This window comes from Xyrauchen texanus, chromosome 9 (assembly GCF_025860055.1).
Source record: "Xyrauchen texanus isolate HMW12.3.18 chromosome 9, RBS_HiC_50CHRs, whole genome shotgun sequence".
Lineage (NCBI taxonomy): Eukaryota > Metazoa > Chordata > Actinopteri > Cypriniformes > Catostomidae > Xyrauchen > Xyrauchen texanus.
Window position 1 is genome coordinate 39,799,280 of NC_068284.1, and position 131,648 is coordinate 39,930,927.

The 131,648-nt window shown below is 39.4% G+C and overlaps 3 protein-coding genes and 1 pseudogene across 3 annotated transcripts; all 4 read left to right on the top strand.

Annotated features, from left to right (window-relative positions):
• Positions 1–2,741: 2,741 nt before the first annotated feature.
• Positions 2,742–72,299, top strand: LOC127649255 (voltage-gated potassium channel subunit beta-1-like). The gene is made up of 14 exons (XM_052134275.1): positions 2,742–3,137; positions 26,407–26,450; positions 37,170–37,207; positions 41,803–41,882; positions 42,400–42,444; positions 42,699–42,743; positions 42,975–43,018; positions 47,868–47,954; positions 66,340–66,425; positions 66,771–66,891; positions 67,001–67,095; positions 67,702–67,822; positions 69,333–69,421; positions 70,183–72,299. Exons 1-14 carry the CDS (start codon positions 2,923–2,925, stop codon positions 70,270–70,272), a joined length of 1,200 nt encoding a protein of 399 aa, XP_051990235.1. The 5' UTR covers positions 2,742–2,922; the 3' UTR covers positions 70,273–72,299.
• A 10,493-nt stretch (positions 72,300–82,792) lies between these two features.
• On the top strand, positions 82,793–83,746 carry LOC127649732 (probable G-protein coupled receptor 148). The gene has a single exon (XM_052134959.1). It carries the CDS (start codon positions 82,793–82,795, stop codon positions 83,744–83,746), a length of 954 nt encoding a protein of 317 aa, XP_051990919.1.
• Positions 83,747–84,728: 982 nt separating this feature from the next.
• LOC127649733 (uncharacterized) lies at positions 84,729–86,998 on the top strand (annotated as a pseudogene).
• A 2,023-nt stretch (positions 86,999–89,021) lies between these two features.
• On the top strand, positions 89,022–121,114 carry LOC127649461 (kelch-like protein 24). Its single transcript, XM_052134554.1, has 8 exons — positions 89,022–89,226; positions 99,401–100,244; positions 101,090–101,205; positions 104,665–104,849; positions 109,918–110,036; positions 111,829–112,017; positions 115,086–115,274; positions 115,381–121,114. Exons 2-8 carry the CDS (start codon positions 99,444–99,446, stop codon positions 115,579–115,581), a joined length of 1,800 nt encoding a protein of 599 aa, XP_051990514.1. The 5' UTR covers positions 89,022–89,226; positions 99,401–99,443; the 3' UTR covers positions 115,582–121,114.
• The last annotated feature ends 10,534 nt before the right edge of the window (positions 121,115–131,648 follow it).

Sequence of the window (131,648 nt, forward strand, 5' to 3'; positions counted from 1 at the left end):
ATTTATTTAATATCAAACTTTGAAATTCTTATTACCGTGAACTACATAAGCTCAATAATATGCAAAATATTGTTCCCATTCTGTCACTCACTTGACGTTGTGGTAGCCCCTTGTGTCACTACAATCGACACAACATCTTGTTCCCTCCATCAGAACGGGGGTTATACTAGTAACCTAGACGTTTTCCAAAACAATTAATTTGGTGTTCTGTTTAACTAATTTCCATGGCCAGTTCTTTTGATAGATTTAAACTCCCTGCTCTATATAATTTGTCTCTGCACACTTACAGGAAACCATGTCAGAAAGTGAGTTTGATTTATGCATTGATAATTGTTCATCTTGTTTGTGACATGATGCATAATGCACTGCTGCTATTCATATACAGACTCATTCCTCTCTTGAATATTAATTTTTAGCAGAAAGAAAATTTATTTGTTCTAATTATTAATGACTACACACCCCATTTGTGATCAGATTTTTTAAAGCCATTGCCATTTGTACAGCGCACCAATACATTTAGGGCAACCAGCAGTAAGAGTGCCCACTAAACAAAAAAACAGCCACTTGGCAATGTCCAGCGAAAAGATTATTGTCATTGTGAACATACCTTTATCGTGCTGCCCACACAAGATTTTCATATTTAGTTCTAAATCAGTCACTTTCTAGGCTTTTCTTTGACAGGAGAAACTTCCTAGCTAACACTAATGTATCAGATAAACCAAGATGCTTTAAATGAGGCAGCAAGGGTCCTCAGAGAGCTCTTTCAAAACCATGTTTGACTAAACTAATTTCCTGTACAAGCTCTTTATTTGGATGTGAGCTTAAAAAAGTGGGTGATCTCTGACTGAGTCTCATTATCAGGGGGACATTTAGAGAGATCTTGGTCTCGGGATGCCAGAATAGTTTTCCATCCGGGACGCCAAAGTGTGACAGCATCAGATTAAGTTTACTTTAATGACATACTTACACTCAGTTAAGACTGTCAGATGAAGGGAGTCCTGGGTAGGCACACACACAAAAAACTGAGATCACATTTTAGCCCCATTCTGATGGTTGGTGTGAACATTAACTGAAGCTCCTGACTCGTATCTGCATAATTTTATGCATTGCACTGCTGCCATAGGATTTGCTGATTAGATAATCACATAAATAAATAGGTAGGTACAGGTGTTCCTAATAAAGTGCTTAGGTGTACATAGATACTATAAACATAGACATAACACAGTTTTGGTTGTTGCCAGATAGGATGTTCCAAGCTTCTTGGAGAATTTGCCATGGTTCTTCTATCTATTTAGGCTGTCTCAATTGCTTCTGTCTCTTCTTGTAATCCCAGACTGACTCAATGTTCATTATTGGGGAGCTCTGTGGGGGCCATAGAGTCTGTTGCAGGGCTCCCTGTTCTTCTATTCTATTTACAACAGGAATGTTGTGATGAGTCAAATGTTTTTATTTCCTATTGACACACTAAAGCTGAAGATATAAATAACCCTCAGACAAACGTTTTTGTGAAACATCTTAACTGCCTAAAATATTTGCACAGTACTGTATATATTAAAACCCACCTAACTTTTACATATACATACACAGACACACCCACTCAAATGCACAGATTGGCTTTTCGCACTTCAAATCATTAATCTAGGTATATTTTTCACCATTAATACTTTAACCTGTGCTAGTAACTAATCTTGGGTAGTCAGATTTCAAGATTTCACACTGCACTTTTCACACAGGTTATCTTACTTATTTACATATTTATGAGGTCAATAACATTAATTGGATAGCAACAAGCATGCAACCTCAACATTTCTCCCTCAGACGTTAAAACCAAACTCTTTGTTAATGTCAATGATTAACTGTTGCATCATACACTGTTCAGTTTTAGGACTGTGGCACAGTGACATCCACATTATAAGATTTGTCCATGCATATCACACACACACACACACACACACACACACACAAACACACACAGAGTCCCATCCAAATGGATTGTCTTCACTCTCGCTGTGCACTGTGAGAGACTGCAGTTATTTCAGTCCACATGCAGTTTCTCTCATTCTCCCCCAGTCTCTCTCTCTCTTTCTCTTTTCCTCTGCCTCTCTCTCACTCTCCTCCCTCCTTAACATATTTGATTGAACATAATTCTCCACACTACACTTTCATGCCTCTTCTTTCACACTCACTCTCTTCATCTCTCTTTGCTTTTTCTCCACTTCAGGAGCAGTGATCATGCTGCATCCTCTCTCTTCCTCTCCATCTCTGTCCTCTCCTCCGCCTGTCTGCTTTCGTTAACATATTTCCTCTTCAAATTGATTGTTTTCAGCATCAGCAGAATCGCATTCGCCTGGTAAGAGGACATTTAGATGCGGGACGCTGCGTGGTGACCTTACAGCTCAGTAACTCACGGGGTGGACCGGATTTTGGGTCCTGCTCTATCCTGGGGTTTCAGGGGTCTATCAATCATCCGGTTTGCTGCCTGCTGTGTGTTTTCCCACAGTCCTCCTGCGCTGCATGCTGACTTTTAGTCTCACCGTGAAGCGGAACCTGAAGAAAACGAAAGAATCCCCCCTATGCCCTTCATCGCTCCTCTCTGCCCAGGGAAGTTTAGCTAAGATCACTGGAGGGGAAAGAGTGACAAAAAGGAAGATAGGAGTGAAGGGCAAAACGGTATCTCACAGGGTGAAGAGCTCATTATAGTTAAACGGCAGAGACGAGATTCAGAGCTGCATGAGGCAGGAAAGATTGAGCTTTGATTTATGAACTCCACTCTTGAATCTCACTTGAAGGTGAATCTAAATCTTCCACCTTTGGGATTTGATTTCTGCTCTTCAGAACTGCACACTTGTTCTTAAGAACTTCTAGGACAAGCCGTGTTATATCCCCTGCTGATCCGAGCCGGATCTTTTACAGTTGATAGCCATGCAGGTGTCCTTTGCATGTACGGATCACGGGCTGAAGGCTCCACGCAACAGTGAACCAAACAAACAGAACACGTCAAGTCCAAGCACGGCCAGCGCTGCACGGGCTCGGTTCCGAACAGTGGCGCTGATCGCCCGTAGTCTGGGTTCTTTCTCGCACAGACACCATGTTTCTCTAAAGGAGTCCACCGGAAAACTCACTGGCATGAAATACAGGTACGGACATCTTGTTGAAATCACAGGACACTACTCAGAGGACATTTTTATTGCACAGTGGCTGCTCTTTCATAGCTTTATGGAGTTCTTAGTTATGTTTCTTAGATGTTTATACTGAACTTCCTCAGAAATAAAATTAAAGTAATTGGAATTAATATATATATATATATATGTATATATGTATGTACATATATAGATGTATATATATATATATATATATATATATATATATATATATATATATATATATACTCTCCTATATATACCTATATACTGTATATATATCTTAAATGAAAGCTTTTATACTGGTACAAATTAGCAGAATAAAAGCAAAAAAACTTAAAAAATAAATAAAATACAGATAGCTCAGATAGTTTGTTCTTGGAAGAATTTGATGAGAAATGTTTGTTAAAATCTTGAAATCTGACTTTTGATTGCAAACATTGGTGTTTTGTGCATTTTATGATCTCTTCTGAAACTCTTGAGGAAACACGTGAAATTACAGGGACTTATTCCCAAGAGCAAATTCAGAGAAGCATGATACTTAAGCAAAAATCTCCATTTGCTCTCCATTTTTCTTCAGAAGATCTTTCAGAAACAGTTCAGATATTAAAGAGATTTGTGATTTTTCTTTCCTATGAATAAGCATCCACAAACATCTAATGACTTGTGATATTGTTTTATTGTCTCTATTCATGACTACTACATATTATTCAACACTGGCAGCTAAAACTTTAGTCTTTAGTTTGATAACGATCTCAGATCTGTGCTATTGGTTTTATTCCCCCTTAGACATGGAATAGGCTTCTTTAAAATAATGTTATATTTAATTATAGTTATGTAACCCATTCTAGTAAATTCTGACTTTCATTAAGGAAACTGATGAAAGTGCTAAAGTTACTGGTGATTGATGGAGTGATTGATAAAGTGGAAAGATTTATTTTTTTATGACACATTGAAAATAAACATTAGTTACAGAAATCTTTGGTGTGAATTAGTGAATTAGAGAAAAGACAGTAAGAAACAACTGAGAACATGTCTGTGTGTGTGGCATGAGTGGAGGTGTGAACTAATAGTTTTTGTGCTGGAAATAATTAATTGCATCTGAGGTACTAGTATACCACAAGCATGCAACAGATATCACATATCTGCTAGTTTCCATAACGACAGAGAACGTCTTGGTTACGTACGTAATCTCAGTTACCTGAGATGAAGGGAACGAGAGATTGTGTTTATTAATGCATAAGGGAGTGCCTTCATAAACAACCTATTTGAAACCTCTCTACAATAACGCCAATATTGTAATATTGAATATGGTGTTTGAGCCCTGCCTATTTTGGCATGAAACTGACCGCTATAAAAACAGGTGCACAGTCTGACCCTGCAACTCATAAGCCAGGTTAATTGCATCGACAATCCAGTGAGAAAGTCTTTACTTGGAGACGGATATTCCTTTTGTGTGTCCTCCATAGCATATGAGCTGATCAGACAGTCTGAACTGGCGTATGCGTGTAGCGCCTGCACAGGTCATAACAAATGCAATGATTGTTCCTCATCTGAATTAAATGGAGGAGGGAAGAAGGCCTGAAGGTGAACCACCGGTGCTTTGAAGGGTGTGGTTAGACCTTGGGTACATATCCTTTCCTGGGTTTGACAGTGGCTCTTGAAAGACCAGGGCCAAACTCCAGATATTAATTGTTTAGTCAGTCCTGGGACTTCGAATACCAAAGGGAACAGTGGGTATTCTACACTGAGGCAAATAGATCGATTTCTGCTTTGCTGAATAGTTCCCAAATCCTCAGTATAGTTTGAGGATGAAGTCTCCATTCACCTGGTATCACACCTTGGCATTACAGTAGGTCCGCACCGTATTTCAGGCACCCTGGGACATATGACGCTCGCTCCATAGGAGCATGATTCATCACTCAACAGTCACGGTGAAGGAATTCCACCTTTGTGGTTTATATATGCCACAACTGTCATGTTGCCTTAGCAAACCAGGACATGGCAGTTCATTATTTCTGACTGAAAAGCCTTTAAGGCTAGAATTACAGCTGATAGCTCAAGGCGGTTGATATGCCACGCCATCCTTGCACCTGTCCAGGTGCCGAAAGTCGGGCGTCCATCACACACCTCCCCCCAACCTGTTTTGGAAGCTGCTGTAATCACCACTTTCCACTTGACAACTAGTCTCAGCATGACACCTCGCTGGTAGAACACAGGAGCTGTCTAAAGCAGCTATACAGCTGTGGGATATAGTGATGCGCATGCGCCCTTGGCGCCAAGCATGTTGTGGTACGCGGTGCTTCAGCCAGCACTGCAGAGGTCTCATGTGTAAGAGACCTAATGGGATGACAGCTGATGCTGCCACCATAAATCCCAATGCTTTCTGAAACAGCTTCAAAGGAAGTGTTCTCCCCAGTTTGAACTGAGACAGACACTGTTGAATGGCCTGAACGTACACGCTTGTGAGGTGCACGTGTCCACTCGTGGAGTCAAGGCGGACTCCCAAAAAGGAGATTTTTTTAGCTGGGAGAGAGCGTGCTCTTTGCCCAGTTTACATTGAAGCCCAAGATCTGATTGTGCCAGTAACAGCCAATCATCGAGGTAGTTCAATATGTGTACGGCGCTCGGTCTCAGAGGGGCGAGAACACATTGATGCATGTTGTGAATGTGCAAGGAGAAAGAGACAGTCTGAAGGGCAGGACTTAGAATTGATACACTGTTCCCTTGAACGCAAATTTAAAAAACATCCTGTGATGTCGTAAAATTTGGATATGAATGTACGCATTCTTCAGATCTATCAATGCAAACCAATCGTGTGGGCGTACACGCAATAAAATCCGTTTCTGAGTAAGCATTTTGAATGGGCGTTTTTTTAGTGTGCATTTAAATGTCACAGATCTAGGATAGGCCGAAGTCTGCCATCTTTCTTTTGGACAAGAAAATAACGGCTGTAAAACTCCTTTTGTGGTTGACAATTTGGCAAAATCTCTATCGCGTTTTTTACGATGAGATTTTGATGAGAATATACGATGTGTATTTCGTCTCGTAACAATGGCGCGTCTTCGGATAAAACCGTGGAAGCATGGTTCGAATTACGTGGGAGCCAGTGGGAGCTGAGCTCCCATAGAGAGAGGATGAGCTCCCATGAAAGCAGTAAAATCATACACCTGTGGGGGTCTCTAAAAATCATCAGCACCATTATTTTAAATTACAAATAAAGCATTTTTTCCTTCAATATATTCCTTCAATGTTTATGTTAACCCTTTTGCACGTATGATCGATCAACACCGGTGTGATTAGAACGGTCAGTGCATCACGTGATCAACTGCTAAATTCAAACGTGCTTACGCTTTGGCTGGCGCTGAGCCAGAGACAGACGCGCTCCGTGCTGCTGTCATGTATCACAACCATAGACAGATCAACTGTTCTGTGTTTTCAACCACATAATGTTTATTTTAGGTTTCAGACATTTAAATACACATAAGTACTAGCAAAAAATATTTTGAGTTTGTAAAATACACACTGATGTCTAGGGAAGCGGCAATAATAATCCTTTCCATTAACGTTACGTTACAATAAGACACGTTTTCATATCAGATACACATTGTGTAAGTAGCTTTACATTTTACTCTATTCTTCTCCCAGTTCACCGCCACTTACTTTCATGTATTTCGTGAGAAGTTGAGGAATTGATGTGTTGTAAAATAACATGGCGCTGCCCATCGCACATACAGCTCAACTAACTTAACGCGATCGTTATAAAGGCGTTTAAACAACAAAACACATCCACTTGCACATATTTGACAATCGGAATATCAGTGTTTCATGTTATAGCTAATACATTTGTGAATATTTTGTATAAAAAAGGAAAAATGAGCGCTGTGTTGTGGTTGCGCTGTGTAACGTGACAAGCAATGATGCGTCACCATGGAAACATTAAAGTGACAGGTTCTAAATAACGGTCACCTAGAATAACTCACGCTGGGGGATCAGTTAGAATATTTTAGAAATAGTGTAAAGTTCAGAACCAGCAACCATGCCACCAAAAATAAAAAGACTGCTACCAACATCAGGTACAACTTTGGCAAAATTCGGGTTTATTTCAAAAAAACAAAAAACATCATCAGAGGACAGTCTACTCGTTTCTCTACTCCTGTATTAATAAACATTGAAATCAAAAGAATCAAGTGCAGTGTTAAGCAATTATTTATCACACACACCACGCCTGCTTATAGGCTACTTTTTTTTTTTTTAAGAGACCCCCACAAAGATGAAATCATAATTCGAACCCTGCGTGGAAGACAGAACACCGTTAAAACAGGGTGGTCAGCATGCAAATTGGATCGTATAACCATGTTCAATCATAATTTTCACCCATTCTGAAATGCCTGTTAGGGCTTGCCACGCGTCCGCGTAATGGGAAAGAGGGCAATTTGTTTTGCTCACCATATGATATAATGTGTCGCTCACCATAGGGAAGCAGTTTCGCATAATGTGTGTGCTTTGAATTGGAAAAGGGCTCTTTATTGAGAATGTATGAGCATCTCCTGCATTTGCAACAAATGCTGTATTCTTTATTGCATTCGTGTGAACCCTCAGATGTTACAGGAGATGCGGGTGGGAGGGCACGAGAGGCTGAATCATTCCTCAAAACGAGGGCGATTGGTGAGGAAGCGACTTGAGACTCATGACCTCACAGTGAGGACAGTCTGTCTCCATGAGAGCTGACTCTGCGTGGGCACAGCCCAGACAGAAAACGCAGCTCTCATGATTTTCTGATGGCGGGATGTGTCTTTCGCACAAGGAACACTTATGGAACGATATCCTGAAAAAGACGTGAACATGTAAGTGACTCTTTTAGATATGACATAAATATATATATTTATATCATTTATATTTATATCACACAAATACAATTACTTTTTAAAAGGATACTCTACACGCTGCGGAAAATCAGAATGCTGAGGTCCGTTCACCAGCAAAGCGTCAAGTGGTGAGTCAGAGAGATGTTCACCGGAGCACTGCAGGAGAGCAAAAAGTATTTTCGCTGCCGTGAAGATTCCGTCCGCTGACTCGTGTGTATCGACCACGAATGGTAGAGGACATCGAGACAAGAGATGATCGCTGTCTTGAAGGAAGAAATTCAGAAGATGAGGAAATTGCACCTGTTTTTATAGCGATCAACAGGTGGCGATCAACAAAACAGGCAGGGCTCAAACACCATAGCCGATATTAGAATATTGGCGTTATTGTAGAGAGGTTTCAAATAGGTTGTGTATGAAGCACTCCCCATATGCGTTAATAAACACAATGTCAAGTGTACTGAGTCGTAAGGTTACTGACAGTTTGCCTGCGCATTACTCTAATTGGACACATTAGCTGTCGGACAGAGGTCATAATTGGGTTGTAGGGTAAACCTGAACACAGAACAGCTGACGTCCAGCTTTACCCACTCATGTTTGACTTTTTTACGCTATTGTACCCTTTCAATGTATTAATCAAATTATTAAAAGAAAACTATTTTTCTTATGTAGTTTGATGTACTATGAAAACATGCTGCAAATTTGAGAACTCAAAACTCCCTCCCCAGTTTAATAAGACCATTTATTCACACTAAGCTAAAAAAAGTAGTTTCTGACTCCATTTAGATAAATAAATTAACACATTTAGATGTCAGTTACTCCAATTTAAAGACAGTTGTCACAGGGAATTAATAATGAGGAAGTTGCATAGATACTGTTATTCCTGAACAGCAGAAGAACTAAGTATAAGCAACTGAGACCCGAGCATGACTGCTCTGTGCATTTTCCATGTCCCTTTTTGAATAACCTCATAAATAAGCAAAAAAAAAAAAAGAAAACCGTTTTCCTAAAAATGTATGTCCACATATGTGGACATACATTTGTGAAATGGAGTAGAAGTTGTGAAATGTTAAATAATACCAAACTAAAGAAAGTCAGATTCTTTATGTTTCCAGGAGAGCTGGTTATTCATGTTTTTGAAACATTTCAGACAATACAACAGAAATTAGCATAACTAATTCCTGCAATCACTGCCAACCATGTTAAAATATTCATTATAAAGTCACAGTAAATATAGGAATGCATTAACTAATGTTAATGAATAGAACCATATTGTACAGTGATAAAAAATAAAATAATGCTGCAAAATCAAAATGTGGACATCATACTTATCAGAGCAATGACACATGAAAAATCAATGCATTTTTAAAGAGGCTCATCAAACAAAACTAGCTATACTCTTTACACCCAAACAGATTTCAATGAAAAGACTTAGAGGTTTCATACTGTAATGATGCTGGCATAGACAATGATGAAGACTTTGACGATGGAGTGACAAACCCAAGTGCAGTTTATTAAACAAAACTTGAATTCCAAAAACCCTAACAATAAAAGAGAACTAAACATGAACTTGACTTGACTTGACTTGACTTGACTTGACTAGAACAAAACAACAACGTACATTCAATTCATGACAAGAGACAATGGAAAACATGAGGGCTTAAATACACAGACATGGATTACAAGACAACCAATGAACAGACAGAACAATAAACAAGATAACAAGACTAATAAACTAAAACCAATGACAAACTAGAACTGATATTGAGTAACAAGACAATAAACCAATGAAAACAAGATACATGAACATGGAGGGAAACAGGAAATCACATGACTAGGGATACAGGAACTAACATTTTCAAAATAAAAGACATGAAATATATGAACACATTAAACATTACACATACCAGAGGCAGTTTTGTTGGATCTACACCTGTAGAAGTGCCTCACAGAAATCAACATCATGTAGTTGTGTCATTTGACTCTGTGCCCCAGAATTTTAACCCTTAAATGACAGTCTAGATTGTTGTGAACAGTATTCAGTCAGCTTAAATTAATTACAAATTTTAAGTTGTGTATAGAGAAGCTAAAATACGACATCCACACATGTGGATGCAGGGTTACACAATGTTAAAGTAAAATGTGGGAAAGTTTGCCAATCCTTTTGCTGTTTCTGCCTGTGTGTAGCACATGCAACTCTGCATTCCATTCAGAAGGATCCCAATGCTTGGAGAGAGGCAATGAAGTTAATTTTAACATGGTTTCTGAAAAGTGAATGGACTATATTTTTACAGTCGGGGGCTTTTACCATTTCCATTGATCGACTCAGCACATTAGCGTATAAATAGCGCCCTCTGACCGTGGGTGCGATCACATTAGGGATAATTAGCTGAGCCAGGAGAAATTGTACATCACATTGTTTCATACAGATTACATTGCAGGAGAATATGTTTTAAATTAGAATGTTTTTATTTAAAAGTAGACATTTTAAGCTTTCTTGAGACATTTGTTTCGTGTTTGTGTGATAAGTATTCGCAGAGTTTCAGTTCATTTTTGTGACGTGTTTCAGATATATGCTCGTGAACACAGAGACTGCTGAAAGCTCACTCTTTTTTTTAAATTTATTTTACAAAAGCACAAGGTTTTGTTGTTATTGTGAGTGTACACAAATACACTCTTACACTTATCTGTATGCCCCAAAATGATGGAGAATTATATGTTGTTTCCGCTGTAATGACAAAAGCATCCAGTAGGACGCGCCGCAGCGTCTGTCGACCCCAAAGGGTTAACAGGAAGACTCCATGTTTTCATGTGAAAAGTTTATGCTGTGAACAAGCAAGAACTCACTCTGTGGTACGAATGGGTTGAGCACGGAGGTGAGAGTGTATGGTAGGCTATTTTCAAATTAAATTGATTGAAGCAGTGATGCAGACTTATGGCGAACTGTTTAGGGAAGACCTGAAACAGCCTGATTGCTGTCAGTTGCTATGTGGGTCATGGTTCATTTGGTATGAGTGGCATAATGTGGGTTACGGAGGCTGAGAGACATGGTCTGCAAGATGTACCATGGTTGTGCCACGTGAAAAGTTGCGGCACGTGTAGTGCGAATTTGTTGTATGGCACTAAATACGGCACAGTTACAGCATTTGTACAGTGCATTGCACTGTTTGCGGTGTAGTGGGAGGTTTGATCGCACAGCCCAAAAGACACCACAGTTGCAACACTTGGACAGCATGTTAGCTGTTTGCAGTGTAATGGGAGTTTCTCGCTTACTGAAGTACATTCTTATCAATAAATTTTGTGCTCAAGACAGTGCTGAAAACATACAAAGCAGATAAGCAAGCATCTGCATAAAAAGGTCACATTGTTTCATCTGAGGCATATTTCTCACACCAGAGCAGTGCCCATTCATGGAGGCAGGCTTACGCGATGGACAGCTCCAAGTGGAAAGATAAGAACATATGAGCAGTCGTAGAGAGCTGTTTGACATGTATACAGAGTTGAAGCAGCCAGTTTGAGGAAGCAGCTTCATGCTATAAACTGCTTCAGCGAATGGAGCATAGAAAGAAAAAACAGAGTAAAATGACAACACTTAACGTGGTAGCAGTCAGTACTGCAAAAAACAAATGAGCTGCTGTGGCATCTTCTGTTGAATAACGAGATTGTTTGGATGGAAGATTTGTTCTGATGAAGGCGAATGCTTTGCAGTGAAGTTGCAGCTGATGATCCGACTAACTTGCATGGGTCTATGTGCAATGGCCAGGGCCGAATGTAGGGTACAGTAAGCGGCTGTTTATGTACACTTACTCTAGTGATGTGATTGGTCAAATTAAATCACCTTGCTCCTCCCGAACCTTGTTTATAAAACTCCATATCGACAACCATGAAATTTCACTGGCATCGGTATCAACTACTGAAATTTTGGTATCGTCACAACACTATGTCAGACTATTGTTCTTATATTGTATTTAAAACAATGTACTATTTCGAATTTCCTAATAAAGTTGCCGAACAGTGGGAAAGTTAAAATCCCCTTCTGCCAATGAGGCTGGTTGGGATGCTCAAACAGAGCAATGTTTTGATACCACCACAGAGCCACAGTGTTTACACTTTTCAGGGGAATTGGACCTTGAAATGGCTTACTTATAGTTATCTTTGCATATTAAGCTGGGATAGGAGAATTATTTTTAACATAGAACAAATTACACACACAGTTAACCATAACCCTATCCCATAATATCTGAGCACAGAGCAAACATTCTACTCTCTGTGCTTGCAATTTCTCTCTTTCTGTCCTCCCATCTTTTTGTTTGTAATTTTGGACTGGGAGCTCAGGTTTGGCAGTATAATCACTGTAACAATCTCTCTCTGAACTTAGAAATGACAAGATGGCTTAAAATATAGTTTAAAACATTTGATGTTTTGACATTAACATTTGATTGAATGCCATGTCTTAGTGTGTCCCGGGTTTTAAGAAAAGTGTGTGTGAGTGTGTGTTTTGGTAGTAGTGGGTAAAGTCAACATAACGTTCACATCCCATTTTTCTTTACTTATTTCAGAGTGAAACAGGTTATTCAATTAGGGGAAAAATTTAGGGCGGGACTTATTTAAATTGTATACATCAAGAATGAATTGGATTTTGAAAAGTGGTCTCTTTAGTAGTTACTTTTTACAAACAAATTCTTGGAAATGGCACTACCACATTCTTTTGGCAGCCCAGAAAAGACCTGATTTCAATAGGTGCTTTGGTCAAAGTGAGCTGAAAAAGCCCCATAAGTGCTGTTTTTGTGGTTACACATTTCCATTTGGGCTTTTTTAGATTTTCATAAGAATCAGTGAATCAGGATGAACTCAGGAATTCACATTATGATATGATATTATGATATTTCAAGGATCACCTTCATTGCTATTACGTCTGCTCTAAGACCAAAGTGCCCAGCAGCTAGTGTTGGTAGATTTGAACTTTTCACAAAGGAATCTCACAAATCTCACGGCTGTTATTATTTTTTATAGTGCAACTGCAGTAGCAGAAATGAGGCCAAATATGATCTAACAATGATCTTATGTAAGATGTAACCGGGTGAACCCATATAAAGATCTGGACGAACCGGACCCTATCTCCACCACCACAGTGCACGCTATTTGTGAAATGAGATGCTAATAAAAATAATATAATACTTATTTATTATAAATATGTATTAAATATGTATTTTATTTTGAAAGCAGTAACTGTAATAACGTTTGAATATTAAATAATGGAAATATTATTTTTATTTTATGTGGGCCAATAATTTAAGCAGTAAAGATGCATATTTAATTTCTGATCATGGTTTTCATTTTTAGATGTCACAATTCTCAGTGTCACATTACAAGTGTGTTAAACATGTGAGGATGTGTATTCATTATCCTAAGACCCAAGTGTGACTTCTGTGTGCATTTTCTATTTCCCTTTTTGATTTGTAACTAGTAGCACCTAATAAACATGCAAAAAAAAAAAGATTTCTAAAGCAAATAGTTTAAAATTATGGCAACATTTGTGGACAGCGGTACTAAGTGTCATTCTGCCCTTTTGGTCTGGATTTATTCGTTATGTTCTTTGTGACAATTTCCTCCACCTCTCCCTGGTTGTGCATGTGCTTTTGTTTTCCTCCTTCCCTCATGTTTCCCATGGGTGCTGCTTAGCAGCGCAATCAGCGTTGTCATGGCAGCGTTGATTTAAGCTGCTTATGATTATTGGCAGCACCTGTGTTCAATCATCCCCTCCTCTTTGGCTGTGTCTTGTTTGGAAGGCCGCGTCCTCTGGAGGTCGCATTATCTTGTCTTGTATCAGAAAAGCGAGTAGAACACTTCAATGCAGCCTTCGAATGTGACCTTCTTTCACGGGATTTCGGAGGACGCAAGAGGTGTATCCTTCTTGGGCACTCACAACCCACAATTCTTTGCTTCAATGGAAAAGTCTAAAAAACAATTACGGCAATTTGTTTCGAAGGCTGCATGCTCATGCAATCTCAGAATTCCCGTGAAAGAAGGTCACATTCGAAGGCTCCATTCGAAGTGTCCTACTCGCTTTTATGAAACGAGATAGCCTCTATTACGTATGTTGCCGACAAATGCGACCTCTAGAGGATGCAGCCTTCCAAATGAGACACAGCCTTTATATTCTCTCCTTTGTCTTGTCTTCCCCGTCAAGTCTTTGTGTTGTGTTTGCTCTCCAGTCTTGTCAGTCAGTCAGTCAGTCCATTTGAGTTCTTGTTCTTAGTTTGTTTGTTATATTTTCCATCTTGCCTTGTCTTTTCAGTTTTTTTCCCCCATTAGAGTTTTTGTTTGCATTTTGGTTTTGTTAGTTTTCTGTTATATTTATTCATGTGCTTCTTGTCTTTTATGTTTACCTCCATCATGAGAGGTTTTGTTTGTATTCTGTTTTTATTTGAATAAAGCCTAGTTATTTGCCTCCTGTGTTGGGGCCTTCTTTCTACCATTCTTAACAAAATGATCTGACCAATACCGGACCCAGCTCCGGAAGCGGGTCTCATGACATCACCCAAGAAAGAACGCAACAGAATGGGCGGCCTCTTCGTGTTTTTGCTCTAGAGCTAGCCCAAGATCCCCGCGGGAGGTGTTATGATAAGACTCGTCTGAAACATCTCTTTCTGTCGGGCCTGGACAAGACTATCTGTCCAGAGGAGCTGTGGGAGATTTTTGCTTGGCCATTTTGGGATTTGGTGGATCACATCTGTCGGCTTGCTGAGGTGAGGCTTATGCTGCTGGTACGGGACGCTAAATTCCAAAACTCCTCTCATTCGGTCTGGTCTGGTTTGGTCTGGTTTTATTTGTTATGTGGCGGGATTGTGACAGTTTCCTCCATATCTCTCTCTCTCTCTCTCTCTCTCTCTCTCTCTCTCTCTCTCTCTTTTGTTATCCTCCTTCCCTCATGTTTCACACGGGTGCTGCTCAGCTGCGCAATCAGTGTTGATTTGTGCTGCTTGTGATTGTTGGCAGCACCTGTGTTCAATCTTCCCTTCCTCTTTATATTCTCTCCTTTGTCTTGTCTTCCCCATCAGATCGTTGTGTTTGCTCTCCAATCTTGTCTGTCGGTTGATGCGAGTAACCATTTGTTTGTTATATTTTGTATCTTGCCTTGTCTTTTCTGGTTTTCTCCCATGTGAGTTTTTGTTTGCATTTTGGTTTAGTTAGTTTTCGATACATGCACTTGCCTTTATTTTGTTTCTCTCCATCGTGAGATGTTTTGTTTGTATTCTGTTTTCATTTGAATAAAACACAGTTCTTTGCCTCCTGTGTTTGGGTCCCTCTTTCTACCATTCTTGTCACCAAGTTGTGACATTTTTTTAATCAAATTGTTTATTATGATTCAAGGAGTGTTGGTTATTCATGTTTTAAAATGTTATAGACATTACATTAGAAATTTGCATAATTACCGTCCAATCACTGCCAACCATGCTAAAATACAATTATTCATTATAAATTCTGAATTCATGTACTGATTACCTTTGTCCTATGTCTGCCAAACATGTTGAGTGATCCAAACATCATCTGCAGCCTGAAACTGAACTTTTGATAGGAAGTCTTGAGTGAATGCATAGAGCAGTATTTCCCAACCTTCTTTCAGCCACGGCACACTTTTTACGACTAAAGAATTCTAGGGCACACCACTATCCCACATAGGCTAACCATCGTCAATATTTTTTTCTTTTCTGTCCATCTTAGTAGCGTGTTACTTGTAATGACTGAATTTCGGCTATATTCTGCAGCGCTGACGCGAGTCATGTGAATGACCTTTAACGCGTATAAATATCACTCACTTTTGCACATTGATCATTGCTCTTCATAATCACAAAATTGACCGATTATGCTTTCAAAACGGCAAATTTCTCCAAAAGGTGAGGAGTTTGGATCTCTGAAATTATATATTTTTTTTTTCATGCATTTATTTATTTTGTGGAATTTGATAATTTTCCATGGCACACCTGACAATCTTTCACAGTACACTAGTGTGCCGCGGCACAGTGGTTGGGAAACACTGGCATAGAGAGCTGTAGGATGCTCCCTTGGTCCCTATTTAGTGAATTACTTAACCTCCAGTGTGCTGTCTATCTGCACTGGTCTCAGAACAGTTTGAAATGTACCTTATTTAAATCCTAACTCCAAAAAAAAGCCCCTGAAAGCCACATTTTTCAGCTTTTGGATGAACCCATTGATTCTCAATGTGACACTGCACAGTTAATCTAGGAAAGGAAAAGATGCGCTAAAGTACACATCAGTGTACATTGTGTTTAGCAGCGTGGCCTTTTGCGATAAATTGCTCAAATTGCAAAAATGGCATATCGGATGATACTAGAGACTCTAATCTTTTGCCTCAAATAGGTTTCAATATAAAAACTTGGATCAGTCAGTTTAGATGAATTTAAAGTATGCAAAGCCAGAAAACTATGTCCATGCATTTTGTACTCTGGGTCGCACAAGGTTATATGTCAGACAAAATTGTACAGCCCTACTGAATAGAGCTGAAATAAGTTTGGTCGAAAAAAGTAGTTTAAGATAGTTTAAAAGTTCAACCTACAAATACAGTATTTCTTCATCATAAACCACAGATATTATATTTATATTTATGCATTTGGCAGACGCTTTTATCCAAAGCGACTTACAGAGCCCTTATTACAGGGACAATCCCCCCGGAGCAACCTGGAGTTAAGTGCCTTGCTCAAGGACACAATGGTGGTGGCTGTGGGGCTTGAACCAGCGACCTTCTGATTACCAGATTACCAGTTATGTGCTTAGACCACTATACCACCACCACACCACATATTGATTTATTTGATTCACATTTACAAACATTACATTATATAATGCTTAGCAAGTTATTAAAACAGCAGCACTGCTTTCTTATTCTATAGAATAGTATGCACTGGTGAATAATGCACAACAAGACAAGGCACATCTATTAAGATAGTAAATAGGATCCATTTTGATTTCATGTTGAATTTAAATGTCTTAAAAAGAGATTCCCTTCTAAAGATGAATGAAATGTACTATAGCATTGACTTTGTGTTTTTGTGTCTTTGCTGTATTCATAGATGTGTAATTGTTGCCTGGTATTTCCATGTTCACAGCACTATAGTAAAGAGTTTTGCTGTGCCATGGTTCAGTGGTCAGTGCTGCTGTCCAAATGGGCACTGCAATCTTGCTGTGTCTGTATGTGTGTGCACTTTTGTCCTTGTCATTATATATATATATATATATATATATATATATATATATATATATATATATGTGTGTGTGTGTGTGTGTGGGCGTCTGGCTTTTTGGACAATGGCCTATTAAAAATCGATCTGTGTATGTGTTACTATCTTGGACTTGTAGGCATTTTTCTTCATGGCATTACTGCCAGTTCAGCCAATGCATGTTTTCTGTGTGTGCAGCACTGAAGTTTCCATTTCATTCTGCAGAGAGAACACTGTTACAGAATGTTAACAGGGAAGTCTTTTACGGCTCTTTTCCAGAGAAACATTTGTTGATCAGTATTTATTATTAGTCAAGACATTGCATGCAGCATGTTTAAATGTGTGATTTTAAGGAAGGAATAGTTCTTCCCGAAAAAAAATTCATCATTTTTTCTTTTACCTTTTTTTTTTAAATTTTTTTTAATCAGTAACATCTGGAATTTTGGTTTGTTTCTATTGCTGGCTTAAGAAGATTTGGCATATATTGTAGTGCACAAGAACTTACTATATGTTTATGTTATTTTTTATTTTATTTTATTGATTTTTATATTTTTTTGGAGCTTGACAGCTTCTGCAATGTTACTGCTTGGAAAAGACCAGCCTGGACATTCTGCTAAATAACTCCTTTTGTGTTCCACGGAAACAAAAATAAAACATGGTTTGAGCAAGATAAGTGTGAGAAGATACAGCATTTTCATTTTTGGGTGAACTGTACCTTTAATTGTCAGATGAGCCGGTCTGAGCAGCTCTTGCACTGAAAAAAAAATGCTTTGAATTTACATGATTAAATCGTGTATTCAGTTCCACATGAATCATTTAAGCTACCTCAACAATTTTTTTTCCTCTTGGTTTAACCCAATTAAGTATCCTCAAAATGATTTTATTTGTGTCTATCTAATTATATTAATTTCTTTAGTTTTACATAATATTTTGTCACATTATTGATTTTGTTATAAGATTATAATAAAGCAAAGCAATATACAGCATGTTCCTTGTGTACCCATCCTCAAGTTAAGCAAAAACTCCAGTCTTCTCCACAATGGTAACGCTCTGTAACAGAATTTGTCTCAAATCCCAAATTAACCCAATTTTAAGCACTATCAAGTCTCCCCCATTTCTGTTGCTCAAAAATACATAAAATAAAAATAAAAATGTATTTACTTTTTGCATCTAGTCCAATGCAAAGCATCCTAAGAACTACAAATCCTCTGCCCAGTTTCAGTTGTCAACAACATTTTTTTAAATAGTCCCAACACAAATGGATTAAGTTAACGGAGATTGTATGTAATTCAAAAATGTAAGCAAAAATAATGTTTGCGCTGTTGTTGAACATACTTGATTGGTTCTTATTCAACCTAAATCATTTAATCTAGTAAAGTGCAAGGTTAACACAATTTTGTTATTAATAGCTTATATTTTATATAATATTGTTTGTGGAGTGTCACCATTACTGAGCTTTGCATAGCAAAATGCTGTGCCTCTTGTTGGAAATTTTTTAAAGAAATTCATATTTTTTGTTAATGTAACTTGACTGATTCAAAGCAAGAAGACAACTAGCTTAAGTTGAGGGAACTTATTTATTTTTACAGTGAATGAAAATAGTTGATTCTATATTTCTGTGTTATTTGAGATTTGAGCATACAGACAAAAAAAGGAAAAAAACATTTATATACGCAGATGAGCACATGTACAAACAAATACAACCTGCTTTCCTGTCATCACACATCTGTTCTTTATACACCTTCCTCTGAACAATGTGAGTGAAATGATGCATACAGTTTTCACTGGATTACTGAGGGATTTCTGAGCTCTTCTGCCACTCAGTCTCTCAGTTCTTCAAATCTGACTCAGCTCTGTGTGATGAGGAAAGATCTGTTGACACCCAACAGTGCACATGTCTGCATGCCTACACCTTCTTCACACAGAGCTAGAGTTTTAAATTATAAACTCAGCAAAAAACGAAAGCTCACTTTCAACTGCTTTTATTTTCAGCAAACTTAACATGTGCAAATATTTGTATGAACATAAAAAGATTCAACAACTAAGACATAAACTGAACAAGTTTCACAGATATGCAACTAACAGAAATGGAATAATGTGTCCCTGAACAAAGGGGGGTCAAAATCAAAAGTAACAGTCAGTATCTGGTGTGACCACCAGCTGCATTAAGTACTGCAGTGCATCTCCTCCTCATGGACTGCACCAGATTTACCAGTTCTTGCTGTGAGATGTTACCCCACTATTCCACCAAGGCACTTGCAAGTTCCCAGACATTTCTGGGGGGAATGGCCTAGTCCTCACTCTCCAATCCAACAGGTCCCAGACGTGCTCAATGGGATTGAGATTTGGGCTCTTTGCTGGCCATGGCAGAACACTGACATTCCTGTCTTGCAGGAAATCACCTACAGAACGAGCAGTATGGCTGGTTTGCATTGTCTTGCTGGAGGGTCATGTCAGGATGAGCCTGCAGGAAGGGTACCACATGAGGGAGGAGGATGTCTTCCCTGTAACGCACAGCATTGAGATTGCCTGCAATGGCAACAAGCTCAGGCCGATGATGATGTGACACTGCCCCAGACCATGACGGACCCTCCACCTCCAAATCAATCACGCTCCAGAGTACAGACCTCGGTGTAACGCTCATTCCTTCGACGATAAACACGATTCCGAACATAACCCCTGGTGAGACAAAACTGTGACTCATCAGTGAAGAGCACTTTTTGCCAGTCCTGTCTGGTCCAGCGAAGGTGGGTTTGTGCCCATAGGCGACGTTGTTGCTGTTGAAGGGATTGTGCATTCTTGGTGTAACTCGGGCAGTTGTAGTTACCATCCTGTACCTGTCCCGAAGGTGTGATATTCGGATGTACCGATCCTGTGCTTGTGTGGTCTGCCACTGTGAGGAAGATCAGCTGTCCTTCCTGTCTCCCTGTAGCACTGTCTTAGGTGTCTCACAGTACGGACATTGCAATTTATTGCCCTGGCCACATCTGCAGTCCTCATGCCTGCATGCAGCATGCCTAAGGCACGTTCACGCAGATGAGCAGGAACCCTGGGCATCTTTCTTTTGGTGTTTTTCAGAGTCAGTAGAAAGGTCTCTTTAGTGTCCTAAGTTTTTATAACTGTGACCTTAATTGCCTAAAGTCTGTAAGCTGTTAGTGTCTAAACAACCGTTCAACAGGTGCATGTTCATGAATTGTTATGGTTCAGTGAACAAGCACAGAAAACATTGTTTAAACCCTTTACAATAAAGATCTTTAAAGTTATTTGGATTTTTGCAAAATTATCTTTAAAATACAGTGTCCTGAAAAGGGACGTTTCTTTTTTGCTGAGTTTGTCTGCAGCTGATGATATGCTTTGGTTGTAATGTCACACAAACTAATTACAGCTCAGAAAAAGGCAGACAAAACAATATAGTGTATGATAATCTTTGTTGAAATTCAACAGCTGTATCTGTGTGAAGGTTGAAGCCGCCATTTAGAGAGACAACAGATTTGTCTTGCTGAAAGGCAATAATCTGATAAGCCTGACCTGAACTGCAGGGATGGGGCTACGAGATAAAGTGGATCATTTTGTGTTTTGTTTTGTTTTTTTACTCAGTGAGTGTATCTGTTAATTTTGTTTGCTGCTCTGGATTCAAACAGATCGTTTAAATGGATTATACACAGAAAGTTGCAGTGACAGACATCAGTTTGAAAGGGAATGCATACTTTGCGTGCTGATTTAGTATTCTCACCATAAGCTCTGAAAATCTGGGGGTGGCGGGTGTCCGCAAGCCAAAATCAGTGCTCTTGGTTTCTCTCCAAATCCAATGCATCCTAACTCACTTCCTGCAAGTCAATGCTGCATGGTTTTACCATGCCCACAGAAATAAACACGGTTAAGAAACTACTTACGGAAATCAGTACTGCAAAATACAGAGAAACTTGGTTGAATTTATCCAAGTGTTAAAGGGAAAGTTCACTCATAAATAAAAATTCTGCCATAATTTACTCACCCTCATGTTATTCCAAACCCGTATGACTAACATCACCTTTTGTGTTTCATAGATAAAAGAAAGCCATACAATTTTAGTACATGTGGTAGTGTTTAGTGCCAGAAATCTTTTAAGTACCGATGTTACAGTACTTGGTTCCCACATGCACACACATTAACACATACCTGTATATGTTCCACTGGGGGAAGATCAAGACAGTGCAGTCTTAACACCAGAGTAAATGGCTTGAATTTACAGAGCTCGGGTCTGCCAGAATTCAGCCTAAGGGATCTTGTTAGAGCTTAGATTAAACTGCAGAACCAAAGCACTGCATCTCTAAATCCCTACTTGTGTACAATAAAATACAACAGACTTCTTCCACACCTGTTTATAGTAATTAGAGTGGTCTCGCATAGTCAAATAAGAATTACATTTAAAATTAAAAATTGCCGCCTATTCTGGCCAAGTGCCCCCTACTTAGACAGGAAGAGACTGTCTGACTGGCATGTAATGAGGCCAACCACAATTTGGTTGGATTTTTTGCGGTTTAGGCACTTCTAGGGAGTAAAGTCTCGTTAAAACTAGAGCTGTCAGAATTAATGCTTATGCATGCAATTAATTAAAATAGGTTAATGCCAGATGGGACTTGTGATATTAAAAAATCAAGTATTATTCAGCCTTAACTATCACCAAAACACAGTATGAGATGTTTTATGTCTGCAAGCACTTTTCATGTGGAGTTCAAAGTGGCTCTGGCGTTGACACCCTGACGCGAATCATGAACGCAACTTCACAATTGCTGTAGGAAAGCGGATAGCCACAGTCTGCCTGCTGATTAATATTGTGGAGGATGAGAGTTTAAGAGATTTACTGCCCATTGCAATGAAATTGCAACCTGGGGGGACTAGTTCTTTCAATTAGTCAAACTCCAAATTATACTTTTTTTAATGTTACTTGAATTTGTGCTATTTTAGTGCATTTCTATCTTTATACTGTGCTTACTGTACTAAGGCTTTGTTAGAAACATTTTAATAAAGCATTATATTGTTACATATTGTTTTGTTTTATTTCCTGGAATTATATTTCCTAAGATGGAAATAAATGCATTTTAACATTAAAAGATTTATATATATGGTGTAAAATTTCAGCACTTTCAAAATATGTGATTAATCATGATTACCTTCAAAACATTATATGATTAATTGCAATTAGAAATTTAAACGACTGACAGCACTAGTATTTTTTTTCTTTCAAATGCTCATTAGTTTATTAAATTTGGCTACTAACAAAGTCCACCAGTGTATGTACATGCATCACAGGGGATTTATGTCATTCTTGTCATTTTTTATGAATGTCTATCTATTAGATTTCCATTTTTAATGCTTTAAGCCTTTGTCTTGCTAAGGCTAATTTCCTAGCAAACAGTTCATGTATTCTAATTATACATATTAAATATTTTCACACTTTTTTAATAATTTGGCAAAATTATGGCTTGATTTGTACAGTAAAAACGGCCAGTAAAAATATTGTGCTCACAAGTGATATTTACATTTATTTTCTTTGTTTTCAGCAAACGTCTCATATTTCAACTCAAGCATGATCTTCACTGACACTTTTGCCAACTTGGTTAACAAGTACACTAACTTTTGAAAAAACTTTATTAAGGGCAAAATAGTTTGGTGTGGTAGAAATGATGCCTGTGGGACAGTTGTATTTTAAAAAAGTACAAAACAATGCACAATAAATATTGAAATTGTTTATTGTTTATTTTACTCTTTATTAAATTATCATCATTTTGAAAAAAATTTTTATGGATTTTCGTTGTTTAAAATTGAAAGTCTGGGACAAGGCTTAAACAGTCAAATATAAACATAAAAGGCATTTAAAAACAACCACAAATAAATGAAGGCATGGGAAAAAAGTTTCCATGTCAGTTTTAATGTGTCTTTCTTAAAACAAAAAGAAAAAACATGAAATCTGTTAGTTTTATTAATAAAAAACAAAATCCTTTGGACATGAAATTGCCTAAAGTACCTGAAGAAACACCCTTAAATAATTGCCAAGTAGTCTACGGTTTAACAGAAAACACCAGAAGAATTGCAGAACATTTTTAGTCTCTGTGATTAAAATCATCACAAATATGCTTGTGGAAATCTTATTAACATACTCCTACATTAATTTCCTCAAACAAAACTCTGAGCATGATTATTTCATCCTTAAAGCAGTCAATTGTTGTATCAATCTGTTACCTTTTGAAAACAACACTGTTTCTAATTGGACTGAAAAAAGAAAAACAAAACCTGTGTGCACTTACTCCCAGATGTTGCATAAAGCCAGCCAATCAGATTAGAGCTTAATAGATCGAGGAAGTACTTTCCAGTTTTATGTACATTGTGCATTAAATGTATCCGTGAACAGACTATTGGGGGTCTATTCTATAATCACAAGAACCAAACAGACGTTTAAGCAATTTTGAGGACAATAATATTGGACCAAGTGGAATCTAGTGTGTTTTTAATGTCATATTCTTTGATTTGTGGTATTTTGTGTGTGTAGTGCTGAAGTGAATGAGGTGTTACATCTGACTCAGTCAGGCATGAAGAGAAAGCCACATCAGGGTGGTGGAAGCTTTAATGGTGGAGGAGTGAGGTATAAAATTCAGGCAGGGTCGCTGTTAAAGGAGCATCTGCACTCTGATGAATAGAGCTTTCCTTAATTTATTTTATATTGTAGCCAATAGTATGATCTAAATGGGAGGCAAAAGCCATAAATAGTTTTCATCCAAGACTTTAGGGCATATACCAGCCAGTAATTTTGTGTGTGGGGGTGTGCTCACATTTACTTCTTTTTAAAAGCTATTAAGGAGCTTGTTCTGTGTAATAGCAATCTTAAATCACTGAAGTGCTTTAAGACTCAGAATGGTCTCTGTGGATTGGTCAAGGCTGATCAAATATTCAGTCACTGTCTGGAGTGAGAGAAATTTGAAGTCACCTTAAGACCTAAAAAAAAGTCAGTTGTTGAAAAGCATCATGGTCACAGTTTGGCAGGTCATTCATGCTTTCAAATAAAATGAGTGTGTTTTTACAGTCAATTTATAATTAATCTTGTTAACCAATGTACAGTATGGTATGATGATTTACAATGATTTCTTAAAGAGATAGTTCACCAAAAAATGAAAAATCTCATTTACTGAGTAAAATCATCATTTACTCAGTAAACATTATTAAACCTATATGACCTTTTCTCTTCCATGGAAAACAAAAGATTTTAGGCAGACTGTTAGCCTCAGTCACTCAGCAATTTGATTTGCATCTTTTTTTCCCGTAAAATGGAGGTAAATGGTGACTGAGGCTATGCTTCCATTTAACATCTCCTTTTGTGTTCCACAGAAGAAAGAATGTCATGCAAGTTTGAAACAACATGAGGGTGAGTACATGATGACAGAATAAAATGTTTTGGGTGAACTATCCATTTAATGTTGTGTTCTGCATTGTTTTATTATATTCCCTTAGGTCCACTAACAATGTTTTATTTTTTTTTTTTGCATTAAAACATTCATAATTTTGTAATATATGATCATTTTCCACCCTGTCTTTGGCATTCTGCCTGAAACACTTGGCATAAGGGCCTTCTTAAAAATTATACATAAACGCCCACTAGTCTGATTGACTAACAGTGTGCAGCCCTTCAAATTCAGCCATTTTTTAAACTCAATCTGAAGAGAATGATCAAGCTCCACAACATTATAAAGCTAAATGTCTGAGGTTACACATAACGCACATCAAACACATTGCAACTGTATATATTAAACTGTTCATCTCAAGCACAACTGTTAACACTCACACCCTGTTTACACCAGGCATGAGAGTCGCATCAAAAGCAATAGAACGCATTATAATGAATGATGATGTCTATCGTGGAAGCGTCCGTTGTGGCACGTCGCTTTGTGCCGACAGATGTCCCGTTACATTTGTGTTGCATGCACTACCGCTACTACTGCCAATAACACAAATGAATGGTTTAGAAAGTTAGTGTCAATGCACCGGTGTAGACTGCCTCAAGCCATTGTGTCGCATCGTGTTAACGGACGGTGTAAACCGGGTGTCCGCACCATTAACTATCAAACATTCATGACATTTAAAATATTCATGAATTAATTGGTTTACTTTATTGATTGGGTCCAAGTGTTTTTAACTGCCCCATCAGTCAAGAACAGTTCATTTGCAAATCTTGAATAATTTTATGACTGGTTCACAGCAATCCACATTGATATAAGCCAAAAAATGTGCAATCCATGCTGAAAAACGCTGAAGACACATCCACATCCTGTTTCCAGTATCATCGTGTACCGAAATGCACATCGCCGGAAAAGCATCTAAACGGTCAAAGCGCCTATCCAGCACATGTTTTCATACACCAATAATTAAAAATAGCACAGATGGGTGAAAGAACGCGTCCATGATGTGTTTGTGCTCAAAACAGCAAAATGCAGAGCTGCTAAATGACTTTCTGAGAATTGCTTCTCCTCTTCAGATTTGGAACTTGACTCCACATCTTTTAAAAGCAGCCAGAGATATGTACCAAGTGGTCAAAGACATCTGTATGGGCATGTTTAATTACAAAAATAATTTTAAATAGTCCAGATGGGTCCCCTTTGGTGTTCAGGAATAGTTAGGCCACAGTAGGCTTTGTTTGTCCTTCTGTTTATGTTTACTAAACTGAAGCACCAGTGGGCTGGGCAAAGGTGCAATGATTTTAAGTAGGCGTTAATGTATTTGAGCTGTAGAGGTGGTTAGGAATGAATGTACCACAAATGACGTAGGGATTTTGTAGAGTAGAGAATGAGGCATTTGTGCAGCAGGAAAATTTTAGACCTCATGACATGACCCCTTTAATGTGAAGATTTAAATTGGTTGGAGCTCTGGCCTTGTGGTTACTGCACATGACGGAATGTGGTGCTCTTGTGGGCAATGCAGGTTTGAATCTAGCTCACGTCGTTTTCCAGTCCTTTTCCTCACTCTTCTCCCCATAATTTCTGTCCTCTCTCTCCTTTATTATCAAGTAACATTTCAAAAAGTCCAAAAATAAAACAGAAAAGTTACAGAAATTACATTTTTGTCATCATGAAAGCCTGGCAGATGTGGAGGCAGTAGGTTATGTCATGTTGTAATTTTTTGCTCTCTGCACAGGAATCTTGGAAAGTCAGGACTACGAGTGTCATGTCTTGGACTTGGTAAGCACTTTTTTGATTAATAAACCTATTTTTTGTTGCATTTTCAGGTTGATGAGCACATTACAAGGTTTTGCACAGCATTCATTCATGACCTCTACCTGGGGCCAGTACCATAAAGTTGAACAAACTCATGTGACAGAACTGGTTTTGAGTTGACAAAACCAAACTAATCCAATCAGGCTTAATTGGTACCATGACACTGCCCATCAGCTTACTCTGTCAACTCAGACTTTGATCCTGAGTTTAAGATTAGTTCACAAACACATGCACATGAATGAGTGACGTTTACAGTGAACAGCCAATCACCCTGAAATCAAGAAGAATTAAAATGCATGATTTACACAGCACAAGGTATCACTGTACAATTATGAAGAAATTAAAGACACAAAGCAAACTAGGGTTAGGGTTTGTTTGTTTAGGGTTAGGTTAATTCATCCATTTTACTAGCTGTTTTATAGATAGTCTGATATTGTATTATGTTTATATTTTCATAGATATTTTCTATTTTATGGCTAGTGGAGGTAAATGAAGAACAATGATAGTGTTTTTAAATAAAATACAAGACTCCATTTAGACTCTCAAATAAATAATATATCATGAACAGTTGATTTTGTGGATTTCTAAGATTTTTTTCTGTAAAGTGCGCTTTAAGAGAAACAGGGGAGTGACTTTATTGATTCAAAGATGCCACTTTACTCACAGCTGAGTGGTTCAGTATCTGTTAGTGATCTGTTACCCAGAACAAAACCGAAGCAGGTTAGCCCTGGAACGCAAGATACTATGGATATGAATTATCCTAGAGAGACTCTGGAGCAAACACACACCTTAAGTTTGGAGGTGAAAGTTAGGCCAAAAACTTTCAAAAGAAAATTATATAACTGCACACTCACAAGTTTATATTACTACCAGTACCTTGATAAAGGCTTCTTGCTGAAACATTGGTAATAAAATAAACTTGTATGTGTGTGCAGTTATATATTTTTACTTTTACTATGGCTATGAATACCAGTAAAGGCAGACCCACTTTCATGGTATCTAAAATCCAGGGTTGATGCAAACTAAAGTACATTTTCCTGGCTAGCAACCTCAGCTTTATGATACACTAAAGTCACACTGCTATAAATATTATTTATCAGCGAATACAGTACATTTACACAAGATATTTCAATTAAGTGCATGTAACACTTTCCTTTACACTGTGTTTGAGGAGTCACTTGATCTGAAAAATGTCATAACACATTTACCCCCCCCCCATGTTACCCATCCATTCATATTTAATTTAAAATGAATTTAAACTCAAGCTCACTAATTGCCTCACACACTCCAAACACTGCAGGAGAGAGATGAGTTGACATTTAATTTATTCACTGTGTGATTTTAGTTTTAGAATTAGCAGATTTCATTAACAAGCCTCATGAATACAAACATAAGGATGGTATAAATCTGTTACTGGATTCCCATTGAGAGGAAAACACGCAGTGTGACATGAATAGCATGCTGTTATAATGCTACAGGGCTCTAGGATGGCTACGCATGAGAACCTGCTTGCTTCAGTTTCACAAGGGTGTAAACACATATTCAAAATTGGGGGCACCAGGTGTAAAAATGTAGGAATCAAACACTCAAAAACCCATATCAATCCAACTTTGTAAACCCATTACCATGGTGAATTGAAAATTCACTAAACTGAATTAACTAAACAGTTGTGCCACTTTTGCCTGTAGTATTTTAGATCAACTATCCAGTTAAATGTGGCACCATATGTGCTACTATTATTTAAATTAAGGCTTTGTCATTATTTTCAGCACAATCACGCCTCCTTTCTATGTTGATTATGCTCGTTATAGATTGTGCCTTATTCTCACATTTCAGTGCTGTTTGTTTGGTGCAATTAACGTTGTGCTATTAACTGAATATTATTAAAAAGACATGTTTGTGTAAATTTTCTGTTGATCATGGCAGCCTTAATTCATCGAATGATGGAGAAGAACATGGGCATGCATTGGAGCCTAAACAACAGAGACTTGCAAACCCAACGCTATCTGTGTTCTCACGATTCTTAGTGAATTCCTTTGAAGAGAAAAATCATTCTTAAGATGCTGTAATTAAATGAGGCTTTGGAAAATAAACTGGAGTGGTCCAGACTGAATTTGACAAGAGTGACCTGTATTGAACTGATTCTTACTGCCATTCTTACTGGTACATTAAAAGCCTCAACTCTGGAAAATATTCAGTCTTTGAAGCTGTTACAGGATTTTCCTGGCAAAGGTCATTGCCCCTGGTCAGACATCGCTCACCTTAACGTGATCATGTGACCAAACACAGCTACAACGCTGCAAGCTAATCAGATTTCAACGCTTCAATCAGACATGCACTTTGAAGAATGCATAAGAATGGCTTTTAGTGGAAACCACCAAAGCAGCAATAATTATAATGTGCTTGCATGAATGCATCCGTGCATGTCCGCATCATTTAAAAAGGATGTATACATGTCAAAGGAATACACTATGACAGATTATAGTGACCCTGGGCTGTCAGGGTCCAGAAAAGGACAAAAAAGTCATCCATATGACTTGTGCACTATAGTCAATATCTTCTGAAGCCATACGATAGCCATACGATGTGTGATGAACAGACTGAATTATTTTTAAAAAGTGCCATATTTGATTTGAGACCTGCCTATTGAGTTGCATGGATAATTTTATATTACAGTGAATAATGGTTTCGGTCTGTTCATCACACAAAGCTATCATTTGAAAGTGGGGAAAGCCAAAACCACCTTTTGTTATAGGTTTACATAGATGAGAATTCTTAATCCTATGTTAACGGGGGGATTGTCCCTGTAATAAATGCACTGTAAATCGCTTTGGATTAAAGCGTCTGCCAAGTGCATAAATGTAAAGGTAAATGTATGTTGACTTTTGTTCCAACGAAACATGCCTACCATTGTATCAAGCTGTGAAAAAGGATTTCGTAATTTTGTTTGCTTAAGTAAAATAGCTGTGGAAGACATATCATTTCTCCCAACTATGGAGAGTGGCAATGTTTGCCAATAATGTATATTTAACTGTATTTTTTAAATAAGAGGTGGAAAATTGGCCTTAAAAATATCCTTACATTTTCTAGTTATCCGAATACCCAGAAAACAAATCTGAAGGTGTTTTTAAATATTTCCTGTTACTGTGGCATGCCCAAAATTAAAGGCTTATAACTCTATAAAAAATGTTTTGAATAAAAAGTGAATTGTTTGGTGTCAGTTCTTTTAAGGATTAACTTTTCTGATTTTAAATTATATATCTCTTGAAGTAGAAAAGGTATCTCAGAATAAGTGCTTTTGTTTTGTTCCCAATCATGTTAACTGCAACTGAGTAAAATGTTGTGTTGGCATGACAAAGCAATCAAAATGTATAGCTTTACAAATATTATTTATCCTAGTGTCCAAAAACTTCTCAAGTGTCCAAAAGCATCCCTAAACAAATAAGATATAATACTTATACATATGAACTAATTACACATCCAAATACAACAATCACTCTCTGTCCAAAGCATGCAGATATGAGTAACGAGATCTCATTCAGATACATTCTGTGTCATTTGAGCCATCATTGAGTCTGTCTTGTACTTGGTTTTGTTGCAGTGAGAGCTGGAAAGGAATTAAAGTGCATTCCAAACCGCCGGAGGGAAGAGAGAGAGCAGAGCAGAGTGTGCGATATTGTTTGTGCTGAAAACCTATTAGTTTGGGTATTTTACAATGAAAGAGTGTTGTGAATAAAGAGACTCACGTTGGATTGTTTTTTTTATACAAAATGTGTCCTTTTGTGTTCCACATGAAATAACAGTTTGGAACAAGAGTAAATACTTAAATAATTTTCCATTTGTAGGTGAATTGTTCCTTTAATTTATGTAAATGTACAAAGGAGTTCTGTTAAATCAGAACTAAAGCAGTAATACATGTGGACACACAAAAAAGTGAAAGGGAAAGAATGGAATGGATCCAGAACAGAGATGAGATCCTGTTATTCCCTTGTTCCCTTTACAAAAAGCTTCACTACGATGCTGCGCTGCTAAGCGCTAGGGGAACAACTCTAGCTGTGAACCGAGCTGAAATAGTGAGTGTAACATGTCAATGAACATTGACCGGAATTTATAGCCTCGGCTGATGTAATCATTAGATGCACCTGCGGCCAGGCTATAAATGGATATGTCACCAGGTGTCGTCAGAAACTCTTTTTTCAGAGCGATTCTGTTTCTGTGTGTTTCACAAACCCTGTCAAAACTTTATTTCCTCTGTTAGGAGTTAGAATCAGTTAGGCAGTGTGCAGTGAATGTTGTTCTCTTTTCTCTTCTGTTTAAAAAATATTATATATATATTTAAAAAAAAAAAAAAAGAAAGAAAAAAAAGAATGACTGAAAGCCGCAAACGGTGCATGTTCCCCTCTTCTTGCTCTATAACTGAAGAGGACACACATCAGTTTTGCTCTGTTTGTTTGGGGGTAAGAGCACGCTGCTCTCGCGTTGCAGCAGGGCGGGTGCGAGCACTGCGATTTGCTTTAACAGGCAGAGTGCTTCGTGCTCGCTTCGCTTGCTTCCGGGAGTCAGCACTCACGAAAAAGAAAAAAAGAAAGATCGTTCGTGGGGCTCTTGCATGGATTTGGCTGAGGAGCAAGAGACGGGTTGGTCCCTTTCTCTCGCTCTCTCCCCAAACCCAGCTGGTCCTTCACATGATCTCGAAGCGCGTTCCGACGCTTCTACGGATCATGAGGAGGATCGCGATTCTCTTCCCGCCTCCGAGCTTTCCGTCCGTGATAAAAAAATCTACGGAGGAATTGCTCGATGTTGTTACTCAAGCGGTTGCCAGATTGGACTGGCCACGCGAAAAAGAGACACCAAACCCTCCAAATTAGGGGATAGATTTTATCTTCCAGTCTAAGAAAGGGAACGCCTCATGAGTCCCTTCCCTTCTTTGATAACCTCCATGAAGAGCTTTTTCGCTCATGGAGGAACCCCTAAAAAATTAAAAAATACAAAATAAAATATATGTATATATATATATATATATATATATATATATATATATATATTCTTCCCGTGTCCACATTCCCTCGACGTCATTATATTCGACCATCGTGGGTGCTGAGGCACGGGGTATTCATTGATGCCGCCGGTCGAAGAGAAGCTTGCGGGCTATCTCTCGCCGGGCTCGGCATCGTCACTTAAGAAGCCCTCTCTCCCCTCAAAGCCTTCCACTTTAGTGGGAAGGGCTTATCAAGCAGCAGGTCAGGCTGGTGCTGCTCTGCACACTATGCTGTTTTACAGGCGTACCAGAATGACCAACAGGAAGTGTTCAAATATAATACCCATCTCAGAGATCCTGGCAGCGTGGAAACTTCTGCCAGATATATTCTTTTCTGTGGGTCTTATAAGGGCGTCAGGATTTAATTCACTCGCCTCTTTTCCGGATTTCTTTTTTATGTAAAAAAAAAAAAAAAACCTCAATCTCCTGGTTAAAGGGGCCATGATATGTGTTCCCCTTCCAGAGAGAGAGTTAGGTTATTACACTAAATACTTCCCGTTTCCCATGGAGGGTGAGGGGTGGCGTCTGGCTTAGGTCTTAAAGCTTGAACTACCCGTGGGTGTTCAAGTCCAAGATGATGCCTGTCAAGACGGTCGTGTCTCAAGCCCTACAACTCGTTTGGCTGGTCACCATCGATCTTATGACGCACTTCTATACTTCATTTAGAAGTTCTGCCACAACATGGAAAGTTCCTGAGGTTCGCTTCCGGGGGCGAAGTCTTCCAGGATTAGGTTCTTTCACTCGGCCTAGCCCTTTTTACCCGCACATTCACAATGCATGATGTAGCGCTGGCTCCTTGCGACTCCGGGGCATCTGCATTCTGAATTATGTAGACGACTGGCTGATCCTAGCGCAGTTCCAGCAACTGGCAGTTCAGCACAGGGACATCGTCTTAGCTCATCTGTTTCTCTGGGGTTGAGGCTCAACACCAAGAAAAGCGTCCTCTCTCCCACTCAGAACACTGTCTATCGGGGCATCGTATGGAGTTCAATCACAATGCGGGCACAACTGTCTCCCGCTAGGATTGAGTCCATTCAGATCACCCTGAGCAAAGTCAGGCTAGGTCAAGGTTGCACTGCTATCAGTATCAACGATTTCCAGGTCTCAGGGCGACCACGTCCACGGTGATCCCTCTGGACCTTCTGCTCATGAGACTGTTTTTGTTGTGGCCAAAAGCCAGGGGATTTCTTCCAAGGGCCAAAACCCCTAGGCTAAATAGGGTTACGCGCCTCAGGCTTCGTTCCCTTCCTATGTGGTTCAGACCCCGGTTTTCTGCCTTGGGTCCCACTCTAGGTGCGTCTTGTTGTCGCAGGCTGCTAACGACAGACACCTCCCTGACAAGCAGGGTAGCGGCCTTAAGTGGTCGTCCAGCTTAAGGGGATAGGAGGGTCGTCAGCTCGGTTGTCACAGTCACTGTCTCGGGTTGATGGCTGTATTTCTGGCCCTGAAATACCTCCTGAGGCTGCCATGTCTTGGTGCGGGTGGACAATACAGCGGTAGCCTCTTACATAAATCATCAAGGAGACCCACGTTCCTGTCAGCTGTATTTCTGACACGTCGGATTCTCCTTAGGGCCTTAGGGCAAGCTCCTGTCACTCAGGTCAGTTATATCCCTGGATGCCCGTATATGGGAGCAGATTTACTGTCCAGACAGAAAATACCAACGGGGGAGTTAAGAACTCCACCCTAAGGTAGTAGTTGGCCAGAGTTCGCCAGCAAGGGTTTTTGCCTCTTACTGATAGCACCGCGCTGGCCGAATTCTCGGAGCGAATTTCTTCCCTCGACGGCTCGCCTTGGGCGATTCCGAAGAGGAAGGATCTTCTATCTCAGGCACAGGGCAATATTTCATCCCTGCCCCGAGCTGTGGAATCTTTCATGTTTGGCCCCTAAGGGTACCAACTGAGGGACACAGGGCTCTCTCCTGAGGTTATCGAGACCTTTTTAAATGCCGGGCTTTTTCCACTTGGAACAAGTTTGGGTGAGATCTTAGGGCAGAAGAGGACCTCTTCGCCTCTATGAATAGCGCAATGTCTCCTCTACTTCTCCCTGAAATCACCCAGCCCCCTTGGGTCTGGACGTTAAGACACATACATGACCCAGAATGCGTCTGTATGCTTTTCTTTCCCTGGTTTCTCTGCTCCTGGGAGTCTTGGCAATGTTCACCAGCAAGGGTCTTGCCTCCTATTAATGGCGCTGTGCTGGCCGAACAGGATATGTTTCTCGGAGTAAATTCCTCTCCTCGACGGCTCGCCTTGGGCGATTCCGAACAGGGAGGACCTTCTCATCCTTGGCCCGAATTGTGAAACCTTTCATGTCTGACCCCTAAGGGTACCAAATGAGGTTCACAGGGTTTTCTCTTGAGGTTATCGAGACCATTTCAAGTGCTAGGGCTCCCTCCACTTGGAACTGATCTGGGTAGATTTTACAGGGCAGAAGAGGACCTCTTCGCCTCTGTTGATAGTGCAATGTCTCCTCTACTTCTCCCCGAGTCGCCCAGTCCCCCCCCCCTCGGGAGGGGCTGAACGTAGTAACGCAAATGCGCCTGCATGCGTTTCCTTCTACTAAAGTTCTTATTACAGAACCAGCTAACTGCCAGTCTGCTTCAGTTCTGGATTTTCTGTAGAAAGAACTGTCAGCGGGCACTTGCCTCGCCACTGCCAGGTTCTATGTGGCCACTGCGGTTTGCCACGGCTTGGTGGGCGGGGTGCCCTCACATAGGCATCCTCATTATTGCCCGGGCCTACGAGGCGCTCGGTCAAGCTTCGCCAGTAGGTTTCAGGGCGCACTCTACCAGAGGGCTCTCCTCCTCTAAAACCTTGGCTAGAGGTCTCCCTCTGCAGCAAGTTTGTGATGCGGCAGGTTGTCCTTTCCGCACACATTCATTGGACTTTTTTTGTTTGGATGTTCTGCACTCCGGGCTCTTATGCCCTTGAGTCGACATCTCAAGCTCATGTCTGGACAAGTTTGTGATGCGGCAGGCTGGTCCTCTCCGCTCACATTCATCAGTTTTTATGACAAGTTTGTGTTGCGATAGGGTTCTCTTCGCACACATTAATCGAACTTTATGGGCTAGATGCTTTGCTACTCCGGACTCTTATGTCCTTGAGTCGACATCTCAGCCCATACCTAAACAAGTTTGTGATGCGGCAGGTTGTCCTCTCCGCACACATTCATTGGACTTTTTTAGTTTGGATGTTCTGCACTCCGGGCTCTTATGCCCTTGAGTCGACATCTCAGCTCATGCCTGAACAAGTTTGTGATGCGGCAGGCTGGTCCTCTCCGATCACATTCATCAGTTTTTATGACAAGTTTGTGTTGCGATAGGGTTCTCTTTGCACACATTCATCGAACTTTATGGGTTAGATGCTTTGCTACTCCGGGCTCTTATGTCCTTGAGTCGACATCTCAGCCCATGCCTAAACAAGTTTGTGATGCGGCAGGCTGGTCCTCTCCGCACACATTCATCAAAATTGAATGGTTTAGATGTTTATGCTACTCAGGGCTCTTATGCCCTTGAGTCGATATCTCAAGCTCATGTCTGAGACCTCTCGCGTTTTTGTGAGTACACTGCACAACCGTAGGGGTCCGGACAGCCCCAAGTGCGGCGGCGTGGGTATTGCGTTCCCCTAGCGCTTAGCAGCGCAGCATCGTAGTGAAGCTTTTTGTAAAGGGAACGTCTCGGGTTACATGTGTAACCCTTGTTCCCTGAAAAAAGCGGAATGAGATGCTGCGCTGCTTTGCCGCACTGGGACGTCCCAGGACTGCTCTTCAAAAAGAAGTATCTGACGACACCTGGTGACGTATCCATTTATAGCCTGGCCGCAGGTGCATCTAATGATTACATCAGCCGAGGCTATAAATTCCGGTCAATGTTCATTGACGTGTTACACACACTATTTCAGCTCGGTTCACAGCTAGAGTTGTTCCCATAGTGCTTAGCAGCGCAGCATCTCATTCCGCTTTTTTCAGGAAACAAGGGTTACACATGTAACCCGAGATGTTTCTCTCAGTTGATGAGTTGCCAAAGACTTTGTTGCTCAGAGTAGCTGCACGCATACCGTTATTTGGCAGGTTAAATACCATAGTCTGCGTAGTGTATGAAACACAAAGAAAGGTGTTAAAGATTCTTATCACTACGCAGATATCACCAAGGGAACGTAACACATACAGACACCCACACTGCTTCCTCATTTATTGTACTACCAATGAGAAATGAATTGCCATGGGAACAGTTGAGAGGAAGTCACCCCCGACAGGTTTGCCACCCTGAAACACATTCGGGTGTCTCCTGGATGCCAATCTGTGCTTGGTTACAATGATATTGAAACCCAGAATGCCAGTATTTGCCGGAGATGTGCTCAACTCACAGCCAGGATTTTTTTGTTTTAGGGTGACAGTTTATATTTTAGACAGGGATGTGGGGCATAGTGTCTTCTGAGTCCTACACTGACAGTGATGAATCATGGGTGTTTTAGGCTGCAGGGAAGTGTGACGCAGGCCAAGAATAAGTCCTCAGAGAACACGGGACAGTTTTTTTATTTAATTTTGTTTTTAACAAGAATCAACTTAAAGGTGCTTACTGTCAAAATATTAGTGGTTGCAGTCTTGTATTACAGATTGCATACAATATTTATATACTATAGATTCAAAGATTGGATATGGCCTTATTATTGTTTATGATTTATGTTTTATTGTTTATATAAATCACCTTAGTCAAAATTTTAATGTTTATTTGTCACACTGTTTTTATATGGTTAAAATTAGGGATGCACCAATACAGAAATAATTACTGATATGATATTTGAATGTTATGGCTGATAACCAATTATAATATGACCAATATTATAAATCTTGTTTTGTCTGATGTTGTTTTTTTTCTTTAAAAAAACTAACAGTGTTCACACTTAAGCTCTAATATAAAATATAACACTTCAAGCGACATCAGGCATCAAAAAATCACAGTAGAAAACATGTATAAATGTTGAATATAAAATGTGGCATAAAAAAAAAAAGACTGAGGCTAGTTGTCACTCTGGGAAGTTGTCACAAGGGCTGTTTTATATGTTGGTGTGTGATTTCTATATTTTACTATCATCATATTTTTGTAATAGCTCTTTGGTAAACAAGCGATCAAATCACACTGGCCTACATTAGCAAGGGTCAACTATATTATGAATGCAGATTTGTACCTAAAGGTTTAAATGTGTTCTTAGGACAAAGGTATTTTTACTGAAAGTCAAATCAGGGCATGTTGTAATGTAATTTAAATGTCATACATTTAGACAAATTATCTGTAATTTATTTGTATGTTATTTAGTTGCTACACACTTGTTTGTGTTTGAGCCAAAAAACAATTTTCTATTGGCTTTTGATTCTGACTAACACAATCCCAGGTAGAATAAGTCACAATTTAAAGAAATGTCACTAGTTATATTAAGTGAAATTCTTCTTTAGTGTAAAGTAACTGCAACCGTATCAGTCAGAGAAACATTACTGTCAAATATTACAGATCAGACCTGTGTTTCATTTTTAATCTGTTCAGACATTTCTCTGACAAGAACCAGAGAAAATACATCAATCTGTACTCAGAATAAACTAAATGACTGGATGACCTCTGATTCACACTATCTCTCTTTCTCTTTTAGGCACTTGGGTGACATTTGGGGGGCAGGTTTCAGATGAGGTGAGTAATTCAAATGTTTATGTTTATAAACAGAAAATAAACTTAATTGATAGCCAAGATACACTGGCAGCCAAAAGTTTGGAATAATGTACAGATTTTGCTCTTATGGAAAGAAATTGGTACTTTTATTCACCAAAGTGGCATTCAACTGATCACAATGTATTGTTAGGACAATAAGATCCATAACACTCTTTTCCAATTACCAATTATCTGTTACCTGTTGTCAATGTCTGTGTTTTTTCCCCCACTCTAACTGTTTCTTTTTTCTTTTTCTGTTTAAAAAGTGGCTTTTTGCAATTCTTCCCATAAGACCTGCACCCCTGTGTCTTCTCTTTACTGTTGTACATGAAACTGGTGTTGAGTGGGTACAATTCAATGAATCTGTCAGCTGAGGACATGTGAGGTGTCTATTTCTCAAACTAGAGACTCTGATGTACTTATCCTCTTGTTTAGTTGTATCTGGCATTCCATATATCTTTCTGTCCTTGTTAGAGCCAGTTGGCCTTTGTCTTTGAAGACTGTAGTGTACACCTTTGTATCAAATATTTTTTTGGCAAGTGATTTATGGCAATTTCAAGCATTGTATAGCCTTCATTCCTCAAAACTATGATAGACTGATGAGCTTCGAGAGAAAGCTGTTTCTTTTTTTGCCATTTTTGACCTCATATTGACCTTAAGACATGCCAGTCTGTTGCATACTGTGACAACTCAAAAACAAAGACAACGTTTAGCTTCATTTAACAAACCAAATAGCTTTCGGCAGTGTTTGATATAATGGCAAGTGATTTTCTAGTACCTAATTACCAATTTAGCATGATTACTCAAGTATAAGATGTTGGATTGATGGCTGTTGGAAATGGGGCCTGTCTAGATTTGATCAAAACTGACTTTTTTTAAATAGTGATGGTGCTGTTTTTTACATCAGTAATGTCCTGACTATATTTTGTGATAAGTTGAATGCCACTTTGGTGAATTAAAGTACCAATTTCCTTCCGAAAAAGCATAATCTGTACATTATTCCAAACTTTTGACTGCTAGTATATCTACAACAACAATTAATTTGTCTGTGTTAGAAGTTGACCGATACCAATAACCAATGTAGTGGAAAAGGCTGATAACCGATTATTGACCGATAGTTAAATTGTTTTTTTATTGATTTCGAGAATGATAAAACATTTCTTTGTCTTTCCTTATTATGACAGCCACAGATATTGAGGCTACAAGAGTCCAAATTTAATAAAATCCCAAAAGCAGTTTAGTGTGCATCCCAATAATAACCAGAAAAATTAGGTTTGGCACATAAGTCTTGACTTTTACCTATTAACATTGTTGCATTACAATGCTCTATATTTAAGTATTTACCAAATTGTAATGGCCAGATGTCTGGGTCAGAGCATCTCTGAAACAGCAAGGCTTGTGGGGTGCTCCTGGTCAGCAGTGGTGAGTACCTACCGACAGTGGTTTGAGGAAGGGCAAACCACAAACCTGCAACAGGGTGTTGGGCGCCCAAGGCTAATTGATGCACGAGGGCAACGAAGGCTATCCCATCTGGTCCGAACTGACAGAAGGTCTACTCATCCTGCTGTGTATAGGGCTGCATAGCCGCAGACCAGTCAGAGTGCCCATGATGACCCCTGTCCACCACCGAAAGCACCTACAATGGGCACACAAGTGTCGGAACTGGACCTTGGAGCAGTGGAAGAAGGTCGCCTGGTCCGATGAATCCCATTTTCTTTTACATCACGTGGACGACTGAGTACATGTGTGCCATTAACCTGGGGAAGTGATGGCACCAGGACACACTGTGGGAAGACGACAAGCTGGTGGAGGTAGTGTCAAGTTTGATGCTCTGGGCAATGTTCTGCTGGGAAACCCTGGGTCCAGCAATTCATGTGGACATCAAATTGACACATGCCATCTACCGAAACATCATTGCAGACCAGATACACCCCTTCATTGCAATGGTATTCCCTGATGATCAGCAGGATAATGCACTCTGCCACACTGCACACATTGTTCGGGAATGGTTTGAGGAACATGATGAAGGTGTTGTCCTGGCCTCCAAATTCCTCAGATTTAAATCTGATTGAGCATCTGTGGGATGTGCTGGACCAACAAGTCTGATCCACTGCTGCTCCACCTCACAACCCACATGACTTGAAGGATCTGCTGCTAATATCTTGGTGCCAGATACCACAGGACACCTTCATAGTGTCCATGTCTTGGCAGGTCATCATGTGAAGGACCAACAGTATGTTAGGCAGATGGTCATAATATTTAGGCTCATCAGTATATATATATATATATATATATATATATATATATATATATACACACACACACACACACACCCACACACACACACAAAGTAGTTACTATATATTTCACCAGATGAGGTTTATTAATGAGGAAAAAATGTATTCAAAATATCTATGGGCAACTGAAAAAATAAAAAACTTACGGCAGCAATCGGAAATGAAAGTTCCAAAAAGCAACTATCGCACAGATTAAATCGATAAAATAACATTTAACTATTTTATATCTAATGATCTGTTAAGCATTATAGAATTGAGGGATTTTAGTTAATGTTGCTAATGAAATGTTGCTCATTTAATTTACTCAAGAAAAATATCTTGCTTTTTTATAACAGGGTTTCCTGGATTATAGTCTGGGTGGGGAGTCTGGTAAAAAAAGAAAATTAATAGTAGGCTGATTCACCTGTGTTTTATGTTTTTACCCATAATTCACATTTCTAAATCCAGTCAACCCAAAGGCACAAAGTGTGCAGAGATATCCAAGATAGCCATGTTATGTATTTGACAGTCTTTGCAGAGAGAGGAAGACTCCTAGACATATCATGCTGTGGTCTTCCTCATTATTCAAACAATAACATTACTCTGCCAGTGCCACTTTCTGACACTCACCCAGGGCAAATGCACAAGAATAAAAGCACTACTTACATCATAAAAGTCCCTTTGGCAACAGCTTCCACAACAACCCTGTCTCTCCCCAGAGGCGGAGTCTCCTCTATTGTCTAATAATTTTTGTGTCCCTCTTGTCCTACCAAATCAAGTGGGATATGGACGTCCCCATTCTGTCCCCTTCTCCACATGTCATAAGTCATCTCATCAGCTGTTGAACAGATGGTTTTCCCTCATCGGCAAGCCAATACACAACTACACTGACAGAATGGATTACTGTCACTCATATTGACATCTCTCTATCAAACTGAGAAAGAGCGAGAAAGCTAAAGACTCAAAAGGAGACTGAATCCACCAACCTAAAAAGACAAAACCGTGACATGAACACTGCAAACAAATTGTATTAATCAGTATTTTTTCCTTGTTTTACAATAAAAATATTTTCTTGTTTTACAACAAAATACATTTACTTGAGAAGCAAAATTGCATAATTTTAGGTGTTTAGTCATGGGTAAGGCTCATGTGACTCTGTTCTTTAACAGATTTTGCTTTAAATAATGTTTGAAGATGATCATGATATTGCAGTACATTTTCATTTATCTCATCCTACTTCATGACTGTCCCTATTATGTTTCTATATATAAAAAGATTAAAGCATAATTTTTAAATTATACATTTATAAAGCACCCATGCATAATAATAATAATAATCTGGTGCACATGAATGCAATTACACTAAAACATACATCAGCCTGACTATCCGTCCATAAACTTAAGGCATTTACAAATTGTTCTGCTTTAAAAATTAGAATTAGAGAGTAAAATGCAGATACGATGCTTTGCAATGTCACATACTGTATTTGCACAACACATTGAGCTGTGGCACTCATGTGGCTGATGCAAGTTCAAGTGTAGCTCATTATATTTTCTCTTGTCTCCAATATTCCTATTTTTCCCTCTACGTCTATATGAAAAAAAGTGGCTAAAAGGGTAGAAAACTAAATTATGCATGATATTTTTATATCAGGCCAATTCTGAATTTTGTCTGGACCAATTTGAACATCCTGAGTGAAAAACATGATATACAGTACTTCTAATACTTCTGATATACTCTACAGTGGGGTTCAAAATCTGAGATCAATTGTGAAAATGCTTCTATTTTGCAGTGCCAAATTTTTTTAATCCTAAAACTTAGTGTTTATTATTCAAATTAGATTTTGAATCACAGATTTTCAAAGTGGACTTTTTAACCCCACTGAACAGTATATTATATATTTATGTATATATTAGCTTCCCACAACACATAATTCATGTGGATAGCAGTGTGTGTGTGTGTGTGTGTGTGTGTGTGTGTGTGTGTGTGTGTGTGTGTGTGTGTGTGTGTGTGTGTGTGTGTGTGTGTGTGTGTGTGTGTGGACATTTCCAGTGTCCCCATAATTCAAATTGCTTAAAAAAACATACTAAATTATCATTTTTATAAAAATGGAAAAATGCTAAATGGTTTAGGTTTAGGGATGGTGTTAGGTTTAGGAATAGGGTTGGGGTATAGCATCTATTGTTTGTACAGTATAAAAAATAATTATGTCAATGGAGAGTCCTCATAAGGATAGCAGTACCAGTGTGTGTGTGTGTGTGTGTGTGTGTGTGTGTGTGTGTGTGTGTGGGTGTATTGCAGGTGGCAGAGCAGCTAATGTCTATAGCCTATGAAAACGGTGTCAATCTCTTTGACACTGCAGAGGTCTACTCAGCTGGGAAGTGAGTTTGAACTTTGACCCGCACATCTACACATAAGTGAGTGGCAGAATCCCAATTTGCATACATAAGTGTGAGTATATATTAAGACAGTTGAATGGTGCTAAACCAATCCTCTTTAAAAGCACAAGCAGTTGTGGGTGATATAAGCAGAAATAGCATGAATGGATTGCATACTTAAATAGGGTAATAGTATGGCACCTGGACACTCTTTGATATACTATTATCTAAGAACTATGATTCAGGGTGATTTACTAATCTAATCAGATGATTCACTAATTTAAATCTTACATACTATATAGTATGGATAGTATGCAAATTGGCATTCAGCAATTGTGTAAATGCAGAAGTAGCACTCTAGCCTGTAAACCTCACACCCAGACCTACAGCTTACCAGATTTTTAATCTAAACCTGTTAAAATATACAGTGCCATTCAAAAGTTTTGAGATGTATGCAGATGCATGAGATGTGATTTACAGGTCTACTTAAACTCAAAATGAGTATCTTCCTTCTTCACAGAGCTGAAATTATCCTAGGAAACATTATAAGGAAGAAGTGTTGGAGGTACTGAATGAGTGTGTGCATGTGTGGGTTTAAACGTAATGTATATTACTATTATGTAATGTTAGTGTATTTGTATCCATAGTGATTTGAAAAGTGTTATAATCTCAAGCTGTAGGTGATGTTTGTGTGTGTGTGTGTGTGTGTGTGTGTGTGTGTGTGTGTGTGTGTGTGTGTGTGTGTGTGTGTGTGTGTGTGTGTGTGTGTGTGTGTGTGTGTGTGTGTGTGTGTGTGTGTGTGTGTGTGTGTGTGTGTAGGAGGTCATCCCTGGTTATCACCACCAAGCTCTACTGGGGAGGAAAGTAAGTATTCACTGTGTTGAATACTCACTGATATGTAAACAAACCCATTAGTGTCTATCTATCTGTCTATCTATCTGTCTATCTATCTGTCTATCTGTCTGTCTGTCTGTCTGTCTGTCTGTTTGTCTGATTTTCTCCTTGGAGATATTTTGGGTATGTCTATTTCAATCAGCTTAATCTATTTCTTTCTCTCTCTCTATTTTTTCTCTTTGTCTTTCTTGTTTTCTCCAGGGCCGAGACAGAGCGTGGGCTTTCGAGGAAGCACATCATTGAAGGTAGATTTTCTCATTCTTTCTTCTAATTCCTCTATCGTTTGTAATTGACCTGAACCTTCTTTTATCTTTTCATTCCCTCCTCCCTTATTGATTTTTTTCTTGTGCAGCAGTTGACTATGTGTGGCCTCATTCCAAATAAAAGCTCTGCACCCACACTAACATTCATTCTTACTATAAACAGTGTGAGATTCACTCTCTCGCTCTTTCTCACTGTCTTTCTGAATCAAATTGTATTTTAGATATTTATATGATTTTATTTCTGTGATTTTTTGCCTTTACCTACAGGATAGTATAGAGTAGACTATACTTGTTGTATTATACTATACTTTGAAAAGGCAACATGGCCCAGGAAAGTATAGGCATGAAAGAGGAGGAACATGGGATATGATGACCCATGTCAGTTTTGAACCCGGGTCCCTGTGAGCCAACAACTCTCATCAGCTTTTCGGTGTTTTGATGCAAAAAAAAAAAAAAAATCAATTTCTTATCTTATCTAACTTTTAGGTTCAGTTGTGATTAAATGTAATCATCTTTTTTATTGAAAATTATTGAATTAATAATTGTTTTCAGGAAATTATGGGGAGAAAAGTGGGGAGGGGGATGTGTTCGAGAAATGTCACAAGCCAAAAAAAAATTACATCGCCCACATTAACATCATGGTTCAATGTCTCAGAACAATTAATTAAGACCACTTCAATACCCCCTATACATAATTAAACTGACTTATTCATGTGATATACACGTGTACTCGTGTAAAATCAGATCATAAGCTTTTTATTTTCTATATACATCTAATGAATAAAGTCTAATTCAATTACTCAGACACTGTATTCATCCATCCTCCCTCCATTCTCAAAGTTATTTTTCTCACTTTGGTTCATGTGTAGTTTTTCTGCTTGGCTCCAGTCTGTCCCTTTCCTTCTCGCCATTGTGGGCTAGAAAGTGATGTCTTTATCCTCTGCGTACATTATAAAAAGCTCCCTGCTAAGAATATCTCCTCCACAAACACTTTCATACAGAAAATTCTGTCTGATTAGCAGTGTGGCGGGTGCGAGGGCATGTTCAATGAGCACAGGTCAGATTAATGAGTTTAGGATTAACTGGATTGCAGTGTTTTGTGACAGGAGTAGTGTTGGGTTTATCTGTCAGATTAATTTCAGTCTGGCAAAGTGATCAGACTAATCAGAACAGTACATGACAGTTGACAACATTGTCTAGTTTCAACACACCTGGCATGCTCTATCTATCTCTCTTTCTTTTTTCTTTCTCTCATTAAACATTTATTGGCATGACTATAAAGGAACAGAGTGGTGCCAGAACATTTAAGTACTTACAGTACAAGTGTATGAAAAAATTAAAACTGGTTAAAAAGAAAAACTAAAATGGAAAAGAGTATGAATATATTAAAGTGTCAAGAGGTGGGGTAAAGTGTCCCCAAAATTGATTTGGACACTTAAAGATTTATGAATGTCATTGCAAAGAAAAGTTAAATATCAAACCATGTAAATAGCTCATTTTCAAGCAAAACATTTCACAAAAAGAAGTTTGTTATGTTCTAAATTATGAAACAATAGATATGATTTTTCAAAATAATGTCAAAAAGATTATAATATCAAAATTTGTATTTTGATTCTTTAGTTTTACAGTTGAAGTCAGAAGTTTACATACACCTTAGCCAAATACATTTAAACTAAATTTTTCACAATTCCTGACATTTAACAATAGAAAACGATGCCTGTCTTAGGTCAGTTAGGATCACTACTTTATTTTAAGAATGTGAAATGTCAGAAAAATAGTAGAGAGAATTAAATATTTCAGCTTTTATATCATTCATCGCATTCCCAGGTGGTCAGAAGTTTACATACACTTTGTTAGTACTTGGTAACATTTGGAAGACCTATTTGCGACTTCCTGGCTGACGTATATATATGTTGCTTCAGTATATCCACATCATTTTCCTTCCTCATGATGCCATCTATTTTGTGAAGTGCACCAGTCACTCCTGCAACAAAGCACCCCCACAACATGATGCTGCCACCCCCATGCTTCACGGTTGGGATGGTGTTCTTCGGCTTGCAAGCCTCACCATTTTTCCTCCAAATATAATGATGGTCATTATGGCTAAACAGTTATATTTTTGATTAATCAGACCAGAGGACATTTCTCCAAAAAGTAAGATATTGTCCCCATGTGCACTTGCAAACTGTAGTCAGGCTTTTTTATGGACATTTTGGAGCAGTAGCTTCTTCCTTGCTGAGCAGCCCTTCAGGTTATGTCTATATAGGACTTGTTTTACTGTGGATATAGATACTTGTCTACCTGTTTCCTCCAGCATCTTAACAAGGTTCTTTGCTGTTGTTCTGGGATTGATTTGAACTTTTCGCACCAAACTACGTTCATCTCTAGGAGACAGAATGCATCTCCTTCTTGAGCAGTATGATGGCTGCGTGGTCCCATGGTGTTTATACTTGTGTACTATTGTTTATACAGATGAATGTGGTACCTTAAGGCATTTGGAAATTGCTCCCAAGGATGAACCAGACTTGTGGAGGTCCACAATTTTTTTTCTTTTTATTTGACATTTTCCCATGATGTCAAGCAAAGAGGCATTGAGTTTAAAGTTAGGACTTGAAATACATCCACAGGTACACCACCAATTGACTCCAATTACCGAATTAGCCTGTCAGAAGCTAATTGGCTCACTGCCTAAAGGCTTAATTTCATTTCTGGAGTTTTCCAAGCTGCTAAAAGCACAGTTAACTTGGTGTATGTAATCTTCTGACCCACTGAAATTGTGATATAGTCAATTAAAAGTGAAACAGTCTGTCTGTAAACAATTGTTGGACAAATTACTCTTGTCATACACAAAGTAGATGTCCTAAATGACTTGCCAAAACTATTGTTTGCTATTGTGAAATCTGTGGAGTGGTTAAAAAAATGGTTTTAATGACTTCAACTAAAGTGTATGTAAACCTCTGACTTTAACTGTATGTCCATGGTTAAAGGGATAGTTCACCCAAAATTGAAGTCTCTCATCATTGACTCACCCTCATGCTAAACCAGATGTGTATGACTTTCTTTCTTCTGCAAAATACAAATTAAATTTTTTAGAAGAATATCTCCTTAAAATTCAAGTGACTGTTGACCAGAACTTTGAACCTCCAAAAATCACATTAAGGCCACATAAAAGTAATCCAGATAACTTCCGTGGTAAAATCCATGTCTTCAGAAGCGATGTGATAAGTATGGGTGAGAAACAGATCAATATTTAAGTACTATAAATCGCCAGTTTATCTTTTAAATTCTTTCACATTTTGAAGTGAATGTGGAGATTTATGGTAAAAAAAAAAACATATCGCTTCTGAATATATGGATTTAACCACTGAAGTCTTATGGATTACTTTTATGTGGCCTTAATGTGCTTTTTGGAGCTTCAAAGTTCTGATCACCATTCGCTTGCATTGTAAGGACCAAAAAATCTGAGATATTTTTTATACCGAGATTTTTATTTTTAGGTGAACAATCCCTTTAACTTGATGAATACCTGGGGTTACTCTGCCCCATGGACAACTGTGTTAACTGGAGGCCAGCTGATGTCTTACATCCACTAGAAATGGTCTTAGGATCTATAAGTTAATAGAAACTGCTAATATAAACAAAAAAGTGCCTCCAAAATTGGCTTAAACAAATGCAGATTATTTATCATTAAAAAATGCTATTATTGTATATAGATGTATAATGCACCCTTAGTCTATAGTATGCAGATAAATATATATACAACTGACAGTGAAAATTCGAAATGGTACAATGATGTGATAAAATTTATTCTTTTTAGCACCCTCATCTCTCTCTCTCTCTCTCTCTCTCTCTCTCTCTCTCTCTCTCTCACTCCATCTCTCTCTCACTCCATCTTTCTCCTTCCATGTCGGCAAACCTGCACTCATCTAATCCTCTTTCATATTTTGCTATTTGAGCTTGATTCCTTTCCCTCTCTCCTCTTTTCCCTTCTCTTTTTATCCCTTCATTTCTTTTCACACCTCCATCTGTCAGCTTATTGCTCAGACTTGTTGTAGGTTCTTGTGCAGCTGTGTGTTTGTGTCTTCATCTTCCATGTCTTTCAAATTAAAGGGGCAGTTCAACCAAAAAATGAAAATTCTCTCACCATTTAATCAAAATGTCCAGGCTGCTGCTTTAATTATTGAGATGGTATGGATATGTTTTGGAGCTTGACAGCCACTGCTCACCATCCTGTCAAGCTTAAAAATGTTAAATAAATAAAACCACAATAAAAGTATCAAAATAGTAGTCCAAATGACTTATGCGCTAGTCAAAGTCTTTAAAAGCCATACAATAACTGTAAAATTTGTTATTCATTGAAAATCTTGCCTTTTGCACATCCAAATCATGATAGATATGCAAACTTTTTTGCATTAATGCTGTAAACCATATAAGGGGAAACTTTGAAAGTATAAGTGTGCAGAAATGTGGATGAGATCTGAGAGCTAGGGTTGAGGGAAAGAATTTCAGTGAAAAATGACTTAAAATGAGAGTTCACCTAAAATGAAAGTTCCAAACCTGTATGACATTTTCATATGTGGAACACAAACGGAGATATTAAACATAGCAGTCTGTCACCATTCACTTTTATTGTATCTTTTTCCCATAAAATGAAAGTGAATGGTGACTGAGACTGCCATTTCTGCCACAACATATTGTGTGTTCTAGAGAAGAAAATAAGTCATATGAGTTTGGAACAACATAAGGGTGAGTAAATGATGGCATAATTGTAGCTCTCAGATCATGCGTTGTGCTTTAATTCTCATGTACTTTTCTCTCATTCTCTCTGTAGGTCTTAAGAGTTCCTTACAGAGGTTACAGCTAGAATATGTGGATGTGGTTTTTGCCAATCGCCCTGACAGCAACACACCAATGGAGGGTAGGTGAGGCAGTTTGTGTGTGCGTATATAACAGAATTTAAGGTGTTATTTCCATACATATCAGGAGGGCCATTTATTTACAGTGTTATCATAATCCCGGTCTGACCTCTATCTCCCTCTCTTTCAATTTCTGTGGCACTGCAGAGCTTAGAATGTCTTCTTCTCTCTCACTACCCCATCATCATACTGTATCTCTCTTCCTCTTTCTTTGACTCCCTCTCTCTCTCTCTCTCTCTCTCTCTCTCTCTGTCTAAGGGAGATTAGAGAATTGACCTTGGGGTCCATACAGTATTTTAAGATGCTCATTCCCTGCTGTGTCTCTAACCTCAAGCCTTTCTCTTTCACACACACCTGACTTTTCTTGTTGGGCTACTTTAGGATCTCTACAGGAGTGTGGCGTAATTTCTCCTGTCTGTAAGAGGAAGTGTCTTATCAACACTTAAACACATTTTACATCAGGGTTACAAGCCCAGCAAAGCAACTCATCCACTTCATACAGATGCCATACGTCACAGGGTTTAAGAGCTGCTGCTGCTTTGCCTTGCTGTAGGATAAAGCAGAAAATCTTTTAAAGAAAAAGTTTTTAATCATGGGTGAAGTTCCAAATAATGATCCACATGATGCAATTGTGGGTTTGGCATGTACAGGGAAGATAATGATGATAAAAGGGTCTTTTTTAAAGAACTGGAGATTTGTTTTTTGTGCAGTCAATGAGGAATGTGTGATGGATGGCAGATTTATTTTGTAAAAAAAAAAATCATATTTATTTGTTCATACACACATTTGTGTTACTTGAGCTGTAAAGTTGTTTAGATCATCCTGATTTAACGGTATAAACTTTTGTTTTAAGTGGATGAACTTCCACTTATACGTTACTGATGCAATTGTGTGACAGTCCATTTCTGGTATCCTTGTGAGTTTTATGTGAAAGTTACAGGGTTAAAATTGTAGCACTACTTTGATTATGTCATGTTTATTCTGTTGGTTCCTGTTTTTCCCGTCTTTTATTTTGAAAAGTTTAGTCCTGTTCATGTCATATGTTTTCCTCCATGTTTATGTGTCTTGTTGACATTGGTTCTTAGTCTTGTTATTGGTTCTTTCATGTAATTGGTTTATGCTCATTGTCTTTTTATCTTGTTTAGAGTTCTGTTTGTTCATTGGCTTATGTTTCCCCATGTCCATGTATCGAAGCCCTCATGTTGCCATTGTCCAGCGTTGAGTATTGAGAGTGTAACTTTGTTGTGTCATGTCTAGCAAAGTCAAGTTCATGTTTTATGCCAAGTAAAGATAGTTTAGTCTAGTAGTTCATGTTTACATTTAGTTCACATTTGTATGGGTTTTGGATCTCACTTTTGTTTAATAAACTGCACTTGGGTTCGTCATCATCGTCTTCGTCTGCTGCTGTGTCACAACCAGAATCGTTACAGATTACCACAGAAAATTATTTAAACTCATCCCTCAGTTAATAAAATAATTTTATTAAAATGTATTAATAGTTACAGTAGGCAATGGAAGTGAATGGGGCATGTCCAAATTATCAAATACACAGTTTCAGATGTATAGTCACAACTACCCACAATTGTTGTTTTTATGTAGCACCATGGTCCTGGAGGAACGTTGTCTCGTTTTGCTGTGTACTGTACTAACTGTATATGGTTGAAACGACAATAAAAACCACTTGACTTGAACATGCAAGAATAATGCATGGTAACATGATTTTAGTGTGATCAAATCTCTTTTTAAGTTATTAAAGTGTGATAAAATCAATTATCCGTGTTTATCTGTGTTACGTCTTCATGGCGACAAAGTCGCAATATGCATATAACTTATAACACAGGTTAGTAAGCAATTTTATCACACAAATCATGTTAGCAGGTATGTTTATGCCATTTATTTCAATGTTTGTGGACTGGCTCCATTCACTTCCATTTTAAGTGCTTTTCTGTAAGAGCAATATTTTTTGTTTCTTTATCATAATAAATAAGGACAAGTTGAAATATTGTTTTGTGGTAATCAACATTAGGCTTTGTATTGAACCCGGAATTTTCCTTTAACTGGCTTTACATGATCATGACAGCAGTTGAAATATTGCATAATAAATTGGATAAGCATATTACAAAGTGATTCTATTACACTAGTTTTATGTTTACACGTATAATGTTTAAGTTTAGTGGCTATACTTTCGAAACTGTATTTAAATGTTTATTACGGTGCAGTGCATAGCCCCATAAACGTTTATTGAAAGTGAATGACATTATAAAGGCAACTTAATTTATTTAGTTTTTTAAACGAAGGGACAAGTTGATATTATTTTCTTTGGCAATTGACAGCATGCCACAGTTAATAGAACGTAACTTGTATTGAACCCGGAACATTCCGTTAAGTCAAGCTGGTGTGGGATACCACACACTCACACAAACAGTCCAGTCTCTGTGTATTTAAACATCTTTTTAGGATACAATCATAGATTAATGAATACAGTATTAGTCGATAATGCCTTAGTGGTCTGACTCTGTATTTTTTTTTCATTATAATATGCGTCAAACACATGTTCTGACATTGTATACAAAGCACATGCTGGCGCTTTCCACAAACCTCAATTGACTAGTTTGTGTTCGAGTAGTCCACATCAATCCATAGTAGAGATATTAAACCCACAAATCAAAACTATAAAACACACTGTCTCTCTCTTTTACACACACACACACAAATCAAATCAAGCTGTCAGATCACACAGCTACATTCAGCACAAAATGATTAATTCCTTACAATACCGTAATAGTTCAAAGTGATTACACAGTGGTGGTGTCAGATAGCAATACCATGGTACTTTGATATACATGGTACTGAATGATTACTATATTAATGTAAAATGGTATTTACACAGTAAACACATGGTAGGCCTACTTCAAAGAATACCATGGTAATATTATGCTATTACCTTGGTACATGTCCAAAAAACATGGTAGTACCAAGTGCTGGGTAGTAACGGATTACATGTAATGTGGATTAGTATACTGTTTGTGAACATTCAGACACTGGCCACACCGCTGTGGGAGGCGTTTTAGAAGTACATTTAAAGATGAGGACACTCAGTGAAACCTTAACTAATGTGACATTAAAATGTTTAACAATGACTTTATGCCTCATTCTATAAGTAGAATTCACATGAGATCTGTAAAAGAAGTGGTTTTAACCACTCGTTGATGATTTAAAGAAATTTATATGCAGTAGATAATGTTTAATTTTTGAATTCATGGCGCTAATGCTCTAACACACTATACACAGTCATATTATGTGCCGGTTACACTCTGTTATTGTAATGTATGATGACGCTGATCCAAGGATGGGTGTATTTAAAGAGTAATAATGGGAAAATACAGACAAAAGAATGAAGATAAGAGAGGCATATCTTACTTTGGGCAGATGTGTGAATGGGTTTCACTGCAGATGGCACGAGTGAATGGGCACTTGAGAGTATTTGAGTAGATTTGATTTGTTTTGTAGATTAATTAAACAAAACAAAAACAATCGCATGACATGGTCTTGGAAAATGTCTCTATAGAAATGATCGCACAGATGTAGATACGTTTGGACCAGCTCGCTAATAACTCTACACACCAGTTGACTGATTAAACCAGTGTTTTTTACACACGTTTTTGATTCACCAATAATGTCTTTGAGAGTACTAAGCAACAATAAATATTTAAAAACTGTCCAAATTTGTGAAGAGACATTGAATGTCTCATAATTTCTTATAATTAAATATTAACTTATCGCTTAGACCTAAACATAAATGAGTCATTTTATTACTTTCTGCTATCAAAGCAACTGTAAGATATTTTCTCTCTTCCAAATACATGTTTGCAGTGTTTACTGTGCACACCTCATGCTTTTGTATGTGGCAAACTCCTCTGTGAACCATACTGGAGCGGTGGTGGCGTAGTGGGCTAAAGCACATAACTGTTAATCAGACGGTCACTGGTTCGATCCCCACAACCACCAGGTTGCTCTGGGGGGATTGTCCCTGTAATAAGTGCACTGTAAGTTGCTTTGGATAAAAGCATCTGCCAAATGCATAAATGTAAATTAAATCTGCCACGGCAAGTCGTCTGTCCAAGACAAAGATGCTAAATCTAATGACAATAGCCTCAGCATCAGTCTCCCTTGATGTGTTTGATTACACCCAGACGAGCACCCAGTTTAAGTCGATGCGGACCAGGCGGATGGTTTGAGTTGACGATTGAGTTCTGTTCAGTTCATTTTTTACGCGTTTTGTTCATATTTTAATCGTATTTGTTTTTTATAATATTGCGTTGTTCATATGTTGTGTTTTAATGGCCTCCGCTGTCACTGCGGGGGGAAAAAACATTAATCTGCGTCATGTGGTGTCTCTGTTGTTCATCTGTTCTCTTCATAAATAAATAAATGCATAATCTGCTATATACTCGTCCTGGAAGTTCATGATTACAAAATGAAAATGTGAATGAAAATAAAAGCTTTTAAATGTCTTATCATTAAAATATGACAATTAAAATGATGGGTAATAATAAATTATGAAGGAATCTTTAAGACCCCGTCAAAATGACAGATGATGAGAAAGTCTGTATGTAACTTTGTTTTTCCTTGTTTTTTTTTGTTGTTTTTTTTTGCATAGCCGAATTTCAAACTTTACAAGTAAACACGCTACTAAGACGGACAGAAAACATGGACATGTTCTTGAAAAGGAAAAATATTGATGATGGTTAGCCTATGTGGTATAGTGGTATGCCGTATAATTTTTTAGTCATAAAAAGTGTGCTGTGGCAGAAAAAAGGTTGGGAAACACTGGACTAAACAACATAAAACAGAATGAGCTGTTGGGTTGCATTAAGGTAGGTGGAGTTCCAAGTCACACCTACTGATGACATGGACCAATGGCAGTAAGAAGGTGTTACACAGTTGGTTTGAAGTTTTCCCAAAAGTTCGCCCAGGCAAGCTGTTATGAACCACCAGAATGAACACAAAAAAATTGTCTTTTTGGTCAGATTTTGTTCTAAATTATGTCACACCCGTTCGTTCTTCGGTTTTGTATGAAGTATATTTGGGCCTTGATTCTCTGAGATTTTTCATAAGAGGGGGAGGGGAGGGTTGTGAATAGCACACACAGAACAGATACTTGCCTACAAGCTAATTATTAGCTAACTAATTACACTGAAGATGAATCGGTCTCGCTACATATTTGACCAGTGGATTTACAAAATAATTTCACCTTTCAATGGTCTGCACTTATATAGTGCTTTTTCTAATCTCAGAGGTTACCAAATCGCTTTACACTGTGTCCCAATCACCCATTCACACACACACCATGCAAGGCACTAGCCTGCCATTGGGAGCAACTTGGGGTTCAGTGTCTTGCCCAAGAAAACTTCAGCATGTGGAGTCATGTGGGCCGGGAATCGAACCGCCAACCCTACAATTAGCAGCCGCCCTGCTCTACCACCTGAGCCATGGCCGCCCATCTTTAAGGAGACAAAGGGCAAAAATATTACTGTTCAGTGTAAACTCTGCCTTCCAGTCTTATTATCCTGTCCATTCCAAATAATACTGTATAAAATCTAAAGAAGCATTTGGAGGTGTGCTTGCATGCTTTCTCAAACTGACATTAAATATCTAACCAACTCCGATGAACATATTTAAATTTTTATTTGAATTGTCACTGTGTGTCATATAACCATGTGTCACTATGTCTTTGGAAAGGTTTTGTCCATCAAATGCATCACAATGCCCAAATATATGTCATTTTCACAATCTAATCCACACTTAATTTTTTACTTTGTGACATAATAAAATAACTAATTGAATAGGTGTAACACCTGTCCTTCTGACATAAATTTAAAATGTGCTGCTGACACTGCATACGATTTGTAATATGAAAAATTCTTTCTCACTCAAGCGTAACTTCAAACTGCCATCTTTGCGCAGCTGCATCACCTCACTGCGCTTAAGGGATCTGCCCTTATGTTGTTGGAACTTGATTAATCAAGACATTCTTAATTAATCTTAATGAAGCAAGATGCACTGTTGAAGTATGTGACATTTATAGTTTATTTAAACCGCAAAGGTAAAACATGGAGAAATTCAAGAGTGTGTCAGGTGTTAAGAAACAAAAGACTTCTGGCATAGTTTTGCCTTCAAGTGGACCTGAGAAGCTTGCACCTCCGAGTTGGGCATTCGTTAACACAAGATGTCAGGCATTTAAGTGGGAAATAAAATACAGAAGTAGCTAAACTTAAACAAATATGCAATGAGCTCTCTTTATGTTGTACCGGTGAATAAACATAAGGGAAAAAACCTGCATCACTTATACACAACATGACAGGATTTATTAATGCATGGTATCTAAGAAATTATTAATTAATTTGCTTAAAACAGACTGTGAAGGATGAGTCATTAGTTGATTGTCATATATAACAAATTCATATTATTAAAATAAGGTATAGAAGTTGAAATAATTTAGCAAAATCATTGCTTCCCATCATCTTTCATATCGACACGTCCCTTCCAAGGTCCCAACTCGGAAACTTGTGTATCATCTAGAATTCCGACATTCCCACTTATTAATACGACTGCACTTGGTCATTCATGTGCTCGGAACTCGTAATTATGATATTTCCGACTCCACTTGAATGACTCGTAAGATGCACCTCTGTAATGCCTCTGGGACCTCCGTTTTACCTTGCAGACTGAGCACACTGTGTAATCGGTGACAGTAGTTTGAAAGTTCTTCTGCCTGTGCATAACATATAGTGACATGTGAGCTCTAATTTCTGGGTGAAATGTCCACAGAGTGGCGCCAAAAGCAAGTTGTATTTTTTGTTGTAAATAACGTTATCCATTCAACAGGAATTAATATTTTATTAATTATACGCCCTAACCCTAAACTTATCCATCAGTAGAGTAAGAATGTTATTTAATATTGAAAATGAAACTTCCGATTCGCTCTTGCCATTTTTTTATGTAAATGCAATTGATTCCTGGTTCCCATGTGACTAGAACCCATGTCTCAGAGGCTGCTTGAACAACACAGTGCTACAGGCAAATGTGTTCATGCTTCAATTCATGGAAAATTGTCTGATTTTCTGGTTACAGAATAGCACTTTTGCTGAGCTGCTTAAAATAACGACCAAGTGTTCGAAGTGCTTTTAATGATGGATGTCCTGTCGCCCACCAACTCTACATTGCTAGATATACACACACATGCATTGCAGTCTACAAAGGGAAGTTCACAAACCCCAAACAGGGTTATCAATCTAGGGCATGCTGAGTGACTCCAGTCAGGCTTCCTAAGCAACCAATTGGCCCGGTTGCTAGGGTGGATAGAGTCACGTTATGTCAACATCCTCGTGGTCACCATAATATAGTTCTCGCTCTCGGTGGGGCGTGTGGTGAGTTGTGTGTGGATGCCGTGGAGAATAGCGTAAAGCCTACACACATGCTAGGTCTCCGCCGTAACGTGCTCAACAAGCAGATTGATGTGTCAGATGCAGAGGCAACTGAGATTAGTCCTCCGCCACCCGGATTGAGGCGTGTCACTATGCCACCACGAGGACTTAGAGCGCATTGGGCAACTGAGTCTGTCTTGAGGCGGTTATATGGGTAGCAGCAACGGTTTGCTGAAGAGCCATTAATTTTCATTCACAGTGAAATGATCAGAATCCCTCTGGCTTCCTGTGTTTTTGCTCTCACTCTCTCTTTTCTTGAGCAGAAGTATTGTTTTGCTTAGCTGACGTGCTCTCAGTTCTCTCTCCTACCATTCTTACCCACACACTTGCATTCTCTTCATTTGTACAGAGTTCGTAATGAGAGAGTGGGAGTGGGCTTTCATTTTCATTATGCGCTGAGGTACATTTGGCTGCTATTTTCTGCTCTTGTTCTTTTCTTTTGACCTGTCTTTTGCCCTTTTTCCTCTCAGAATCCCGTCTTTTGCCTCTCACTTACCTCTCTTAGACTGCCCTACTCTGCTGCTGGGGGTGAAGAGCTACCCTCAGACAATTATCACTAGTGGCACGTGTTGTGAAGATGGAATGCAGAGTCAGTGGGCGCTAGGGCTCAGTGATATACAGTTTTAAATATTCACAATATATTTTTGATTATTTTATTGGCAATATAAAATCATATATTGTAGATATCATGATGATTTTAATAAGTTATATGTTTTCTAAATACAGTGTCATCAAACAAGCTTTATGAAACTTCAATAATGAGAGCATTTAGACATACTGGTGTTTGATTTAAATGTAACAAAAATTATGTTTGAATAGAATCCAACATCAGGGTCCAGAAGAAAAAATCCCATACTTTTTTTTCCATAGGGGAATATCATTTTTAACGATAACAACCCTTTAAAGACAGACCTACCATGAGCTCAGAGGTTGTAAATCGATGGCATATGCATCTGCTGAAGCCATCAGTCCACATTATGTCAACTTCATTTTTAAAACATTGTGTATAATAGCGTAATTCCTGCTGAAGAATTTGGCATGTAGTGCATAAACTGGGTACCCCATCATCCATTTTTTATATATTTATTTTATTTTACTTCTTGAACATTTTTGGCAACAATTTAATTTAAATATAGTTCAACCGAAAAAATTTAAAAATTGTAAGCCATTTCAGGGAAAATCCATAAATACTGAGATATAGAGTATATTATGCTATCTCAACCATCTCTAGGTGTATGTATGTAAGTAAATCAATGACAAATGTATTAGGAAAAGAAAACAAACTGAATTGCACTGATTGAAAAATAAATGTGTTGTATTGATAGTTCTTGCCTTTTTGGGCAATCCAATTTCATATGGTTGTATGTTTACATTTCACACAGAACAAAACAAGCATTTGGTCTGTCAGAAACAACAACTGTAGTTTGTTTGTTTGCAGTGTTTTTTGCTGTGACACTGGACTAGTAGTTGCTGTTAGCCTAGAGATTGTGCTGCACTTCACTGACAATTAAGGTAAACTTTCATCTAGTAGTGAGTTTTTGGGCAATCCTGTTTCACTATCAGGCTTTTGACACTTTTTGACATTGAGATACTAATTTGTGGGCTGGACTCAGCATTTGTTGAGGTTTATAACAGGCTCATTGCTCTTTACCTGGCAGAACAAGCAGTTGGTCTGTCAGAGGGGAACATCAACTGTAGTTTATTAGTTTGTTTGTTGGTACACTGTGTCACGTTCACTGTTGTCTTTTGTTTTTGTACTGTTATTTTGAAGTTTAGTTTAGTTCCTGCTTCCTGTTTTGGTTTTTGTAGTCCTTTGTAGTTTCTTTTATGCTGTCATGTTCCCTGTTGTCTTTTGTTTTTGTACCGTTATTTTGAAGTTTAATTTAGTTCCTGTTTCCTGTTTGGTTTTTGTAGTCCTCTGTAGTTTCTTTGTATCATTGGTGTTCCCCTGAATGGTTATCTTTCCCTGATTGTTTCCTCCAGGTGTCCCTCATTCCCTTGTTTGTTCCCTCCTGTATTTAAACCTGGTTCTTTGTTCAGTCTTTGTCGATCATTGTTGAATGTTGCTGTTTTGTTCATGTTCACTGCTCTTGACTCCTTCCTGGTTGTTCGAGGTTTCCTTGTCCCTGTGGATGTTTTCCCAACCAGTGTTTGCCCCTCTATGTTCTCCCGTGTTTTAGTTTCCTTTTCCCATTGTGGACCTTTTATTTTGTTCCTGTGTTGTATTGTTATTGTTTGCCCATTAATAAAGCTGCGTCTGGATCCTCACCTCTCGTCTGCCTTCTCCTGACTTTCCTATTCGTGACACACTGGACTAGTAGTTGCTGTTATCTAGGAGATTCTGCTGCTCTTATCTGTCAATTAAATTAAATCTTTGTCTATTAGTGGGCTTTCTGAGGCAATCATTTTCAGTTTCAGGCTTTTGACACTTTTTGAATTTGAGTTGCTAATTTGTGGGCTGGACTCAGCTGTATAGCAATTAGTACTTTAGTAAGAGAACTGTAGTGGCAGTGGAAGCAGAAGCCCTTATGTGCAGCCCACTTCATGTGAAGACCTATCTTGTGTAAAGACCTGCGAGTCTACCTGTGCGAGTCCATCGAGCAAGGACACTAACAAGGATCCAGCCACTATGTTGAGTTTTGCCCCCTTCTCTTAGCACTGCCTCTCCACTGCCCCTCTCAATTGCTGACTTCATTCCAGCCTTTGCCAGACAGTCAAAACTCAATGTCTTGGCTCTGACTAAGACATGAATCTGCAGAAACAACACTGCAACTCCCTCAGCTCTCTCAACTGACTTCACTTTCACCCACACCCCTCGTCTGACTGGGCTTCCTCATTTCAAACTCATGGAAATTCACTCCACTCGTTTCTCTCTACAATAACACAACTTTTGAATATCATGCCATTACTGCCACTAATCCTGCTAAAATCCACTTTTTGGTCATCTGTTGCCCCCCAGGTCAACTAGGCAACTTCATTGACGAGCTATATGTTTTGCTGTCCTCATTCGCTTAGGACGGCACTCTGCTGGTAGTCTTTGGGGACATTAACATCCATCTAGAAAAACCTAATGCAGCTGACTTTCTAGCTCTTCTGACCTCATTTGACCTTACAAGACTGCACACCCCTGCAGCTCACAGAGCAGGGAAACAGCTAGATCTCATCCTTACACATAATTGTATCTCCAGTAATCCCCTTGTTATCCCTCTACATATCTCTGACCATTTCTTCATCCAGTTACTCTCCCTTCTTCTTTACCTCTTACTCTGTTCTCCTTGCCACATTTTTTACTGACAGGGTAGTGAGCATCAGCAGCCAGTTCTCTATACCTAACACTAACAGCTACTCTCTTCCTTTTTTCCTCTTTCTCTCCTCTCTCCGAGATGGAGATATCCAAAGTCTTCTTTCTAACTGTCCAACCACCAATTGACCCAATCCCCTCCCATCAATTATGCAGGCTGCCTCTCCATCGATCTTACCCGCCATCACACACATTATCAATGCATCTCTCACAACTGAAAACTTTCCCAATACATTCAAGCTGGCTCGAGTAACCCCACTGATAAAAAAGCAACACATAATCCCATGGTAGTTGACAACTACAGACTGGTATCTTCCCTACCCTTCCTGTCTAAAACTCTTGAGAGGGACATATTCAACCAGTTGTATACTTTTCTCTCACAGAACAACCTACTTGACAGACATCAGTCTGGCTTAAAAAAGGACACTCAACAGAGACTGCACTCTTCTCAGTAGCTGAAACCCTGCGACTGGCAAGAGCTAACTCCAAATCATCCATCCTCATCCTCCTTGACTTCTCTGCTGCCTTCGACACAGGGAACCACAAGATCCTCCTCTCTATCCTCTCTGACCTGGGCATCACAGGAACTGCGCTTGGATGGAGTCATATCTCACTGGCAGATTATTCAAGGTCTCCTGGAAAGGAGAGGTGTCCAAGACACACCAGCTGACTACTGGGGTTCCTCAAGGATCAGTGCTTGGACCCCTCCTCTTCTCACATCATCACTGGGACCAGTCATTGAGGCACATGGCTGTTCCTACCACTGCTATGCAGATGATATGCAGCTCTACCTGTCATTCCAGCCTGATGTCCCTACTGTCTCAGCTCGTACCTCTGCCTGCCTCTTGGATAATTCGGCCTGTATGAAGGAATGACACCTTCAGCTCAACCTTGCCAAAACAGAACTCCTCGTTATCCCAGCCAACCCATCTGTTGACCACAATTTCACTTTTCATTTTCGTTTACAGCCCAGAACCTGGGAGTGGTGGTAGATGACCAGCTTAATTTCATTGAAAACATCTCATCAACTGTCCGGTCTTGCAGATTCATGCTGTACAACATCAGGAAAATCAGACCTTTCCTGTCTGAATATGCTGTTACTGTATTCAACTGTTATTTTTCAGTGTATCAGCTTTAAAGCAACTGTTTCTTGTTTTAATTAATTAAAGTATATTTCCAGCCAAGAGTTTAATTACTAAAAAATACCTAGTTTATTCATCTTAAAAGCTTAGTTATGCAATAATTGGGGAAGCATTCACTGGTGACCAAATGTATATAACAAGATAAATGGCAGTCTGAGTTTGAATTTGTTGGTGCTCATATGATTTGTAAGCAATGTAAATAAAAAAATATGGGCAAAAAAATTAAAAAGTCTAAAAAACTAAAACTGCATTATACTTACAGAAGTAAGATTGATCTAAAATGGAAAAACAATGAAAATTGTGACAAATATCATGTACGTTACACTGGCTTCCGCCTTCCAGCCATGCTCTTCCATTAAAAAGAGATGAAATAGTCCAGATGTCCAAAGAACAAACTTTAATCCGGTTGATAGAAGTATAAGTACAAATGTATGGGGTCTGTGGTTTCCTACAAATGTAGAAATGTACAAATACAATATGTTACAGCATTATATAAAATTGCTGAATTAAGATATATACATCTTAGCATATATAAGTCACAGTTCTTATGAATATACATTTCATGAAACAGTGTGTTAAACTAATGATGCAGTTACAATAAGATTGTGCTGGTCAAATTGCCGTTGTTAATGAGCCAAATTACTAGAGAGGAGAGCGGCACCTTCCCTGGAGTCTCTCTTTAGCAGGTCAGGCCTATCCCAAAAACTCTTCCAATTGTCTATAATCCTATACTATTCTCCAGACACCACTCAGATATTCAGCCATTCAGTGACACATATCTACTATAAACCTCGTCACCATGACAAGCAGGGAGGAGACCAAAGCATATTAAAGTGTCTGACATCATTTTTGCAAGTTCACACACTTCTTTAACATTATTTCTAGTGATCGCTGACTGGCAAAGCAGAACATTGTTTGTGCCGACATAAAAAACTATTTTAGAAAATAGACGTTTGCCGTTATCAGCACTTGTAAATTGTATCTGATGTCAGACGATCGAGCCCCCGAAAGGCATAGAACAATAGTGGCTGGAGTCTCTATTTCCACGTTCCTTACAATAGAATCTCCAATAATAAGGGTGCTTTCAACATGATTTTCTGTGGGTGCATCACTGAGTGGGGAGAATTGATTGGAAACACTAACAGGAATGGGAAAGTGGAGTCGCTTTGCCTAGCAAGTATGCTGCTGAGACGTCACCCAAACGCCCTGCTGCTGGGGCTCTACAGCTGGAACTAATGTGTGTGTGTTGCTCACTATACTATCAGCATCCGAAACAGTATCTACCGGCTTTTATTCTCAATAACCTCCTCTAGTGTTTGGATGTGTGTCTCAAACTCATTAATCAGCCTGACTAATTTAGCACATGTATATCCCTCACTGCTGATGGAAGAAGCAATAGTAAACATATGGCATGTAATGCAGGAAGCAGTAACATGAGCGAATGCCATGACCTCCTGCAATTGTTTGTTTATGTTGGTTGCTCCCGATCTGCAAGGGTTTGAGATCGATGTGAATCCCTCACGCAATTGTTTGTTGTTATGGTTTTTCTTGATAAGTGTTGCTTTGTGATTGATGACAGAAAGAGAAAAAGAGAAACAGATTCACAGAGGAGAAAACCTGTGCACACAGTAAAGTGCATGCAGTTTAAATGCAATAAAAATAGAAAGCGGACGCACATGGAAAAATGCACACAGTTGAATCACAATAAGAGAATAATACAGAGAAAAAAAATGTGCTCTGAAAAATGGCAGAGATTCAAGATCAAAAGCTGAAAACAGATAGAAAATTGATGCTAAAAAAGCTAGCAGGCTACAAACACAGACTCCAGCTAGGCGCCAGTAGCAACAGAAACAGGAAGTGACGTACATGTGTGCCACCCTTAAATTGCTTAGAGATGTATACGAAAAATGTGAAAGACAGAGGTTGAAGAATGGATAGATTTTTTAAAAATAAAGCTGAGAGTAGGGTTAAGTGCTCACGAAAGAGCTGTTTATTTTGTTGTTTTTTTGAAAGAGTCTAGAGAATCAGCTGCTCAGGTGGGAATAGGTAGGTCAGTGCACTCGTTGATGACAATCATGCCACCGAATTCTGGATCAATTGCAGAGGTTTGACTGAACATGTTGGAAGGCCTGCCAGAAGAGTAATGCAGTTGTCCAGTCTGGATAAAACAAGGGCCTGGACAGAGTCATGTAGCATGCTCAGATAGGAAGGCTACCTAATGTTGTACAAAGTAAAACTGCAAGATCAGCAGTCCTTGCAATGTGGTCCGTAAAGTTCAACTGATCATCCATCACAACATCAAGATTTCTGGCTGTCCTGGATGGTGTAAGAGTTGACAAGCCTAGTTGAAGGGTGAAAATGTTATGAACTGCTGGGTTCGCTGGGACCACGAGAAGCTGAGTTTTTCCAGGGTAGAGTTGGGTTGTACTTCCATCAATGCTGGGAAGAACAAGGTTGAGTTTCCATCGTGACTAGAGAGTCACATGCAACATTCACACGCTGTGATTATTGGGTTTATTTAGAGTCTTACTGAAACCTTACACCTAAACTTAACCCTAAACCTAACCCTACTGATAAATTCAACCCTAAACCTTATGGCACTTTTCCACTGCAAGTTACGGTTCGGCTCGTCTCAACTCTGCTTGCTTTACTTTTCTGAGCTTGCTTTTCCACTGCAGTTTAGTCCCGCCTCAACACGGGTGGGATTATAGGCTGATTGTCATAGTTGCACTGCCTCTGCTGCTATGACATCATCTTAAACGTGCACAAACGTTACTGACCATAAACAATAACAAGACGGTTAGCTACTAGCTCACTGTGCTGCATAAAGCAGTTGTTGCATGGTGATTTTACACAAGTGTAACCGTAAAATTGGCCTGGTTGTTTTAGAAGCAAGCTGGTCAACTAAAAAATGTAAAGGTTTCAAGCAGAATATAGAGTTAACATAACAAAACGTACCATCCCCCATTGTGGACTCCAGCAACACCATGGCCGAGTCCATTGCACTCTCCCTCCCATTGCTCGCCGGTCTATTGCCATAGATAGCGTCCATTTGGTCGAACTGCCTCCACTTTCTTCTGTTTGAACCCCTTTGGCTGTTGTGTTCCTTGATGGTTCTGTAGTCAGTTCTGTAGTTAACTTTTCCCTACACTGTTGGTAGGTCCAGTGGTAGCCATGTGTGACCAACAGCTGTGACACTTCCTGAAAGACTTTTTTGTTTTGCGGCATTTCATTTGTCGCTAATGAGATGAATGTCTACACCTCGTTTATTGACCACGCCGTGGTTTTGCGCACAGCCATTTCTTTTTACAATTAGAAAGTCGCGTGAACAAATGATACTAATATCGCTGTTGCTAACTTTAAAACTAGCGGGTTGATGTCCCGTGTCGCAAATCCAGTGGCGCTGGTAGTGACGATTCTCTCTGACCAATCAGTGATCTGCAGGGTTTTGACGTCACATTTAGGATCGGCTTGGCCTCGACCGAGGTGGTACTAAAAAAAGTTGAGTCGAGTCGAGCTGTATTGTGCAGTGGAAAAGCCCCATTTGTAACAATGAGACTATTGCAAGACATATGCTGCGGGGGTGTTACCTTCTAAACAGTCTTGAATTTCCAACCTAATTTGAACCACTGAAATTGCGAATTTGCAAAGTGGGCTTAATAAAATGGGCCTAATATTAATAAATAAATAAAAAGAATATTGTGGATGTGAACTTTGGAAAATAAATATTTAAAATTGAATTTCTGATGATGAAGTTTTTAGTTAAAATTTACAAGTGAAATATTTACAGCTTAGATATACAAACATTTTGCAATTTCATTCCTCAAAAATGCAAGCACTGTTGATGCAAGGCTTTTATTTTTCAATTAGCTCAATTCAGTGTGCTTTATTGTTATAAAGACATTTGTCAGTAATATACGTCCATATTAGGTGACACAACAAAGATCAGACCGTGATGGAATAATAGCCACAGTGACAATACCAAACACACAGAGAACTGGCCACTGATGAGACACAGATAAAAGCAGCTCTGTGCATATTAAAATGTCCTCTTTGTCAAAGAATCTGAATGCTGAAGCAATAAAGTTGGTTCTTTTGTGAGTTCATAATGTAGCTGATTTCATAATAGAGGCTTTTTTTAATAGATCTAGTATTGGCTGCTTTTGCCCAAAAGCTAAGTGCTTCCACTAAAGAGTAACGGCTAAACTGAACCCAGAACAGTTCCACTGATACTCTGGTAATGGTGCAGAACAATAGTGCCTTGAATGTGTCAGGGCAGATGGTCTTTCTGTTGGCAGCCAGAGTGGTGCTCTGTCCAACGTACACAAGTGCATGATAAAACTTTTTGTAGCTTTATTTGTTTTTTCATGATTGGGTTAAGATGTTCAATACATGACCAACAGTATGTGGACATCCGAGCAACACACCCATGCATACATAAGTGCGAAACCATTGGCATTAATAAAGAGTTGAGTTCTGCCTTCGCTGCTATAACAGTGTAACAAAGAAGGAAACCGGGTGCTGGATTCTTCAAACACAGGTAGGGAACTTTTAATTAATCACTTCTCTGGTTAACAACTTCACAATAATTAATCAGCTTCACAATAACACATCAGCTTCACAGTAAGGCTCTCGACCCAGTCTCTCTCTCTCAATCTGGCGCTGGCCTGGTCCTTTTATGCCACTCTCCCCAATCTCACTACAATTAGAGACAGGTGTTAGTCATAGTTTGGCTCAGGTGTATGCACCCTTATAGCTCTCTCTCTCTCCCGATGGAGGCTCAACCACGCCCCGCTACCAAAAACAGCTTCCACTCTTCTGGAAACATTTTTCACTAGATCTTGGAACAGTCCTGTGGGTATTTGCTCACATTCAGATACAAGAGCATCAGTGAGGTCAGGCACTGATGTTGGCTGATGGGATATTGGGTGATGGGACCTTGCTGGATAATTGGCATTCCAATTCATCCCAAAAGGGTCTACTGAGGTTCGGGTCTGGGCTTTGTGTAGGCCAATCAAGTTAAATGTTTATATGCATGCATTGTTGAAGCATACAATTTCCTTAAGGAATTATGCAAATCAGATAATGGTGTAAAAATGGTACAAAATTAGTGCTGATCGCAACTTTCAAAGGGCAAATCCCCAGGCCAGTTCTGAGTGCTAAGTTGTGGAGGATGTGGATGAGCATCTGCTAGCTCTGAGATCCAGGCACCTGAATTGTCTCTTTAAAATGCAGGAAGTGCATTTGACTACACCATCTGGACACATGCCTGGTAAATGTTCTTCTCCATCATTTTCTCACCATTCATGATTAATATCTGCTTTCATATCACAATTTTTTTTAAGTAAACTGCAGTGTACTTTACCGGCAGCTTTGCATGGGGTAATAGTGCAGCGTTAATTGCATTTGGCAAATACCACATTCCATAATGAGCCTCATTTGGATAGAAAGCAGCAGTGCTTGCCCAGAAAATTATGAAAATAACTGAATTTAAATACATAGAGTAGAGCTATATGCGTGTATGTAGCTCTTGGTTAATTTTTACTGCCAGTGGTGTATGAAAAACACAAGATTTTGCCCTAGAATACTGCACACTAAGTGGCACAACTTTTTAGTTAAAGTGTTAAACTTCTTATCATCTACTCACCCTCATGCCATCCCAGATGTGTATGACTTTCTTTTTTAGAAGATTTTTAGAAGAATATCTCAGCTCTGTAGGTTCATACAATGCAAGTGAATGGTGACCAGAACTCCAATAGCTTCAAAAAGGGGATAAAGTTAGCATTAAAATAATCCAGACTCAAGTGGTTTAATCAATATCTTCTGAAGCAATCATGTTGGTTTTGGGTGAAAACAGACCAAAATATAACCCCTTTTTCACTTTATAACTGTCATTATGGTCTCTAGGCACAATCATATTTTTAAGCTCGATTACACTTCCTAGTGCTTGACATATGCGCAGAGCACTAGATGGCACTATAGGAAGTGTAATTGAGCTTAAAATCGTGATCGCCAAGAAGATCTTTGTGATGTAGGTTGTTAAATGTTTAATACTGAAACAATATTTTCTTTTGTCAGATTAAATTTGTTTTCAGAATGGCTTAAGTTTGGGCTATTACCCTTGAATTTATCATACTGGGAACTTTAAAAACATTGCACATTAGATTATGCGTTGGATCTTTCTTACTGAAATATTGAGCCGTTGTCTGAGTAATGGTCAAAATGCCTCTCATGTACAGTATATGCTAATCCTGTTAAATCAGATGGCTGTGAAATAGCTCTTCTGCTCTTTAGCTTTAGTAGAGTTGATCCTTCCTGTAACTCTATTTGTGACACAGAGGATGAAGACAGTGCCATCTAATGGTGACCAGCCACGGAGGTCTAAACAAACTGAATTTCTCTGGCAAAAGCTGTTTCATATGTGGCTCATATTTTTGTCTGTGGCTGTGTGTTTCAGAGATTGTGAGAGCCATGACTCACGTCATTAATCATGGTATGTCCATGTACTGGGGAACTTCACGCTGGTCAGCTATGGAGATCATGGTGAGTAGAGAGGAGAAACATGATATTTCCATGACATTTCTCTCTTAATCTAATTCTGGTTCTTGTTCTGTGCACTCTTTCTTGCATTCTCTGTTGCTTCTCTGTTATTGAATTTGGTGCTTTTTATAATTGTATTTCATACTGTCATATTTATTTCCATTCTGTCAACAAGAACAGTTTTTTTTTTGTATGTCTGTTTACTTTTTTATTGCCCATGACAGTGCGATTGGGCGTTCAGAGTTTGGCGAGACCCAAAATAGTTTGGAGATCGAATACAAATTGTGAGATTCTGAGTTTATTTGTTCTCATCCTTTTTTCCTTCTCTCTTTCTTTCTCTCCCTGTAGGAGGCGTACTCTGTAGCGAGACAATTTAATCTGATTCCTCCTGTATGTGAACAGGCGGAGTATCATTTCTTTCAGAGGGATAAAGTAGAAATGCAATTGCCTGAACTGTACCATAAGATAGGTATACAATATATGCATGGATGCACACAAATATGCATGACTGAGATTTGACCTCTGAGACAGCGCAATAAGGAAGTTCATATTGCCCTAAACACAGTTTTGCCCATCAGGTGTTGGTGTGGTGTCCTGGTCCCCGCTGGCTTGTGGGATCATTACAGGAAAGTATGAGAACGGCATTCCAGAATCCTCCAGGGCCTCTTTGAAGGTACTTCAGGCCGGTTTGTTGTAGCAGAAAAATCATATGATCAAAACAGATGGAAGTTGTTCTGTTGAGTAAAAAACTACTGACATAGTGCCAGAAACATAAGAACAAGAACAAAACATAGTTAAGTAGGACAATCTATGAATGGATTGAGTGATTCAATATCTCATATCAAAATCCCGCTTGTATATTTATACAAGCAGTTTCTATCACTGGTTTTAAATTGTTCAGTAATTGGTGGATTGACAGATAATAAACACGGTGGCAGATACATTGGTGCAGATAATATTTTCTTCCGGCTCTAGTACAATAACAATATAAAGCTAATCATTGAAATGATCTTACAGTGCACTAAATTAATAGATTTACCTCTTGGAGCTGAATTATCTGACTTGGGTCAGAATTATGATTTTTGGAACTCCTCTACACAGGACTGAATTTACAATCATTGTGTTAAGTCTGTACTAGATCCTTGACACACCATTACACCAGACAAATCCAACTTCAGCTTCAGTTAAAATACAGGCTTGAACACAGCTGCTCTGTCAGGGCAGATTCGGTGTGGGTCTGTCTGTGAGGTTGTCTGTGATCTCTTTTGACTCTGTGCAGTCATACCAGTGGCTGAAGGAGAAGATTCTGAGTGACGATGGCAGAAAGCAGCAGACCAAGCTTAAGGAATTGACCCACATTGCTGAGAGGCTCAGCTGTACCCTGCCACAACTTGCCATCGGTGGGTCAAAAAAAAACGAAATATGCCCATTTCACGTCAACAGTCACTGTGCGCCACCTTTTATTTCTGCCATAGAGATTCAACTGTTCAGCTATTCTGTTTACTGCATAGAGACCTGAGGAAAATGCTAATTGTCGGGCCTAAAAATACGTTTTTTGATGCAATAGATATGTTTATGCAATAGATTTGTTTTATGTTAGCTCCTCACTGAAAAACAAACCTTTTTCTAAATCCGCAAATCCTGACATTTACCCACAGGATTAGAATGTTACCGAATATTAGGGTTCTTTGTTAATTCTTTGTTTGTTGGAAGCTTAGTAGATAATTCCCTGTTCTTGGAAAAATAAGTAAAATGGATAAAAGTGATGACAACATCATGAATTTCTTGCGAAAATATGTCCTATTTATGAAAAAATAAACCTGACATGATTTGGTCAATTTGGAAAGCTTTTTATGATTTTCAAAAAGCTTGAAGGTACTCTTTAACTTAAATGGTTCACCCAAAAATGCAGATTCTGTCATCAGTTTCTTAAATGAGAGCAAGCAATTGAATTTGCATTTTTGGGTGAAGGAAGGAAAATACTAAAGACTAAATAAAGTAATAAAGTAAATAAATACATTTTCAAAACAAACAAAAACATTATTATAATTAAAGGAAAGTGAAAGAATGATTTTTTTGTTGTTGTAATAATTTACTCACCCTCATGTTGTTCCAAAACCTTATGACTTTCTTTCATCTGCGGAACACAAAAAGAGTTGTAGCCAGAACATTAGTCACCATTCTTTTTTTGCTAATTTTTTCCACACAGTGGAAGTGAAAGGTGACTGAGGCTGCCATTCTGCCTAACATCTCCTTTTGTATTCCATGGAAGAAAAAAAATAATAGGGGTTTGGAACAACATTAGGGTGAGAAAATGCTGAAAATAAAATATTTGTATTTCTTTCACTTTATTTTTATTGTAAAAATTTTCATTTTTTTTTTTTTTTTTGTGTTTGGTCAAATGTTTTTATTCATTTATCTATTTGGTTTTTATTATTTACCTTCCTTATTCCTTTAATTAGTAATTTATAAGTGAATTCCAAATGAAAATGTTGTATCCTTGAAGGGCACTGTGGGAAGGGGAAGCCACTCAAAGGGTCATTCCAAATGAAGTGAACAACTGAATTCCTTCACAAAGGGCTTTTGACAAGAAGGGTACATTCATAAAATAATGCCCTGCTACCTTCAAGAGTTTAGGGATGCTCACTTTCGATTGGAATTTGCACTATATTTAAAAATCTAATTTGTTGTCTTATATCCCTGGTCTTTAGTTTGACCAAAAAAATTACAAAATAAAATAACCAAAGCAAGTCTTATATAAATTATTCTTACAGTAACATTTGGAAGCAGCACCAAATCAGAATCCCACCAGCTCAAATGAGGATCACATGATTCACCTGTCTGAAACTTTCATGCATATTGGACCACAGCACATATTTATCATAAATGTGTTTTATGTTTTCCCTGTAGCCTGGTGCCTCCGTAATGAAGGAGTGAGTTCTGTTCTCCTGGGGACCTCTAACCCTGCGCAGCTCACTGAGAACCTGGGGGCGATACAGGCAAGAGATTTACCAAAATATCTCAAATCCACTCATGTACTGTGGAATGGTGGCCTGTTACAGCTGTGCTTTTATCTCTTAACACCTTTCTTCTCAGTCTCACAGGCTGCCTGTGGCTGATTTTACATTTAAAGTATCCAAAACAGAATATTTTTATTTTATGTGCTGCAGCAAAATGCATAACTTTTACACAATGCTGGAAAGTTCAACTAAACCAGATTCAGTTTCAGTTTCCAACTGGTCCAAGCTGGTCTAGATAGTAAATCAACAGGTCTATGAGCTGGTCAGGTTGAGGTCAACTTGGTAGATCTTATTCAAGCTGGTTAGAGCTACTGTAGTAGACCACCTTGGACCAGCAACAGACCAGCTACCATGGTTAAAAACCAAGATTGACAACTTTAAAGAAACAGATTACCTGACAAAAATTCTGTCTTCATTTATTCGCTTCCTCGCTGTTCCAGACCTTTGACTTTCTGTATTTTGTGGAACAAAAAAATAAGATATTTTCATTGAATAATGACTTAAATTTCAGTCCTCATTTACTTTTATTGTATGGAAAAGAGCATCTTAAACAATCTTTGAAATATCTCAGTGTTCCAGTAAAGAAAGAAAAAATTAATGGTGTGGGAATGACATGAGGGTGAATAAACAATTACAGAATTTTCATTTTTCAGTTAACTACTCATTCAAGATTGTGTGTCCTGGTTTTTCCTGTGATTCTGTTTCATGACCTGTGTGATTTGTTACATTCTTGCTGACAGGTTCTTTCAAAGATCACCTCTCACGTGGCCTCGGACATCGACAAGATCCTGGGCAACCGCCCCCCCAGTAAGAAAGACTATCATCACTAGGCCTTCTTGTGAACCCGTACGCCTTGAGACTTAAGATCCCGTGCCAGCCCTCTTGTGTCGGCAGGTGTCCACATTCCACCATTGTGTGTCTATCTAATCTTCTCCTCCAGAGATCCATTGTTATTATTATAGTAGAAATGGTAAAGTTTTATGCATGCTTCTGTTTGACCTAAACCTGAGCTCAACCTTGCGTGAAGATCATTGTGGATACACACCTGCCCATGAAGCACAGAAGATTTTGGACCCTTGTCCATAGGATTACATTATGCATTAAGCTTTCCATCTCCCATATGTGCCAAAGTGAACCCTGGTATTAACCTTGCCCTCTGGAGATCCTAAAAAATGGGTAGACAGAGAGAAATGACAGGGCCTAGTGAATTATTGTCTATTAAAATAACATACTGTAGGAGAAAACACTGCATATTATGCTGAGAATGTAAAAACTAAGAGCTGTGACATAAGGCAGTGCAGCATATAGAGTTGAACTGTTTAACCCTTCTACAGTCTTCGTTACAGGCCGACATTATGTATTTTTTTTTTAGAAATGTAATAAAACTAACTTCAGAACTAAAGTCAGAACACTAAATGTATGTATTTCTTTGGGGAATATAATGGTATTTAGACCTAATTTACATCTAAATGACTAAATTACACCACTTATTTTCATATAAAATAAAAACACTTTTTATTACTTCCACTTAGTTAAAAACATGCACTTCGTTCAACTGAAAAATAAGAAAATATCTAAATATGTCATGGAGTTGGAGAATCTTCTGCCATCTGCTGGAAAAAATATATACACACATTTTCATGAAATAACAATTATAACCAGTAGATGGCTGCAGCGATCCACACATGCTGCCTGGTCACTATAGACCAATGTTGAAACAAATTTCTAGATATTAAGTTATGAATTTGGATATATATTTAAAAGTTATCAAAGTCTTATTGTTATTAAAAGATTAGCATTTTTTATGTTTGTGGTCAGACTAGACCATGGTGTTACAAAGAGAAGACTTACAGTAAGCGTTTTGTTACTAACATTTATTAGATAACGAACAGAAAGAAAATGAAAAGAAAGATAATGAACAGAAAGAAAAAATGTCTGTGTGTGTGTGATGAAATGACAAATGTAGCATTTTGGTATGGGAAACCATTTTTATTACAAAAACAATAGTCAAATTGGTCAAAAATGACCAAACAGTAATGTAAGGAACACTATTTCATCATTGTGCTGCTGAAATAGAACTGTGAGCAAGGCCTACCACACCTAAGGTCTATATCTATTTGGGTGTGTGTGAAAGAGAGAGAGTATGTGGGTGTGTGTGAGAGAGAGAGAGAGAGAGAGTGAGTGAGTGAGTGAGTGAGTGAGTGAGTGAGTGAGTGTGTGTGTGTGTGTGTGTGTGTGTGTGTGTGTGTGTGTGTGTGTGTGTGTGTGTGTGTGTGTGTGTGTGTGTGTGTGTGGTAACGTGTGTTAAAGTCTAATTCTTTGTTTTTTTTCTTATGCTCTGTCAAATTGGCCCAGGAGTACGAAAGGTGTAACACTGTTTGATAAAACCACCCAGATCCATAGAATCAGAAGACAGTAGAATGGTTAAGCAGTGTGTGCAAACAAATGTTTTGGATTAAAAAGCCATCAACAGAAGAGTGAGCTGTTATTATGTTAATATGTTGTCCAAAATGTTCCACATTTTCTCTCAATTATCTTTAAATGAGTTTATGGCTGTTTGTCTCTGTTTTCCTCTGTAATCCCTCATATTTGTGCAATGTCTGATCTGTCCAAAGTTCTTTTTTCCTGCTGCTTTTAATTAACATTATAAATAACTTTAAAAATTTGCTTTTTCAGCAAATGTCACTGGTTAAAGTCATGCTTGCTGCTGTATTTGCAAACTTTTGAACTGCTAAGCAGTACATACTTGAGATTCAAAGAGTACAAGTAACTAGCAGAACTAGTTAATGTCCACCACAAGTGGGGGTCAACATTTTTACAAACTTAAAAATGATAAAGCTGTTAATTTATGCATTGTGCAGAGTGCTTTTAACATTAGAATAAAAATGTGCATCTCCAGATTTGTTTACTTTTTTCTTTTTAAATAAATGTATTTTCTAATCAATTACTGTTAATCTATATTGCTGTTTGATGTTGCTAAAACATCGCTACAACAGGTCATTGCTTGGGATAGTTTACTATAAAAATGACAATTCTGTCATCATTTTCTCATCCTCATGATGTTTCAAACCTATATGACTTTCTTCTGTGGATTCACAAAAGCAGATGTTAGGCAGGATGTTAGCCTCATTCCCCATTCATTTTAAAGATGCAATGAAAGTGAATGGTAACTGATGGTAACATTTTGTGTTTTACAGTGGAAAGTCATACAGGTTTGGAAGAACATGAGGGTGAGTAAATGATGACAGAACTTTCACTTTTGGGGGAATATCCCTTAAAGTTACAAATAATAACTTGCAAATGTAGGAAAGTATAAAAGAAAACAATCAAATACATAGAATAAAAACAAGGTCATAACCAAAGTTTATCTAGCAAGTCAGTCTACTGTTGGCCACCTTTGGAACGCTCTCTGGAGACTATTTCAGTCAATAGTTCACGTGGCTCACCAGCTATACATGGAATTGGCGTGGTGGTAGGTCCTGCCTCGAAGGGGAGGAGTTCTATAAACACAGCGACAGGGAGACCGTACTGCAGAAAATACATCACAGTGGGTTACCGGAGTAACCAGCACCTGTGGAGCACCTATCCCAGTACAGGGCATATTAGCAAACGGGGCCTCGGCTGCGAGTGTTCGGTGTCCAGGCATGTGTGACCCAAGGAGAGATTCCTGTGGGCTCGGGCTGTGGCAGAGCCGCCTGGGCTTTCGCCGCCACAGGGGGATGCCCTCGGCGAGCAGATGGGGTATGGGATCTTGAGTCGCGCTGGGGCAAAATGTGCTTTATTGTCTGCTTCTTCACTGCCGAGAACTGCTGGGCAAAGTCCTCGATGGTGTCACCGAATAGGCTGATCTGGGAGATTGGCGTGTTAAGAAAGTGAACCTTGTCGGCGTCCCTCATTTCGAACAGATTCAGCTATAGGTGGTGCTCCTGGACCACCAAGGTGGACATCACCTGCTCGAGTGCTCGCACTGTGACCTTCGTCGCAAGGAGGGCGAGGTAGGTCGCCGAGCGTAGCTCCTGCATCACATCGCGATCAGGACTACCCACATGGAGTTCTTTCAGTGCCTTGGCCTGGTGGAATTGCAGGAGGGCCATGGCATGCAGGGTAGAGGTGGCCTGTCCAGCGGCACTGTAGTCTTTGGTTGCCAGAGACGACATAACCTGTGGACCGCCCCACCATCGAGGATAGTGAGGGCAGACGAACTGGGAAGTCAGGTTTGGGCAGAAAAAGTTGTCCTCCACGACCTCATCAGTTCGTCGTGCACTTCCGTGAAGAAAGGGGGGTGTAGCTGTGAGCAGGGCCCCGAACCCAGGAACCAATCATTTAGCCGCAAGGGCTCAGGGGAGGGTTCCAGTCCAAACCGACACTCGCTGGCGGTCCAGGCAAGCATGGCGGTCAGCGCTGCATTGGCCTCAGACTGGGCGGGCAGACACGAAGGTGGCAGAGTCCTCGACGTCTGACATCACCAGCGCGCTCTCCGATGCAGCGATCGAGAACTCATCCTGCTCACGAGCCACGAAAGAGATTTTAAGCTGGTTGTGAGGTGAGCTAGTCTCATCTCGGAACTCGACGGGAGCAAACAAGCATGCTGGGGAAGGGGAAGTCCGCAGGGATTTACCCGATGAGGCTGAGCCCATTGGAATCCTCAAATCGTACCTGTAGGTATTCAACTAAGTAAGTGTTAAGGGACAGTGTGTAAACCTAGATTTTGTATGAACTGTAAGATTAATGACTAATGTCTTTGAAGTCCATCCTGGATTAACTGTAGAAGTTCACATAGATTCAATTGTCCTTTTTAATTGGCTGATGAAGGCTTTTGTTGGCAAATGATAGTCTATGTATTCGATTTCAAGAATGTAGTCCATCAATAGACCAAGGGGATGCAGGCAGAGATCAGTGAGGTGCATCGCAGTTCAACCTGGCTGGTAATTTCGGTGAGGTTCGGTGTGGTCCATCCTAAATCCAAGGTTCAGACAATGGCATATGAAGTATCCCATGTCTTATGGTTGGAGTTAGCATCAGTTCATTCACTGAAGTCCATCATAATAGACTGAAGTGATGTTTGGCTGACACCGGCTGCATTTAGTAATCATCACACAGCGACACGTAGCAGTGGCATCCAACATGAAGTAGGAATGGAGCTGGATCCAGCCGGTTCTGGTGACCTCAGGATAGGAGTCCCGAGGTTGAGACAGGGAAACAAATAAACTAATATAAGCATAGATGCCATTCAATATATTGCAGAGTTGTAGATCATGATCAATGTTTCTGGTTTTTGGTTCCAGCAGAATAAACTAAAGCAGCCTAATTGTGGGTTGAAGGATAAATTAGGTGTATGCCTGGCTAAATAGATGAGTCTTTAGTCTAGACTGAAACTGAGGGAGTGTGTCTGCATCTCGAACAGTGTTAGGGAGACTATTCCATAGTTTAGGAGCCAAATATGAAAAGGATCTACCTCCTTTTGTGGATTTTGATATTGTAGGATCTATTAACAGGCCAGAATCCGTAATGAACGTGATGGAATATAGCGTGGTAGAAGGTCACTTAAGTACTGCGTAGCTAGACCATTCAAAGCTTTGTGTGTAGTTAACAGAATTTTGTAATTAATACGAAATTTAACAGGTAGCCAATGTAACGATGATAAAATGGGGCTAATATGATCATATTTCTTGGTTCTCGTTAGCACTCTGCACACTGTAAAAAATAAATAGTTGAGAAAACATAAAAATATGAGGCAACTTGATGCAGTAAGACTTTTGAGTTGTCTCAACAATTATTTTTTAGTTCTTTTCATTAATACTACCTTGTTTAGCCAACGTAAATTTGTTCGTTCATGCTATTTTGATCTTCGTATTTTGCAAATAAATATATTCTTGTCACAGCAATTGAAACAACAATTACTGTTGTTGAGGTTATTATTTTTTCTGTTTCCTGGATGTAAAAAGTTTAATTGGCCAAATAAAGCATCGGCACATATCCTTTTCATATATATAGTGATTCTACATCTATTTACAAATGACAAACATGTTCTTATTCCTTCATCCGTTTATTTCAGTTCTGAACACATGCAAATTGTAAACATTGCATTTAGAATGTATAAAATATTTTGTCAATTCTAAGTGTTATTGAAATCTTAAAGGGATAGTCACCCAGAAATAAATTCTGGTCAACATTTACTCACCCTCATGTTATTCCAAATCTTTGTGAGCTGCTTTCCTCTCCAAAACACAAATGAAGTCTACTTCTACTGTCTACTGTCTGGTTACCAACATTCTTTAAAATATCTTAATTTGTGTTCAGCATAGGAAAGAAACTCGCACAAGTTTGGAACAACCTGAGGTTGAGTAAATGATGACAATTTCATTTCTGGGTGAACTTTCCCTTTAATTAACAATTTAAACTAAAATGTAGACATGGAAATAGTTGTCCAAATTTACTTCAGATGTCTTTAGAAAAAATCATAGGCAAAACCAGATCCATTAACATTCAAAACAATATCAAACTGCACTGAATTTGCTGACTAAAAAATAAATTCTCATTACAAATCTCTCGGAATTCACACAATTCACAATTAAATGTTGAAAGTTCTCGATTGACCGTGTCACTGATGGGGTGTGATTTAGATAGGTGGGATCTTAAAGCACCTGCAGTTCTGAAAACACAAACGCACTCCGTATGAATGCAAGGCCAGTTAGAAAGTCTTTGGTGATGCAGCTGGTAGTGCTTCAGAAGGACATCTTCACTTGAACTGCTGAATTTGCAGTTTTTACACTGCATTAAGTGCTTGGATCATCCTGGAAAATAGAAAATGATCAGTTAGAACCTTAAATTGTAAGAATCTCAACTTTATATTAATTACATTTATTATAAAATATAGAATGTAATGCATTTAAGAGTCACATTTTACACCTAAACAATATCTTTATGTCCCCATATTTAAAATCATATGATGTACAAAGAAATCTTTTAAGAATTATTGTTCTATAAGCACAAATATACGTATACATATGCGTGCAGGCGCCGATCCCCTGGGTGCTTCAGGGCCCGAGCACTCACGGAGAATGCCGAGCACTCACGTGTAGCAACCATAGGTACCAACGGACCAAATTTACGTAGAGCATCCACCGGCAGAAACATAAATCGGCGCGTCTTTATGCGTGTGTGAAATTTCAACTTTGAAACTGCACATAGAAACAGCTAATATACATTTAAACATTAAATTTTTTAAACGTAATAGGTAGTGGCCAGGCTCTCATAGTTTTCTGCAAGCACATATCACAAACCCAGGACATGCTCTGACTGGATCTCTTCCCAAATATTCCATATCTAACACTTTCGTCTAGTTTTTATTTGTTGACGAAAACTTCAGATTTTTGTCATAGTTTTTTTCCCATTCAAAACGGTTTATTTATTTAGTTATCGTCTGTAAAAAATTCAGTGACGAAAATTATTCGTCAACGAAATCACCACTGAATAAAACACCGTCAGCTCAGGAATATACAATTCATTGCATGCATGAAATTCAAAGTAATTTTAATACTCACCTACAGCAGTAGGGCAATATTTAGATCCTCGTAGAATCAGGATTGAGCGAATTCCACATGGGACCGATAAAACGAGAAGCTAAAGCACAAAATTGAGAAGGAAACCCTGTGCATTTGGCGCAATGTTTTTTCTCATCACGCATGCGCAAACTATTTTGCTCCCAGCTTTGCCGGTCAACATAAAAACGTTTGTCCAGAAAACATTGTTTAACATGTAGTGTGACATTTTGTAGCATTCTGTTGGATTAATATGTATTTTTATGTAGATTCACAGTTATTCACAATTCCTAATATATGTGACTCAAAAATCACAGTACGCTGGACAAATGGTAATTTTATTTTTTACAGTGGCTGCTGCAATTTGAACCAATTGAAGTTTATTTATTGACCTTGCTGGACATCCTCCCAGTAATGCATTACAATAATCTAGTCTTGAGGTCATGAACACATGAATTTGTTTTTTGGCATCAGCAACAGAGAGCATGTGCCGAAATTTAGCAATATTTCTAGGTGGAAGAATACTGTTCAACAAACATTGGTAATTTGATTTTCAAAGGACAGATTGGTATCAAATAAAACACCCAAGTTCTTCGCTGTTGAAGATGATGTAACAGTACATCCATCAAGAGCCAAATTATATTTTAGCGGCTTATTTTTTAGAGTTTTTTTGGTCCAATAATTAGTACCTCTGTTTTGTCAGAATTGAGTAGATGGACATTTCTGGCCATCCAATCTTTTATTTCATTGATACAGTCTGCTAATTTGGGGAATTGTGAAATCTCATCAGGTTTTGAAGAAATATAAAGTTGGTATCATCGGCATAGCACTGGAAACATATTCCACAATTCCTGATAATATCTCCCAGGGGAAGCATATACAAGGAGAAAAGCAGAGGCCCTACAACTTATCCCTGTGGCACTCCATACTTTAATTTTGTTTAATTTAACATATTTGGGAGGATACTACCTTTTCTAGTATTTTCGACATAAACAGGAGATTTGAAATCAGCCTATAATTAGCCAGTTTTCCAGGATCAAGTTGTGCCTTCTTAATAAGTGGTTTGATAACTGCCATTTTTAAGTTTCTTGGGACATGTCCTAAGGATAGCGAGGAGTTAACAATATTAAGAAGAGGCTCTGAAATTACAGTAGATACCTCTTTTAAGAGCTTAGTTGGTATTGGATCTAACAAACATGTTGTGGCTTTTGATGTTTCGATAAGTTTTGTTAGCTCTTCATAACCTATGACAGCACGTGAGGAAAATTATTAGACACTGTTTTCTGAGGTGCTATGACAGATGATTTCATAATTCCAATTTTATCTCTGATTATTTAAATTTTATCTGTAAAGAAATTCATGAAGTCATTACCCTTGTGCTGTGACGTAATATCTGGTTCTGTTGAGGCTTTATTCCTAACCAAATTAGCCACAGTACTGAATAAACTTTTGGATTGTTGTGGTTATTTTCTATGAGTTTACTAAAATATGCTGACCTGGCAGCTTTTAGTGCCTGTCTATAGCTACAGACACTTCCATGCACCACGAAATACTTCTAATTTTGTATTCTTCCACATGCGCTCCATTTTCCAAGCTGCTCTCTTGAGAGCATGAGTGTGATCATTGTACCATGGTGCAGGGCTTATTTATTTAATTTTCTTTAATCGAAGTGTGGCGACACTATCAAGAGTGCTAGACAAGACTGCATTTATATTTTTTGTTATTTAATTAAGTTCTTCTGGGCTTTGTGGTTTATTGAGTGTACAAAATAGAAGATTATTAGTGAATCTATCTTTAATGATCGGAAGAATAGTTCTACCTGAACGATAGCGTGGTGTAGGTTGAGTAACATTATCTGATCAAAGCATCCAATAATAAATAACTTTGTAAAAATATGCATAATGCAGTTTGTATTGGAACCACTAACTATTTGTATTGTGACGCACTTCCTGCCTCCTCCTCCACGCGTGACATTACCAACAAGCTTACGTCATCCCTCTCATGAGTGCGTGTCACAGAGATGTTCAGAAGAGAACATTTGTACTTAAAAAGTATATAGTATAAGTATTGTTTTGTTTCTAAAAATAATCAATTGTTTGGGTTCAGAAGAACTTTATTTGTCAACTGGAGTCGTGTGGATTATTTTGATGCACCCTAAATATGCATTTTGGACCGTCAAAACATTTAGTACATTCACTTGCATTGTTTAAAGGAGGAGGCCAGAAATGAAATCCTAAAAATCTTAAATTCTGTTTTGATGAAGAAAGAAACTCAGATAGATCTTGGAGTAAATTATCAGCAAATGTTCATTTTTGGGTGAACTATTCATTTAATACATTTAATAAAACTATAAGAACATAATTAATTAACCAACAAAATGCTTGCGTTATGATCAAGTGCCTTATATAGTGATGTCATGCTGAATCTTACGACAAATCATTTGCATGTGGTCATATAGTTTGACTTGCTAATTATATATACACAGTTGAAGTCAGAAGTTTGCGTACACCTTAGCCAAATACATTTATACTATGTTTTTCACAATTCCTGACATTTAATCGTAGAAAACATTGCCTTAGGTCAGTTAGGATCACAACTTTAATTTAAGAATGTGAAATGTCAGAATAATTGTTTTTTATACACTTAGTTTACATACACTTTGTTAGTATTTGGTAGCATTGACTTTAAATTGTTTAACTTGTGTCAAACGTTTTGGGTAACCTTCCACAAGCTGGAATTTTGGCCCATTCCTCCAGACAGAACTGGTGTAACTGAGACAGGTTTGTAGGCCTCCTTGCTCGCACACACTTTTTCAGTTCTGCCCAAAAATGGGTTTGGGGTCAGGGCTTTGTCATGGCCACTCCAATACCTTGACTTTGTTGTCCTTAGGCCATTTTGCCACAACTTTGTAGGTACGCTTGAGGTCATTGTCCATTTGGAAGACCCATTTGTGATGAGCTTTAACTTCTTGGCTGATGTCTTGAGATGTTGCTTCAATATATCCACAATTTTCCTTCCTCATGATGCCATCTATTTTGTGAAGTGCACCAGTCCCTCCTGCAGCAAAGCACCCCCACAACATGATGCTGCCACCAACATGTTTCACGGTAGTTATGGTGTTCTTCGGCTTGCAAGCCTCACCCTTTTTCCACCAAACATAATGATGGTCATTATGGCCAAACTGTTCAATTTTTGTTTCATCAGACCAGAGGACATTTCTCCAAAAAGTAAGATCTTTGTCCCCATGTGCACTTGCAAACTGTAGTCTAGCTTTTTTTGTGGTGGTTTTGGAGCAGTTGCTTCTTCCTTGCTGAACAGCCTTTCAGATTATGTTGATATAGGACTCGTTTTACTGTGGATATAGATACTTGTCTACCTGTTTCCTCCAGCATCTTCACAAAGTCCTTTGTTGTTGTTCTGGGATTGAATTGCATGTTTCGCACCAAACTACATTAATCTCTAGGGTAAATATGCGTCTCCATCCTGAGCGGTATGATGGTTGCGTGGTCCCATGGTGTATATGCTTGGGTACTATTGTTTGTACAGATGAACGTGGTACTTTCAGGCATTTAGAAATTGCTCCAAAGGATGAATAATACTTTTGGAGGTCCACAATTTCTTTCTGAAGTTTATGAATAAAAAATTTGGGGTCAACTATCCCTTTAAATCTGGGATATATTAGGGATATATTTATATTTATATTGCTTATATTTTAATACTTTTTTCTCTTAACTTTCTTATATTTAGAGAATGTGTGACACGTACCATACAACACCAAAACAAATTCCTTGTACTTGGCAATAAAGCTTTTTCTGATTCTGATTCTGAAATCATTGTGGATCATATAGTTAAGGACCATTTGTGTCATAAGTTATTTAGAACTGACACATTTTTCCCCTGCAGTATGCATATTTCCGCATGGGTGTGCGGCAGGCAGAGAAGGTTAAGGCAAAACTATTCTGGTTGACTTTGTCCAAACTGCGGTGTCGTCACTGTTTCTTTGAGTGGATAGGACTGTACCAGATGGTAGACAAGATGGGCCAAACACTTATCCTCAACCCCCCACTCAAAGATATTCCCTGCGTCACAGAGGAAGCCTACCTGACGCAAGTCGACATGGCAACCGCAGAAGAATTCCAAGTTTTCCATAAGCTGATGGCAAGAGAGCTTCATGGTGAAGATGATGATGAAGTTGGACAGAACAGGAGAAAGCATCACAAGAACACTGGATACAAGAGGGACAACAAATAAGACATTTTGTACCGTTTGTTCATTAAACTGTATTTCTGTTCAAAATGAATAAAAACTCTCATTTAGCAGAATTCTCTAATGTTTTGTTGTGTGTTAGGGACATCTGATAATGGAATCTTATGCATTGTTTTTAAAAAACAACATATGCAAACCATCTAGGAAATAGCATGCTATCTTGAGACATATTAGTATATGATTTGCCTGTGTAACACTCATTTATTACTTTTACCACTGGATATGAGGTGTGTAGTAGAGGTGCAGGAACATTGGAGTAATAATAGTGTTAGTGTTAGTTTATCTAAATGGCCAGTCATTGGTTGGGTCAGCACAATTTACACAAAATGCTGAGTAACCATGGAGAGCCTAAAGAGTGTTAGCGCTGTGCAATCATTTACAGACCTGTGCGCATCAGTGGAAAGCCTGTCTCACTGATAACAAGGGCATAGTCAGGGGGCATTGATCTGGGTAGACATTAGTCTAATGGAGGCCTGGATGGATGCAGAGGTTGCAGCATATTTGGCTATATGGAACAGGTGAGCGAGTCGTTTTAACACTCAGTTAATCAATAGATAATTGAATGTGTTTGAATTTTTTTCTTTCTCTTTGGGACATTTGTTACCATACCATTGTAGAAACTGCTGTAAATGAACAGTATTGCTTTGAAGACTACAAATACTTTAAATATGTCATTAGGATTTAAGACAGGCTAGAGGACTTTACACCAGAAGTTCCAGAACAACAAACAAATGTATTATTTTTACATATATGTGCATGGAAAGCAAATATGAATCTTATTTCTGAATTGTTTCACACGACTTTGGAGTGACTAGGGTAGTTCAGAATTTCAAATGAAACTTTAATTGGGTATATTAAGCTAATTTTTTTCCACTAAACAGTCAAGTTTTTTTTTACTTGACATCCATTTTATGGGTTTTCCATGTGGGTTTAAAAAGATTCTATATTATTGGGAAATACCTCAGAAAAAGTTTAAACACCCATTCCAATAATATAGTGTATGGACACTTTTTTTCATTGCTGAGACCCATATGGTTATCAACTGGGGTGAGAAACAGAGAAATCAGAGGGAAGAAATGTACTTTGTCTTAGTCACACTGCTGATGTGGGGAAAAATATTCAAAGATGTTTTGTACATAATATTTCAGGGTTTATTTACATGAAAAAATAATCAGGAGCATTGATCAGGGTTCCTGCAGTTTTATTTTTTAAATTGCATGACTAGTCATGTACATTCATTATTTAAAAGCTGTAGGAACCCTGAATGATATTGCTTTTTTAACATTTATTTAATATTCATTTAAGATATGCAACGAATTGAAAAGATTTAGGCCTTTAAAATTCTATTTCTTTCCATGAAGTGATATGAACATGCATCAGAATCCTTGTCATAAACTCTAACAAGTCATACTGTGTTAACATTAAATGATGTTCATGTTTCTGTGTTTGTAGGGGTGCTCTTCTGTTCCTATCTCAGTGAATAGACAAGTCTTCTTAAGCTGGAGACGGTTTCAGGAGTGATCACTCTTCAGCCTCTCTCAATATGAGTCCATCTCTCATTGTTAACATCTCTGAGGAGTGGCTCTCCATAATGGACAGCAGATGCATGGATTTGTTGCTCATTCCTACTGTTCTTCTAACTTCTGTCACAATGCTGGTCAACCCTGTACTGTTCCTCGGCATTCTGTGTTTTCCTTCACTACGTCAGGAAACCCGCTACCTGCTCCTTGCTAATACGCTCTTTGCCGACATGCTCTTCCTCACCATAAACCTTGCAGTTGTGTCTTGCAACACAGTGGGCATGCTCATGCCCCATATACTGTGCGAAAGTTTGATTGTAAGCACAGTAACCACATACAGCTGTTCCGTGCTCACCCTCACACTGATGGTCATCGACACATATATTGCGGTACGCTGGCCGCTACGTTACAAAGATATTCTCCCACCATCCCGGGCCAGGAAGATAATCATGAGCCTATGGGTGGTGGCATCATTGTGTCCCATATCTCTTCTAGTAATGTTTGAGTTGGTGATGAACAGTGAACAACAAAGGCAGCCGGTGTGTTTGGTATTGATTGCGCTGCACTCACTGGGTTGGATGAAGGTTGGTGTTCAATTTTACTTCATCATTGCCATCAGCATTTGCACTGCTCTTGTTGTGTACTGTTACATTCGTCTTTACATCATCACAAAAACTTCGGGGATATGGCATAGTCGGTACTCTCGAGCACGGATGACGCTCCTGGCACACAGTCTGTTGCTCATGATGTATTTCATTCCTGCACTGGTCTTTGCAGTTGAACTGGCTCTTTTAAAGCAAGATGAAAACCAGAGTGATGTGGGAGTGTGGATTGACATGGTGAACATGTGCGTGCTGATGTTGCTGCCACGCTCTTTTACTCCTTACCTGTACATCCTGCGCTATCGTGAGATTTACAATACTCTCCAGCAGGTGTTGTGGAAAAAGAGACATCTCAGCCAGGTCCGTGCAGCCTAGTTGAGTGTATTCGAGGCAAACTTTGCAAAGCCACCCAGCATTCCTCCAAATATTTGAGGATAAATGTGCAAAAAAGTGTATTTAAACTCAATACATATGTCTCCACCAAGAAAGTGAATAATATATTTTTATATGTTTTATAATTTTTTCATGAAAGCATTTTAACTGTTAACATAAAAATAACTTACTGAAGGTAGGCCCTACCCCTCTGGAATGGACGCACTGAATCTTAAAAAATTATTACAACTTTAGATCATGGCTGCACCCGAATTTGCATACTGTCAGTGAATGCATTTCTTTCATCTTGGCCAGTAAAAAAAAAGCACATTCTTCTGGTATAAAGATGAGCAGTATGAATACATTCTCTGACCTACTACATACGGGAGCATGGGCATTGTCCCGTGACCTTAATTTATGGCATTATAACAACAACCACAAAAATAGTCTACTCTGGTTTTGTTAAAGAAGTACAATTTAACCACAAGGAACAACTTTCTTTGTGTGTATATATATAGCAGTTACAATTGAAAAGAGCCACCCACTCATGGTTCTCCATAATTCTTATTCTTTTTTTAATTTAGCGTTTTGAATATGATGTCTCCCCAGCTCCTTTAGCATTAGTAAAGGGTCCAGAGGATCCATGCTTCAGAATCTCACCAGATGTAGTAGGTCAGTGTTTCCCAAACTTTTTAGCCTTAACTACCCTCCCAACACACACACACACCCACCCACCCACCCCAGCACCATCAGTAAGGCTCAAGTACCCCTTTATCAACACAAAACCAAAGAGGTGTACTAAAGACTAAATATAATTTAACATTATCATTAATATTGATTATTATAGATCAATCAGTAAAATATGTCCCTATTCCGATTTAAATGCGATTCATTTGGTTATATTTCAGTTATAAAGTCCATTTTACTTGCTTAGGAAAGAAACACTCTCTCTCAGCTAATGCTGTTAATTATACAGGGGACCTTCATGCTGGTACGTTACAAAATATACATTTTACTGATTTTATTTTATCATTAATATTTCATAATTTTGTTTACATTTAAGCTTTTAAAAATTAACAAATTCCATCTTTAAATTGCATATATTATGTTGCATATATGTTTTATTACATGTTTATTGTTTACAAGCATAACTATTAACAAGTATTTACATTGATTTTTAGAACACAAGCTAAAACGGAACTGTCTCTTTAAGATTACTGGCAGTTCAACAATTAAATTAACAAAGAGGACATGCACAGTTTCTTTAGCACATTCGATCCGTGCTACATATGGTAATAATTATGTTTCTTTTTTTGCTGTTTTTGACCAAAAAAAAGCAAAGAACAGAAAGGGTATTAAAAGAGACATTACTGCATTTAAAAAAAAAATGTGTGGGTAAAATGATCTTATTTAAGCCATACATTTTGTTAGATTCAGCATAGCAAAATCTTAAAAAATAAATAAATATAAAAACATAATTTTTTTGTGTAACACCCAGTTGGGAATCACATCAGGAGGTCATCCGTTTTTTGTTTTTTTTGCCAACTATTTTATTAATACCGAGGATACATATGTCATACTCTATTGACATACTGCTTTTGGCACACTATACAGTAGATAAGTATGCATATTCGGAGGCAGTCTTTGTTTTGCATGCCCACAATATTGCTTCAAACTCTTGTTTGCCTATGCTGACAAAAGGTCAATAGAGCTGTTTTGTTCTTTTGGTCAGAGTAAATAAATGTAAATTTTTACATGGTTGTGTCTTTCTCCAATTTCCTACAAATGATCAATCTTTAACCTGTGTTGCACTTAAGCCTCTAAGTTAAACAATCAAAAATAACAGTGTACATGTTATATAACAGTTCTGATTCTAATATCAATATTAATGCCTTGGTGCAGAGTCCCTGAGTGTCATTCTGATCCATTTAGCTGTGAAGTGCTATTTTCCTGTTTTTTCATCTCCACGGAGACCATCAACAAGTGTGTCTGTGACAAATCAACATCTGTCCCTTGAATCACTTACCATGGTCTGCAGGAAGGAGAGACACATTTACCTGTTTGTCTATCTTTCTGTCCCAGACTGGACACACAAACACATGCTCCGTGTTGGCAACTCTGATGGAGGGAAAATCTGAGCGTTTGTTCCTAGCTGCAGTAGACCTCTTTTTATCTTCGCTGTGCACATTTGGCAATTGGTACAATAGATCAGGTCGAGCCAAGTTTCATGGACATTTTTCGAATTCTTCAAACTTCTCAGAAAACCCAGTGGAGATGTTTGCACACGAGTGGTATGGGTTTCTACCTCCCCACCACATGACGGTACTTCAGGAGTGCCTCATTTTTACTTCCTGGCTATGCAGCTGACCACTCCGGTTCTTCTAGTACGAATAATGTCCTGCATTGACCTGCGGCAACAGACGTGTTACCTTCTCCTGGATAATGTTTTCTTCAGTGACCCGCTCTTTGTTTACATGAACATCCTGAGTGCATGCATCAATTCAACTGGTGTTTTGTTGACCTAGTGGCCCTATGCCATGCTGCTCTTACTTTTAGGGGTTTCATACAGCTCTGGAGTACTAAGTGTTACTGCAATGGTGCTGGATACCTCCTTTGCAGTGTTAGCAACTCTTCACTGCCTAGCACTTTGGCCCGTGTCCCGAACCCATGGAGCAATTGCTGCCATCTGGGTCGTCTCTGTCTTTTTTCCTGCAGCATCTATTGGCATCTTTGTGTGGTACCACAGTATAGGCCCTTGTGCACACCACATCCGCTCAATGCCTTTACTGATGGTTTTATCAGTAAGCCACTTTCACCCACTGCATGTCTCCATGTTGCTGACCATCACTGGCATCATCATCATCCTCCTCCTGATGTTTTCTGGTTACATCATACTGTTGTACCCGGAATTCAGAAGTGTGGAAGGGTGAAGCCACGTCCCATGCTAGATGAATATTTCTCAATCATTATCTCCACATTTTCTTGTCTTTCTCTCCAATGCTGATTTTGGTGATCGAGCTGATGCTTTCCAGCCACCACAGTAAGTCTCTGGACCTCAGAGCCAACCTTTGGGTGTCCCTGGTGGTGTGCAATGTCTTACTAATCTAGTCAAAAGGCTTAGCACCTTACCTGTAAGGGCTCCGGTACAGAGAACTGGGCAGAGTGTTGTTCCAGGTTGAGGAGGCCAGCAACCATCACATCAGTGATGTAAAGATCATAGTATATGTGGCTAGAAGTGAACTGTTCAGATACTGAATTTAACCTGTGAAGAAGAGTTTTGAAATGAGGGTTGCTGTGCTTTCCAGGACATCCTTCGGTAAATTAGCTGGCTATGATGTTCAACTGGGATTTTGTTCACTAAAGGAAATTAAAGCTAGTGAGATTAAAAGGTTTATGAAACATGAAACTTAAAACATTGGAAAATGTATGGCATTCATACTACGACTGGCAAAATAAAAGAAACAATCTAAATTGAAGAATTGTGGTAATTGGTTTATTTAAGTAAAAATGTACTACCATAACAATAAAGAACTTTGAAAAGACATTCTTTACAAGTTAAGCTCAATCAATAGCATTTGTGGCAAAACACTGATTACCACAAAAAAAAAAATTTTTGACTTTGCTCTTCTTTTCTTTAAATAAAAAGCAAAAATCTGGTGTTCAATGAGGCACTTACAATGGAAGTGCATGGGGCCAATCCGTAAATGTAAAAATACTTACTGTTCCAAAAGTATAGCCACAAGATATAAACAATATGTGTAAATAGTGATTTATATATATATATATATATATATATATATATATATATATATATATATATATATATATACACAAACATTTTCTGTGTAATGTTATAGCCAATTTTACAACTTTGTTGCGTTGACAATGTAATGTAAACAACTCCTAAAACAACTGTAAAAATTAAACAAAACAAAAAGATTTAAAGCTCAAATAATTAATTAGTTTTAAAAGAAGAACTGACATGTGTTTATATAAACTTTTAAGCTTCACCGTTCTGCCTTTAAACCCTCCAAAAATTGGCCCCATTCACTTCTTTTGTAATTGCATCACTGTAACATAAATTTTTAGTCATTTAGCAGACGCTTCTATCCAAAGGTACTATGAGAAACATCGCAATACATTTGTCATACATTGGTGGCTAATAACAAGTTTTAAAATTGTTTTATTGTAGAGTAACTATAACTATGGTATTTTGGCGTAGGCTATTGATAATGGTATATTTTAGTAAGTGCTTCCCCCTCAAAGGCAAACCGAGCACAGAACAATTACCTGAAAGGTTGTCAAACGCCCGCGCCTCTTTGGACAAAACGAGGCCTGTTATCCTAATGAACGAACAGTCATTGTAATTTTGGGTTATTTGAAAACGTCAGTATAGCAAAACGTCCCCCTCAGCTATAGTGCACGTTCTGCCAGAAAACACTGCGCGTTAAATACCCGCTTAATTATTGTCATAACCACGAGATGGCGCTGTTGACCCTTTTTAACCTTTTATGTTGGTTGTACGAGTTATATACATATATATACCAAATACAAATATAGTTTGTAGATGTATGTGAAACAAATTATATAATGCACTGTGTGATAATGTATGATATAATGTCATGCATACATCCGGCTTATATGCCGTTAAACGGCATATAAGCAGGATGTATCCGTGACATCACAGTGTATCATGCATTATATTATTTGTTTCACATACATCTACAAACTATATTTGTATTCGGTATATTTTGATCACATTAGGAAGCTCCCTTAGGTGTCAACCTAGTCTAGTTGTGTCACGCTTTCCTCTCCCCTGTCAGTCTGGAGAGCTACGTTGATTATTGTTGTTGTTTAAATAGCATCATACACTTTTACTCTCTCACTACTCAAATACTTTAAACACGTTCTCAGTCTAAAACATCTGAATTCCTTGTTGTTATTATTGTAAAATAACATCCATATTTGTGTTTATTTTGGGGTTTTGTACAGTTCATAGTAAAGTTCAAGTTCGCCTTTGCCATGAACGTCATAATAATAAAACTGTCTTCGTCCATTTTCCCTAACTTCTCAGCTGTTCGGGGTTTTGTTTGCAAACAACGGCAAGCCACATGGAAAGTCACGCGCTAAGAACTATGGGATATTATGTTTTTGGTTGGACCTCAGTATTGTGATAACATGTCTATAAAACTACATTTCCCTTGAACATTATGCTAAACAGCTGACATGACTGCAACTCTCGGCGGGTGGCACACATAGCTGCGTGTGCGCTCTTTGTGTCAAAACAAGCAGTGAGTGTGACTGTGACTGTGAAACTGACGTTAACAAAGAAAACTTTACGCTGAAAGCACAAGTTCTCACTGTTATGGATCTCTTCATAAACAAAAGGATTTGTCTCATCACTTTAACTTTTGAGGATTTTTAACGTTGAAATTGATTTCCTTTTTTTATGTTTTCAAGGAAGTTGGCCACGTGGGGATAAGGTGAGGAAAATTATGTTTATATTTAACTTTTTTTCTTTCTGAACACACGTCTTAATCGAGATCAGCACTTTCGTGTAGTGCGATAATGACACTTTATGTGCCTATAAAATATTCAAATAATAGTCTACGTTATGTTTTATTTTAATGGCGCGCGCGTCAACATTTAATTTACGTCCAAAGCAGAAGTAACTTTAACCCGAGAATACATAGGCCTACTTCATTCCATACTTATAAAGAGATGTGCATTTAGATTTGTATTGTTGCTTTTAAAAAACATTTTTTTTAAAGGCTGCACGTTTTAAAAGGGTGTTCAATGTTCCCTTCCTTCTGTATACTTTTATTGTGGTCAAGTTCTCAAGTAGCCTCCAGATAGAATCTGCTTCGCTTCGGTTTGCAATTATTTGTATATCTTTTCAGATGTCATTTGTCTTGTTGTTTTGTCTGTTGGGCTCAAGATATCAGAAATGGTATCTGTCCCAAAAACATGCGTAGAAAGCATTTTGAGGCATCAGGACAGGTAAGTTAGAACGTAAACATCACACTAAGGGCTTAAAACCTACTAGTTAGTTTGTTACCAAGTCGGTGCTTAATTTGGTTGCACCAACTGTTCTTAAGGCAAGTCTTAACTAGTAGGTCGTAAGCTCTCCGTAAAGTGATGCCGAGTGGCATAATATTACGTTTACCGTATAAGCAGCCTTCAGATTTGTACACAGAAGTATTAAAAAGCTGTGTATACCAGTTTTATCTCGTTACGGTTCATGTTCAGACCTTGTTTGCTCACGTAACTGTCAGCTGTAATAAACTAAATCCCCATTAAAATACGATACATTATAAAAGTACATTTGGACAATAAATAAGACTTGTATCTATAATGGATAAGGGCGGGGTGATAAATAAATACTAATACAGGCTGGGAAAAAAAGAAATGTATTCATTTTAATATAATTTTATTCTCTTTCCTCAAATAAATATATTGGGGATTATTTATCTGTGGTTTAAAGCCTTTTATGGAGTTTAAATGTAAAATTACGCCTAATTGAGCTAATTTCTATGACGTCATTATTTCAGTCCACATGGGGCATGTTGTGCTGTGGAGGAAATACTGAGCAACCGTCCTCTGCTTCCACAACAAAACAAATCTGAGTGAAATCAAAAGGTTGCGCAAACTCTGTCTCTATCTCGGTCTAGTTCCCCCTATCTCTCAGCCACAAATAATCAGTGTAAATTTTATATGAGTGCTGTTGCCAGGAGTAGACTTTATTTTCCTTACTTTTACCAGGTCACATGACTTGATGTATTCAGTGTGATCCTGTAACCATCTCAGATGTTTTTTTTTTTAACTCAGTGTCTTAGTTTTTCTATGATAATTGTGCAACAGTTTGCCTTTCAGCATGTTACACTTTTGTACTTTTTGAATTTGGGTTGTCGTGACACTTGTGACAGACCTAGGTTTATAGCATATAATTAGCATTTTATAACAAAAGCAGCTACCTGCATGATTCATCAAGAAAAAAATAATAGGGGAGATGGGAAGCTCAGCAAGTAAAGACGCTGACTAGCACACCTGGAGTCACAAGTTCGAATCCAGGGAGTGCTGAGTGACTCCAGTCAGGTCTCCTAAGCAACCTATTGGCCTGGTTGCTATGGTGGGTAGAGTCACGTTGTGTTAACCGCCTCATGGACATTATAATGTGGTTCTCGCTCTCGGTGGGGCACATGGTGAGTTGTACGTGGATGCCACGGAGAAGAGCGTGAAGCCTCCACACGCACTACGTCTCTGCGGTAACATGTTCAACAAGCCACATGATAAGATGTGTGGATTGATGGTCTCAGACGAGGAGGCAACTGAGATTCGTCCTCCGCCACCAGGATTGAGGCGAGCCACTACACCAACACAAGGACTTAGAGTGCATTGGGCATTCCAAATTGGGGGAAAAAGGAGAGAGAAAAATAAGAAGTAATAACTTGCTCAGCCTCAAAAATTACTTTTAGTCTGAAAACGTTTAGGCCACACAGCTGGGGAAAATTTTAACCAAATGTCAATTTAGACCACCCTTTTTCAGTCACGGTACGCTTTGAGAATTTACAAAATCTTGTGGCACCCCAGTTGAGGGATGGGGTGATTTGCAGTCTCAACAACAATCTCATCTAAATTACCTAGGGAACTACTTCTTACCTCAATATTCACCTCTAGTTGTATTCAGATGGAATGATTTTTTTCTAGTGTACATTACAACCTACATTATGATCCTTCTATTCAGTATTTTGTTTACCAGCAATCATTTGCTGACTTTTATTGTTTACTTTATAACTTTATATTGTTGTTCTTGGCAAATACCTTTAACAAATACATTTACACAGGGATGGATTGACCAATGGGCTGATTGGCCATTTTACAGGGACCTCTAAACCCAAAGGGCCCCAAGCTCTAAATCAATAATATATTTATTTTGAGATACCTTTTATAAATCCACATAAATGTCAGCCTTATGTGAAATACAATTTGTTCAGCCGAATGCGTCAAGTGCATGCTCAGGGAATCTGTGTCTCACAGGTGCAGCACGTTTATTTGAAGGACTACAGAGAAAAGCCTTTGATTCACAAAACGCTTTCAAACACAAAGATATGGTGCAGTTTACCCTGGCTGTGGTTTAAATTCATTTAAGCGACAGCATTCATGCAACAGTATAGAGGACTTTAAAATGTTTAAGTCCTGCATGCATTTAATGTTTAACGATAAAGAGAAAGGTGTCTTAATACCCTAAATATGTGCATGGTAAACTTTTGTAATATTTGGTTAACCACGAGAGTTCACGAACGGTTATTATATTATTTGTCTGGAATAAAGAACATTTATTGCCATGAATTTGTCAAACACAATCTCAGATAGCAGGGAATAAAGTGCACAGTGAGCTATGAGCCTAAATAGCACAATGCATAGATCTTCAAATGATAAAATCACATTCAAGTCGAACAAAAATAATCACCCTGCCTGCAACATAGTAGGCCTATTCTTATTAAATGGAAAATGCTTAATTCTAACCGGGCAGGTTCACTTTCCATGAGGCAGCGAATTCTACGGATCATAAGACATCTTTGGGATGCTTTGATTTTTAAACGATTCAGCTTTTAATTTGTGTAATTATTGTGTAAACTGCACACCAGAGCAAATGGGGAAAACATTGGCACACCGTTTATCAAGTGCTGAAACTTTGCCAGGTGAAAAACTGGAATTATGAGTAACAGTCACATTAAGTCACCAAAAAGCTTGATGCCGCGCAACAAATGGTGAAACAGAACACCGGTGTCTCGAAATGCGTGAATAAATATAGAAATTATTTTCAACTTTACAGTGAGTTTTGGCACAAAGATCAAAGACGTCTGTCCAGTGCGTGTTTACATGGCCTCTGACCCACGTGTGAACAGCCCGTAACTCACCCTATAGCCTACTTGGAAAAACGGACCCGAACCTAGTCAGGTACCGTCTGACTCAGGTTAAAGACCTCTAAATACGTGCAGAATAACCGATTAGCAGTTTTGGTGTTTGAATACCATGCAGATCCCTATTAATAAAGCATGATTGTTGATTGGATCATACATATGACTGGCTGTGTAAGACATTGCTCCAAACTTTTCTTCCGTCAGTTTGAAAAATCCAACCAAATCGGGCAAGCATTCTGTAGTTTATAAAAGTGAACAGTCATGTGACGCATCATGGAGGGCGCCAATATGGTGTACAAAATGTAGGTAGTTTGTTATTTTAATTTTTTCTTAGCCCATACACACTACAGTAAATCTTGTGGTATTAGAGGACTCCCTGGGTTTTTCAGAGATATCAAATGTTGAGAGTTTGGCCATGACAACTTCTTCTTGGTCTAGAAATATGGATTGAAATGTATCACAGATCAGTTGAGCATATCAAATACAATATGAATAAAATATATTTTGCTTCAACTAACTATTTTTTTCATATGTATTTTATGCACTAAACACTAAGGTGACATTTAAAAAAGGGAAATTGTAAAACGTTTTTCGCTGGGTCTCAGGGGGGGGGGGTTAAAAATAATAATAATATACTAAGAAAATAATAAACAAAGTTTTAACCAATATTTGATACACACAAAGTTAGAGGGGTAACTGGATTACGTAGTCTGAATCGATGTTGTAATACTCGAGATTTGTCTCGAGACCACTTTTTGAAGGTATTGGTCTCGTCTCTGAATCGTCTGCATTTTTACTTGGTCTCAGACAAAGATGACTCGAAGATTTTATTTGAAGACCAGTCACGACTACAACTTTGGAGATATCACTAAATTGCCTGTGCATTGTCTGATTTATTTGTTAACATCATTATTGTTGGATGTAAGAGTTCCTGCTTCAAATGCAATCAATAACTTGACTCATTTCTAATTTGAAATGTTTGTTACTGTTAACGGCTGTCACCCCTCCTCGCCCCTTCACACGCACTCCAAGAAAGTGAATGGGGGACACAGGAGAAGAAACTGTGGCTGTCTGAGAGATGTCAGCCAAATGTTCTGTAATGCAATTTGGCTACCTAAACCAGTGTTTTCCAACCGCTGTACCAACTTGTGTGCTGTAAAATATTGTCAGGTGTGCCGTGGTAAATGATCAAGTTCCTCAAAATTAATAAAAAAAAAAATTTCCCCTGTATTTTAGTGAAGGCATAGAGATGGTAGAAGATTTTAAAGTTGCCAATTCAGTATTTTTTCCATTACAAAGTATTTTATGCAACTAGTTTAAATATTTTGTAAATAGTGTATTGTTTAACCCTAAGACTAAATGCTGTTTATTTGTGCACATCAGAGAGTTACAGATGTAGCTTCCTTGTCGTGTTTCTCTCATAAAACTTAAAAAGAATATAAGAACATTACGATGTGTAGATTCTCTGTAATCTTCACCTAGCGCATTTGTCATCTGAACCGGTGAATGCAGGCCGGGCGGCTGTTCCCGGATCCAAGTGCCTGCCGGATCCAAGCTCTGTCAGTGCGACTTATGTGGGGGGTTTTTCTCTCTATCAACAGCGCAATTTTGTCCTGATGCAACCTATAGTCAGATGTGTCTTTTTTTCCGAAAAATACAGTAAATAAATAAAATAAACATTTGCTGTGCCATTGCAAGAATTAATTTGCAAGAACAAATGTACAAATTGGAAAAGACAAATTTCTTTTTTCTTTTTTTTTTATCCAATTAGCGCTCTTGGCATCTTTGACTTAACAGCGTACCTATGTCACTTGGGGTTTTTTGCATAGCCGAATTTCAAACATTACTAGTTCATGCTACTAAGACAGACAGAAGTTCTTGAAAAGGAAAATAATCGACAATGGTTATGTGGGATAGTGGTGTGCCATGGGATTTTTTTAATCGTAAAGTGTACCATGGCAGAAAAAAGTTTGTGAAACACTGACAAAAAAAAGAGTTCATCTGTTAAAAAAAAAGCGTCCAAAAGAAAACACACATCAGTATGTAAATTCTGCAACACAATGCTTACCGAGACAGCTGGAATCACGTTAAACTTTTATCTGCACCTAGAAAGGAAGCATAAAAAAGGTAAGCAATGTGTAAGTGATGCTAGCAAATATAGCTAGCCAACGTTAGCAATCTGCCTCTTGCTGCATTCCATTCAACTCGGAAAGTCTGATTTTCCAACTTTCTACTGGGAAAAGTGCAATGGAACGCCACTTGAAGTCAAGTACAACTTGGAAAGTCATACGGAAATTGTAAACTCCGATTTTGCCAAGACGCAGGTGGGTGACGTCACATAATCTTGTTGGCACCCAGGAAGATGTTCAAAATAAATATTCTCTTTTATTAAATAATATCTATAAATTAGTCAAAGTTCCTACATTACATGATATTAAAGCTTGTTTAACAAACATCAGCAGAATAGCAGGTGTTCAAAACATGGTAAATGATACTCTCTTTTGATAATCATACACCTGCAACACAAATGCTAGCGTTGTAGAATGATTCTGAATTGTGTTGCTAGGTGATATATTTGGTGATAGTCAAAAACCTCCTAAGCTAATGAGAGCGTTTCAGTCTTGTTTCCTTTAATGTCATCTTACGAGCATCTGGCACTGAAATGCCTTTAGTTAGAATTCGGAGATATCAAGTGGAATATCCCAAATTTTAATGGAATGCAGCATCTGTACCTAAACTCACCTTCCCCCCTCACCCAAAGAGATTTAGTGACTATTAGCTATACATATTAACTACCTATGTATTTTCTTTAAGGCACTAGTTTCAGTTGCTTGCCAGCTATTTGCCACCTTGCTAGGTGCACAAGCTACCTAATTTAGTTAACATATTGAGGGATGTAGCTAATGTAGTGTTAAATATGTGAGAGATTGAGGGGACAGGGCATGTAGTGGCAAATTCTTGTTCCCTAATAAAATTTTTACTTGTGGTAACACAATTTTTATTGATTTAGGTGGATGGTAAAACTTGGAAAAGGAGTGTTGAACTAAACCGATGGTTTAGTTGGGACCTGGGTAGCTCAGCGAATATTGACTGTGACTACCACCCCTGAAGCAGCAAGTTCAAATCCAGGTTTTGCTGAGTGACTTCAGTTAGGTCTCCTAAGCAACCAAATTGGCCCGGTTGCTAGGGAGGGTAGAGTAACATGGGGTAACCTCCTGATGGTTGCGAGGAGTGGTTCTTGCTCTCATTTTCTGCGTGTCATGCACAACGAGCAACGTGATAAAATGCGTGGATTGACTGTCTTGGAAGTGGAGGCAACCTCCGCCACTCAGATTTAGGTGAGTAACCGCACCACCACGTGGAGTGGGAATTGGGCATTCCAAATTGGACTAATTGATTAATAATTACACAATAATAATAATAATCAGACAAGTCATATTTTTATGAAAAATCGTTTTTTATAAAAATATGTTCAGATTGTATTAACAAAACCTGATGAACTGAATGAAACATTTGCCATTTACTATGTTCAGCTCTGTTCATAGCCATGTTCAATTATGATAGTCCCAAAGGCAGTTCTTGTCCTCTGAGAAGCAGAGACTTCTCAAAGTCACTGTTCCCATTTTGGACCGCATAAATGACATCATACACATTGTAGATAAGACGGTCTTTCCTGGCTGGTGGCATTCTGAAATGGAAAAAGAAAATCCCTGATTATTTTCCAGGCTAAATAATTTTAATGCAAATCAATCCCAATCATACTTGCACATTTTAAAGAATTAATCCATTCCACAGAATTCACACAATACTGTCTGGCTATCTTATTGTGCACTCTACTTAGCATGCTAATAGCACTTATACCCCCACATTCAGAACGTTATCACCTGTCCATCATGAAGCAAGCAGATATTTGGGCAAACAAGCAAAGCCCAGAAAAGAAAACCAGACCAGTAAAGTATATTTTATAAATTATAAGATTCACATTTTGTTACACAAATACTTTCAAATTCTCAAAGAAATAATTACTTATTTCAACTTTAACTTATCATCATATTGTTATTGAGGCTCAAAATGGTAACAAAGACATTTTACTTGTGAATGATCAAAAATAGTATGTTTCTATTCACATGGAACAGGTAAAAAGTGCAATTCATCCATGTAATGTGCAAGGTGCATAGGCATATTTTGCTACCCCTTTCACCCAGTGTAGTAACAAGATCAAAATCTAATATGATTTAATCATTCAACAGCACCTTCATTTCTGCATAATCTAAACATTACTAATCACAGAAAAAAAACTATTAGCCATTTTACTGACCGGTACTTGAATGTTGATTTATCCAGTCAAGAAAAACAGGATGATATGCTTCAAGGGGCCTGGGTAGCTCGGCGAGTATTGACTCTGACTACCACCCCTGGAGCCGCAAGTTTGAATCCAGGTTTTGCTGAGTGACTTCAGCCAGGTCTCCTAAGCAACCAAATTGGCCCGGTTGATATGGGGAGGGTAGAGTAACATGGGGTAACCTCCTCATGGTCACGAATAGTGGTTCTCTCTCTCAATGGGGTGAGTTGGCAGAGAGTAGCATGAGCCTCCACTGGCTATGAGTCTCTGCAGTGTCATGCACAGCAAGCCACTTGATAAGATGCATGGATTGACTGTCTCAAAAGTGGAGGCAACTGAGACTTGTCCTCTGCCACCCAGATTGACGTGAGTAACCGCGCCACAAGGACCTACTAAGTAGTGGGAATTGGGCATTCCAAATTGGGGAGAAAAATTCACAACCCTCGGCTGGGGGATTGACGATGTAGTCGTATATATCGCGATTTAAGGCGATTATCGATAAAATAATTTTTATATATCACCCAGCCCTACCCAACAGCTGTTCTGGAAGCATTAAACACAAAGCATTTTTGCTATTTCTGCCTTTATCAATGCAGCTGTAATATGAACAAGCACGATGTGACGATGCAAAAAGATTGCTCCGATGTCGCGCGCTTGCATTGTAGACAACTCCTTTGATTGCAGACAGGAGTGATTGTTTATCGCGTCGCCCACCTGCAGAGATGGTATATCAATGTGCTTCCTTGGATCACTGCACTTTTGTCAAGCGTCCAATGAGCCCTAGGAGTTGCAGAATGCTGCGGCAGTAATAATAATATTATTTTTATTATAATATTATAATAATAATATTATTACTTGTTACTATTGAGAAATTTATGATATTCCGGTTTTTAAGATCATTTATATGCATTTTTGAATTTTGTAAATGTTTGAAGGATTTTTCACACGGCACCCCTGTTTTCATCATATGGCACCGTGGTTGGAAATCACTTATTTTATGTAATGTGGCCTTTCTTAAATCTTTTGTGCAGTAATTTAATGCCAGTTCATTTAATAAATGTGCTATAATAGCAAAACATGTCTGTGAGCAGGAATTATGAGGCCGGGCACCAAAATGGCCTCCAGGCCTATTTGACACACAGAGTGGATATGAGTCACCCAAAGCAGGATTCAAACCTGTACCTTTCCGATCTCCAGTCAGTACACAATCCACTTTACCACACAGCCACAACATTAAACCAAAGGGAGATATAGTATCAAGGCAAGAGAACAAAACATTTCTGAGAAAATGTTTTACAGCTAAGTGGTTTTACATTGAATTAGTGATTATGCATTGAAGTATAGCCTACGTTGTAGTGAGCCCAATGTGAAGAGCCTAGGTACACAGAAGTACAATTTTAAAAACCAATGTTTGAGGGTTTTAGTTCAAAGATGTACACATTCTGCACCACTCAGTTGACCCATTTCAGCGATGGAAAATAAACATGCCAAGCTTAGAGTCAGCACACAAAAGTGTTGTTTATTTATCTGCAGTTATCTACAACTACAGGTGATGTTTTCTTGGAACTGCTCAGGAGCCCTCAGGATATGATGTCGATGACGCATACCAATATTCTTTTAATTAATACATAATTTTTTTATTAAAATTTTAAATGGTGTAGAGGCAGTATGACTGTTGGTAAAAATTGGATGCAGGTAAAAAATTGGTGTAGTCGAAGTCTTCTTGACTCAAGGAATCCATATACACCAACTGATTCTTTTAGTCAAAAGTTATGTGCAAAAGAATAGTGCATTTTGTAACTAGTGGTGGCACTGTTAAGTTTGGCATAAAGACCCCAAACTTGGTCTGGAGGCTACTCATATCCACCCCTATCAGTGTGCCAAATTTAATCATTTTCCTAATTATGGTTCATAGGGTTGCTATAGACATCCATTTGGGAGAAAGATTAATAAAAAAACGGCTATATTCATGTCCCACTGCACTTTCGGTGCTTAGCCCCAAACAAAGATATATTTTGAAAATTAAGCATTGCCATTGGGAAATCAGGGATGTCGCATTGAGTAATATGGGTTGTGAATGCTGTTTTATGTTGACTTCAGATCTAAAGAACAATGCAATACATGTGAAAAATATTCAAGAGGTCAGTGATACATGGCAGGGATAGTCAGTCCTACTCCAGGTCCACCTTTCCTACAAAGTTAAGTTCAAAGTCTAATCAAAACTGAAACAACTAATCATGGTCTTTGGGTTTACTTGTGATGTAGCAGGGTTGGAATTAAACTTAGGAAAGTGGACCTCCAGGAGTAGGACTTGATACCCAATAAATTGTGTGTTGATTGTAACTGCTGTCCCTCTTCATGTGTTGATTGTTGCTGATTGTTTTTATGCAGGCAGGGATTGTTATTTGGTGAAGGGCTCCTTTCAGACACAGTCATGGTGCTCATTCTGGGTCGCCGTGTGATTCATGAGAACTCTGGTGGTATGCCAGAATCCCCTGCAGTAAAACGAAAAGTCTTGGAGATGGAGTCAAAGAACCTGAATGACGTGTTAAACTTCTCTTCTGGTTCTTCTCATGCTGAGAGTGTTCTCCAGATCTTCAATGAGTTCCGTGACAGTCGTGTCTTCACAGACGTGATCATAAGTGTCCAGGGTCGAGAGTTCCCATGTCACCGTGCCGTGCTCTCAGCCTGCAGCAGCTACTTCCGTGCCATGTTCTGCAATGACCACCGGGAGAGCCATGAGATGCTGGTGGAGATCAACGGCATTCAGGCAGATGCCATGGACACTTTCCTGCAGTATGTTTACACCGGTCGTGCCTGCATCACCACATATAATGTCCAGTTCCTCTTTGAGACCTCTAGCCTCTTCCAGATCGTCACTCTGCGAGATGCTTGCTCAAAGTTCCTAGAGCAGCAGCTGGACCCCTGCAACTGTCTTGGAATCCAGCGCTTTGCAGATGCTCATTCTCTCAAACAGCTGACCAGTCATTGCCGTGGCTTTGCTCTACAGAATTTTCCAGAGGTGGCGCAGCACGAGGAGTTTCTAGATTTGCGCAAAGATGAACTGGAGGAATACATAGCTAGTGACGAGCTGTCCATTTGCCGGGAGGAAGTGGTGTTCGAGGCGGTTATGCGTTGGGTTTACCACGGTGTGGAATACCGCAGGCCCATGCTTAAAGACTTGCTACAACATGTTCGACTGCCTCTCCTGCACCCAAACTACTTTGTTCAGACGGTGAGTGGCATATTCAAATGGGGTTGGGTGGGTGAATGGGAGGTTTTTCAATTTAAAAAAATTATATAATTTAGATAATTTCTTGAACATTTTACTGTGATGCTTAGAGTGTGCCTTAATTTATGTCTTCAGTTAGATGTCCTCAAGTGAAAACAAACCCCACCATGGGTACAAAATGTTCCTTAAATTTTGGAATATTGGAAACAGAAGTCAATCCTGCTCCTGGAGATCTGACCTCCAGGAGAGTTTAGCTCCAACCCTAACAAATACACGTAGAGTGCTAAAGCTCTCTGTATGCAGATTATGCAGTCAACGTAGAGCACCAGTGCCCTAGGGGGCACAAAAAAGTTCACCGGCTACCCTTCCTCGCATGCTATGTTTTTGTTGGACCCGATAACACTCTTCCCATCAGATGATTGCCTCATGCACTTCTCAGATACAGCAATCGCTGTGCGCAACCCCCACCCCCTCCCATTCAGACGATCGCGAAACTCTTCGTAGGGCACCTGCTTGAACAGTGCTGGTCCTGCAAACAGCTAATCATGGTGTTTGGGTCAATGATTTTCAACGTATGGGTCCGTATCACTTGAAAAGGTCACAGTAAACTTTGATCACGTGCCACTTAAGCCAGTCATAAAAAAGACCCTGACATCACTGAAACGCTTACAGAGTTTTATGACATTCGGTTATTATTATTTGTGACCATTGGTACGGTACATTTGAAAACGACATGCTGGTGTGTTAGATGTAAGTAAACTCTGTAGGAAGGTAGATATCAGGTGTTAGTAGGATTGTGATAAGCATTAAAGTGATAAGATGATGATAGGAAAAGCATTCTGTTGCAGGTGGAAGGAGATCAACTGATCCAGAATGCTCCAGAATGTTACCAGCTGCTGCATGAAGCACGTCGCTACCACGTACTTGGGAATGAGATGATGTCACCACGTACCAGACCCCGCAGGTACAATATTGTTTCTGACCAGGAATTGGTTTATGAAATCACAAGTCACAAGGCCAGGAGAAATAAGCCAAAGCATTATCTTCTAAGCCACGTAATTGGCACTTCTCATTAAATTCTTTCTTCTCCCTTTGAGCTGCTAAAATATCATAAATGTCACAGAGAAATTGAAACCTCAAACAAAATTTATAGATGATTAGCTGAAGGTTTATGGATGATTTTCAGATGTGTGACTGATTTTCATCATGAGGATGAGACGTAGGTAATTACTACAGGCAGTGGTGGAAAGAGTACAGATTTGTTTTTTTACTTAAGTAAAAGAAATGCTACTGAAGAAATAATTCACTTGAGTACAAGTAGAAATATTATGACTCAAGTAAGAGTAAATAAGTAGTTTGCCAAATAACTACTCAAGTAATTATGTTACAAGTTACTTTATGAAAATTATATTATATATAGTATATATGCTTCCATTTGTAGAACACAAAAGACATTTTGAAATGAAATTGATGCTTCCTTTCACCAAGGATGCATAACATTTATAAAAAATACTGCCAAAATCATGAATTGCAAATTATTATTACGGTTTGAAATAATTGTTTTAAATGGTATTTATTCCATTTGTTCTTTACCCATGATGGCAGACATGCACTGTGTCATGTATTCCTTACAAAACATTCTAAAGTGCTAATTTTGTATAAAAAAAAGTTTGTATTATTAGAACAATTGAAAATGGTTGCCCTACCATGCGGAAATCACAATACAGTGAGATACAATACAACTAATTTGCTGAGTTAAGTTCTTACAAGTTGCTTTACAATTGCAAGTACATTTTTGGTTTTAAATATAAGCAAAAAGAAACTCTTAAAAATGTTCTCTTAAAGTCTATTGATTTAGAGAGATGAAGGCTATTCCATGCATCACTGTTTTGTACAAATAATCTCTAACCAGGATAGAAGGGAAAGTAGACAGCCCAGATGCACAACAAAAAGACAAGTAAATCACAGTCTCTGAGAACCAGACTCCTCACAGGTACTAAACTAGGAGATTCTAAATACCAAAGACCTGCATTGCTGCAAGAGGATTCTTGGACAAACAGAATATTTTAAGAATACAACATATATTTAAATATAATCAGCCATTTTCCACATTCTATATCTCTAAACTACATCATGTGCATTGTGAATGAAACACTTTCCTATTTCAGGTTAATTCTCATTCATGTATGTCCAAGTATTTTTGCTAACAAGTTAACATACTGTACAAAACTAATATAATGCAATGTTGTATAGGAGGATATTTATCCTCTATGATATTGCAACAATTATCCAGATAAGGAATTAAATTAATAAGTAAACTGTTATCAATTCCTACATGCCAACTGAATAAAATAAGACAAAAATAAACCTTTCACGCCATATTTAGTGAGCGATATGATTGATTTAAACACTAAAAGTGGTTGTTCTGTATATGTGTTATTGTATTACAGTTGTAGTAATAATAAATCTTATTAACATTATGGTTATTTAACATTTAGATGTTAGCATGGGTAAACACTACTCTCATTTCTTTCAGAAAATGTCAAATATAGTTTAGTTTTTGCTCTACACACACACTGCAGTTATAGGATGTGTAAAGAGGTAATTTACAAGTGGTACTTCTATTTAGAGACATTAGCATTTTGAAAGCGGTATCAGAATTGGGAAATTGTGTCTGTGTTTAGTGGCAGCATATCTTAAGTTGGAGTTGGAGTCTGTAATTGGGTTGTATATCAGTATTTTAAGACCGTATCTTTATTGGACCCAGCTGTGTATTTGGAGGCGTAATCTATATTTACAGGGCAGTATCTATATTTTAGTCCATATCTTTATTTTGGAGTATCTATATTTTAGGGGCTTTATCTTTATTTAGACTCCGTATATAAATATGGTGTCTGGGTATGTATTTAGAAGCTGTATCTGTATTTGAAGTCAGAATCTTTGCTGGTTTTCTTTGAAAGGTAAAAATGTACGAGTATGTCATCAGACATTCCACTTCACTGCCAGAGAGACAGCCATGCAACCCAACCCTTCTGTGCCGTTATTAAAACCTATATTTCAAAATGATTGAGTGATTTATCACACGCATTCCTTCAGCACAAAGAAACCACACATTTTATCTGCTCTAGTATGCTCTCTCAACACCACTGTGTTGTGATTGTTCATACCACTGTTGCATCACTCCATCCCGGTCAGAAGGCTGGTTATTTGTGTCTGTTTGGTTTAGGCTAGCAGGTCATTTGTGCACACTGACCAATTCTCTGGTCAGATCTAAGAGTGTCCTAAAAATTCTAATAAAATGGCATTGAACAATTAATTCAGTAATAACCAAATATATGGGGCAGGCTGATAAATCAGTTTATATTTGCTAGTGCTGGGTGCTGATTACAATTTCCAGATTTAAGTAGATTCTGATTAACAAGGTCTCGATTTATTTCAGATTTGATTCATTTCTGATTCATTTCCGATATAACTTACATTTAGCTTACATATTAAATAAAAACTCTCCCCACTATTGCTGACTATTATACAGGGAACCTTCTAACTTGGTACATTAAGAACAAAAATAAAAAATAACTAACAGGGCCCAAAACTATGCAGTTTATCTGGTATTTATTTAAAAGTTATAATAATCAACACAACCAAAACTGAAGTTAATTTTAAAGTCAACTCAATCTTGAGATCTAATGAATTGATACAGGGATTGATCATGATTCATCTGAAAATCAATATTTTTACCCAGGCCAAATATTTGGCCATTATAAGATTATCCATCAATAGCAGCCTTTTCAATAGATAATATATTACGTTTATAGTAAATATTGTGTAAAATGTGTGCTTGTTTAATTTTTTGTGTATCTTATTTGCTATAAATTGTATTAAGTATTTATCACCATTATATTTTGTCCACCGGCCAAAATGTATTTATTTGATAAACAAAACTACAAATGTTCGCTTCCGTACATCTCTGTGACGTGCGCTCATGAGAGAGATGACGTAAGCTCGTTGTTATGGTCACGCGTGGAGGAGGCGGCTGGAAGCGTGTCATTGTTTACAATAGAAACTTGCACAGACCCCAGGACAAGCGCCTTTCAAAAACAGTCCAGAACAATTTAATTTCCAAATAATAATAAAAAAAAACAATGTAAACAATGTTGTGCTTCCTGACTCCTCCACGTGGAGGAAATGATTGGACCTCTCAGTCTTAAATTCTGTTTTGATTAAGAAAGAAACTCTGATATATCTTGGATGTCCTGAGAGTGAGTAAATTATCTCCCATGAATCAACATGGCTGAAGCCCACTGTACCTTGACTCTGGAACCCATTGTTCAACCACAGTCTGATTATGTCATCTCTTTATCTTACCACTTCAAAGTCCATGCTTATCTGATGGTTTTGTATTTCTCTCACTTTCTGTTTCCAGGTCGACGGGTTTCTCTGAGGTCATCGTGGTAGTGGGGGGGTGTGAGAGAGTGGGAGGGTTTAATCTACCGTACACTGAGTGTTACGACCCCATGACTGGAGAATGGACGTCTCTTGCTAAACATCCTGAGTACACCAAGTCCGAATATGCTGTCTGCACCCTCCGCAATGACATACTTGTGTCAGGTGAGCCCCTTACATGTCTCCAATTGGGTCTCATTTTTTAATTAAAGAGATAGTTCACCCAAAAATGAAAATTCTGTCATTTCTCACTGAGCATCATATTGTTCCAAACCTGCATGACTTTCTTTCTTCTGTGGAACACAAAATGTCAAAGGTGAGAATGTTGGCTTTCACCATTCACTTTTATTGCATTTTTCTCATTGAAAATAATAATACATTTTATTTAATTGGTGCTTTTCACAGCACTCACCTTACAACATAGTTGTCAATTAAAATACACACACACACACACACACACACACACACAAAAAAAACCATACAGTTAGACCAAAAAACAAATGCAATCCATACAATGAAAGTGAATGGTGACTGAGGTTACCATTCTGCCTAAAATCTCCTTTTGTCTTCCATGTGAGTGAGTAGTTGTTAACAGATTTTTTTATTTTATGAATTATTTCTTTAAATATGTAAAACTAATGTTCCACGCATATTCCATTCCATTGAGTGAAATGGTGAATTGAAAAATGTACATTCATTTTAGAATTCCTTTGTATTTTGGAATGCCCCGCCTTTGTTTTGATGAAAGAATGCACTCAAGCTGGCATGCAAAAGTTTGTGCAAAACCTGATCCATGTTATCTAGCATGATTCGAGAGTGTTTCAAAGAGCATCTTTTGTGCTTCAGTGGAAGAAAGGAAATCTGACCTTTTGCACAACAGAATCAATATGGTCCATGTCCTAAATTGTTTTTATTTGATTTGTGACCTAGATATATGGCAGCAGTTCTCATTCATTTTACATCAGAATGTTATTTATTTAATGTATGTTAACAATTTCTGTTGTTTAGAAGAAGAAATTACTATAAATGTTGAAACCAATGTACTTGTTAAACATTTTCTGTGTGCTCCTATATGGAGATCTTCATTTTCTTTGTCTTAAGACAACATTTGTGCAAACTGTGAAAAATACATCTATCCTCCTAAAGAGATTTATAATTTTTCTGTCATTCCTTGACTTTAATGATTTGTATTTTAAATTCATGTTTCAGTTGAGCAACAATTTCTAAACAATAATGTCCATTTAATGAGTTGGACAAATTAGTCCAGTGTTTTCTGTGTTGATTTCCGGGCCTTAAACCAAATGTCTTTTTGTGAGGAAATTACTGGGAAGCTTGTTATGAACTGAGGAAAACCGGAAACAACAGCTGCCTCTGTGACCAGCCAGAGCTTCTAGGGAGGGTTCATGTTGGCAAGCACTTATTTCCAATTGGCTGAAAGTTAAGGTGTTTAAACTCTGACTAAGATTTGAGCAAGTGGCATCTTGAGGGCTTCACAACAGTTACAGAAACAGTCAAATTAAAAGTGTTTTGCTGCATATGTTGGCAAGATTATTGCATCACGTTATCTAGGGACCCAAAGGTAACCAGCTATCATGCTGGTCATGTACTTGTGGTGTTTCCATAAATACAACTTTTTAGTGGACGATCATAAAGATTTCTTCATGTACTTAAATTTGACAAATTCTTTAGAAAGTCATGTGCTTTTTGTTTGCATATAAAAACAAGTTTTGTGCCATAAAGAGGAACTCTGAATTGTGCAATTCTTGTTCTTCTCTGCCCAGAGCCATTGTTTAGCACATGTAAACACAAAGTAGTAGGAAGTGTCCATTTTCCATTAATTAAGCTGTGTTTGTGCAATCATGTTCTCATGTGCTAGGTTCATATTTCTCTCTCACACACACAAACACATCGCTATACTTGTGTACATGTGAATTTGGCTGGCCTCCAGCACTGGGTTCAGAGGCCCCTTACTAAATCATGTCTCTCTGCCCACCGTTAGAAGCCATATCCTGCAGGCTTGCAAGTTCAGATGTCTTTGACAAACATTACTCTTGGATTTCCTTTCCAAGAAAAAATTTAAATCTCACCGTATGAGTGCAGGTTCTTGGCTTGCTAGATCATGATAATTTAGCTGGATTAAGAAGGTGATCCTAAAACCGGGTCCTAACTAGACGTGAGAAGTGTCTATTGTCAAGTAATTTTTCTCTCCTCACTAAAAGCAAATTGCTTGGCAAAGTGACAAAATTACAGCCAATCTGAACATATCTAATGTTAATATAGAGCTGTTTGGAGCAGCATTTTGCCCTAATGAGATTTCACTATGGATGGGTCTATCCAACGACAGTCACAACAGCCAATCAGAACATATTTGATATTTAAGATACAGCCAAGTGTAACTGGATTTTGGACCAGTAAGATTAATTCTGGTTCTGGAATGTTGTGTAAGACCGAATTTATTGAAAGTTCCTTCACAAGGTGGTGGAGAATTTCTCAATATGCCTTCTCATTGTAAGAGAGGCATGAATGGAATGGAATGATGATTGAGAGATATATCTCAACCTGTTTTTATAATGTAATATAATATTTAGAATAAACGATACACCTAATTCAACATGATTTTTCTATATAATAATGTACAACATTTTAATCAAGCACAAGTTACTTCAATTTAGCAAATAATCATTTTGTAATATCAGTAAACATAATAAGCTTTAATTTTATATTTACTTCATCAAAATCAGCAAAGATTTCACAGCAAATAGACATGTGCATCACAATACGAAGGTGGCCATTTTGGTAATTATATTACAAGAATTTGTACTTCCAGAAGAGTACGGAAACTTTCACCAAAAGAGGCAGTGCACATCTAGTATATTGCATACAACAGGATTTTTTGTTGTTGTTGTTGTTTTTTGCAAATAATAAGTTGATGATAAAGAGGCTTCAGAATATGATGGATCAAATATAAAATGCACAGTTTATAGGGTTAAGGACTAATTAAAGATGGCATCAAACTAAATGTACTTTGCTGCAGCCCCTTCAGTCCATGTCTAGCAATGTGTCTGCTAATTAGTAGCTTCACTGTTCACCTGCAGGTTTTGCATCCGTTTTAAGAGTGTTTGTTTTAAACAGGCTGGGTGACATTGTTAATTGTTCTTTGGAAACAGACTCCTACATAAATGCTGGTTTGGCTGATCTTCAGTCACAGTGAATGCCACAAAAGCCTGATGGTCTTTGACAGGGAATGTTTATGAGAGAACAGTGAACTAAAAGCCCTAGAGCCAGGCTTTATTATGTTTACTGTAGATCAGAGGACAAAGCAAGCACATCCTCTTCAGTTAGAATCCTCAGTCAGTTGACTTACGTTTTGTTTAGGCTGCTGCTGTACTAGTGTGCTAATGGAGTTTGTGAGTGCTGTAGTTCTAGTTTTGGTGCTTCTGCTTCCTCACAAATGTTCTTTTTAAGTCCTTGTGTTCGCGTAGTGATTCGCCTCAATCCGGGGTAGAGGTAGAGGTAGAGGACGAATCCCAGCTGCCTCCACGTCTGAGACCGTCAACCCACACATCTTATCAGGGGGCAGTGGTGGCTCAGTGGTTGAGGCTCAGGTAACGCTGGTCACGCTGGTTGGGAGTGGTGGTGGTGTAGTGGCTAAAGCACAGGGCTGTTAATCAGAAGGTCACAGGTTCTAACCCCACGGCCACCACCATTGTGTCCTTGAGCAAGGCACTTAACTCCAGGTTACTCTGGGGGATTGTCCCTGTAATAACTGCACTGTAAGTCACTTTGGATAAAAGCGTCTGCCAAATGCATAAATGTAAATGTTATCACGTGGCTCGTTGAGCGCGTTACCACGGAAACATGGCTTCACGCCATCCACCATGCCCAACTCACCACGCGCCCCACCAAGAACGAACCACATTATAGCGACCACGAGGAGGTTACCCCATGTGATTCTACCCTACCTAGCAACCGAGCCTGGCTGAAGTCACTCAGCACGCCCTGGGAATTGAACTAGCGAACTTCAGGGGTGGTAGCCAGAGTCTTTACCACTGAGTTCCCCAGGCCCACCCCATTTATAACACATTTTAATGTTAGTAAAATTTTTCAAATGTAATCTTGAGCATCCTCGTACTTCTAAAAACCTCCCTCAGCATTGTAGTGGGTGTCTGGATGTTCATAAACCGTATACCATTGCACAGATGTTTCTAACTTCTTTTTACCCCTGAACAAAGAACTTCCCTGGACATATATTGGGGCCTTTAGCTTGCTACAGCACCTGTTGTGACAAACTGAGAATGCAACATGTTGCATTATGAATTTCTTTTTGACACATTTTGGAATGCAACGATCCTTCAGGTGTGCGTAGCTAGAGGTGTTTGCGTCTAAATGTGTTGTGGGTGTATATATTTTACATTCTGCAGAATGGTGCTGTCTATGAGGAAAGAAGGTTCTCGTGTTATTTGAAGGGTTCTGGGACTCTCATTGTCTGCTTCTGAAAACAGAATTAAAGTGGAGCGGCCTCATGCCAAGTGTTTGGCATGCATATCTTTGTGGGAGAGCATGAGGGGAAATCAGAACTTGTCTCAAAGCTGTAGCTGAGGTGATGACCACCAAGTTAGCTGATATGTGAAGCAACAAAGACTGAGCAGCCCTCAGCAGGTTTAGCTAAACATAACCATCATCAAGGAAGCTTTTCTGAGACATAACTGAGAGTCCTAAAGCAGTGTGGTTTGTATAATTGCAGACATTGTGTTGTTTTCAACTGTGATTATTAAGCTTTTGGAGGGTTTGCGAAGTTTGAAGACAACATGAAATAGAAATTGACAGTGACTTTCTTGATAAATCGCATTGGTCTTATTGCACAAGGTTTATCAGTTCATGTTTTAAGAAATCAAAATATAACAACTTTCAATGCCTCAAAAATTACTTTTCTTCTCTGTTGACAAAACCAAGGCCACATGGGCAGGGCAAAAATATTATCCAATAATGTCATAACTTTTCACAATCCAATCAAATCCTGATGGAAAGAATCGAGTCCCGTTCTATTTATGAATGAGTTAAATCGGATGATTGAAGTTCATTACTATGTATTTTTTTCACATCATACAATACTTGTACCTTGAGATAAATTTTATCCATAATCATATGTTTAGATGACTCACTCCTGTTTGGTTTGTGGGCCTGCTCTTGCAGATGAAATTAATATTAGTGTTGTTATGGTTGTTGTTTACAGGTGGACGCATCAACAGCAGCTACGTGTGGATGTATAATTCGCAGCTCAACCTCTGGATCAAAGTGGCCTCTCTCAATAAGGGTCGCTGGAGACATAAGATGACTGTCCTGCTAGGGAAGGTGAGAGAGAGGCTCTTGATTAAAAGTGGTGTGTGTGTGATTCCAGCCCAGTCGCTTCCCATTTCCTGAAACAGATGCATGCTTCCTTTATTGCAATTTGACACCATAAGGTATGGGGGAAAATAAATAAATAATGAACAATACTGTGCCTGTGTTCTTCCTGAACATTTATACCCATTTGATTAGCTTTATTTACATAATGTTTTACAAATTTGGTGTTTGTTATATAGGTTGGTAATATCTCCGGACACATGGAATCTGCTCCTGTTGAATTCAGCAGGAAGCTCTGCCTATTTCTGCAGAATTTCAGGGCCTGTCATCAACAAAATTCTTTCACCACACCCCTTGTTTGTTTCTGTTTTTTCTCAAATTTTTGACAGTGTTTGTAAGGCAGGGTTGTATTGAAATGTCTTCTGTTTCTTCTCCTTCTCCTCCTCTTTCTTTTCCTTCTACTGCTTCATGTCATTCTCTTTCTCCTCCTCATCCACCTTGATTTTTCTCCTCTTGCATCTCCTCATTTTGATGCCTTTTCTTCTTCTCCCTCTTTTCCTTCCCCCTCCTCCTTTTTGTTCTCCTGGATTCTCTCTTCCTTCTCCTTATCTTTAGCCTCCTTTTATACTACTTTTTCTTTTTCTTCTCCTTACCCTCATCATTGTCTTTCTCCTCCTCCTTTTACCTCCACCATTTTCTTTTACTTCTCTTCCTCCTTTTCCTCCTCCTCTTTCTCCTCATTCTACTCCTTTTTCTTTTTCTATTTTTTTTCCCTTCTTCCTTCATTAAAAAAACATCTGACATGGTTCTTCCATCCATCATTTTCGTATCTTTTTTCAAGCGGCTTCAAGTGTATAATTTATGTTGTAGAACAAAACATAAATTTTTCGTCAAGTAATGTTCAAATCAGACCCTATTTTTTTCATAAGTTCAAAAACCCCATTATAAAAACCCATAGGATAATACCCAGGGAACCCATGGCAAATTTGACTTCTGGGTTCGCCTTCAAATTGCCGTCATGGCTGAACAGCTCTATACAACACATGATCTTAGGCCTTAGGCAAGTGCAATTTCTGCTTCTCTCTCTTATTGGATATGTTTCCTGTTGAACAGCTTCAATGTGGGTTAGTGTCATTATGTTGTTATCATGGCCCCTCATCCCCTCCATATTTCCTCTGTAGTGTCAGTTTAAGGATAATGGTGGGTGTGGGTGGAGTGGATGCCTCGCATTATCCGGCATCTGTGAGCTGAGGAAATTTGATTTTGTTATTTTAGTTTTCAATAATATAAAACATAATCAAAGATGCTCTTTAACAAAGCACTCAAATATAATCGGGTTTGAAACAATTTAATATGCAAAGATCTTGCAGGGTTTGTGTGTGTGTATATTGTGATTGTGTGTGTTTTGATGTTTAAACAATAAATGTGTTCACAAAGTCCATTTAAATTAAGTTTGTGCAGTTATCTGTGTGCATGTTTGAGGGTTTAGTAGCTATACTTCCCAGAAGTAAGCAAAATCTGACAAACAGATGGGGATATGTAGGGACATCCTCAAAAGTTTGATTTATAAATATAATAAATGGACTTTGTTTTTCATTTTCTATTATGGTTTGGGTTAGGGTTTGTCTGTTTTGATAAAAAAATAAAATAACTATATAATATAAACAAGACTATATGAAAGATTTGTCTTTTAATATAGACAAAATAAATATTTTATATAGATAATAGACAAGTATTTGTACTCATTTGGAAATGTAGGTAAACGTGTGTGTGTGTGTGTGTGTGTGTGTGTGTCCTGCAGGTGTATGCAGTTGGAGGTTATGATGGCCAGTGTTGTCTCAGTAATGTGGAGGTTTATGATTCCTTCTCCAACCGATGGACCGAGGTGACCCCTTTGAAAGTAGCCGTCTGCTCCCCAGCAGTGACCAGCTGTGCAGGAAAACTCTTCGTAATTGGAGGAGAACCCAATGAAAACAGCTGCTCCAATAAGGTGGGAGAGTGTGTCCACAAAAAAAACAAACACATTTATGATTGGATGAAATATCTGTTATCATCTGGAATTTCCAATTTCATTGTCACAATGATTAGAGTGAAGAATAGAGCTGCATTTATAATATCATACAAAAACTAATGCAGAGCTTATGTGCAAAACACAAAGCACTTTTAGCTTTTATTCTGTACATAGAAGCACTGTTCATAACGCCACTTATGCCTTAGGTCTTGAATTGGCTCTGGGTGTGTACAGGTAAAAAAAGTCATGTTTTGACATTTTGATTTCTGAAAAACATGCGTAGCTTGTGTCAAAATGAAAACCACTTTTTGCTACTTTTTTTTTTCTTTGTTTCTGGAAGGGCAAATATACCCACAGCTTTCCTTTTCTCAAATCTGTCCCTCAACCCTTTTTCTTTTTTGCTGTGACCACAAGCCTAATGCCAGCCTGAAAAGATCTGTCACATCTAAATGATACTCATTATCATCATTATCCTGTATGACACAATGGCCTTTGAAAGCAAGTGGAGCATAAACAGGAGTGTTTAACCAACCTGTCATGTGGGCTCTGTTCCCTTGTGAGCTGCCTAACTAGGCAGCATTTTAAGGCATGTGAAGGTTGTTCTAAACAGTAGGCAGCAAAATGATGCTGCCTGATTCACACATACTCCGTGAGCTTTTCGTTTCGTCACCCATATTAACAGATTACAGTAAGCACACTGCAAGCGTGAGCCGTGAGGTCTCACATCCCAGAACCATCCCAGAAGCGGCAGTGAGCGAATAGTTTCGGCGATGAGCTGCGTAGCACACGCTGAGCTCAGCGGCTATGGGTATATCAGAAAACTAAAATAATCAGGATATTATAGAAAAGACGCAAAAGCAAATAAACAATATTTAAACTATACCTACTGTATACTAAAATGTATAGGTCTGCACACAAACTGTATGTGATTTATTAATCAACGACCAATTTGCTGTCAATTATTCAATACTGTAGATGAATCAATTTCAGCACAAAAGCATTCATACGCTATCATTTTTTTATTATTATTAACAATACATTAATTGTTGAATTTAATTTTTATAAAAATCCTGAAAATGTATATGTCTAGTTTGGGTGCTGCTATTGAAGGTAAGCTGCCTATTCACATAGTTGACCACAAGGCACCGCACTAGGTTTTGAAACAGATCTGTAGTTTTAAAATGATACATTTGACCAGATTTTCACACTCTGGTTTTATGCAATGAGAATGTTTCGATCACTTTTCTTGCCCTTGGGACCTTTTGTCTGTTTTCAGTTCATTATATTGGACACTATACTAATGACTAAGGAATTTACAAAGAATACATGACCATGATGTTTGTTCAGAGTGTTTACATGTAAAAACTTGTAAAGGAAACATTTGTGTGTGTAGTTTACTTTCTGTATATGGGAGGAATTCTTCATGCAATAATTAAAAAGCTTAATTAATAAAAAATATTAAAATTAGTTCATTATCAATTAGTTTATTTAAAGCTAAGTACATTTCAATGGGACCTTAGTTTTACACATTTGTAGCATTATGTTTTCCCTTAACAGTCCACTTTTAATGTTAGTTAGGATTTATTTCCCCTAAAACGGCTTTAATTATTTTTGTGACCATTTTCCACCCTTTCTCTAATCTTTAGAACTAAACTGGTTGTTTAATTACATTTAAAGGAATATTCAGGGTTCAGTACAAGTTATACTCAATCGACAGAATTTGTGGCATATTGTTGATTACCACAGGGGAAAACAATTACGTCCTTTTCTTGAAAGAAAAAAAAACAGTGAGGCACTTACATTGGAAGTGAATTGGGCCTTTTGAAGGGGAAGGAAGAAATGGGAAGCTTATAATTTTATAAAAGCACTTACATTAATAATGTTGTTAACTTATATATTCTTTGAGCTGTAAAGCTGTCATTTAGGGGTTTTAGGGTTTGTTGACATTACCGACTATGGTCATGGCAACAAAGTTGTAAAATTGGCTTTAAATTTACACAGAAAAGGTTTGTAAGCCATTGTATCACACTAAAATCATTTTAACATGCTTCTGGCTATATTTTTGAAACTTTTATTTTATAGTTTACAGATTGGCCCCATTCACTTTCATTGAAAGTGCACTGGAACCCAGATATGTTTTTTTTAAAGAAAAGGAGGGGCAAGTCAAAAAAAAATGTTTTGTGGTAAACAATATTATGCAAAAAAAATTCAGTCTATTGAGCTTAACATGTAATGAACCTGGATTATTCCTTTAAGGCTTATATATGTTAATAAACTCAATCTTATGATTGGCTAATATCCATGTACAATGACACCAAGTTGCAGAATGGCGAATAGCCATTGGTGTAAATGTCCTTTGGTAATTTGGATAATAGCTGAAAGTATTCTATAAGTTCCAGCAGCCGTATCACCCTGTAGCTCAAGACTGGTTGCCTACTGAAGCTAAGCAGGGTTGAGCCTGTTCAGTACCTGGATGGAAGGCCTCCTGGGAAAACTAAGGTTGCTGCTGGAAGAGGTATTAGGGAGTCCAGGAGACTGTGTAGGTCCTAATGCCCCAGTATAGTGATGGGAACACCATACTGTAAAAAGGCACCGTCCTCCGGATGAGGCGTTAAACCAGGACACTTCTTGAAAAGAGTAGGGGTGTAACCCTGGTGTCCTGGCAAAATTCCCCCCATTGGCCCTATCAATCATGGCTTCCTAATAGTCCCCATTCATTAATTGGCTTTATCACTCCACTCTCTCCTCTCCTCCAACAGCTAGGGTGTGGTGGGCATACTGGCACACTATGACTGCTGTCACATCATCCAGGGGGATGCTGCACACTGGTGGTGGTTGAGGAGAGTCCCCTGTTCACTGTGTAAAGTGCTTTGAGTGTAGTGTCAGAAAAGTGCTATATAAATGTAACGTTCATTCATTAATTCATTCATCACAAATGTGCACACTGAAAACAGTATAAAAAAATTAAATGGTCTGTAAGGGTGTAGAATTTCTTTTTTTCTAAATGGAGATTGTGTGTCTTTTTTACACATAAATGTATATCCCAGGTCCAGTGTTATGACCCAGAGACAGACAGCTGGCAGCTGAGGGCTTGTGTTCCCTTCACCAAACCCAACATTTCTGCTGTGTCTCTCAATAACCTCATCTACATATGTGGCGGCCTGACCAAGTCCATCTACTGCTACAATAATTCAGAGGATCACTGGATGCATACGATCAACACCTTCAGTAGACAGGTATACAAAAACTGAACAACCTCAACCTTAAGTTCTTGTCATTTCATCCATTATACTAATATGAAGGCATTCTGTATATTCTCTAATTTTGTATGTGTATATTTAGGAGAGCTGTGGTATGTCAGTTTGCAATGGAAAGATCTACATCCTGGGTGGGCGGGGAGAGAATGGCGATGCCTCTGACAATATCCTGTGTTACGACCCTGTCTCTGGCATCATCACGGGCGTGGCTGCCATGCCCCGCCCCATCTCATACCACGGCTGTGTTACCATACACCGTTTCAGTGAGAAACAACACAAACCCTGACAGCATCCACAAACGCACTGCAAGCTTGATGTGTCACCATCTACAGTACTGCTTCAATTTTAAACTCATCCTCACAAAGCCAGAAGTGATCTGTTAAATAGTCACATATAATTTATATTGATCTCCCAGTTAGACAGTTAACACAGTATATATACTGATATATGGGTTGTTAGCACATATGGTCAATGGACTTTTTTATCAGCATCAACATTTTTGGTTAAAATTTATATGAATACTTAAGTGAAAGTGTTTATTTTAAATGTTGTGGCTGGTCAAGTTTTTCCACAATTTGTAATTACCTTTTTACCTTTATTTTAAATGGCCATACAGTGTCACAAATAATTTTTTAAAAGGGCAAATATTCCATGTAGTCTCTTAATTAAAGATGAAAAATTTTAAATGCTTGCAGAATTGTAATTTAAAAAAAAGAAGCAGAAATTAGTTTTTAGATTTTAGTTTTAGAAAATTGCATGCCACACTGCAGGACATGAAAACTTCCCAAAGGATTTTATGTCAACTACCCATATGCACCGTTAAGTCAAAACATTATGACCACCTGCCTAATATGCTGTTAGGTCCTCCGCCTGCCAACAAAATAGTGCCGACCTGCTGAGGCTTGGACTCTACAAGACCCCTGAAGGAGTCCTGTGGTATCTGGCACTAAGACATTAGCAGCAGGTCCTTCAAGTCTTGTAAGTTGCGAGATGGAGCAACCGTGGATCAGACTTGTTGGTCCAGCACATTCTATAGATGCTCAGTCAGATTGAGATCTGGGGTATTTGGAGGCCAGGGCAACACCTTGAACTCTTCATCATGTTCCTCAAACCATTTCCGAACAATGTGTGCAGTGTGGCAGGGCGCATTATCCTGCTGAAAGAGGCCACTGCCATCAGGGAATACCATTGCAATGAAGGGATGTACCTAGTCTGCAACAATGTTTAGGTAGGTGGCATGTGTCAAATTGATGTTCACATGAATGGCTGGACCCAGGGTTTCCCATTAGAACATTGCCCAGAGCATCACACTCCCTCCACCGGCTTGTCGTCTTCCCAATGTGCAACCTGGTGCCATCACTTCCCCAGGTCAACAGCATACACTTACACAGCTGTCAATGTGATGTAAAAGAAACGGGACTCATCGGACCAGGCGACCTTCTTCCACTGCTCCAAGGTCCTGTTCAGACGCTCGCGTGCCCATTGTAGGCACTTCCAACAGTGGGCACTCTAGCTGGTCCACGCAGCCCCATACACATCAGGGTGCGATGCACTGTGTGTTGTGACGCATTCCTCTCTTAACCATCATTAAAATTTTCTGTGACTTGTGCCACAGTAGACCTTTTGTTGGTTCGGGCCAGACGGGCTAGCCTTCGTTGCCCTTGCACATTGATGTGCCTTGGGTATCCAACACCCTGCCGGTTTGTGGTTTGTCCCTCCTCGGACCACTGTTGGTAGGTACTCACCACTGCTGACCTGGAGCACCCCACAAGCCTTGCCATTTCAGATATGCTCTGACCCAGCATTCTGGCCATAAACATTTGGCCCTTGTCAAAGTCACTCGGGTCCTTACTCCTGCCCATTTCTCCTGCATTCAACACGTTGACTACAAAAACGGATTATTTGCTTACCAGCTAATCTACCCAGACCTTGACACATAGCCATGTTAGGAGATGATCAATGTTATTCGGTTTACCTGTGAGGTGGTCATAATGTTTTGGTTCATCAGTGTATACCCACAGGCAGAATTTAGAACTGTATTAAACTGCTCATGTTGATTTCACCATCATCATGCTAAAGCTGTTTAACATTGTTATCTGTGAGGCAACCGTTAATTCAAAACACTGGAAGTGTGTAAATCCTCCCCATCCTCATAACTTTAAACTGTACATGCAGACTGATCACACCTTCCAATAATGTATAAAATATCTGATGGATCAATATGTTTTTCTAGAAGTTGTGATGGTGCCAACAGCCTGTTAATGGAAACAGACTCCGCAAATGCTCACATAATCCCTACTTTTTTAATTTATTGTTTATGCCGTTTCATTTGTATGCTATTTTTTTATGTTATTTTGTGGTGTTTTATAGCATTAGTCCTGTATTTTGACATTGTTTGGTTGACTTGTTGTGAAAGTCTGCAGACAGAAACAGAGGTTTTGACTAGTGAAATTTGGGGTAGTTTTAATAAGCCTTTCACTCTTCCATCATATTGTTATGCTTTTGAGCTTACTAAATGACAAAACACTTAATTACTGCATTAGCTTTAAGGGGTTTTCATATAGAGGTTTTTGTGTTCTAAGCAACATTTTCTCAGAAATGTAGTAGTTGATTGAAACCTAAGGCAGTTCTGATTTTGAAATGTCAGCGTTCTTTTGGGTTCTCAATGAACCGTACAGCTGTGAATTGACTTTTTCCTTTTTGTGTCATATCTGTATTTAAGTGTCTCAGTATATTTAGTGTGACAACCAGGATGTGCCTTTCTGATTAGTTTTTTTTAAATCAGAGCCCCAGTCATGCACTTACATTAATTAGTGTTTTTAGTAAGACGATATCTCAGTGTAAATACATTTGACATTTTTTAATTTTCTTTTTGGAATGTTTTGTTTGTTATTTTATGTTGTGATTTGTTTATCTTTTGAGATAGATTACAAAATGTGTGTGCTTTTGAGTACAGTCTGTCTGTGCATGTTTATATTAGCCTGCATTATGTTTATTAATCAGATAGTAGCCTCTGCTCTAGTGCTTATCAGTACTGGAGAAAGACATTTACTATCAGAATCATCTTCCATTGGTTTCATTTTCTGAAATTCATCTGAATCTTTCAGGCAGAGTGCTGACAGCTTGGTTTCTAGTTTAACCACAACACTGCACCTCAATTACTACCTGCAATGACAAAGATACAAGTATGTCTGCATATATATATTTTTTTCAGATACTCACATGATTTGTTGATTTGTTTTTGGATCATTTTAATAATTACAAGCTGTACTGGTTTATACTTTTTGTATATGTTATTTGGCCAATGTATGTACTATTGTATTATTATGAAATGCTGTTTATGTTGTCTTATATATATATATAATTGTTTTTTTTTTAAACCCAACTTTATATCGTCTTGTTTTGGGTTGGATGTGGTATTTTATTGTTTTTATTGAATTGAATATGTTTGTTTTTCTCTACTCTGTGCTTTAGTGGAGATTCAAATTAGAGCATGTGAGCGAAGCGGAGCGGTGTGACGCTCAGCTCAATATTCCGCTCTATGCGCGTGCGCTCCACTCAGTCGCTCGCGTCCCAAGCGAACGCTCCACTGATGAATCGCTCACGCTCACCGGTAAAACAAATCCCGCTCAGACATAAAATGTCTCTGTAGGCTACTTGCTTTCTGTTTGTACTTTGTAATGAATATCTGGAATACATGTATAAATTACAGTAGCTAGGATTGTAAATAGAAGTTATTTCGGGGTGATTCTGAATAAAAGTCTGTTCTTTTTATTCATTTAAATGCATTAAATTAACTTAATTAAAAAACATGTCTAGCCCTTTGGCAAACTTGCCTATTAAATGCAATAACTGAAAAGGTATATTTGATTTTCGTTATTTTATTTCCGTGAACATAACTGCAGCTGCAAAACAGGCATATTAAAACGCGCGCGCGCACGCACACACAAACAAGATGAAATGCATGACAGAACTTCACAAAACACATCTGGACTATCATGCTCATAAAAGCACACACAGGTGAAATGCACTTAACAACATCTTATCAAAGCACACCTGGATGATTTACTGGCATTAGTAAAAGAAAACTTTAGAACGCGCGTTATCTATTAATTTATTTTCGAATGGTTTGCTGCACTACCATGTTTGCGTAGCACATCCTCGTGCTTTCTGGCAATGTGACGCTTTAGATTCCAATATGAATCTTTGCTAACTCTCACAGTCTCTCCACACTCCCTTTCAATTTCTCCTCCCTGCTCGTTCTTAACTGTGATTTTTACTGTGCATTTATGCATAAGGCTCGCAACTTCCTTAAAACAATATTTGAACTCCATAACCAACCCACTATTGCTTTAGCTAATTCACCGATTCTCGAACTAGCAAATCACAATAGGGCATTCCGGGTAGAGCGAGCGGAGCGGAATCTTCAGAAAGGCGCTCTCCGCACAGGAGGAAGTATTACCGCTCCCCGCTACGCTCACATGCTCAAATCTTTAATCATCATGTTGCCTGGTCAAAAAAATGACGATATTGACTTGAGTTAAATACCACCAAACCAGGTATTACCAAGGAATAGACATCCAGAGCTGAGCTCTGAGTTTGTCATGTCATGTTAATTAATAAGCACATCCTGGTATTTGTATTTCCATGACAACTCAGATGGCCCAAAAATGCAGTTTTAAAGCATTTCACTTCCATGGAACAAAACTTGGGCTGATAATGGATTGAATATGTGTCCAAAGCATTAGAAATATTGGACGTCATCCAAAAATAGTAATGATCCTTAAATTGTGTAAAATGGTTGAGAAGATTGGCTTATATGTGTTCAGCTTTATCCTGCTTCTTGTCTTGTAAGTGCCTCGATAAAGTTTTTAATTCTATGGTGTCACATGTAACAATTCATCAGAAAATATTCACAATCACAAAATTAACTCTTGTGGCCTGAGGAAACATTCATTCTTAAGGGTATGTGGAGCATTCTGCTTTCATTCCTTTCAGAGATGACATCTGTGCTGTATTGTCCATGCTCTGGTCTGCTGTCTTAAAGAGATAGTTGACACAAAAATTACAACTCTGTCATTTATTCACCCCCATTGTTGTTCAAAACACATATGACTTTCTTTTGTGAAACACAGAAGTGGATGTTATAAGCAGAATTTTAGCCATTCATTACATGTGAAAAAAGATTCAATCAAAGGGAATGGCAACTGAGACCGTCATTCTGCTGTCTTATTTTATGTTCTCCAACCCCTACATGCTCAAAATTCATAGGTAGATCATCTTCAACATAGGGCCTTCTGTAGTAATTCAGTCAGTACAAAACTGTTTGGCTGAAGCAAAAATAATACATGAATGATTTAAGTGTTTAACACTTGTGGAGCTCTCTAGCATATCTAAGTGTTCGAATGTCTGCTTGTGTGAAAAATGACACTTACATATAAGATGTCCTTCAAGCATGAACATGTGTAATAATTAGACAGTTATTCACAATAAAGACCACATTACAGACACAAAAAGGCATGAAATATGAATTCCTGTAATGTACTATGTGCCTGACAAAACGGGCTGGATTCACAAAAATGTTCTTGAAAAATTAGAAAGTTCTTAGGATACATTTTAAGAAGTTCATGAAAAGTTCTTAAGAAATCCTAAAATAATTTCTTAAGAACATCTAGAACAATTTGGGGGGCCTGGGTAGCTCTGCAAGTATTGACGCTGACTACCACCCCTGGTGTCACGAGTTCGAATCCAGGGTGTGCTGAGTGACTCCAGCAAGGTCTCCTAAGCAACCAAATTGGTCCGGTTGCTAGGGAAGGTAGAGTCACATGGGGTAACCTCCTTGTGCTCATGATTAGTCATTCTCGCTCTCAGTGGGGCTTGTGGTAATTTGTGCGTGGATCGCGGAGAGTAGCATGAAGCCTCCACATGTGGAGTCTCCACGGTGTCATGAGGACCTGCTAAGTAGTGGGAATTGGGTATTCCACATTGGGAGAAAAGAGGATAAATATTTTTTTTAAAAGAACATTGTAATTATTTACATAAAGAATAAAATGACAGGTTTTGACATTGTCTGATTATTCCTGTCTGCTCATGAGGTTGCCTTGTCTAAGTCTACTTGTATAATCAGCACTTAAACACTGGTAAATCTTAACAAATGTATACATCTTTTAACCATTTTGTTAGGGGGCTTTTCTAGCTATAAGTGGCCGCAAAGCAAGGTTGTTTGTTTATTTATTTCATTTTATTTATTTATTTTATATCCTAAAAGCTGCGTGTACAACTTGGTAAGACAATTTCCAAGTAGGATTTCGCTTAGGGCCCCCATACAGTATGCTCAGAAGCAGCCGTAGCAAGCACGTCACGATTATTTTTTAATGTAAAGTGCGTGAGATGTGTTAGTTATTATTCACTAAAGTAAAAAGTTGAAACGATGGAGGAGGAGATAATTCCTGACCAAGGGTGTGGCCCTGGGTATGGAATGGAGAGTATGAGATAGCACTAACATAATATGGGAGAGCGAATTTTCAATATGACCCATGCACTCTGCTGTGTTGTGTGACTGGATTAGAAGATCATCTGTAATTTGACATTGAGGTCATGGGCAGTGAGCATTAGGCCTCAAGGCCTCCTCTGGAGAGAGAACAAATGAGGCAATGTAACCCGACACACACACACACACAAGTAGAGACAGTCACAATGTCGGTGAGAACTGCTTTTAATGTGATAAAAGCAGTGCAACAGTACAAAAAGGGGCAAGTCAAGTGAAGAATGGTCAAGGGAAGCGTAGGGTCAAAAGCCGGGGTAATCTGAATAACAATAACAAGTGGGAACGAAGACAGGGGAACGAGTTGGCAAGCTAAGAGGAAAAATGGTGGGGAGGTCAAAACTAGACGAGACTAGCAGGGGCAGAACTAGACGAGACTAGCAGGGGCAGAACTAGACGAGACTAGCGGGGGCAAAGATACGGGGAACTAAATACACACAATAACCAACGGTAAACAAACGAAAGACTAGTGAGTTATATAGGGGCGAGTGCAGGTGTGAACAATGACAGGTGACGAGACGAGTGCAGGTGAAACTAATATGTGGGGATAGAAAGCGCGTGAGTGCAAGGTGGTCATAATGTTCAGGCTGAAGAGCCGAGTGCGCCAGAGGGGGGAGATCGTTTACGAGCGAGAGCTCGTAAAAGCAAAACTGGGCGTGGAAGCCCGATGGAGGAAAAAGAGCGTTCGCGCTCAGGGGGCGGAGCGAGGGAGCGGGAAGCGAGTGCCTGTGTGCGAGACGGGAGATAGTGTGCGTGTGTGAGGAAGCTGAGATGGGGCAGAGGAAAGGGGTTCGTGACAGTACTCCCCCCTCTGAAAAGGACGGCTCCTGACGGCCACGCTGGGCTGCGAGGAGCGCAAGGGGACAGAACGAGCGTGTGAGCTCGAGGGGACAGAACGAGCGTGTGAGCTCGCGGGGAACAGAACGAGAGTGTGATCTCGCGGGGAACAGAACGAGAGTGTGATCTCGCGGGGAACAGAACGAGAGTGTGATCTCGCGGGGAACAGAACGAGCGTGTGAGCTCGCGGGGGGCAGAAGGCACAAAAGGGAAATGAAACAGTCCATGGGGGTCAATGGGCAGTTCAAGACAAGGTCAGGGGGAACATAGTGGACAGGCGGGTGGTCGGGAGGTCTAGGGGGCAGCCATAGGGCAGAGACTGGGTCAGGAGGTCTGGAAGGCGACTGGAGGACAGGGACTGGGTCCGGGGGTCTGGAAGGTGACCACCGGACAGGAATAGGGTCCGGAGGCCAGGGAAGAGGCCACAGGACAGGTAGAGGGTCAGGAAGTCCGGGCTGAGCCGTGAAAGGCGGATCCATCAGAGGTGGCACCGTGAGGTGGCTCTGGAGGTGGGGTCCTGGAAGGCTCGGAGGTGGGGCCGACGGAGGCTTTAGGGGCTAAGGCCTGGAAGGCTCTAGAAGTGGAGCCGACGGAGGCTTTAGGGGCTAAGGCCTGGAAGGCTCTGGAGGTGGAGCCGAAGGAGGCTTTAGGGGCTGAAGGCCTGGAAGGCTCTGGAGGTGGAGCCGAAGGAGGCTTTAGGGGCTAAGGCCTGGAAGGCTCTGGAGGTGGAGCCAAGGAGGCTTTAGGGCTAAGGCCTGGAAGGCTCTGGAGGTGGAGCCAAGGGGGGCTTTAGGGGCTAAGGCCTGGAAGGCTCAGGAAGTGGAGCCCATGGAAGTGGCGCCGTAGGAGGCTCCAGAGGTGAAGCCCTGAAGGCTCTGGAGGCAGAGCCGAGGGAGGTGACGCCGTGGGAGGTGGCGCCAGAGAAGGCTCCATGAGTGAAGCCCTGGTAGGCTCTGGAGGCAGAGCCGAGGGAGGTGACGCCGTGGGAGGTTGCGCCAGTAGAAGGCTCCAGGAGTGAAGCCCTGGTAGGCTCTGGAGGCAGAGCCGGGGGAGGTGACGCCGTGGGAGGTGGCGCCGTAGGAGGCTCGGGAGGCGAATCTCTAGAAGGCTCTGGAGTCTTAGGGAGCAGAGCCGCAGGAGGCCCGGGTGGCGGAGCCGTGGAAGGCTCGAGAGGCGGAGCCCTAGGAAGCTCTGGAGTCTTTGGGAGCAGAGCCATGAGAGGCTCGGGAGGTGGAGCCGTAGGAGGCTCTGGAGGGGGAGCCGTAGGAGGCTCGGGAGGCAGAGCCATAGGAGCCTCTAGTGGCCGAGCCCTGGGAGGCTCGGGAGGTGGAGCCGTAGGAGGCTCTGGAGGGGGAGCCGTAGGAGGCTCGGGAGGCAGAGCCATAGGAGGCTCGGGAGGCAGAGCCCTGGGAGGCTCGAGAGGCTTGAGGGGGGGAGCCTTGAAAGACTCGAGAGACGAAGCCCTGAGAGGCTTGAGAGGAGGAGGAGCCCTGAAAGACTCGAGAGGGGGAGCCCTGAGAGGCTTGAGAGGGGGAGGAGCCCTGAGAGACTCGAGGGGCGGAGCCCTGAGAGGCTTGAGAGGGGGAGGAGCCCTGAGAGACTCGAGAGGCGAAGCCGTGAGGGGCTTGAGGAGAGGAGCCATGAAAGACTCGAGGGGCGGAGCCCTGAGAGGCGGAGGAGCCCTGAGAGACTCGGAGAGGCGGCCGTGAGAGGCTTGAGGGGTGGAGCCATGAAAGACTCGAGGGGTGGAGCCCTGAAAGACTCGAGAGGCGAGCCGTGAGAGGCTTGAGGGGTGGAGCCATGAAAGACTCGAGAGGCGAAGCCGTGAGAGGCTTGAGGGGTGGAGCCATGAAAGACTCGAGAGGGGACGCCCTGAGAGGCGGAGGAGCCCTGAGAGACTCGAGAGGCGGCCGTGAGAGGCTTGAGGGGTGGAGCCATGAAAGACTCGAGGGATGGAGCCCTGAGAGACTCGAGAGGCGGCCGTGAGAGGCTTGAGGGGTGGAGCCATGAGAGACTCGAGGGATGGAGCCCTGAGAGACTCGAGAGGCGAAGCCGTGAGAGGCTTGAGGGGTGGAGCCATGAAAGACTCGAGGGATGGAGCCTTGAGAGACTCGAGAGGCGAAGCCGTGAGAGGCTTGAGGGGTGGAGCCATGAAAGACTCGAGGGATGGAGCCTTGAGAGACTCGAGGGGCGAAGCCGTGAGAGGCTTGAAGGGTGGAGCCCTGAGGGACTTGAGGGGTAGAGCTCTGGGAGGCTCGTGAGGGGCCCTAGGAGGCTCGTGAGGGGCCCTTGGAGGCTCGTGAGGCGGAGCCCGGGAGGGCTCAGAGGGGCGAGCAGAACCCGACAGAGCCGTGGAAGGCTCTGAGGGCGGAGCAGAACCCGGCAGAGCCGTGGGAGACTCTGAGGGCGGAGCAGAACCCGGCAGAGCCGTGGGAGACTCTGAGGGCGGAGCAGAACCCGGCAGAGCCGTGGGAGACTCTGAGGGCGGAGCAGAACCCGGCAGAGCCGTGGGAGACTCTGAGGGCGGAGCAGAACCCGGCAGAGCCGTGGGAGACTCTGAGGGCGGAGCAGAACCCGGCAGAGCCGTGGGAGACTCTGAGGGCGGAGCAGAGGTCTTGAGCACAAGACGAGACTGGGGAGAAGGGGCCCTCTTCCTTCTCTGACGTCTTCGGCCAACAGGGGATGTGGCCATGGGGACGGTCGAGGCTACAGGCGCTGGCTCTGGGGCGGTCGAGGCTACAGGCGCTGGCTCGCTGACCGTGGCAGACATGGGCGCTGGCTCGTTGGCCGTGGCGGGCATGGGCGCTGGCTCGTTGGCCGTGGCGGGCATGGGCGCTGGCTCTCTGGCCGTGGCGGGCATGGGCGCTGGCTCTCTGGCCGTGGCGGGCATGGGCGCTGGCTCTCTGGCCGTGGCGGGAATGGGCGCTGGCTCTCTGGCCGTGGCGGGCATGGGCGCTGGCTCTCTGGCCGTGGCGGGCATGGGCGCTGGCTCTCTGGCCGTGGCAGGCTTCGAGGCTGGGGCCGTGACAGGCCTCGGGATTGGGGCCGTGTCAGGCTTCGGGACTAGGGCCGTGTAAGGCTTAAAAACGGGGGCCATGGTAGGCTTCAGGACGGGGGCCGTGGTAGGCTTCAGGACGGGGGCCGTGGTAGGCTTCAGGACGGGGGCCGTGGTAGGCTTCAGGACGGGGGCCGTGGTGTAGAGCGCTGGTTCAGTATCTGCCTCCCCCACAGTAAACGAGGAACCAACGCACAGCAGGGCGAGGTCAATAAACTGAGCCAGGTTGAGAGAGCAGCGACCACCAGGCATGTATGATGAGGCTGGCTCATTCAGTCCATCTTGAAAAATGTCTTTCAGAACCACCTCATCAAAATTCACCTGGTTGGCCAGGGCACAAAAATCAGTCACATAAGCCTCCAAGGTTTGGCTCCCCTGACGCAAAACCATGAGTTGGGCCGCTGGGTCCACGATGTCGAGGGCGGGGCCACGAGCCACACAACCGCTGCCTCGCACAAAAAACCCTAGGTTAGCGTCAAAAGAGCCATCAAACCTCTCAGGGGGTTGAAGGCTCACGGCGCTCAGAAATGCGCTGGGAGCATAAACGGGCTCAGGGACAGACACAGGTAGAGCAGGGTGACCAAAGTCAAACAAAGTGCTTACCTGCTGTCCCTGGGCCGTGAGTGCGTGGTAATCTCTCCCAGCCGCAAATCCGCGCTCTGAACACGCCATGAAAATCCGCTCTAGAGAGCTGCGCGAATCCGTGGAGTACATTGTGACTGCTACGGTGAGGTTGGTTATTCTGTAACCCGACACACACACACACACAAGTAGAGACAGTCACAATGTCGGTGAGAACTGCTTTTAATGTGATAAAAGCAGTGCAACAGTACAAAAAGGGGCAAGTCAAGTGAAGAATGGTCAAGGGAAGCGTAGGGTCAAAAGCCGGGGTAATCTGAATAACAATAACAAGTGGGAACGAAGACAGGGGAACGAGTTGGCAAGCTAAGAGGAAAAATGGTGGGGAGGTCAAAACTAGACGAGACTAGCAGGGGCAGAACTAGACGAGACTAGCAGGGGGTCAAAACTAGACGAGACTAGCAGGGGCAAAGATACGGGGAACTAAATACACACAATAACCAACCCTAAACAAACGAAAGACTAGTGAGTTATATAGGGGCGAGTGCAGGTGTGAACAATGACAGGTGACGAGACGAGTGCAGGTGAAACTAATATGTGGGGATAGAAAGCGCGTGAGTGCAAGGTGGTCATAATGTTCAGGCTGAAGAGCCGAAGTGCGCCAGAGGGGAGATCGGTTACCGAGCGAGAGCTCGTAAAAGCAAAACTGGGCGTGGAAGCCCGATGGAGGAAAAAGAGCGTTCGCGCTCAGGGGGGCGGAGCGAGGGAGCGGGAAGCGAGTGCCTGTGTGCGAGACGGGAGATAGTGTGCGTGTGTGAGGAAGCTGAGATGGGGCAGAGGAAAGGGGTTCGTGACAGGCAATAACTGGTCAACTTTAGACATCTGCCTCAAGCCATAGGAGTCTGCCTCCTGCATTGCAGCCAAGGCCCTGTTCACGCTGGTATGGTGTGTAAGAGTCTTGGGATTTGCCCAGAAATTCTGTAGCTCCTCAAAGTAGTTCTTGGATGGGGGAACACTAAGAGCAGAAGGTTGCAAGGCTCTTCTGAAAAAGGCACTGGTGGGGGCTGCCACCATAGGGGCTGTGTCTAGGCTTAAACGTGCCAATGCAATATGGAAAGCTTGATTTACTATGTCCTGATCCGACTCCAGTCCTTCAGCAGACCCGCGCATGCTGTCCTGGGAATCATCATGGGAGAAGTGAGAGTGAAGTTCAGATAAGACCTCCTCAGATCTCCTGGTTACAGATTTAAATGGTAAATGGTCTGCACTTATATAGCGCCTTTTTAACCTTATCGGTATTCAAAGTGCTTTACACTGTTGACTCATTCACCCATTCACACACACGTTCATACACCAATGGCGGCAGAGCTGCCATGCAAGGCGCTAGCCTGCAGTTGGGAGCAACTTGGGGTTCAGTGTCTTGCCTAAGGACACTTCGGCATGTGGAGTCATGTGGGCCAGGATTCTAACAACCAACCCTGCGATTAGTGGCCAACCTGCTCTACCAACTGAGCCACAGCCGCCTCTACTAATTTAATATTAGAGACTTAATCTGAGCAAACTCCGTAGTCAGCACATCAACTATCTTGGTTAAGGGTCCTCCTTAAGTCTCTTGCTAGTGGAGGCACTCATTGCTTCCACCCTCCTGCGTTTATTCGCTGCTTTACATGGCAGGTGTATTGCTTCCATCAAGAGACCTTCTACTGAAACTAACCTGGAAGCCCTATGCTCCCACAACATGGTGCTACAATTCATGCAAGCCTCTTCTGTGAGGCCCTGTTTCAGGTGCTGTAAGCCTAAGCAGGAGGGACAGCAGTCATGTCAATCATCGTTCTGGAGAGTAGCCCTGCTCCCGGTGCTGTCGTGGATTAATTGTTCCATCCTGACATGTACAGCACTTCCTAGATGCCGAGCAAAAACACTCTGATTATCACTGTGACTCCTTGAACAAGCCTGAAACCTGGCTGTCCTATATAATAAATAATCTAAATAGCTAATGTAGTAAGAGTATGAATGAATGAAATTAGTAAAGGTTTTTTTTCAATGCTAACTAATATGCTACTTATCCAATTGTTAGTTGAGTTAAGTTACACAAGCTTAAATAACATAGACTCCTACACAGAGCACAAACACTCTACATCAGTATTGTACAGCTGAATGATCTGGTGTGCTATTAGCAAACACGGAAAATAATAATATGGATCGAAAACACTCTCAGTAGCCACTACAATACTATTCTGGAAGAACGAGAACATACTCTGAATATTTATAAACCACGTATACTGTTTACATTATAATGTATCCAGAAAACACACAGATGAACGTAGCACAGTTACTCAATTTTCATTTTCGGGTGAATGTGGCAGGGGCCGGTTCGGTTCTCGCCTCCTCCTTTCCATTTTGGCACCAGTGTAACGTAGTTCAATGGAAAGGAGGAGGCGAGAACCGGCTTGGCAATATAAATAATATTTTAATTACGAACTTAAACAAAAGACAATAACACACACATGACGGACATGTCCGTAAACAATCTCTCTCTTTCCCGCACCACCGCCTGCAATCAGCCTTTATCCCTCTCAGAGGCTTAATTATCCTGATAAGGTACCGGGTGTGTATAATCACAACCCGACCCCGCCCTCCGCCCTGGCACAGTGAACTATCTCTTTAAAAACAATTTTAGGAAAAGGAGTCAAACTTTATAAAGGTATCATTTATTAACGAGGATTACAGATCATTATTAAAGTTTTATCAACTCTGAATTTAAACAAACTTGCACAAATTGTCACACAAGCCTATTATAATAAATATCACAACTAGGTCTGTCATTACTTAGTGTGAATAACTCCAGATGCTTTTTTTCTGTCATTACCTCAGGAAAGCACTGCTCCCTCTTTGAACCAGCACTATGACTGAATGGGTGAGCACTGTCTGACTGCTGGTGTATTTTAGCATTTCTGCGTCAAGATGAGAGGAAGAAAAAATAGTTCCGTTACCATGCAAAAATTAGCTCATATAATTTTTTTTTTTTTTCACTTCGAAGAGATGAGACACATTAATATACATGTGATCTAAATAATATCACTTGTAAAACTAAATCGTTTTAAAACACTTCAAATGTTTATGTGAGAAGATATTCTTGATACCACATCGATACTTTAGTATCGATCCACCCATCCTTAATTCACTAATGTGAGCTGCCATCCACAAATGCACAGCAAGTGATCCACAAATAAATGTGCACGATTCACAAATAAATGCTGGACAGAAATGTGTTTGTGGGTTATAAAAATACATTTGTAAATAATTTTGATTTATTTGTGTATTCACTGAAACTCCTAACACATATTTGTAAATCTCAATCAATATATTTGTGAACCAACTTTCTATTTGGGAATCTCTTTGCACACAGTGTTAAACTCTTTTGCTGTTTTTAAAAAGTGCGATTGGCATGGGATTTTACATAGCAACTGTCCCAAAAATTGTTGAGTTTGGGAGGGGCCATTTCGGCCCATTTCGCAGTCGATCCACCGGCCCACTCAGTTCTCCCGATGGCCAGTCCGCACCTGATCAGCTCCAAAGTGCGTCGGCCCACCGGGAAAATGCTTGGTATGCCAGATTACCAGTCCAGCGCTGATCATCCTAGATCAGGGGTAGGGAACCTATGGGTATCAAGCCACAAGTGGCTCATTGTTAAAAATCAAGTGGCTCGCCGTGTGTCTCACCATTCACCAACACATGATCTTTTAAAACTTTCTAGAGATAATTTTCCAACAGAAAGTGTGGGTGCGATTGCAAAGCTTCAAAGTTTTGATTTCCTTTCTCCCAAATTTGTCATACAGCCTACTCCTAGTGAATAAGGTTTGAAATGAATACCTGCCATATGCAGAGTTTTCATGCAGAGTATTTAGTTGATGTACCAGCCACTATGGAAGGCGACCTGTAAGACTTCTCGTAGTGATATATTACAAGAAATTAGACACAAAGACATGCATTTGATGAAACATGATTATATTTTGAAGAACAGATAAAAGAAAGCTGCCATTGCTTATACGTGCGCAGTGAGCTCCACTGTTCATGAGTGCAATGAAAGCGCTTCTCCTAGACATGCACATTCATTGAGTTCTGGGACTTGTTTCCCAATAACTATTGACCTTAGCTGTTAATAGCATTTCCTTCAAGTGATTTTATGAACGTTCGTTATTTTTTATGTGCACCCAGGGTGTAAAACTAGCCCCCGCAACAGGATGGCGACCTGTAAGACGTCTCAGAGTGACACATGACAAGAAATTCTGTTAGTCAAAAAGACGTGCTTGAAGAAACACACTTTATTATATTTTTAAGAACAGTCAAAAGAAAAGCTATCAGTACTTGTTTCTGATTTGCTGTTTGGCATGCAACGGGACCCTGCCTCATGTAGCAAGTAAAGAGTTATCACTCTTTTTTCTCTGTTTCATTCAACTGAAACCTGTTTGGAAGAATAATGTAATCTATGAGAATGCTGCAAATGATCTCCGATCATCTCGTGAGTTTTGCTTTATTTCCGCAGAGCAGTTTGCTCTAACACATTGTGAATGTGACTCTGCAGGTTCAATAATATATACAGGTGTGACAGGGAGGAGGATAGGGCTGGGTTGTGATTATACACACCCGGTCCCTTATCAGGCTAATTAAGCCTCAGAGAGGGATAAAGGCCGACTGCAGAAGGTGGTGCGACGAGAGAGATCGTTTACGGTCAGCTGACCGGTCTATGTGTGTTTGTGTCTTTTGATTTAGTTCTTTATTAAACTATTATTTATATCGTCAAGCCAGTTCTCGCCTCCTCCTTTCCATTAATTCCCTTTACAACAGGTATCTTTGTATTAAAGAAATGAAGACGAAAGTGATTAAATCATAAAGTAATACAAGACACGTTCACCTTGAACCTAAAATTGAGTTCTATTTTCTTTTCTTTAGGCAGCATAAACTGTATTACTAAAACAATACAAACTTTCGATAAGAACTCACATTTGGCAGCATTTTTTGGGAACACAAGGGAATTTATTAGGCTTATTTATTATGATGATTATTATAATTATCTTTACATTTATAATTGTCTTTAGTTCTTAATTTGCACCTGTTGTCGCATACTGATACTTGCATGATGGCAAATGGGGCCATTGGAGACAGTAAATGTTTGGATTTGGGGAGGTGGTTTTATATATACGATTTTTTAATCACTTTGTTATTTTAATTGCTTTTTTAATTTCGTTTAAAGTATCAATTTTAATTTAGTGTTTCAATAAATGTTGAATCAATAAAGCAAACATATTCAACGATCATGGGGGTTGACCATATATTC

Coding starts and splice junctions, on each gene's coding strand:
- LOC127649461 (XM_052134554.1), top strand. CDS start 99,444: ATGGTGCTCATTCTGGGTCGCCGTGTGATTCATGAGAACTCTGGTGGT. Junction 101,206..104,664: donor CCACGTACCAGACCCCGCAG/GTACAATATTGT, acceptor TTCTGTTTCCAG/GTCGACGGGTTTCTCTGAGG. Junction 104,850..109,917: donor CAATGACATACTTGTGTCAG/GTGAGCCCCTTA, acceptor TGTTGTTTACAG/GTGGACGCATCAACAGCAGC.
- LOC127649732 (XM_052134959.1), top strand. CDS start 82,793: ATGAGTCCATCTCTCATTGTTAACATCTCTGAGGAGTGGCTCTCCATA.
- LOC127649255 (XM_052134275.1), top strand. CDS start 2,923: ATGCAGGTGTCCTTTGCATGTACGGATCACGGGCTGAAGGCTCCACGC. Junction 47,955..66,339: donor CAGCAACACACCAATGGAGG/GTAGGTGAGGCA, acceptor TGTGTGTTTCAG/AGATTGTGAGAGCCATGACT. Junction 67,823..69,332: donor CCTGCCACAACTTGCCATCG/GTGGGTCAAAAA, acceptor TTTTCCCTGTAG/CCTGGTGCCTCCGTAATGAA.